At 42.3% G+C, this 144,179-nt stretch overlaps 5 protein-coding genes across 14 annotated transcripts in view; 4 read left to right on the forward strand and 1 right to left on the reverse strand.

Annotated features, from left to right (window-relative positions):
- Positions 1–3,108: 3,108 nt before the first annotated feature.
- esm1 (endothelial cell-specific molecule 1) lies at positions 3,109–4,875 on the forward strand. Its single transcript, XM_079289993.1, has 3 exons — positions 3,109–3,534; positions 4,013–4,156; positions 4,257–4,875. Exons 1-3 carry the CDS (start codon positions 3,228–3,230, stop codon positions 4,349–4,351), a joined length of 546 nt encoding a protein of 181 aa, XP_079146119.1. The 5' UTR covers positions 3,109–3,227; the 3' UTR covers positions 4,352–4,875.
- Positions 4,876–11,974: 7,099 nt separating this feature from the next.
- On the forward strand, positions 11,975–66,116 carry arhgap24 (Rho GTPase activating protein 24). 2 transcript variants are annotated; one of them, XM_079289889.1, is made up of 10 exons: positions 11,975–12,367; positions 20,663–20,887; positions 32,088–32,175; positions 55,010–55,132; positions 59,083–59,290; positions 61,403–61,535; positions 62,561–62,634; positions 62,725–62,846; positions 62,936–64,121; positions 64,289–66,116. In XM_079289889.1, exons 2-10 carry the CDS (start codon positions 20,678–20,680, stop codon positions 64,551–64,553), a joined length of 2,409 nt encoding a protein of 802 aa, XP_079146015.1. In that variant the 5' UTR covers positions 11,975–12,367; positions 20,663–20,677; the 3' UTR covers positions 64,554–66,116. The 2 variants fall into 2 exon arrangements, with proteins under 2 accessions (XP_079146015.1, XP_079146016.1); XM_079289890.1 differs by lacking the exons at positions 11,975–12,367; positions 20,663–20,887; positions 32,088–32,175 and adding an exon at positions 42,764–42,879.
- Positions 66,117–70,959: 4,843 nt separating this feature from the next.
- mapk10 (mitogen-activated protein kinase 10) lies at positions 70,960–96,625 on the reverse strand. 5 transcript variants are annotated; one of them, XM_079289840.1, is made up of 14 exons: positions 96,452–96,625; positions 86,826–86,897; positions 85,569–85,738; positions 81,513–81,642; positions 80,966–81,024; positions 80,367–80,505; positions 79,642–79,807; positions 78,769–78,840; positions 76,412–76,594; positions 74,394–74,518; positions 73,714–73,740; positions 72,818–72,881; positions 72,646–72,723; positions 70,960–71,212 (listed from the first exon to the last, which is right to left on the reverse strand). In XM_079289840.1, exons 1-14 carry the CDS (start codon positions 96,452–96,454, stop codon positions 71,070–71,072), a joined length of 1,431 nt encoding a protein of 476 aa, XP_079145966.1. In that variant the 5' UTR covers positions 96,455–96,625; the 3' UTR covers positions 70,960–71,069. The 5 variants fall into 5 exon arrangements, 3 of the variants coding, with proteins under 3 accessions (XP_079145966.1, XP_079145967.1, XP_079145968.1); XM_079289841.1 differs by having other exon boundaries at positions 86,798–86,897; XM_079289842.1 differs by having other exon boundaries at positions 71,100–71,217.
- A 5,362-nt stretch (positions 96,626–101,987) lies between these two features.
- Positions 101,988–137,661, forward strand: ptpn13 (protein tyrosine phosphatase non-receptor type 13). Of its 4 annotated transcripts, none has more exons than XM_079290136.1 (49): positions 101,988–102,251; positions 106,375–106,494; positions 108,876–109,042; positions 110,035–110,100; positions 111,539–111,724; positions 111,992–112,079; positions 113,772–114,398; positions 119,354–119,446; positions 119,739–119,838; positions 120,931–121,162; positions 121,596–121,670; positions 121,792–121,963; positions 122,093–122,243; positions 122,362–122,500; positions 123,440–123,592; positions 123,938–124,120; positions 124,214–124,376; positions 125,217–125,649; positions 126,299–126,405; positions 127,161–127,211; positions 127,799–127,888; positions 127,978–128,085; positions 128,210–128,341; positions 128,437–128,930; positions 129,346–129,477; positions 130,624–130,717; positions 130,799–130,884; positions 131,157–131,325; positions 131,592–131,806; positions 131,912–132,010; positions 132,110–132,492; positions 132,583–132,724; positions 132,810–132,965; positions 133,163–133,334; positions 133,458–133,668; positions 133,793–133,878; positions 133,968–134,029; positions 134,205–134,360; positions 134,558–134,723; positions 134,879–134,968; positions 135,114–135,220; positions 135,309–135,364; positions 135,448–135,545; positions 135,752–135,900; positions 135,978–136,068; positions 136,169–136,506; positions 136,583–136,798; positions 136,907–136,969; positions 137,073–137,661. In XM_079290136.1, the coding sequence occupies exons 2-49, from the start codon at positions 106,380–106,382 to the stop codon at positions 137,148–137,150; spliced, it is 7,740 nt and encodes a 2,579-aa protein (XP_079146262.1). In that variant the 5' UTR covers positions 101,988–102,251; positions 106,375–106,379; the 3' UTR covers positions 137,151–137,661. The 4 variants fall into 4 exon arrangements, with proteins under 4 accessions (XP_079146262.1, XP_079146264.1, XP_079146263.1 ...); XM_079290138.1 differs by having other exon boundaries at positions 135,752–135,879; XM_079290137.1 differs by having other exon boundaries at positions 121,795–121,963.
- Positions 137,662–141,567: 3,906 nt separating this feature from the next.
- The window catches only part of sdad1 (SDA1 domain containing 1), a 5,651-nt gene continuing 3,039 nt past the window's right edge, over positions 141,568–144,179 (forward strand). For both annotated transcript variants that reach the window (XM_079290059.1, XM_079290060.1), the window contains exons 1-11: positions 141,568–141,751; positions 141,839–141,943; positions 142,130–142,228; positions 142,333–142,443; positions 143,077–143,148; positions 143,257–143,357; positions 143,447–143,504; positions 143,597–143,671; positions 143,783–143,884; positions 143,975–144,044; positions 144,144–144,179. The exon at positions 144,144–144,179 is cut by the window's right edge and continues 68 nt beyond it. In XM_079290059.1, coding sequence (XP_079146185.1) covers positions 141,662–141,751; positions 141,839–141,943; positions 142,130–142,228; positions 142,333–142,443; positions 143,077–143,148; positions 143,257–143,357; positions 143,447–143,504; positions 143,597–143,671; positions 143,783–143,884; positions 143,975–144,044; positions 144,144–144,179 — 919 coding nt within the window. In that variant the 5' untranslated portion in view covers positions 141,568–141,661. The remainder of the gene's footprint in view (positions 141,752–141,838; positions 141,944–142,129; positions 142,229–142,332; positions 142,444–143,076; positions 143,149–143,256; positions 143,358–143,446; positions 143,505–143,596; positions 143,672–143,782; positions 143,885–143,974; positions 144,045–144,143) is intronic.

Genomic DNA, 144,179 nt, shown 5'->3' on the forward strand with positions numbered 1-144,179 from the left:
ATAACAGCGAGCATTGATATAGCAATGGACTCTCCGGGTCAGACAACCAGCAGCAGTGTAAGGCACAACCGTCAAACTATCTGTAATTTTAAGACACAGACGTTAAGGACACACACACACACACACACACACACAGATTACAAATTGAGCCAAATTGAGCCAATACCACTTAGCTTTAGAAATTAAATAAAAACATAAAGGGTTCATGTGTAGGCCTGGAAGCTGGAATGATAAAACCATTATCATTCATACATTAAAAATCCATATCAGTGAGTGTCTTTGAATGCATGCAGCATGATTGATCAGAGAGGAAGTGTTGTCTTTTCCTGGTTTTGAAGGCAGCATCACAGTAGAGATGTCATTTTACGAACTTATCATACTGTTCAAGCTTTGCCTTTAGCTACTTGGTCATTATATCCTCATTACTGATGAAATATCGAGGTATTTAGTCGATAATATTGAGATATTTGATTTATTCCATGTCGCCCAGCCCTACGGAAAGGTGACAATTTAGAGTACACAAAGCTCTGTCAACGTGTTCCTGAACGTCACATATTTTAAGTCTTGTTTTAAAAAAAATGTAAAATAAAAACACACATGCAGTTCATTAGACCAAAAATATGAAATTTAAACATTGGTTGTTTTCTTTGTTGATTTATTTTGCCGATTACTTTTTTCTTTTCATCGATTAATATTTTACGTAAAATGAAGAGAGAGCTTAAGAAAGAAATGTTAAAACACTGAGCCTGATTTCACATTACTTGTACTGTCCAAACATGGGACCCAAATACATTAAATTAACGCTGCAATGAGACTGATAAAAGTCCGAACACTCATCTGGCTTTGATAATTTAATAGTGAGAATATAATGTGGCCAATATTACATGTTTCTTCTGCAGGATAGCTGGCCTCAGTCTACAAGAGAGTGAGGACCAGCTGGAGGTGATGCAGGGGCATGAAACTCATCCACAATAAGCTGGAGGAAGTTGCTGAGACAACGGTCGATTGGGTTGCTCTGTTGCCACGTCAAGCATTTAGGCAACGTCTACGTGAATGGCTGTTGACAAACCTTGCTTAACGTTAGCTTTGGATGGAGTTACCACAACACGAGCTCCATAATGTCGGACAGCAATTATCTGAAGATGCTGGAGGAAGAGGCAGCGAGATAAAAACACACCGCCATGTGTCACAAGTTAGGGATTGAATCGGGCATTAATGCTAAACGACATTTAATTCATGTTACAACTATAGCGACATTAGACGGCGTTGCTCTCTGGCAACATTTTGTAGCGTTACAAACGCGTTGTCACGCGTTGTTTTCTCGAGCGATATTAGCTACTGTGTAACGTTTACCGTCACGTTGGCTGTTCGATTCACCGACATAAACGGCCAAATGTGTGCATTAGAAACGCAGTCACCTCCCCCCGGTGTCATTGACAAACACCGGGTAACATTAGTATAGCATCTGCGGGAACAGCTGAGCTAACGGTTGGCTGCAGCAGTGCAGTTGCTAGTCTGGTCCATGGCTGTCAAAAACCCGACCAAGCCCCTCATGACAGCTCTCAGCAAAACACTCCTGGTTATAACGTCGTATTCAGATATTAATATGGCTGATATAATGAATAGCAGACACGTGAGTTACCTTGACTGTAAAACGCCCCGAAGATAAAGTGGTTTGCGTTACCTGTCCCGTCCCGGTGAGGTCTCCCTTGGACGTGAATATCATATCAACCTTCTCCTCTTTCTCCTTCTTCTTCGTCTGATTGAGGTTTGGGGTTGACGGGGCCATCAAAGTCAGACGACGCCACCTAGTGTCTCGGAGTGGACCATCAATATCATGTTTTTATTCACCTATCAATTACTTTTCTTCTATTTTTCCATGTCTGTTAATAATCATTATAAGAAAACAAAACAACAACTTCAGCACAGCTTCTTTCTTATTGATATACATATTAAAGCAGTAGCATTAGGCTGCTAAACTGGACAATAAATATATATATAAATAAGCTATTTAAATGAGCAATCCAATTATTGCACATGTAGCTTACTTCTCATGAGGTTTATTAAAGAGCCTGTGAAAAAAAATGATGTCCTCTGTGGCTCAGCAGGGAACTTTGTCAAGGCAATAAGCTTGATGATGTTGCATTTTGGGAAATGTAGGATCCAGTGTTTTGAGTAAAAGTCAGGATGTGACCATTTCCCTTTTAATCTTGTGAGTCCTCCAACTTTATGAAATTGCAATACATAATTGCTGGAGTGCCACTTTGAAGTACTTTTGTAATATTGTTGCTTGTGTCATGAGAAGTCTCTTTTAGTTTCTCTTGTATGTCCTGATAACATTATATTTTCCTGTAATATCCTCTCAATAAATTAATTAAAGCCGGAAAATGGAATAAAATGGAATAAAATTCTAAAACTAAATAAACATAACTACAACACATGTTAGAAACACTCTATATCCAAATTTTAAACTGCTGTATTTTAAGGTATGCTTTATTTTTAGCCAGTTCCTTCTTCTTACTTTGGCCTATTTCTGATAATAATATGCAGATTAGTAAACAGTTATAAAATGGCAATTTTTAAGACAATCGAAGTGTCCATAACTTCATGCTTTATTGTTGTGTGTGGCCTGGATGTGTTACACTAAATAAACGTAGCTTTTTATCTTTCGTTTCATTTTCACGTTTAAACTTGAGACACAGAAAATCACCTCATTAGCTCTCGTGACAAGATGATTTCATTCATCTATTTATTCATTGTCAATATTATTTCCAATCACAGGATGTTGTGACTGAAAAAAAAACATCCTAACTTCAAATGGGATTCTTCAAAGCCAGTCACGAGTTTTTCTTTCGGGTTTTTTTTGTGGGGGGGGGGGGGGGGGGTCCGTCAGTCACCAACACAAAAACAAACCAAACATAATTTATGACATCAGGTCACACGCATTTCAATTCCTGGATGGCGGTCCAGAGTTAATCCCACTTCCACCCCGGATTTCCAAAAAAAGGGGGCTGACTGGCAAAAAGGACGACAACACCGGAATGAGGAAATTGTCGAGAGGCAAAGCCATGTGCAAAACAAAGTTGCTCATCGCTGATAACCATACCACCTGATGAGCCAGAGGGTCACTCCATTCAAGTCTCCCAGAGGTGGTCCGCGTCTCCGTCCCTTCTCTCCGAGACGTCCAGCAGACAGACAGCCACGAGCTCCGTGCCCTGCATCCAGTGATGTCTTTCCTCCTCATCACAGTGTTGTCCTCACTCATAGTGCGCGATGCTGCGGCGTGGGGCGCCAATGTCAAGTACGCGGTGAACTGCCCCGACCGGTGCAACGTGGAGCGGTGCGGCGGGACGCAGCGGTGCACACGGACGGTGCTGGATGACTGCGGCTGTTGCCAGGTCTGCGCAGCCGGTAGAGGAGAGCACTGTTACCGCACAGTGTCGGGGATGCACGGGGTGAAGTGCGGACCGGGATTGTTCTGCGAGTTCTACAAAGACGAGGACGATTATGGAGACGAATATGGCATTTGCAAAGGTATACATTCATATTCAACATTTGTGTATGTGCCCTACAGTGTGCTGTTTCTACCTGTGTGCTGCGTTTTGAATATGTGATGCCCCATTGCACCAAATGCAGATCCCAGCTTGTTATTTCAATCTATTTAAGGCTCATATTTATTGAATTATCACAATGGAAATTGCCATATAAGTAATGGTTTTACATGCACATTTGCAGACAAGTGCATCCTTGCTTGAAATACAAATTCGACATTTAACTTGATATTTAGCCCACAGAGGCTTGGGAGTTGAGACACTCAAACATGAATGCTTGTGCAACTATCCACTTGCAGTTTACCCATTTATCATAATCACTGATTTGGTTAATTATTTTGACTGTGAATATGAATCTTTGACACTATAGAATATGGCCCCGTATCAGATCCAGTCAGGAACACTAACCCTTCTGCATGACAAGGCAGATAAATCTATAGTCGTGTTTTCTTTCATTGCAGACTGTCTGTATGGAACCTATGGGATTGAGTGCCGCAAGACATGCAGCTGCAAAGGTGGCATATGTGACAGGGAGACTGGCGCTTGTCTCACGCTCAAATTCTTTGCCAAAATCGCCGGCAAACTCAAGACTGACCCTCAAGAAGGTAAAAAAAAGAAAAATGAAGATTGTTCATAATGTCATTTGTGAAATTGTCCACTTGCATGAATTGGAAGAGTAATGGATTCTCTCACTTGTATTTGCAGGGGGAGAGGTGGGCTCAGGAGGGGTCAGCACTGCCCAGAACACAGATCAACACACGGACAGATCCGCCGCTCCGAAGCGGCTCAACCCTCGCTGACAAGTGCTGACAAGACTGAATCTATTCAGTGTAAATGTAGCATTAACTTATAGATGAACTGAAAGATATATTTTATTTTGTTAAACAATGAGAAACTTTTTTACAGCATTTGGAAGTTTTGTTTTGTTCGTTTGGTCCTCGTCTGACTCAAGCATCTTTTCGAATGAAATACACAGGACTGTGTTATCCTCTTCAAATTCTCTATTTCTCTGTTCTTCTGTCTGCTTCTCAAGATTATCCCGGAGTCTGTTCCCATGAGCTGCAGTGTAGACCTCATTTAGTGTGCCTTCATACATTATTGTTGAGAAAAAGAAAAGTTAATGTCACAAGAAAAGGACTTTGCATTCATTTTCAAACTGGACACGGCAACATTCTTCATGGATTCATTGTAGTCCACTGAATATTTTGAAGTTTTCCATCATGATATCTTATTTGTACTGTATTTATGAAAAGCGGACATGGAAAATATCATGTATGTGACACCAGCCAATGTAAAGAATGCGCTCACAATTAAACCAAAGTTATCACGGACTCGTTTCATGTTGTTTCATTGACTAACAGTGGAAGCTGTTCAGTCAAAACGAGAAGCATATTTTGTTTATCTTGTTATATTAAGTTGCATGTTTCGTGTCTGTCTTTTAACATCTTGGGACCACGTTGGAATTAATGTTCTCACTTAAACATGTTGTAGATTGACCCATAAATAACTCAAATGTTTGCTGACTTTGAGTGAGAAGACTGAAGATGATCTTTGACATGTGCACTTTAGAACCAGCGTGCTTATAACACAGTATTTCTAGAAGAATTTGACATATCTACATGTTGCAGAGACACATTGCACTTTTGAAAAAATAATTTTCCCAGAAACTGAGGCAAACTAAATTCTGATTAGGAATTTCTGTGGGAAAAAAAGGAGGAGAAAACATTGATATTCTCGGGATGATATTAGAGGGATTTATTTATGAGGGGTTGAAAAGGCTTCTCTGAACAGCATATAAATGTCTGGATAGAAATATGTCTTCTGAGTAGAAGGAATTCTTATTTCCCATGACGATGTGAAGTGGTATCGTACGTCCAAACTCATGAGCAGAGATTGCTGAGAACGTATCAGGCATGCTTGACTCTTAATTCTTGGAACAATCTACTTACTCAACTTCCACAAATGGCCAAATATTCTTTGTTCCCATGCAAAAAAACATGTGTCAGTCATGGAAAAAATACTCTCACCACATATAGCATGAGAATAAATGAAGTGCAAAGACTGGATTTACTGGGTTTACTCGCTGTACAAAAGATCACAGACGCAAGATCACAGATCACAAACTTCTCAGCTCAGCTTTGCCTTTATAGCTGAACCGAAATATATCCACTGCAGACAAGACTTACATTTGTCAACATGGGAGGAAAAAGCATGTATACAAATGATTTAAATTTTGAGCCATTGTTTAATTAAGGTCTTTCTTGGGAAATGCACATTTTAACATTTCCTACCTGCAGGACAACATTCATGAAAGCCAATCAATCAATGCTACTTTACCAAATGAAATAATAACAAGTACTTGTGTGTGCATAAAGAATACATCCTTCACATAATATTTTAATATAATAAAGTCACAAATCCTTCAATAATCTATTGTCTTTGAAATACAGGACAAGTAGCTTTGTGTTAACTAGCAAATCATGTTGTGTACTTCAATGCACATGTTGATCACAGATTACTTTAATTATAAGAAATACATTATCTGAGTTTATAATGCATTTTATAAAGATACTCAACAAAGTTATATTGTGATCTACTGACCTTTAACATGAAATATGTACATAAATTGGTTTGTGATAAATGTTCATGTTAAGAATCATTGTCATTAAATATTCATCATCTTTGCAATTTTGACTTTCTAAAAGTTGAAACATAATTCCAGATAGATGCCTTTTCTCTCAAGTCCCCTTTAATATGCTGTATCGCCACAAAGAATTAAACTGCGACACATCAAAATCACGTCATTCAACGCTTTGTCAGAATTCGGTCCCAGCTAAAAATATCCTTATGAGCCTCACCTCTGACTCTTACAAGAAATGTTTTCCAGTATTCAGCTTGTTTATTTCCTGTGCTTCCTGACACCTGTGAAAATGTCCCTTCTTCCTGTTGTTGTTGTGTCTGCCCAGGACAGGAATTTAAAAGCAAGGTTTTTTTTCTTCTCCAAGAGACAGTCTTGAAAAAGCAACAAAAGGCTCCGTCCTCTTGTCCAGAAACCGAGGAGCACACTTCCACTCCACTTTGTTATTTTATCCGATTTATATTCAAATGAAAGCTCGACACTAAATCCCATCAACGAACAAGCTGCCCCTGAGTCAAATTCCAGATTTGAACGTACTTGATGAGTGTCAGTGACAAAGTGTTTTATAACTATGATCCTCAATGTGTTTTCAAATCATCTCTTCAGTAAACAAAGTGGGAAATGACAAGTTTTAAAGTTGGCCGGAAAACATACTTTTTTGCTTTTGAAAAAAAGCAAGTTGCAGCTTCTGCATCAAACTTTAAGTGAACAGGTCATTTCCTTCTCCTCATTTTGACTTGCAGTTTACCCAAAGCAGATCATTTTTGCGTATTAATATATATAGTAGTATTCAAAGGCGTATAAAGTTTTCTGAAACAGACATGAATTTACATGAATTTACTGTATCACCTCAATCCAAGGACAAGGTGACACACACACACACACACACACAGTGATGCAAACAGGTATGGGAGCAGTCTGTGTATGAGGAGGAGGAGTGTTCATAAGCGCTCAAATGTTGCTCTCGTTCCCCTGAGAACGGACAGGCCGAGGCCTCGCAACCAAACAAAGGAGCCTGGAAAACAACAGGAAAGCGTTGGTGAGAAATACCCTTTATCTGACTCCCTGAACACGTCACTGCCGCCTCTGCAGAAACAAAGGTGCGTGAATGGAGTAGTAAATAACACTGATTTACTGCAAATAGATGTTCTGGTATTTATAGTTTGGCCCCGCCTCAACAGGTTGTTTATTGTAGCTGTGTAGACTGACATGGCTCAACGGAGACAACGCGTAAACACTGTGAACAAGGAAATTAAGCGGTGAGATTGATTACATTGATGGCAGATATCTAAACTGAGGCTTATGAACAAGGAGCACTTTAACTCTCAGGCTGTCATGTCATTTAATTCAAAAATGTTTGGCGGTCAGATGAATCCTTTTTCCCCCACTCCTTTTTTAAAATAGTTCTCAGGAACAACAAGAGTCTGGAGCCTCGACCTCAGCGACCTGACAGTTCTGTCCCCTGGAGGGATTGTCTTGTTTCTTGTCAATGAGGAGGTTCATCCTCACACATCGGAATTAGCATATGTGGCCAGTCAAAAATGTAATCCGTAACTGTCAAATGTGATGTGTCTTTACCTGTTGAATGGCTGGAGCAAAATAGAAATCAGAGAAAACACGGAGCCAATAACTTTAAGACTGTGACACTGAGTGTACAATATCATGTCATGTGATCATATCCACACAAGGCAAATTACCATTTCTGACTATTGGGATGAAACTCTGTTGTGATGGGATGTTTTTAGAAAGTAGTTGCAAGCAGACATTAGTCAAAAGGTGTTATACGGGCTAATTACTGAATTATAAAACGTATAATTCTTTCACAAAACTGCGAAATTATACAGTGATTTAGAACAGATTAGGTTCTTGAAATGAGTGTACATATTTTTGAGTGCCTGTTTGGCTGTAACACATGGACCTCTGGTGGCTCCTTGATGGTATTGTATCATATAGTTATTTTGCATTTATTTTCCATCAGTTTGTCTTGATGCAGTGTTGTAATACGAGCTTTTACATTCGCTGTCTGTATTTGGGTTCAAGTCTCTGTCTATTTATAACGAGTCCAATAAAGATTTTACAGCACTGACCCAATGTTAATTGTAGGCTACTGCCATAGTGCCTTGCAACGTAATATAAATAACTTCCTCAAACAGAATACTAAAGATGTGAGTATTAATGTGTGTGTCGAGTTACAGTTTAAGATAAACAACTATAAATAGGCTTGTTTATATGTTCCCAATCCAAAAGTTTTAGAAGTAACCACTAGAGAGCAATGTTGCGTCAAGAAAAAGAAGGAGATGATCTTTGGGGCGCAGGAAAACGTACCGACTGAAGAAAAAAAATCGATTTGATCAACCTCGAATGGAAAATGAGACTATTGCAGTCGTACATAATGGACTTTATATCGGAACAAAATAAAATAACTGAGGACTGAGAATAAAGCATTGTTAGCATGCCGTAAGTAGAGGGTAAGTGATGTTTGCAGTTTACATAAGTCAATGTGAACTGGATTTTTAAATGAAATGCAGACAGAAGGAAGGAGGAAAGGCGGTGTTTGTGCAATGACCTTTCAAAACAACGTCTGTATTTTATGCTTTTAGAGAGTCGATAGTAGAAAGCTGACATCAGATAAGGATTGGGGTGACATGCAGCAAAGTTCCAGACTCAAAGAGGGTTAATGGTTGCCAGTGGCTCCTTAAACCCCTGCAGGCCACCAGGGTGACACTTCTATGTTTTTATTCACTATTTTGAGTTGTGCTGCTGATGGTCTTGCGACTAAAAGCTTTCCTGCAACAGCTGATTTGTCCACGTAGAGGAATCAGAAACTACAGTTTAAAACACAACACTGCTATCACCTAATTTAAGTTGACACTTTCTGTATTTACACATCCAGCAGATGTGGAGAAACATTTGTAAGTCATTGTAAGTCAAGTATGCACTCTCTTCTTTTAGCTCTTCTTTGCTCTCCACCATCTCCCGAGGGACACATCTGCCTCTTTAGTTGCTCAATGCTCCGTTATCTTCACCGGCTGGTCGATAACTTTGACTGTCTGCTGTTTTGATGTTGGGTTTTTAAAGCTTTTTCATTGGAAATAAATGTGCCTGCTGCATCCAAAAAGGATACCGATGAAAGCATGGAATTGCAGGCAGTAAAGCCAAAAACAATGAGCTGAAAGAAGCTTTAAAGCTCCGTCCGGGCGCTGCAGAGTCAGGTGATGACTGTCTAAGTACAGAGCGGTAATAGATACCACATGTTAATATCGCATTATTAGAAGTCCGAATCAAAGTGAATACGTTCCAGTAAAGGAGAAAGGAAATCTTCCCCAGAAGTCACCAGCTGTCCGAAACCTCTGACTGCAAGGCCATGAGAACAGCAGACCCATAGAGAGCATTTCAATTCCCAGAGGCTTCCTCTGTGAAGATTCATCCATTCTTATCTCATGAGTTATCTCCTATCGGATAAGGTCGCCCGGAGCATCTCATGGGAGTAAAAGCAGCTCCAGTTTGTTTACGGACGGCCACTTCTCACGTCACAAGGTCGCAGTGTTTCATGTTCAGCATTCCACGTCCTGCACATATAATAAAACACGCTGAAGGATGTCTGAGGACAGATGGCTCAGAGCCCACTGTTGTTTGTTCTTCACATTTAATTGAAGCTTTGTTTCAGCTAATGAGGCATTTCACAACTCCTGGAAAACGCATCTTCTGTGTGGAGATTAAAGTTTATTAGGAGGAACGAATATTACTTGTTTTCTCTCACTGTCGAATAAAAAATATCTTTGCATAGCTGCAAATAAAAACATAATTCAAAGATTTACTCTTTTTATGACATACCAATCAATGTTTTGTTTCCCTTTATGCGAATTCATGCTTGACTTTATAAAGTTCTGGATACTTCAGGCCACAAATCCCCATCAACTGTGACTAGGTGTGGCAAGTAAACGAGCCAAAAAGGTTGTGAACCACTGGTCTAGATGGCTAGAAAGATGGTGATATTGTTATTGCTGCGGCTGCAAATGTGCCACCAATGCCGGATGTACGACTCTGAGCACTGATTTCAGGTAGCTCCAGAGTAGCGGTGAAACATGCGAAACAAAAGTGGAGAAAGGTCATCGTGCACCTTGAGATAAGGCGCCAGATAACCTTCTGAAGGGAGAAAAGCATCAGTATTTAGCTTCGGGCAGATTCATGTACTGCTGCTGCCACTTTGATCAATCATTTGACAAACGCTGATAGAAGGTCCAAGTGTAATGTTGACCTCACTCCTGCCTGTAGATCAAACAGATCAATAGATAATGTGTTGAGCCTGACCCAACCACCCCGATAACCCAACCAGGGTGGAATCACACCACAATACACACACAACACCCATTTACAATCTCATGTGTTTGAGAGTCTGTAAATAAACTAAATCTCATCCTGGCGATTTGATTTTGAGGAAGTAATTATTGTTGGCACATCAGCCACCTCCTACAAAGAGTTGAATTCCCCTCTCTTATTCGTAATGCGTACATTTTCCAGGACCAGGTGCTTGTGGGCGACACATTGAGGTTGTGTGAGGCTTCTGCCATTCATGTTTCAGTATGTTAGAGATCGGAAAATATTCAAATTTTGAATACATTTTTTTGCTTTGTATTTGTTTTTATATATGTCTTCGCTAAAACCCCCTTCCTCTGTTCTGTATCATATGAATTGAAGTCCCATCCAAACTTTTCATTTTTTATACAGTTCTTTCTTTCCTGCACCTTTTCTGAGGTATATAATTACACATAAAAAAACTATTTTTCATTTTTACAGCTTTCATGACAACCACGCGCTGAAATCTAAACGAGGGTAACATTTTTTCATTTCATTTGCCTGCTCTCTCGTCATAAATCAACAGTCTCAGTCCGGTGATTACGCAGGTTGTGAGGAGTCGGTCAGGAGCCTAATGATTGCATGATTGAACTCTGGAATGTATTACACATGTCAGAATGTAAAAGTAACTGTGAATTCCTCACATCCATGACTACAGTGTAAAAGATTTGATATTGTCTCCATTTATTAAAGATGTTGTTTTTGTACATCGCACACAAAATGAAAAATGCTCTTCTTCAGAAGGAACCACTGCAGGACTATAGAATAGGAAGACATTTTAGACCACTCCCACGTAAACAAGATGCACTTTCCACTGGTGTGTGTACAGCTGGGCTTGCACCAAAGTGTCATTAAATAAATGTTTGTCGAGCTGCAAGCACGCAGTCATTTGTATACGACATCTTGAAGACGCCTTAAAACTGGGGCAGCTTTCTGTGTTTGTACGTGAGATTACTCACAGATGATGATGATTTATATTCCACAATATGAACTGGAGGAAACTTTTGGGAATTTCTTGGCTGTTGACATTTTGAGAAGAGTGGAACACAATGTGAGAGTTTTAAAAACTAGCCAGTCGCTTGTGTGCAATCTGAAATACAGGAGAAATTCAGCCGCACTGCTCAGTCAGAGAGCTCTCTACTTGAGACTTCCTAGAACATGCTCACACACACACACACACACGCACACACACACACACACACACACACACACACACACACACACACACACACACACACACACACACTTCCCCCTCCCACTCTCCTCCCTCCTCCTCTAACCAACATACACAGTGTTCTCAGACTGAGTGTGAGTGTCTCACCAGCCAGGATGACTGGAGGAGTTGGGTCTGCATAGGCTGCAGTGTTAGGAGAGAGTGTGTGCGTGTGTGTGTGTGTGTGTGTGTGTGTGTGCGTGCGTGTGTGTGTTTGTGTGTGAGTGAGTGCACGTGTTAGTGTGCATGTGTCTGGGAGGGACTCCTGCTGTAACGCTGCCCCGTGTGTGACTGTGCTGACCGCGAAAGCCATCCTGCTCTCAGCGGAGACTTTTCTCAGCATGCAGATGGTGTGAGCAGTCAGGGGAAAAGTTTCTAACGGCTCGTCTGAGCCTCAGCTTACTCAATCCACTCTGCATACACTGAGTTGGTTTAGTGTGCTGGTGGTGGTGGTGGGGGAGCAGCAGCAGAAGCAGCAGTTGAGCAACTTCTCGCTCGCGTCTTAGCAGGATCTATGTTGACTGATTACCTGACACTGGATTGGATACCACAGGTGTGCATCACCACACGTCAGAGCTGAGGGATTCAACAAGGCAGTGTGTTTGAAAGGTGAGTCTGCTCTTTGAGTTCCACAGTATGCTTTTTGCCTCTGAGCTGTGATGTGGCAATGTCCCCATCGCTCTTGACATCTCTACTCACTTTGGCACGGAAGAGGAGTGTGAAGATGCAGTCGGCAAGTCGTCTGACTCGCTGGTCCAAATCTTAGAGGGGTTGATTGACACTTTAAGTGATGTCATTCGTATTCCAAGCAGGTACAACTGGAGCATGAACTTCATGTCAAATTGCAGAAGTAACACCACATTCTCAAGCATATAGCAGTGTTTTGTAGTTGCGATGACGTTTGCTATGACACTATGGTACGAGATACGTCTGGGCTTTTGATGACATGCATACTTCCAAACATTTCGAATGGATTTGATCACTAATGGTTCGTTTGATGTGATTTATCTCCACTGTGTGGTCACACAACTCCTCCAGCTGTGTCGTAACTGTCCTGAGATTGGAGTAGAGCTGCACCAGAGGAAACACGTTATTTATAGATGTGTCACACCTGGGTGGGCCTGCTGGGGATCTGAGAGACATCGAGAGAAAAAAATACTCATTGCTGCCATCTTCATCTAAATTATATTAGTTTCACTGTTAGCCTGAAGCAGCATAACTGAAACACCGACTTACTATAAGTCACCACAGCAATAACTGTTGGACAGCTGGATAGCATCAATTTTTTTCTACTTTTCAGGGTAGCGTTTAGTCATGTAATTAAAATTCAGTACAATACATTGTGCTGCTGCTCTGTTACACGAGCATTTTGTAACTCTAATACAAGACAATAAAAAGGATGGAAACGAAAAGGTGGTTGATAAAATGTCAGGGAGGACAGAAAAGACATCTCTGCAACTTGTTCCCCCCACCTGCCGTGTTAATGGAATGGGACGATGTGAAAGCAAACAAGGCATGAGCTGAGGTAGAAGCGGGGAAGATATGATGACCCCAGAGTGCCAGGAATGTCTGCAGTGCTGCTGGAAAGACCAGGGATCAGGTTCCCCGTGTCAGCTGCTGCACTCCACCTTTTCCGCGGTCTAACTCTGTGATATCTGCTTATTGAGAAGGGGAGGAAGGGATGGAGATGAGGAGGACTGAAACTGCAGCAGAACTGGAGTTGAGATGAAATCAGTCTTTTCATTTCACTTTCCGCCGGAGTGAATTAGCGTGAAAATGTGTAACTACTCCTTTAACATCTGCTAGTTCACAAAGAGAATCCATAGTAAGGTCACATTTATGAAGGTTAAAATGCAGAGTCAGCTTTCCCCAAACTGTAATAACAGCAACAACCACCTCTGGGGAAAATGACGATGATCACTGAGTGATTTTCAGTTCGCCCTCTCACTTCGTGACCGGAGCATCTTGTATCTTGTTTTGTCCGGAAGATACGCCCCTGTATTCACCTTACTGCACGACAAAAGGGCAGCCACATCAGTGGTATGGTTCACTCAGTTGTAGCAGTGTGTCAAACACATGTAGAGTGAGTCAGCGGCCGACGCGAAGGCTTCTGTCCCGTTTCTCCACAGGGCCGCTGCTCAGTTTACCAGACATACGGTGACACATGGCGCGGAGGAAAATGGAGAGGGGGGGGCGGCGATGCTAGTGATGGGGTAGCGAGCGTATCATACCAAAAGGGTTTCATTGTAGACTATGAAGGGGAGGGGGGGGGCACATATGGCGTCTAAATCTGTGTGGAGACAAAATAGACACTGACTCATCACGTTGATTCACACAGGAAAGCCAGGGAGTTTACTTGGTGTTTCAGCAGCGGGAGGGAAAAGGAGAATTTATCTCTGGAAACCAATCCTTCTGTGTTTGTGATACATTACATCGCCCACCTTCCCCACCCATCTGCTCTTCCTGCTTTCATCCGTCCACCTTTATCTTTGTGACTCACAGAGGGTTGTGCGGGTTGGAGACCGATGGTGGACTACCGCATGATGAAGGATAGCTTCTCAGATCCTGACCCCACTTCAACCCCCTTCGGCATCGTAAATCATAACAGACCTGACTTGTGCGTGTGTTGGACGGATCAATGGATAATTTGTTTTTTTCATGTGTGTGTGACTACTTCCATCTGTGAGCACTCAGAAGCCCTTCCTCTTTCACATCCTATCCAACGACTAGCACACCAACAGCACGGAAAGAAGCATGCCCTCCTCTCACCTCACTGGCTATTCAGCAGGAGTCTAACAGAAGCAGACTGCTCTCGAGGTAGCAGCTTTGCTAGCGGAGGGTTATATTTGTCTTTAACACATGTGGGTCATTGAGGCCTTAATGTGCAGACTTTAAGGGGCAATGTTGCTTAGGGTTATTAAAAGGGTTGACATCAGTGGCTGGCAAATAGAAGTTCATGTTTCCTCTGTTGCATTTTTTTTAGATGCATGCACAAACAAATGAGAATCCCTCTCTCTATGAATTGAACACGAACTTTGTCAAATTTGATCTGAATTAGCCTCGGAGAGATGGTCGCTAATGAGACCATCATTATCAGACTTGATGGGAATAACCGCTAGCACTGTTTTGACCCTCCATCTTGACTTTTTTTGCTCAATGCATCATTGACCTTTGCATCATCCAAGAAAGGTTGGCACAGGCTTTAATGGCGAACACAAATTGTACATTACTTTGAGTTTTTCATCCATCAACACGTTTTGGAAAAATGTGATTTATTAAAAATCATCAGCAACAGTTTGCTAAACCGCTCTTCCCCGAAGAGCTGTTGTCCAATCAGGATTTAGCTTAACTGTAAATCACTGCCTGTCAAGTTTTGGATTCCTCCATGTTGAAGAGGTGTGCATGGGGCTGTATCGTAAGAAGGTTATACGTTAGCTAGCAAGTTATCATGTCAGCCGATGAATCAACTCTCTGAAAGGACGCATTGCTCCAAAGATTACTTCAAATGTGCACGATGTCTGTAAAATTCACTGAGCACATTCATGTTTACCATTTCGGCCTGTGATGGTTTTAGAGCAACCACAGGATGGGAATCTAAGTCGGCTGAGTGCAGTTTTCTCTGGACAGAGCGCTCCGTTGCGGCTCTTTGTGACCGGCCACTTCCTGTGGTCCCAGAAGATTTCCTGCCACTGTCCCTACCCGACACCAAATTTTGTTTTTGCAGTTTGGGCAACAGTCTGTAAAGTCCCAACTATGAGAATTGAACGCTCTTCTTTATGCAGGCGAAACTATACGATTTGGGTAACTCTGTTGTATTTTTACTCCCCCCAAAAATATCTTCCCTGGCACAACTTTAATTTCCCAAAGGATGAGCCAGACTCAATATCCTTTCCTCCAAAGCAGCTCAACTCAAACAAAGACGTGTCAAACAGCAGTTCAGGCATTCTGTGTGCGGAAAGCTTCAGTACTTTCCCACATGGGGAACAAACACAAACCTCCTGATGCTGTGAGACAAGTCATGTATGGACAAGGAGGTCTGCATTTTACAATGTCGTCAAACTTCTCTTCTTGTTCAGATCTCTATCCTTATTTCCTCTGTGTACGGGTATAATGTTACTCGTGATGCAGCCAACATATGGCGCTTCTGGCGTCAATTACACATGAGAAAAAAGACTTCACTGATGTGTAAAGGTTGCTATCGCTGCATGCTGAATTATCCCGAACAGTTTATCATGCCACACCACCCGACAAAACCCTTTTTTATCATGCATAGGTTCATCATCACAAGTATCAGTTTACCTCAAATGGCTGTGTCGCCGGAAACAATCTAAAAATAATTTATCGTGCAAGTGCCTTCTTGGCTGTTCTGAGAACAGCTTTCGTCACTAAAGACACGTCCAGTAGCTGTATTTTATGGGTGCACTGACAGATGCATATTTTCAAAGCAGCAAGATCCCGGGACGGCCTGGCTCAGCATCCATTTTATTGATGGACACAGACTGACAGAGAATACTAATACATGTGCCAAAATGGAAACAAAAACATCTGCACCCCTCATAGAAAAGTCACACCATCCATTTTTTTCCTTTACTATTTTACTCTTTTTTATTCCATCGCCACAAAGCCGCAATTACAGTGCATGCACGCCACAAACCCTTAGGGGGCTGATTCGTGACTATCTTCGTGTTGTCCTTTCGAGTGTGTGTGTGGTGTGTGTAAGTGCGTATGTGTGTGTGTGTGGCTGTCTGTGCTGTATACTGAGCCGTTGTTTTTTGTTGTTTTTTGTCGTGAAGGTCAGGGTGTCTCTTCTCACCGACGGCTCTTAGTATGGTCAAAGTTCTCAGACGTGCGGTGAGAAAATTCTGGGATATTCTTGAACTGAAGAGACATAATCAAGTATTACGAGACAAGAGCAGATGGTAACGTAGAGCGTTTATTGCCGCTTTGGAAATTAAACGGCCCATCGTGCTGCCACGGTCATTTTTGTAGAGATCAGACTTGATGTCCTCACCAAACTTAAAGAAGAAAATTGGGCTCCATGTCAATCTCGAACTGTGTTTACTTCATCCCAACATTAGTTCTCTAACAATTTTGAATACACTTCTTGCTTAGTTAGTAGTTTAACATACATGTATGGATATTTTTTAACAAGCATCTTGAGGCATCTGTTTTTAAACAGATTCCACTAGAAATCTTTCATGTGTCTTGTAAAGTTATATTTCTTTGTTTTAAGTGTTCCCTTTTCAACCTCGTTGTTATGATGAGGAAATGTTATTTTGGAGACTGAGGCGCAGGGGACAGCTCACACTACTAGCCGCGCACATAGAGTGCACACACCTGCACACACAGGTGCTTTACAGGGACACAGACTACACCTCTGGGAGGCTGTTTTCAATGTGCTGAATGGACAAAAACAGTCTAGTAGTGATGTGTTCTTGCAGAGACGTTGCAGTTGCATCATCAATGTGCTTACAACCATATCTGGCATCTTCAGGAGGTTCACTGGAGAATTGTCTGCAAAAAAGAATGGCATCACATAAAATCCAGGTTTGAAAAATAGACCAGCTACCACGACTTTAGCCCTGGTTGGGTTGTTCCTCACACTAATCAGGTACATTCATCTCTAGACAAAATCGATTTGCTTTACTAACTAGCTCACTGGGGGTGGGGGCAGTTAATAAAACACTTCTTTTTCTTTTCTTGTTTTTGGCAAAAAGTAAACATCCAGAGTGCCTCTTGCATCGCTCAACTCACCCTCCTCTATTTACATTAAATGTTTCAGTCCTGTTCCCAAACCAGCTGCGAACGGTGTTTTACCGTGAAGTTGGAGCATTTTCTCTCAGCTTTGGGGTTAAAAAAAGGAAAGAAAGACAGGAGAAAAGTAATTGCGACAGTCTGTCACCCACTTATTTTTAGATAGAAAAGTGGGTGTAGTTTGTGTGTGGGGGGAATTAACCTGTTGACTTCATCCACAATGTTTACATTTTGCTCTTCTTTTTGCCGACATTTAATTAATGCAGGCAAACTTTTAGCAAGATTTTCATACCAAATCAGTTGTCCTTGTCCCTGTCTGGTGCCAGGCCCAAGTACAGGTGCAGCTTTATGTAGCAGTCCTGTATCCCCATCCCCATCCCCCTACGAATGGACCAGACATACTCCCAACTGAAGAAGAGGTGAGCAGCATTGTGCTGAAAGTTGGTAGGAACATTTTTGTAATTGTGTTATTCCAAATGGGATTATATTATAATAGCACATTTCTTATAGAGGGTGTCAGTCTTCAAAAGCATCAAACATTGTACTTCACTGTTTGCAGAATGTTGCTTGCATGCCTGCACAGTGTTATATTTTCACAGCTCACCGTCACTAAATTGGCCCGCAAGAGAGTCACAAGCCTGCAAAGGTATAAAGTCATTTAAAGTTTGAATGAGTCGACGGTGGAGGTGTGGACCAAAATGGGGGAGACCGATCCACACCACTTGCTTGCCTAAAAGACCAGTAGTGAAATAAAAAAGTCTGATATGTCTTCTCCTGTTTGTCATCTTCCAGTGCCGCTTTGAAAGCAGTTGCTTATTCCACCACAGTTCATTTTCATATCGTTCATAAAACATATGATTCATTCCAGATTCATTGCTTCATGGCTGTTGTTAACACATCATTTCCCTATGATTCTGTTTCATGATATTTCTGTTGAACTCACAGTGGGAACATAATATTTATAATGAGTAACTTTCTAAAGGTCACAATTCATCATGCCGTTCCTGCGTGGGCTAAGAAACACTAACTTTTCTGCTAATCTTTTTCTACTTGTCTGTTGATTTATAGATTTATAGATGATTGTGCTTCCTGTCCCTGTGTGGCAATCTATCACCACTGGACTAGACCACAGTGTAATGTACATTTTAAATGGTGTTTCTACTCTTATAGCTCCAAGTTATTCACATTAAGAAACCCCTGCGGTTATTTACCGTTTCACTTTGTAGCAGCACAGGCCAGTCCTAGCAGTGCTGTTTACTAGGCCCTGTGCTGGAGGCAGGCATTGTAAAGGGGCCGCGGCACCAGATTGGCAGCACGGCAGGTGACTCCATCAACGGATGGTGTATCAATCCTAGACTGTGATTCATGCTGTGTGTGTGTGTGTGTGCGTGTTAAGGCTAAGAGAATCACATGTGTAAGAGGCAGAAGGGATACAGAGGTTATTCCCTCTAATATAAGTGTTAACTGCCCACGAAGTGAAGAATTTTCCGTAGCTCAGATGATAACTTTCACCGCTGTTGTAATGAAAGCACTGCACACTATTTCCCCTCGTAGATCCAGCATTAAAGTGCCGCAAAGATGATGTAGAGAAGGACAAAACACTATTAGGTTAATTCCTCCATAATGCAAAACAAGTGAAAAGCTGCTATTTTTCTTCAAGCAGAGTGGTGAGCGTGTCTGTGCATGCACATGCGTGCAGGACCTGCTTACTTGGACAGTGTGCATGGGACCAGAGACAGTTTTGAAATCGCAACAGCAGCCCTGCTGCACTTGCCCCACTGCAGCCTGGAACACTGCTGGGCTGCATCTGGTCCTCATCTGGACCTGTGGGCTGTTTGGACTTCCACCAAGGCAAGCTCAGCCAGAGCCACTGACAACATGGCAATGCTTAACGCTGACAGTGGCAGTCCAGTGGTAGCGTGTGTCACTTAATGACGCAGCGATTTAAACAATCTATTATGTGTGTGGAAACAATACGTGTGGTGATTTAGCACATGCACGGTGTTTAGTACATTCTGAGTGCACTCATGTTTGTACTGTATGCATATGTGTGAAGGTTTTATGTACAGCCAAGGATATTTGTTTATGAGTATGTAACCGTATAGTAACCCCTGTTGACGTGCCTTTGAGCAAGACAACGGATTAATACCAGGAGTACTGTTCTTTAGGTGACCACTCTGTTGTAGAAAGGGGAATGCAAAGGGGACGTCCATTTTCAAGTCTTTTTTTAACCTCTATTTACAGCCTACTGCACAGTAAACACTGTTCATACTGCAATCATGGATATATTATAGCCATCTTGCGCTGTGGGTTTGACTTTGACAACTCGTATTGTCTTATACCAACAGTCGACACAGCGACAGCAGTCTTTTGATAACTTGGTGCTTTCAGCTACACGCTAACGCCAGCGTGCTAATATGCTCATTTTGACAATGTTAGCAAGCTTATGCAAAGCAAGCTTAATATCTATCTGGTTCACCATCTTAGTTTAATGTTTTAGCGTGTTCATATTTGCTATTGATAGCACTAAACCCAAAGTATCTCAAAAAGAGATTCATACTGGCTTTCATACAAGGACAAATTCCTTGTATGTCACATACATTGGCAATGAACGGTTCTGATTCTGAAGAGCACATTAGGTCCCCTTTAACAAATTCATTTTAGTTGCTTAAACATAACTATACATACTTACCATATACAGTGTGACTCCAGATCAGATTTCATCACTTGAATATCAAATATCTGTCATATTAAAACGACAAAAACAGTGAAAAAGATCAAAGGGTTCAAAGAGACTGAGAGACAAAATGCTACACAGAGATGAGAAAGACTTGAGGCCAACATGTGTAGGTGGGTGACACAAGATAAAAGAGATTAGAAATTTACTCTATGGTCTTGTTATCTGGTTTATGAATTCCTCCTCCCACACCTCCCCTTCTGTTCTTGTCTGCTTGCACTCAACACTCAAGTTTCACAACGCCCCATGATCATGTCTGTAAAGAAAGCATTTACGAATTCTGCAGCATCTGTTTGTAACATGTTGTATTTGTTTATCTTATGTTCATATGTTGCCTATACTTGGAACTTAAAACTTCTGCAAACCTAAACTGATTTCTTTGGCTTTTTTTTATTGAATTATTTTTTTTACAGATTAGAGTCGCTGCAATGGACGACCAGTGCGTGTCCCCCGGCAGTCCCCAGCGCAGTGGAGGTCAGGCCAGCACAGAGACCCAGAGGCAGGGACGGCCGAGTGTCATCAGGTGTGGATGGCTCAGGAAGCAAGGGGGTTTTGTCAAGACATGGCACAGTCGCTGGTTTGTTCTGCGAGGGGACCAGCTCCACTATTACAAAGACGAGGAGGAGACCAAGGTCCTGGTAAGGCTGCAAACACTGAAAGACTGAACTCAACTGCTTTTGAAATTATGCCATCACATACATCAAAGTTCACTAATAATAATTTATTCATATTAATTGTGCATTTTCAAATACCAGAAGTAAGTAAATGGAATTACACAAAAACAACCATTGAGTTTGGGCTGCTATACAACTATGTACTGTCTAAACAAATGAAATTAATCTCGTCTGAGCTGATCAAGCTGGCAAATTGATGTGGTTCCAGCAGTCTTATCCAGTCAACTCACTTGTTAGCTTATAAAACAGGATGAACGTGCAGACATTCACCATGAGCAGCTGATCAGATCAGGACGGTGCATGCTGCAGGGGATAATACTTGGGAGTCTTTTGGCTCCCATGCACTGTGTCGGCTGCTGCACCTGTTCCTAGTCAGGCTATTTGATTTTGAACAAGATAAGCATGCTTGATTATTGCCACACGGAGACACAAGAGAGAAAGAGCAACATCTGGACACAAAGCCCTTTGCCCAGTCCAGGAGATGGACAGATGTTAATTAGCCTGGCATTCATTGAAGGTTAGGAAGTCCGATAATTGGGGCAAAATTCAAACTTTTATTTTATTAGAACTATTGATTCCTCTGGACATGTCCAGACATCAGTTTGAAACATAGAAAAAATGTTGCTATGGAATATGTTGAAGTTTGTAAACCAAAAATATATTTAAAAAATTCACAGAGGGGTTCACAGAGCAGATGCATCTCACAGCCAAATGAGAAGAAGACAAGATCCAACTCTGATCAAATGAGTCGGGTTCCTTCGACTGTGTGACTGTAAGTCAAAGTAACCTCTTGTGAGCTTGTTGTCACTGAAGTCAGCACACAAAGCTAGCCTGAAAGAAGAAGAGGAGACAATGAGTGATGCAGACAACAAGGCCGTCTCTAACGTTACTGTAGCCGGGCAGCCTCTCTCACTGAGCATGTGCAGACCGAACAAAGAGGCAGACAGACAGACTTTTCATTCTCTGTACAAAGAAAAATCACAGACATGTGGAAGAGAAGGGATAAATGAGTCTTTTTTATTTTTTTTAACAAACTGTCAAAGTTGAACTTACAACTGGGACTCAGTGAAATTAGAATGTGTTGTCATTGATTTATGTTACTTCTGTTTTAAGGCTGCTCGGGGATCCGTTGGCTGGGACTAAGTGTCGGGGAGCCAGGGACTAACTGAATACAGATTACAAGTGATATTAAAGGAGTAGTTCATCTTGGGGAAAAGGCTTATTTGATTTCTTGCAGAGAGAGAGAGATGATGCTCACAAGTTACAGTGTGATTTTTGCTTCAAATTTATGCAAAATCAACCTGACAGATTTGAATAAATTAGCAGTTAATTCCTGATCACTGGGGACTACCCAGTTATTTAGAGTGTCACCCTTTTGCAATAGGCCCTTTTCACAGCAGCCATTTTGACACGTGACAGGTGATCAAATTAATTATGGCCCCATTCTAATTAGCGTGTCACAGTTGTTCCAGTGAGCCAGCATGCACACTACCAGGAACCTGACCAACCTAAATGGATCAGGGCCATAATCAACGTGATTAATTACACCTGTGTTTACCCTGCAATGACTTGTCAAAATGGCTGCTGTGAAAATAGTGGAAGCCAGCTGTTTCACACCAGAAGCTCTGTTCTTTGTCTGCACAAAAAAAAAGAAAAAAAAAGAATAAACAGAGGACCAAAACCATTTCTTGTATATTATCCACCCAAACAATATCCTCTTTTTCCAGAGGAATCTTGAACATTTGAGCACAACCGAAATCTTCATTCTGCTCCTCTACCCACACATCTTCGTCTGGCTGATTTCCCAGCACGCTCAGCTCAGCCAAACCCAAAGCCACACCGGCAGCAGAAGTCTCGCAAGGTTAAAGATCCAGACCTGACGGCGGGCCACTGGCCAGATGGGTGGAGAGGAGATACTCTTCACTGCTATTTCTGGGCAGCTCCGGTGTTAAAACAGGAGCGCCAAGTTGTTTTGCCTTAGTTGTTGGTGCTGTGAATATCCTGAGGGAATGATGCAAATGATGTGGAGCAGTTCTTTATAATAATTTACAGACATTGACAGGAAGCAACTTGTTTCCCTTTTAAATAGTCTTGCCGTCTATATTTACCCACCCAGAAATATTGTTCATTAATGTCCCTAATGCGCCTAACTTCAGTTACTCTTTGATATTTTGTCTATTCTCTCCTACTTATAAAACAAAGCCAACATAGATGTCAGAATCCTAGAACTGCTTCTTTTTGGCAGAGAAAGGTGCATTTGAATAAAACTAGGTCAGGCACATAGCAGTGCGTTCAAAGTCCTTCAATCTTTGTGACCTCCAAAGCAGCGCAGCATGGATATAGCACAAAAACAACACCCTATCAAGACACGGTACCCAGCACGGGACAAGATTACTAGTCTGGAGTTTCCGACGACCCGACAGAAAGAAGACGTGCAGGACAAATAGGAGAGAGAGCTGAAGTTGTTCCCATAACCTTTAACACTGACGTTGAAGATCAGGGGACCCACCGAGGTACGTCTCTTACCTCGGCGTGTGTTCAGCGGAGTTAAATCTCCCTGTTCTGAACCACAAAACACAGAGGTGTGAAGCCATATTTGGATCAGCTATTAATTAGTTCTCTCACGTGCTGTGAAGTCTCCATTTGTTACCTGTCACATTAGCCTAATTGCTGCTTCCTCAGTGGGAGCAGGAACATCTGGCCGTCCCTGTTGCCCATGGAAACACAGATGCTGATTAGACATGAACAGTCACATACTTAAACACCAAGGCCATATTTTCTTTTCCTCATAAGTCACCCCCTGTGGTCTGACCCTCCCTACTTACTACTCATTTAAAGGGTAATACTAACACTTGAATTACTTGGTATGAAAAGTAATACTTACATTACTGTTTATATTATATTACTCTCACCTGTTTCTGATGAATGGAAGTCAAATGTCCACCCTTAGCTCTGTTTTTGGTCTCCACCAACTCATGAGGGAAATATATGGCTCAATGCTACACTATGTTCTGTTTTTGTTGAAAACAGCTACTACTACTGACAGTTATGAGTGAACCAACAGTAAAGGTACAAGAGATACAACCAACACAAATAGCTGAACGAAGCTGTTCGGTCAACCCTCAATGGGTTCGTAGCTACTAACGTCATTAGTAATTTGATTATTAGAGTTAGAAAATGAATTCTAGCCGCTTTAACCTAACAAGAAAATAACAATGACAATCAGTTGAACCAGTGATGGTATTTGTTGTAGGAATGCTGTATTGGCCAGATGTTCATTATGTTGTTGCGTCCATCATTTGTGTGTTCATGTGCAATACACATTAAATAGTCCTCATAAAATAAAGGAGGCACTGGCACTAATAATGTAATACAGACGAGATTTGGTTTTCAATGCTGCTGCTCAGAGGAATTCTGATGTTTGCAGATAACATTATTAGAAAGAGTGCATTATTATTGTCAGCATGGGACCATGTTGTGTCCGATACAGTCTGGCCAAGCCTCTCTGAGCAACGCCTGGAATCTGAAGAACGGGAGTCAAATGGAGGTGAAAGGTCACCGAAAAGCATGCGTAGGGCACGGCACGTGTGGGCTTAGCGTCAACATGCCATCTGACTGCCCTTACTCGCCCGTGGAGATGTACGCATGCACGCACAAGCATGCATGTACTCAGTCACATTCTGACACACACACACACACACACACACACACACACACACACACACACACACACACACACACACACACAGATGCATGCTCTCAGATTTCATCTGACTGAGCCATAAACAAAGACGGGATTCATTCAGTGGGTGAAATGGTTTTGATTATTGTAATTTGAACCACTTAGCATTAAATCTGTCATTATGAATGAATGAATGAGAGAATTGTGAATGAATACATTGAACCAATTTTTATATATTATCATGTAAGAAGAGATAAAGCACATATTAAAATGTAATTCGGACATTACGATTCTAGTCACAAGTCTTACAAGTTAGTTGATAAATATTCATAGCACGAGGTCTGAACAAAATGATCTGAAGGAAAGTACTTTTAATGAGAAATTGCAATAAATCAATAATGCAACAGCGCAATAATGCACTGAAAATCCTTTGTTTTCCCCGCTTGAGCTGGAAACCGTTTGACCCTGGCATTTAACGGGAGTAAATAAAATGCCATTGCGACTCTGTAATTATTCATACTGCAAGGCTGTGTCGTCTTGCTGCTGCCTTCTTGATGAAACATTAACACTGTACCATTTGTCTGACCTTCGCCGCTGCAGTTGCTCCGTAAGTCACTTCTGACTCTGACAAACACAGACGATGGTTTACACTCGTGACTTCTACATTATCGTCTGATCATAAAACAGAAAAATGTGTACTTGTACTTTTATGGTGTGAAGGTTTCAGTGAGTCACGTCACATCCAGGCGTGATCTGACTTGAATGTCAGAGGAATGTGGAGAATAATGTGGACATTATCCAAACACCCCCTCTTGTGTACGTCACCGGACGCACGCCTGACATCATCTTCTGGTTACAGATCCAAACACAAACTTTACGTCTCAGTGTTACATTAAGTCTATGTGCACATGCTTGGGCTGGGTCACAAAGGTCAGCATGAGTCTTCTAGAATATTTCGTTCTAGAATATTTAGGAAAAGGCATTTTCTTCAACAGGATTAACACATTAGAGCAAGAACGAAATTAATCTTAAAAGTTCAGTTTTCTGAGCACGTTCTCTGTCCCTTCTTATACCTTAGCTGGTGTTAGAGTACTACTATAAATTGTAGGTATGTGCAGGTGTAGATGTATTTGTTGGGGAGCACATTTCCTCACAATAAGTGAGTGTGCAGCTGGTGCAGGAGCTCTCTGGAATTACATCAAAATTCTTCACACACAACGTGGTTTTCAGTTGGTATCCCCGGGCAAAAGACCATGCCTGACTTACAATACTTCACTTTCAAATGGATACATGTATTAGCCTGTGTATTATCCCACAGAATATAATCAAGTGTTGTTTACTGTCTTTAGTTTTGCCAAATTAAACTGCAAGCTGTTATAATCAATTCATTTTTATATTAAGAAAGGAAAACATGGCAACTTGTATGTGAAAAGGGACTCGCAGTTTTCTCTCTCCTGAATCATTTTAAGATGTAGCTTTCAGAAAGGGATAGTGGATTCATAAATAAACAATTAGCTGAGGAGAGATTACAAGTCTTCTCATATCCTAATTCAGCTGATGATTTGCCAAATGTTTCAAAGCAAATGTGGACAAGCTAACAGAGACTTTAAAGGTACTAGCTGCTTATTATTTTGTGTGGCCGCCAGGTCACTGCTCAGTCGGCCAACAGAAGTGACCTGTCAGCAGAGTTTATGCCATATAATCCATTCCACTTGTGTCCTCTCAGACGCCCCCGGAGGAAGAGCTGAGAGCAGAAGCGGGCTTCAGAAATACACAAAAGATATCTGTTATAATTCTGTAGTCATCTTCATTTCTGTTGCTTAGGGTTTTACAGTCCAAGTATAGCGTGTCTCCGTGAGCTGCTCCAAAGCCTTAGAGAGAGCTTAATGGGTAGCAGGAAGGAAAGAGTTTCAATTATTACTAAGGGTACATCAAGGGAGAGTACATGTGCAAAGTGACATACACACTATATGCACACATGCAGACAACAAATGCACACAAACACATGGAAAACAGACAGTCACAATGCACAATACACAAATCCATCAACTAAATCCAAAGATGCTTTGAAGGTAACTCAACATGTGCCCTTGCTGTGTGGCAATACACCCATGCAAAAGTACTGGATCATAAAACATCTATTTCCATCTGAAACATTGATGTTGCAAAGGGATTACATGTGCTGTGAACAACAAGGGGAAGTAGGAACTCTACATTGATCCAAAGTACTGGACCAAATGACTATCGCTGCTTTCTGGGATTTTGTTGCATCCATGTTTTTTGTAAAATGTATTTTTCTCACACAACCACAAGGTGACTTTTCATTTAGATCTCAATACTTTGCAAAAAGGTGTTATAACTGATGATATTATTCTATTGACTGTAAACAGATATTCATCTTGACCAAGACTCAAAAATATGATGCATTGGTCCGACATACAGATCTTGTTTCAATCTGTTTCATTCCTGTTCTTGAGATTTCAGATGAGCTAAATGTCATATTATCACTTCAGAAGACACATCAAGACTTGATTCTCGGCTACTTTTTCTTCTTCTTGGTAGCCGGTTATCTTTAAGTGCCAGGGTTGTTTATCAGCTAAGGCTCCAGGCAGTCTGCTTTGAGACGTCACACAAACAGAATGGGGCACAACCACACACTACAGCGGAGGAAGAGTCAATGAACATGGAACAGAAGTATGGGTTCTCTCGGTTCTGTGCTTAGGTTTTAAAGGTGGGACTATACTTTAACCAAGGGCCCAGCTCAACCGGCTGCAAACTAATTTAACTGGGTAATAGCTGCTGCGCAGGAATATGCCTCCTGCCTGTTCTGTGGTGGGTTATTTGTATACTTTGCAAGGCAAAGCAGTGACACCTCCTGCAGCTGTGCTCCAGTTTTAAAGGTGTAGATACATACTGGAAGTTCAGCTGAATATGCCAGAGATTAATTTCATAGAAAACATGTGAACTCATATCTTGAATTAAGAGCATGTACAAAGAGTATGTGTCCATTACAGTACTTTACATAAAAGGCTACCCACATGCTTAAGCTTGCACATTTGCAAGTGAAATGTCATCAACTGTCACAGTATTTTTGATAAAAAAACTTTTTATGTCAGTCACAGATTATACCAACATGAAACGAATCATCATCAGTATGCAGTATGGTATATGTATGATATAGTATGATACACTATGCCCTTGAATTGACACAGCTGAACATGTTTATTATTAGCTTTAGAAGAAGATTAATCTATACAACACAAAGTCAAGGGAGCCCTCGGACTTTAATAAGATTACAGAAAGCGACACAGAAATGTATTTATTAAGGTTAAATAAAGACATACATGTTTTGTGATATAACTTTTTAATTCCCCTCTTGTGAATTGAAGTCGTCTCTGTGTCATCTTCTCATGGTTTATCGTGGATAACTTCTCACGTCATTAACACCCACAGTAAATCCACCAGGTCAATAAAAATGTACGGAGACGTCCTCTATTTTTTCCCACCCTATATTGTGTTTAACTGGCATATTCATTTTTGTGGCGACTGTTGTGCAGTCGTAGTTGTGGGTTTACCGAGATTCTTCACTGTGGCTTTTGAACGAGGCTCAGCCAGTCAGAGCTGTAGATCAGAGCTACCTGTTTTATAAGTGTGAAATAATGATGACATTTATGGGATTGATGGACTCAGTGGAGTGATCAGAGCAGAACAACCGCTTGTAACTCGTTGCCAGTTAAGTAGACAGGTCTAATAGTGGAGACTTGAATAGTGAAAATAATTTAAAAAAAGATGCACTTACCCACTTACTAGTCCACACAGGGGGAACAAATATAGGTAACGTCTCAATGGTCTCCCACTGAGTCTGACTTCCTGTGTCTGAGAGGTCGCTGACGCTGGAGAACAGTAATTATTGGATGAAAGGGCCGCTGATCAACCAGCCAAGGTTTAACGAGCACTGCAATGACCTGTTACACCAATAACATCTGCTTAATTGACTTCAGTGTGAGCATTTATCTGTTCGCAATCTAAAATCAATTTCTGCTACGCAATATATTTCTCTGTATTTCATTATTGTGTCACCTACAGTCATTCATCAAACCAGATCATCAACAAAACCAGGGTTGTCTCTCAATTTAAACTTCATACTTGCTTAATTTGATTTAGTAGCCACTGCTAGAGACACAGTCTCCAGGAGAAGTTCCAGTGGGGCAATGGTTTTTATTCTTAAAGCGGCTACAATCAATGTGTTTGTATTAACAATTGATTTACCGATATGGAGAGGGGGTAGCTGACAGTGATGCATGCCCAGAGAATTATCACACATTCATGCAGTTAACCTTGTAGCAGTTTTGAGCGAATGCATTTCTGATCTAAAATATTATTATTATATTATAATATAATTATATTATTTATAATAGTATTGGTTCACTCTTACCGCTCTCATCTCATTCTCTGTTGCAGCAGGCTGCTGTATTAAAAAAACACCGTACACTACCTGCTCATAACAAAAGGGCACACAACGTTAGCAGCTGTTGAACATCAGCGTTTAGCAACTAAAATGCCAGATATTTCCTTCAGGAGTTGGTTGAGAGTGAATATTGGACTTACGCTTATCAAGTTGCCAGAAACAGCATTTGAAATGAATGATTATGTTGCTCATGTACATGCTGGATGAGCAAAACTTCAAAACAAATGACCGTTGCAGATGAAGGTAAACTTGCTTGATAGATTGGATTCGGTACCTGACTCACCCATGAGCACATCTTCTTTATCATGCAGAGGACACACTGTTAAGGGTATTCTTAACTCATTGAAAGATGTAGACATTGACAGTGGATAGCCTGTATCATATGTCATGGTGTACAAGCTGGTTCCACTGTGTCTTCCTATCATTTTATTGAGAATCTGACCTATTATTAAAACATCCAAAGCTGCAGATAACAACGAGGCACACTCCGGCATTCACCCTATAACTGTCAATGTACTCCAAACAAACCTGAGAAACAAATGTCTGGTTTATGACCAAAACTGGCTTCACATTTGGATTTAATTGCCACAGTGTGTGCAGGTTTTCTGGTATTTACCTGCAGTCGGAGGAGCCGCTCCAAATTTGATTTCATTTGGAGCATACTGTTGGGCACGGCCTCAGAAACAGCCTTCCTGGCAGGCTGGGCTGCTGCTTACAAACCTGAGCCTCCCGCTGTCGCTTTCCTCAGGCAGAATCCTCCGAGCCTCCTCCGAGCCTCCTCCGAGCCTCCTCCGTCCCAATTGTGTGTGCACAGCTTTCTGGTTGAGAACAAAAGATAAGTGGGTTTGTGTCATTGCAGCTTTTCCAAAAGAATGACCTCATCCTTGTTAACAACAATATAAAAATGCAGAGAAAACCCCCAAATAGTTTTTTTTTTCTTTTCTTTTTTTGCCCCGTTGGGTTGGGCCAGGCTACCGGACTCTTTGCTCGGTAAATATTACTCTGTCTGGTTGGGTTTGTCTGCAGCAAACAACAGACCACCAGGGAGGATGTCAGTATGGAAAGTGTTGCTGTGGCTTAGAAACAGAGGGAAGGAATATCACACTGGTGTTGTGGCTTTACAATATAGAGGGACTACACAGTCCAAACCTTACATCGTCGATCTCACCCACACACATTTCATTCAAGTCATCTCCCGTTTCCCTGGAATCAGTACATGACGAAATAAATTTGCTTTTCACTGAAAAAAAAACTTCTTGAAGAAGCTTTTAATCCCAAAATACTGACGCTGAGCAGATTCTGTCGCTGACAACAACATCAAACAAGATTGCTCTCCCTCATTCCTCCAGTTGGGAGCATGTCTGTCCCGTCTTTACAGCCCCTTTGAAAGCACTTCATCATGGGGCTTCAGGTAGGGTTTCTACTTCCTGGATGTCACAGTTATGGCTCATTAAAGCAGGAAGGAAACCGGCTCCCTTCAGATCCTGTTAATGTGTGTGGGTCCTTAATACTCGTGCTGTCACCGATGGACATCTTGTCTGCGTTAACATTAACCCATGATAGAGGGCACTCTAATGGCTGTCAGATGCTGCATTGCGGCTCTGACGTCCAAGTTGATAATCAGGGGAAAAGTCACAGTTTGAATGCATAAATGGTCTTAGTGTAATTCTTTTCAACACATGCAAGCACTTGGTAAGGTTACCACAATGCTGAGTGTGAGTTGAGTTTATATGTATGTATTATAAATATATGTATGTCTAATATTCAAATCCTTTACTTTAGTAAGGTTGCAACTGATGATTAGTTTCATGATCAACCAATCATTCAAATTGTGTGACCAATAGTCTAAAACCTAAACACGTTCAGTTTGATCTCATAAAATACGAATAAAACAACCAAATACTCATATTTGAGCGGGTGAAATCAGAGCGTTTGGAGTTTAAATAAATGCATTTAACAATGAATTAATTTCGGTTGATCAGTTCAAAGACGAATTAATCGATCGTGCCTGTAAAAAGCAGCAACCCCACAATGAAAATAAGACTTTTATTCTATCACAAGTAAAAGTCCGACATTCATAATTTTACTGAAATAGAAATACAGAAGTATAAAATACTTAAAGGGACAAAAGTAAAAGTAATAATGAGGCAGCTGAATGGCCGCTATCATTTTTACACAATTAACATGTAAACAGCTGGTTGAGGTGGAGCTAATTATATCTTGTTGGGTAATTTAGTTAATAACAATGTATCATATTACCTGGCCATGTGTTTTGTGGGTAAATTGTTAATCAGCAAAGTAACAAGTAACACTGCTGTCACTCTGGTCCAGTCAGTGAGTGCTTCAGTGTCTTACGATGCTCTTTGATGAGTACAAAACACAGATGTGGCCCACAGCCTTTCTAACTCACCGGTAAGGTTATTGAGAGGTTGACTTTGGGAAAAAGCTGATGCTGATGCTCCTGCTATTTAAAGCAGAGAATCGTTGGCCTTCGGTGTCACACAGATGATGTATCATTGTGGACAGAGCTGAGCAGTGAGACGGCGGTCCTCGATGCTCAATGCTGCCACTGGTGATCTGATTGCACCAGCGTCTCTGCCAGCTCCTACACATGACAATGCAAAAATCCTTTAACAAACATGTCAGTGTTTTAAAGATACTTCTCCTGTGAGTTGGTGTGCTGCTGAGCCGGGAAGGTTGTGCAAAATACATGTAAAAAAAAAACAATATGAAATGCATATATGAATCAAATGTGGACTGTGTGGTCTTAAACCAGGGACCATTTTAAAATCAAACTGTGAAAATGTAACAATATGATGAGAACACATTGAATCTGTACCATGCAGTGAACATATAGTATGTTGATGTATCTAAACTATATATCTGAAAACTAAACAAAACAGATTTACTTTCCAAAAGACAGACAGTGTGACTCAGCATTCAGTCCTAAATATTTGAACTAAAACTCTGTTTGGGATATTGCATCTGATCAGTTTGCTCTTTGTTCTCCACAGGGAGCCATTTTATTACCTGGAAACAAAGTTACAGAGCATCCAACCAGCGGCGATGAAGGGGGGAAGTTTCTCTTCGAGGTCACTCCAGGTAGGAAAAGATGAGAGCAATTTCAACCCCTTGTTATCTTGACTGAGGACAAAACCATCACAATGTTGACTCGAGGGAAATAGAGCGACTTTGTGCAAAGGTTAAACAACAGACATAAGTCTATCAGTGCCGTTGTATGTTGAATGTAAAAACCAAGAGTTAAAAGTTTTTGTTTAACAGTGACATAACACCCCATATTACCTCTGTTTATAGCCTTTATGCTAAGCTAAGCTAACTGGCTGCTTTCCTGTAGCCTTGTATTTAACGGACAGATATGAGAGTGGTATCGATCATCTCATCTAACTTTCGCCAATAAAGCACTTCCCAAAACTATTCCTCTAGTTCAGGAGCTTGGCTCACAAGCTGACTTAAACCACTGACCACACACACACACACACACACACACACACACACACACACTCACAGACGAACACTTGCACATGAGACTGTATGGAAACGTGTTTGAATACAACACAGAGGAATAGTGGGGTATTTTCCCAGGCGGAGCGATGCCAGGAATGTGAGTCTATGGAATAGATATTTAAAACACACATACACTGGGGACATAGAGACAGCTGGTCAATACAGTAGCACCAGCAGATCCATCCGCAGTAAAACACCGGATGTGTGCAGCAACTACTGCCTTTTATTTATCTTTCATTTCTCTCCACTACACTTTATCTCAGAGGAAACCAGATTATATATATATATATATATATATATAAGACATTTTCTCACATGATTTGTGGCTCCCAGTGGACCACACAAACTCGAAAATAGTGTGACCCGGCAGATAATGGTGCAGATAACACTTGTCAGTGAAAGATAAATTAGAGGCTGAGACTGAGACAAAAGTAAGTACGTAATTTGGACAGTTGGCCAGAACTGACAGATGAAAAGTCCAGGTGTGTCGCAGGTTCGCTTGAGAGACTTTTGATGGTGTTTTTGGTTGTGAATGACCTTGCTGTTGTTGTTGTTTTTATAGAGGATTAACAGTTCCCTGCAGAGATAATTGCATGCACTTTCGGTTGCAGCCACTTCATGTTCACATTGAAATGAAGCAAAGTCAACTTGTCAACTTGTGATGAATAGTTCTCATGGTTGTGTCACAGAGAAACAACACAACAGTTAAGTTTCCGTATGCTTGTGTGCTTATGTCATGGTAGAATACATTTTGATGTATCAGCACACACATAGTGGAAGAGAGTTTTCTATCCGATATGATTGACACCATCCATGCAGATCTAAAAAAAAAAAAAGTGTCCAATTAATCAGTTGTGCTTTTATTTTTATGTTAAATAAAAGCTGTTTTGCACAAAACACACACTGTCAAGAAATGAATTTGTCATCTCAGGAACAAAAGGGAAGTTTCACAAACAAAACTTTGTATCTTCTCTTTTTGATACCCATGTACTCCAGCTGAAAACTTAAAATAAATAAGTGTTCAAATTGTATTTTTATGCTGTTGATGTAACCTAAGGTCTATAAAAGGAAAATGTGTGTACCACATAATTCCACACTCAACATTACTTCGAGATGCATGCAAGAGGCTTTGGTGACATCCAGAAAAAAATACTTTTCTCTGGAAACATAAAGATGACAATTCTTATTTTACTCCCATGCAATTTGAATTGAGAGGTAAGACTTCAAAACAGCACAATAAAGAATTAAACACATGCCTCGCTGACTCATTGTGCCCCCTCTGAGTCTCAGTTTCATCCCCCCCCCCCCCCCCCCCCATTCCAGGTGCTATATGTGCCGTAACATATGAAGCATGTGAGCAGAAATTGGTTTTGTGGTGACATCTACGTTTGTTTTCCCTCTGGAGAAAATATGTGCCTTTGTATTGTCAGCTTTTCAATTTCTCTTGACTTATGAGACTCAGTGTTGTGTTTACCGGGCCTCCGCCACTACAAACTGTTCTCATCTGTAAAAAAAAGACACATGAAAGAGGGGAAATGAAATTTGAAATCCAGTGAGTCAGTTTTCTCTATAGCACTCAACATTATTTCCGCTGTGTGCTGCTCCCAGCTGCCATGTTCCTCTGACCTTAAAGGTTCTCATCTGTTGGAGTGTGTTGGTCATCTATGTTGGATACAAAGGTTTTTGTAGCAGCTTATTGAATGGTTTGTGGCACATTGTGATGGTGAATGTGGTCAAATATCTGTCGGGGAGCAGTTGAAAACAGCAGCTCATGCCATTGTTTCAGTACTGCATGACTGCGAGGCAGCCAAGATGATCCTACTTTCTAGTACAATTACTGTAACTGAAATGTTAACGGATTGATATAGCGCCATATGATGTATTTTCAATTGTTGCTATCAATCGTGCCCATGTAAATAGCTTCACCTCGGTGTATTGTTCAATGCAGGGAAGGTGATTGAAGTACAAATAGTTGTTGAACAAAAGTCATACTAACAAATGAATACAGATCATGTGTTTGAAGGATATGCTAACACAGCACTTACAGTATGTGTTGTATATTTTTCAGTAAAATGCTGTTAGGTAATATACACACAGGTGATTTCCAATTTATTTCCATTATTTTATTCAGAAAAAAATAGGACTTAACAGTTAGAGGTGGATTATTTGACATAGTATACCTTCAAGTTAGTATTTACCTTTTACCCACAAGTGACGGGTGTAAATGCTAATGCAGAAGTAGAGAGGAGTTATACCAACACATCCTCACCCCCAACTAGTCATATACTGCAGCTTGGTTTGCAAACTGACAGCAATATCTCGCTTGCGTCTGCTAATATTATAGCTCAGATTAGCCACCAGAAGCTACTCCAGACCAAGTAAGGCTGCAGTCTTCTTTTCACCTGAACAACTGAGATTTAGTTATTTCCTCTTTCAAAGGTTACTTAGTTTCATTTCAAAGAAATATTTTGACATTTCGTGAATGTCAAAATATGAAGGATAAATATGAAGCTACAGTCCCCAAAATGTCAAATTATTCAAAGTACTGTTCTTAGTATTATTGTGTAGTTCCAGTACACAAGCTCTATTCACAGCTATGGTTTCTCTATTTGCTCACACTTCACTCCATTGGCCACAATGTCTGTCGTGAACTTTCTTCTTCGAACCATCAAAGGCCCGGGCTTGTTATGGCTGTGTCTTAAACGCTGTTAAATTACTCACTCAGGCTAAAATGTGACGAGCAGCAAGTTCACTACAGGGGCCTCACTGGTTGCTAAAACGCAGCGAGGACTCAACAGTCTTGAAGAGAGTTTACCACTAATAGAGTTTACCACTAATACTACTAAACGGCTTTTGCCATTCGGCAACATCCACTCCGCCCTCACACTGATGGAAAACAAGAACATGTCTTGTTGTGAGACGGCAAATAAAGAGGTCTCAGAGAAGCAGAGCGAGCAAATGAGAGGAAAACACAACACATATATTCCACTGGTCTAAATGGGGCTGTGCAGTTTGAACACAACACACGGACAGTCTCTGGCAGACAGACAGACGGGATGTGTTGAGGGGGGTTCGAGCAAGGGAAATGGGGTGGAAGTCGGAGTTCTACAGAGATGTCCGTTGTCTTTTAAGGGTGCCGGTGAGGTCTGAACACGAGCCGGCTATCGGGTGACTGCCAGAGGCTTGAAGAGCAGCATCAGGACTTCTGCATTGGGAGGGAGACTCTCAGATTAACACACAACTCTGTATTTTAAGCTACATGAAGTGAAAGTACATGAAGTGTGCACAACCAGATGGGTTTTTTTTCTGTTCTTCTCTCTCTTGTCTTTGTTTCTTTCACTGTGCACATCCACATCTGGAGGATGTGTGTTAAACCTGCAGAAAGAATCGCTGAGGAAGAGAGGAGGAGGGCTCATGAAGCAGATTCACCACATGGCTAACAATATTTAGACTGGAATCGTGGTTATGTCTTCATTCGCAAACCGTCTGACTGAGACACACAGGTACAGACACAATGGAGCTATTGTTTCGCTCGCCCACACTTTGAGGCTTAAAGCACCAGAGGAGTTCCTCCCGTCACACGGACACGTTACAACATGTGCAAGCACACGTGGGCCTGAGCTAAAGAGAAGAGGAATAACAACCAAAACGCATGAATACAGCTGTCAACATTTCTGTTTATGGCATTGCATGTTTAATTCACAGATTATCTGTGCAGGAGTTTATGCCGTGCTTGAGGATTACATTAGAGGACATTTTCTGTGTAGCCATATTTGGATGCACCTGCAAACAATTTCTGCTACTTCCAAAGGGATCACAGAAAAAAGTAACTTCTAAAGAGTATCTCATACACAGGCAGCACTGACAGAATAAAAACTGTATCTCAGTCCATATATCTGGAATACATACAACACCCTGCTGCTCAGGATCGGTGTGCAGTGTTATCTGATGTCAGTGAATCCTCCCAAGAATGTCAGGCATGATCTGAATACAGCTGTGTGACATAACAAAACTCTGGGTTTTGAGATTGCAATAGAACGAGCGGTCAGAGCCTGCCTTTAGCAAATGATGAATTTAGACAAAAAAGGCAGAGACTCATCTATTTATCTGTCAAAGCTGCATAAATACCTGTAGCTTAACTGTCACTCCCTCTGGTCCAACTGTTATTAATCATCTTAATCATCCTGAGCCTAAAACAAGAATCAACACAGGAAACACACCCAGCTGTGTTTGTGATGGAGAAACAGTGTGCCCCTGTATCCCCGAGCTCTAATAAACTTTGGCTGTCGAGTTCAGTATATCTCTCTCGCGTTGCCCCCAGGCTCAGGCTTTTTGCTCACCCTCTCTGTTTCTCTCAGTTTCTCTTGCTAGCCTTGTTTAGGTCAGGCCACACCGCAAAGTCACACTGCTGCTGAATTATGGGAATATTTTCCGAGCTCATCCCCAGAGGCCACCGTCCCTTTATTCATGAGAGGACCTTGGGATCATGCCACCATGGTGCAGGTGGACGGCCTCAAGCAGGAATGCTGTTTACAGGGACGAAGCCTGAGTCTGTGACACATATACCGGAGCGGGTTCCTCTTTTACCAGTATCAAAGATGATGGTTGGCTTCAGTCTATACAAAGTAAAGTAATGTCTTGGCATATTATCCTCATTTTGAGTGTGAGTTGAGGCAGTGCGGAAGTGAGGATTTCTAAATTAAGGTGCTAGTGCCCTCATGTGGATTTCTAAGGCGTTGCAGTGCTGGGGATAATCCTCTCATCCAGCTCTGTCAATGCTAATCTTCTTTTTGCATTGAATAGAAAGGTATCCATTTTCATACGTTGTCACGAAAGCAATGCACTGACATTTAATAATTCAGTCTATGTGAATACTGCAAAAATGTTGTCTTCGTGCTGATGTTAATGTCTATATACATGTCCAATTATGACGATCAATTATGACTTATGATAATCACACTGTAAATATGATGTCGGCAGGTGAGGCAGAGTGTGACTCAATCAGACTCTGACAAGCACAGAGGGGACGCGTGAAGAGATTTTTACAGCACCTTCTTATCATTATTAATCTGGTTAATGAGCGAAAACTGAAAACAATCTGCCCTTGTGTGATCGGTGTAGAGATGTGCTTTATCAGGAAAGCCTGAACCTATACAGTCAGACTTCTAATTGAAAAGCAACGGCTGAATGATTGCTATTATAGAGTGAAGACAGACGCGCAATTATAAGACCACAGAGCACTGTGCTGTTCATTGTGAGGAAGCCAGACGTTACTTATGAGGAGGCATGTGGACTTTAAGCACCTAAAGTTGATGATGGGGAAGATGGATGGGTGAATCAAATAAAAGATCAATTAAAAAAAGGGGGGGAGGGGGATATGGGCTGAGACTAAAACCCTTCAGGCATCGTGTTTACGTTTAGGGAAGCCCCCAGTGGAGTACTTGAGAAGGCATACTAATCTGTGGTCCTGACACTCAGGATGTATGGAGGAGGCTTTCAAATATGTCACATTAGTCATGGATAACTTCTGGTGCTGGCATTGGCTGTATGTGTGATGTGTGTGTGGGTGTGTGTGTGTGTGTGTGTGTGTGTGTGTGTGTGTGTGTGTGTGTGTGTGTGTGTGTGTGTGTGTGTGTGTGTGTGTGTGTGTGTGTGTGTGTGTGCCCTTCTGTATAAACAACGATTCAATGACCACTAATCCAGCTTTAACTGCAATCGTATTTTTTGTCATATCATATTATGCGTAGCTCTACTATGCACACATTAAACTGGTGTTGATAGAGTGCCTGAAAGACCTTGGACTATTTTGATCCGACAAGAGCCTCACGGCTTCATTTGCAGCTTCGATTTCAGTTTCTATTTTTGCTCACAAAATCTTAGACTTCCTATTCTTCATTATATTCAATCATGCATTTACAATACAGAGTTTGGGTTTTTGATGATACCTTTCTCAGTGTGCAGGCATGTCACACTCCATGGTCTTTTAAACACATGTGGGTATGATCAGGGAAATGGGGGTTTAATTCTATCGCACCTTTTATCAATGAGAACATTCAAAGTTCTTTACATAAGACATAAAAAAGCCTTCAGACAAGATGGAAAAGAGACACAAGACGACAGAAAAAGACAGGATTTTAAAAGAGTTAAGTGAAATATAAGATAAATATGAACAAAATGAATTAAACAGCAGAGTGAAGATTACAGCAGAGCGGCAGTACAGACAGATCAGGTGCATATAATTAAAACAAATCAAACACTGTCATAGAAATAGTTAACATAGAGCAGATTTCAAAGGAAAAGGTTTGGCAGTGCATATACAAGATAAGACAAGCACATATCAAAGGGAAAAGAAACATGATAAAAGTTATAATCCTACAAATAAAGATCAAAGAGAAAAAAATTAAAATGGCATAATTCAAGTAAAATGCAAGCTCAGCGATTGAATTTCAAGGAACGCCCCACGCAGCTAAAATAAATGAAAAAGCTCCAGGTAATAAAATGACTCCTCCAACTCCTGCACCCACTTCACTGCCATAGATAGAATATATATATTAATCTACACACGAGTTCGATCAAATGAGTCTGACACACAGGGTATGAACAAGAAGCAGCTCTCTGTTTCAGACTCCATGTTTTGATGTATTGATTTCATTAGCAATTGGATGCATAGAGCCCACACAGCTTCTAATGCACCATAAAGCCAGGAGGACGAAAGCAGCAGTATCGAGGCATGCAGGGAAAAGCAGTGATTTATGGATATTACTGGCAAAAATGACGAAACAGGAGAAGCAAGAGTGAAAAGTCTCTACTATCTTCATATGTACGTCCCCCCCTAGTCTGTCCCTTCAGAGCTTGAGTCCTTTCCCTCTCAAGAACGCCCTTTGTGATATGACATTTTGAAAAAGGTCAGAAACTGAACTTCTCTTCCTTCCCTCTCTTCCTCAGTGTGTGCGTGTTCATGTGTGTGTGGACATGTTTATGCACATCCATGTTTTCCCATATGAAGGCAATAACCTGCTGTCTGTGACACAGCAGCATATGGCCTCCTGGAGGAGTTGTGGCCTGGCAATCTGCTTCTGTTGACATTTGTCATATGGGGCCTCTGAGATTCACATTCCTTGTTGTTGTTTTCTTGCTATCTGGATTTATGATCCCAAGCACCCAGCGTTACAGAGGGCCGTGTCAGACAGACACGTACAGTGGATATCAGCAAGAAGTGAGAAAATAGTAACACAGCAACAGAGATGTTTTTTTCATATTGAACTCATGATGTCAGACAGTTTTATGTTTCTTAATATTCTAAACCCACAGTCCAATAACTGAAGAGCTTCTTCCACTGAAAGAATGTGTCCAGTTCTTTGGTTTGTAGTTATTTCCATGCAAGCGTGGCTGCTGTTGCCTAGTTGCCAAAGCAGAAGCTTGGGTTGGGTGCATAATAGACGCAATGGAGGTTAGTTTTTACATTTTTCTTATGGAGTTCTGGAAAACCATTCAGTGTCCCAAAAGGCAGAGTCGGGACGTTGCTCAGCGGGCCTTTGAAGAGGCCGGGAAATGCTGACATTCAAACATGGGGAAAAAGTTGGAAGTTGGAAAAAGCAGTTTGAAAAAAAAAACATGCGGACACATCCTTTATTCAGGAGAAAAAGGAGGACAATGTTGGAGTGTGAGAACATTTCCTTGGCAGAGGTTGCTGAGGTAGTGCATTACAATTTGGGGATTGTGTCCACAAACAGATCGCAGAAAAACTCCGTTCTTCTGAAAGCCTGCGACAAAGCGCCAGAGAAAAGAACTGGCTGCTGTCAAATGGATTTAAAAGTAATGCCGTCGCCTGCATGGTTCTCAAAGCAGAGGCAACATCGTTTTGACCCTCTCACAGATTGTTGCAAGGTTTGGAGTTTGCAAATCCTGACTACATGTGGCTTTGTGGATTAGGAGAAGGTCACTGACCAGGTTTTCCCAAAGTATCATTGCAGGAGGTGCTGTGGGAGTCTGGGCTGCCAGAGCTGCAGCATTAAACTGACTCAGAGAGGAGATCTTCATCATGGCCATTGTTGAAGGGGGCATGGAAATCCTTCTGATGAGTATGCCTCCCTTCTGTGTGGGATTTTCATAGACCGCTCGCTACGGCAGACGGTCTGGACAGTGTTATGTTCAGTGACAGTAGGCTGGAATCTGCAGTTTGTAGAAAATATTGTCCTTATAAGGTTATCTGATGCTGAGTGTGATGGCTAACATCTCTCAGTTTGAAGGACTGCCTGTTTAGAAAAGACATGAACTTTCACATCCAGCTGAGGAGAGAAGGCTCCAGTTTTGTTTGGGGGGGGGGGGGGGGGGCTAAAATCAGAGAGATTGTTGTGAGCTCAAACGATTTGAAAGAATTATGGAAGATAGGCTTATTTGCTTTCTTGCCAAAAGTTTGAAAATAAGATTGATACCACCCTCATATCTGTCCATTATATATGACGTTTTAGCCATCAGTTAGCTTAGCTTAGCATAAGATGGCAACCAGCAGAGATTTCAGGAAGATTTCATATGATTCGTCAATTAAAAAAAACATTGTTTTGCAAGAGGGAGGTGACAACTTTGTAACAGCACATAAACACTGATGTTGTCAGTATCTTCAACAGTCTCAGCAGCGTCTGCAGTCCTCGTGTGTGTCTCTGTAACAACACAGTTATGTATTCTAGCGAAGGGAACAAAGCTCGTGGGGGCTCCTATAATGACTCAAACTGCAGAGTGAATGATGACGCCCATTTTTCATGAAGCCATGATTGATCAACCACTTCATGGGAGAAGACAGCTGCAACAACAGCACAAGAGCATAACGTGTAGGATGAGTGGATACGCAATGTTGCCTTCTTCACTTCTTGAACTGCTGATTGAAAAAGATACGTGACAAAAAGCAGGTCGGGCAATTCAGCATGTCCAAACAATAAGCTGCATACCTTTGTATGTCGCCTCATACTCATCTAGGCTCCGGTAAGAGAATTCCAGGCCTGCTTCTTCCCGTGTGCGAGAGTCTGCATGAGTGAGAACCTTTGGAGGAAATGTACTGCGGCCTGCAAACAGGCCAAGTCTCAGGCCAAAGAGAGAGACGGGACAGGAAGCTCAGATGCTTACATAAAAGCCTTATTGAGGGGGTCGGTATTTGACATGTCACATAGCAATGTCCTCCATTAGCCTCCCACTCTAGCCCCCATCCACAACCCCTGCTCCCATGTATCAGGTTGGCGAGGGCACATTTTGGCCTCCGGTGAGGTTTCAGCTGGGCTACTACAGTTTGTCTGCTGGGGACACTTGACTTGAATGTTCAGACCAAAGGTATGTAAACGGATTTCTGTCCGGATAAATATTTAGAAGTCTCCCTACAAGCCGGTTTTTCCCCCTCTGAGTTAAATCCAACAGGTAGTGTATCGGTGTTACATTTTGATCTCCCTCCAAGTCCAAGTTCAAAGGGGGCGCTCTCTGCCATTTGATGTAAGCCAATGATGTGTGGTTCGCCTTCAAGTCTGGGTGAGATTGAAAAACCATAAGGGGGCTATTAAAGACCTTCCTCCGAGAGGGGAGGAACCCCAGTGTCTCGGGGCTTCTTGGCCACCAGTAGCAGCAGCCTCGTCGACCCCGCGCGGCTGTATTTATAGAGCGCTGTGGATGAGTCATTTGGCAGAGTGCCAACTCTTCGTTCACCAGATTTACAGGTCTCCACTTTGGGGAGGGCTGCTCGATTTACGACGCTCCCCTCCCCCTCCACCACCACCACCACCAGCTCCCACCCCACCCTCTCGCCCCTTCCTTCAGAGACCATCTTGCCTTCAGCTTGCTGTCTCACTCGGTTTCATTCGGCCGCTCACTTCTTTCGCGTGTGTGACTTAGAAACATGCTTCCTCTGCTCTTTCAGCTCCTTTGACAGAAGTGCATGTAGAGGAAAGGCTTCCTGAGAGGCAGACATGACTAGCCTCAGCCTGACCTCGCCTGAGTGCTGCTGATTGGTGTGTCGCATTGACCTGCCATTGACTTGACAGAGTGAGGTTTTAGGCGAAAGAGTTACAGTTATAAGAGGAAAGCGAGAGGCAAAGGACAGCAGGAAGTGGTAGCGCGGAGTGAGTTTGAGCAGAAACAGAAGTAGATGAATTTATCTGTGGCCCCGAACAAGAACAGATGAAGAAGTGGCACCGGGGGTCCGGCGGTGAGCAGCGACAGCGTGGCTTTTGCTCCCTCAACCTCCAGCTGAGAAGGGGGCACGTCTTCCTCTGCACCCCATGGATCTTAACTCCAACCCAGGTCTGTCTCTTTACATAACAGCAATGAATACTAACACGTTTGCATCTGGTCTGGAATGACGGCAGTGATATAATTCGACTTTGCGCTGTTTTAAGTTTCAGTTCCGACTGGAGGAAGGGGTGAAAGGATTTCTGAGACAGCTTTACCTGTCTTAAACCTAAGACCTAAGTTTATTTTTCTTTTGCTGGTCATTCATCATGTCAGCAGATGGGTGTTTTACAAGTTACAGTTCATAGCTTGTGTTTATTGCAGCTGTGATTTCAGATGACCAGTTTATGATGCTTGCATTCCTACTTTTGGTGTCGAAGTGACACCGCTGCAGGTTCCTTTTTATTTGTAGGCAGCACCAACATTTGCATACCTGCTCTGTGACGAACTGTGTAATTTGTTCTTGCAAAATGTTTCATATCCATTGATATCTTTTAAAAGTGGGTCTTTTCCCTGTGGTGCTGCTTGAAAGGATGGGAATGGCCATTAATTAATGATTTACGCTGCAGTTTAATTACATATATACTGTATAAAACTCTGATACTTCAGTAGTATCAGAAGTATCAGAATTGATGCATTGATTTATTCCACAAATTCTGCAGTAAATTACCCACAATGCAACTCAATCACCAAGAGTTCGGTCAGAGATCCGGGTGTGTTATGCTAGTAGCGGCTAATGTTGCCTCGGGCCGCTAGCGTCTATCAGAGATGAGATGAGCGGCTCACAAAGGGCTTTATAACTCGTTTCACATAATCAGCCCGACACCAACAAACCACATCGGGATCTCTCTTTAGCAGAGTAATGAGAGCAACTCTAACAATAAATACTCACAATTTTGTGTGTGTTTTAGTGGACTGCACCCTACTGATCATGACATATGAATTAAGAAAAAGTTACATATTTCAACTTAACAAAAAGAAGACTGGTACAAAGTTTAGCAATTCCTATGCACACTATTTTATATACTGAGACTGACTTCACTGAAATGATGTGAATGGGATTTAACCATCTGATCCATTGGAATAAGTTATATAATATCATAAGCTTTTTAGACCATATAAGTAGTTTAATACCTCCCAGGTATGGTTTTACTAGATATGTAGCTTTAAAGAGAAAATCTTGCCAGAGGAAGGAAAATCATGCTTAGCAAAAAAACATTCCCATAGCTGGATCACATTTCACTGCGCTTCACTGCTTGAGGCAGATAACCGAACACGCTCGTTAATTCATGGCTCCCAGGCTGCCTGTAAATCCATCATGGTAAAGACGTTCTCAGGCAAAAAATCTGAAGCAACATAATGTGAGAAATACTGTGAATGTTGCAGCAGAAATGAGATTTCAAGAATCCTTGATGCAGGTGAGGAGGAAAGAGAGAAGAGATGTTTTATATGTCTTGAGAGAAAGCACATCAGAAGAATCTGCTGGTTGAATTCAAAACATATTTCACCACTTGCCTGCTACAAGTAATAAATGACGAGACGATAAAAGTAATTGATTAGCCAGTAAGTGGGCCTACCCGAACAATAATAGCCAACTAGCACTGTTGTTATACTGTGACCAGCTCTGTTTGACATTCGGTTTTTAATCTTTGACTGCAATGTTGAAGTGATCCGGTGTCTTGGGTCGGATGGGGTGATAACAAGGAGCAGAGTTGATTAAATTGTTGGACAAAAAATGAATCGATTCGCTGTTAAGTAAATGTTAAGCAGAAACACCAAACATTTGCTGGTTCCAGCTTCTAAAATAAAGAAGTTGCTACTTTTTCATAATCTTACTTTATAATATACTGGATATACTTCAGACTGTTGGATTACAAAGCATCACTTTGGTGTTTGGTAAATTGTGATTTGTAGGACCAAAAGATTAATTAATTAATTGAAAATAGCAGCAGATGAATCACCAATCGTAAAAGTGTTAGTTACAGCCCTGAGACCACTTCCCTTTTGCTATAAAGGGCATCGACACGATATACAGTGTTTGACAAAAACTGTTAATCTATGCAGCACTGTACACTGTTCGAGAGAACTCACCGAACAACATCAGCAACAGTTCAGCAACACACAAAGGGCCGACCACATCGTCAGCATTTCTCTGTCTCACCACTTAGATCACCCGCACTGCAGCCCTCTCGGGCCGACAGTGCTTTGGCCAGCTTTGTCAGAGAAAACAAGGCGGATGTGGAGCGGCAAAGCAGACAGGACTGCTGCGATGGCCAAAATGAAAGCGAGCTTATCTGGCCGAATGTCCAATGGCTGTCAAAATAATTGGACGACGAGGCAACGGAGGTTGTTTGTTTTTTGTTGGTGCATGCTTCACACAGATACGTGTGCAGAATCATACATTGAAAACATCTGGCACAGACGGACACAAGCACGAGTTTATTACACAGTGACAGGGATGCTTCCGATCCGCGATCACCAAAAAAATGGTGTCATTTATATTCCACCTCATCAGTTACCAGGAAGAACTATCAAGTGGTGGAAAAGGCTCATGCAGGGTGATGACTGCTCTCCACCAACAATAATGTTCACCTCTGACAGGCCCTTTCAATCTCCCAAAGCAAATGAAAATGTTGATTAATGCTTCTATGACACATAACCAGCGTGAGTTCATCTTGAAATTACTTCAGGTGAATGAAAATCACAGGAAGCATTTGTCTTAAAACTCAGCTGTCAGGATCTTTTTTGTTGCATCTCTCTGGTTAAAGGTCTTCACCAACAGCATATCCAGCCAGACTCAAGTGATTTTCTGTTTCCTTTTTGATCTTCCCACCATGCCGGTTCTCTTTGGTTTCTCACGAGGAAAGACAGAAAACGTAAGCAGCCAAACAAGAAACCAGAAGTTTCAATAACCCTGTCTGAAAAGTTCAAACGGCTTTCCCAAAAGGCCAAGCTGACTCAACCTACCAATTTTGGCTGTGGGGAGTGCAGGTGTGCATCTGCCCCGAAGCCCTCATCAGCGCTGAAAGGTGACAATAGCAGGTATTAGTGAGCTGAGCAACAGGTACTTTGTCAAGTCCACTCCTTGTTCCATTCTCTGGTTAAAGGGAGGTCCAGTCCCTTCGCAGAGTGCCAGGAAGCTTGTCTACATCTATCCCTTCCAGCTAATTCAGATGAAAGCTGGAACATCTAAAACAAAGCAGCAGATTGAGGGGAAGGACATGTTCTCCTGCAGGAGTATGGAGAAACACAGAGAGTATGCCTGTTTGTTTAAATTGTGTCTGGCTGTACATGAATTCTCTGACGTAATATGGTGAAGATACCCGGGACAAAGGTGCAATCAGAACTTCTGCCAGGTTGACTTTCGAGAGCTCTCCTGTAGAGCCACTCTGGGTTTTTCCCTCTTGGATCTGTAGCCTATGTACTGCACCTTTCAGTATCAGTCTGCTTGTATCACTGATGTAGTGTTTCAGCATTCCCAGCATTTGTGACTCCTAAGGATTTTGGTATTTTAACAAACCTCAAAGTCTTGTCGTGCGTAGTTTAAAGATGTTTGGAATTAATCTCACGTCATACTGCAAGTCACCACAGAAATAAATAGGAGCGCTTGTGGTTTCATGGCAATGAGAGCTGCTATAAATGTCAGTTTTTTCATTACAATTTGTAGTTTTTGGCTGTTAACACTTTCAAACCAAGTCAAACATGAACGGATCATTCCAGGATTTGTTTTTTTCTGTATTATTCTTTACTGTTACTACAAATCACATACTTTACACTACATTCAGCCATTTTCCAAAGCAACCATTTTATATTTTAGGTTTTTTGATTCACATTCCCTGCCTGAGGGCTGCCTTTGGTTTCCATTTCAGTGAAGTATGCACACCAAACATGAGGAAACTCGACACTCTCTTAAGATACAGTATATTAACCATCCACAAACATGATGTACTGTATTCTTATCGTGTTAGAGTTCAATTGGAAAAAGAAGAAGATTGAAAATGAAGAGACAATGCTGGGTTTCCAGTCAAGGTAGTGAAACAGAATAAAAGGCTTTTTAACTTTTCCATCTGTATTAGTCGCTAGTCTTTTTAATTTTCACGCCGACTTATATTCCAACACAAGCTCTGGACTTGAAGTCGTGTGTGAGCCGTTTGCTTTTCCTAAAGTTGAAATTGATTCCCCTCGCATTATGGTACATTTACAGCTGCCTTGGCAGGACACACAGACACAGCTCTTTATTTAGTTGGCATGAAATCAGAAAGGAGACATTCTGCTTTTTGGACTGACTCACTGCTTCCCCCCCCCCCCCCCCCCCGACTTTCCTCATGACAACTCATAAAAACTTTATTCACTCAACAGCAAGGTATCAGATTTGCCTTTCAGCACCAAAGAATACAGAGAATTTAGAGTTGATGTGGCCATTATTCTCCATTTTTTCGGTGCCGTGATTACCTTCCTCCCTATGGGCGCCTGAAGAGGGACAGTAGAGCCAAACAACCCTTGTCCCCTTTGACCTCCCCACTCCTATTCACTTTGTTACCCATTCAGCATCAGATGGTAATGGTTAGCCATCGGACTCTGTGTTCTCCACCAGACAATGTCTTTGGGGAGGCTAATGATGTGGTGTCTGCCCTCAGATTATGCCGATTGACAGGCAAGGACCACCGTAACACCGGGAAGAGAATTAGCCATCGATACCTTACTGGGAGGCAGGTGGAACAGGACACCCATTAGAGATACAAGGGAAGATATAGCAGAGAGAGAGAGAGAGAGAGAGAGAGAGAGAGAGAGAGAGAGAGAGAGAGAGAGAGAGAGAGAGAGAGAGAGGAGCTCTACACTAGGAGTCTGTCAGCATGACTAATGTGTTTAAAGTTGTAATGAGAGTTTAAGGTATTTGGATATGAACGAGTAAGATTTGGTGTCGATTTGACTTTTTTATGTGTCAAAACCCAAAGATATTACATTTTCAATGATTCCAAGGCAAAAACAAGTTTAAGAAGAAAGAAAGAAGTCGGAACAAGAGACTGTTTGGGTTTTTGCTGAAATTATTTTTTTTGTTGTGAAAATATTTACCAAAGTAACATCCTGTCGATTTAACTAGCTAATGACTGCATCTCACGTTTTCATTTCATTCTCAACCATCAGCCACTTTATTGTCATGTAGATCTGCAAGTAACAATTATTGTTCATTATTGACTACGCTGTTGTTGTGTCCATTAAATGTCAGATTTTCTTTTTTTTAAATGGCGTGCCCAATTTCCAAATCTCAACGTCACAACAAATTATTTGTTTTATTCAAACAAGAGTCCACTATTCAGCGGTCAGTCATTGCTTTAACTGTGTCCATGTTAGTTTAACTTACTTAATTAAAGTCTGCATTAATTGTTTGATAGTTTGATCAAATAAATTAACTTGTTTATTCTGAATGTTTGAATAAAATACCAAAACAACGTGACACTAGTAATAATAGTAGTAATCATGTGGTATATTCACTCTTACATGCAAAAAATCAACATTATGACATTATTGTGCTCTAAACATGTTTGCGGTTGCAGATGTTAACAAAGCATTGCAGTGTGAATGGGGCATCCCATGTTTGCTTATGGGGTCATGCCCTGTGTCAAACCAGTGGCCTTTTTGTGTGTGTGTGTGTGTGTGTGGACTCCCCAACCCCCTCTTCAAACCTCACCTCCCTCACCTCCCTCCCCTCCTTCCCTTTCTCTTTCACACCCTCTCAGCTGTGCTCACTCACTCACTCATTCTGAGCCAAAGAAAACTGGCCGAGCTGCTCCTCCGTCAGGAACTCCCGTCCTCAAGTTAACCCAGGCGGCCGGGGCTTTGCAACTCACTCAGGGAGCCTCTTTTCTGGATTGCCAGAGATAGAAGTGTGGAGGAGACATGGAGCTGGTTCATCGGGCGATTCATAGTGTACCACAGTATGGATTATGTGACTTACTATCCTCACATCAAGGTAACAACAAGTGTGTTCTTTGACTGTTTTGAGCCTGCTGACAGCCTTCTATATCTCCACTGCAATACAATGGATGCATTTTTTTCGAAACACATCTTAACAACAGACTTCTTTGTTGCAACGGTTGCACTTTGGTGAGGGATTAGATCACCTGGAGGTGATGTCACTCATGAATGAACCTGACTCTGTGTATGAGAGGCGCCTTCATTTGTAAACCACAGATGAAAAAGGAAATAAGAGTCGTTTTTGTTTCCACTTCAAATCCTCGTCATCACTCCGCATGACTGAACACACATTTTTACATTGTCGCTCCGTGAGTGACTTCCAGTTCTGTTGGAGGTATTTATGATGTGTGGACTTCTGAGAAGACTATCATTAGACACAACATTGAATCTCAACTTGCCCCTGCTTGCATGCAAACAAGAAGACTCTCACAGACAAGAGAGAGCAGACAGTGATGAAGTCATGTAAACTCCCTCTGCACACACACACACACACACACACACACACACACACACACACACACACACACACACACACACACACACACACACACACACACACACACACACACACATTTAAAGCTAAACAAGGTAGTTACTGTGTCTGCATTGTTTTCTGGGCCAGCAGCAGCTGCTTCCTCCACTTGGCAAGCATCACAATCAAAGTCTGGAAGAACATTTTCACAACAAGTCTCCCATAAAATGTATTCTGCCTTTGAGGATACTGAATGTCTTTTAGGTAATTTATAATCCTATAACACCCACTCCCTTTGGGGCAATGCCTGCCAAAATTAAAACAAATTGACCATTTTTTATTGTTAGACTCTCTCGCCATGAGGTGAACATAAGGTTGATCACATTGCTGGACTGCTAGATTGCTTTGAAGGTGGAGAGACACCATCTTTTTTATGGGTTCGGTTGTATTCTCTGCCCTGTATTGTACTGCACCTCAGCTCTTTTTAACTACATGGTGGTCTTTTTGAAAATGACCACATTAAAGGAAATGTTTGACATTTTGCAAAATGGGCTTATTCACTTTCTGGGCGGAACTAAGACGAGAAGGGTTGATCATTTTCATATTTGTTCGTCAAATATGAAACTACGGAAAAGGAGACAGTTAGCTTAGCTTAGCATACAGAGTGGCGGCAGGGAGAAACAGCTAGCCTGCTCCGATATCTTGTGTTAAATATGCCAGACAATTGCCTTTGTGCTAAGCTAAGCTCTTGGGTGTAGTTTCATTATGTAAGTGGAACATTTGAGAGTGGTATCAATGTTTTGGTCTAACTCAAGGCGAGAAAGAGAATACTTATACTTATACCTATATATCATTATTTTCCAACTACTCCTTTCAGCGAAAAAGGACAGTAGTCTAATCAATACGCACAGTTTGCGTGTTCATATTTATGTAACATTTTATCGTGCATACTTATATTCTAGCAGTTGGTGAAAGATCTGGTGCTATAGCATCCTGTGGCAGTGGATGTAAAAAGATCAAAACTGTTACCTGCAACAAAATGAAAGCATTTATTCTGTGATTCCTACCATCCAATGCAACACTGCATGTTGTTTTACAGGACTTCCTTACAGAGGTATACCGGTCAGAGTGAAGTGTATCGGGGCTCCATGGTATTTGAAGGCAATTACAGCACAGTGGGATCCTTTGTTGTCTCACACCTGTTTCTGAGCCATCAGTTAAAGACTAGTCTGCTGCTGAGTTCGGCCACTTATTAAGGCCGGTGGTCAAAACTGGAATGAACAGTTGTTAGCTCTTTGTTATGACAGGGCAGCTGTAAATCATGGAAAAGTTAGAGATGATTTCATATGACGCGAGGTTGTCAGTCATTTTGTTAAGGTTTTGTGTGAGAACATACAATTCAGAGGTAATGCAATAAAAAAGACGCATGTGTTCCATTTTAGCCAAATATTTCCTTTGTTTGATGCTGTATACAGTTTTGCGGTTGATTGTATTAACAATCTGTCGGTGATTATGCTGTGGCATGATCCAGTTGGAGTAGTTTCCTTGATGTAAATCGCAGAAGTTAAGTAAACTAAGTCGTCACGTCGGTAGGAGAGGGTTGTGAATAGAGTTACAGTTGAAATGTGAAAGGGCGAGCCATTTTCTCTTTTCCTGAACTTTTTTCACGAGTGAGTCTCAAGGTGAATAAAGAATCCTGCCTTAACACAAGCTGTCCTCAGTCCTCTGTAACGCTGACAATTGTTCACCGCTGAGTTTGTAAAAGTTTGGAGCGCTGTGCTGGAGCGTGGCGAATCAGGGGAATTGCGACAGCTGTCACGGTTGTCTCTTCAGGTACATTTGTGCTTTAAGTGAAGATCCTTGACTGTCTCTGGCAGCAAAACCCCTGCTGGGATTGGTCTCATTTAAGAAGTAAGGATTTAGTGTGTGTGTGTGTGTGGGGGGGGGGGAGTAAAAACACAGTGCCAGTCTGAGAATTATGTGCTGGAGAATAATACCTAAAGGCAGCATCACCACAGCAGGGAATGAATCTGTCAAAGGGGAGCCTCCGGTTATTTTATTCGGTGGACAGACGTGGAGAATCTACCTAAAGGCGACAAGATGATATTTGGGCTATGCTATGTCTTTCTTTGTCTTTCTTTGTCTTTCTGCAGCTAATGCTTAAATGACCAAAATCCCAGCTGTCAAAAATGCAGACCAGAGATTGAAAAGGAATGTGGTTTCGCTTTTCTGTGATTATCTGTTTATCTGATTCTACCCTGCAGGTAAATCATTGATTGACCTATACACCAGGAGACAAGGCTGCAAGAGTTATCTGACTTCATACTTTAGTTTGCTTTTTCTGTAAACTCCTTTGGTGGATAAATTAAGGTCTTGGGCACAAAACACAAGGCAAACACACACCTCTCTTCCCGTAACTATCTGGAGATACACGGAAAGACAGACAGTATAATGTTGTTGTCACTTGTATTGTCATCTGCTTCAAACAGTCTAAGAATGGATATTTGTTTGCTTCTGTGATGTGCAAATGTGCTAAGATGAATATTCATACCAATTATATTGGGTACAGGGCTACTTTAGAAGGTCTCGTCGAGGAAGTTGTCCATGTGCTAAGTGAGTTTGACACATCTCCCCGTCTTTATAAACAATGTGGACAATTCAGCCACTGTGTAAGAATGTTGAGCATCAACAGGAAATGGCAGGGGGAACAGGAGTGTGTTGTAACAGCCATGGTATGCTGTATAATCCTGTTGCACGCTTGTCTAATAGCTTCACAGCCGTTGTGTCCAAAAGGAAATGCTGCTCCCTTTCAATGCAAGTAATGGAAACAGAAGGGGCTGATTGGTTTAAAAATGTGGACAAAAGCACTCACAGGGGGCACCGGGGGAATCACAATTGCTTTGCATGACAATCAATGCAAATGTGAAATTGTTGCGTTTCAAGCTGGCCAATGTGACCAATTGGTGTCACTGTGGGATCCATCTGGCAGATCCACTTCACTGATTTTCACTTCACACCATTTGACATTTTGACCAAAAGTCGCACACGCTCCTGTTACAAGATAGTGGTAGTAGTTTTTTAGTAGTAGCTTCATAATGAAAAACCGGTTGATTGTTTTTATGAGCAGGTTTTGACAAACAGTGGTCCTTGCACAAAGCACGCGTTTTTACACATTTTTCGCACGCACAGCCTCAATACATTACTGCTAAAATAGCATGTGCACCTGCTGTGACATGGTAACCTGAGATTGTAGCGAAATAGACAGAAGGCTTAATTTCTATGAACCCTGCATAACTGTCTCTCAAGAACCACAAAATGCCAGCATTATGTCACTGGCATTATTATTTTTCATATTTGAGTATTGCCTCTTAGCTATTGAAGTATGCATCCACTTTCTGAAAGTTGGCAGTAAATGTCAAAAATCTAAATATTTCCTATTGCACGACAGGAAAAGAAATGTTCTGAACAGTTAATTGGACATGTTTTGATTTGTTATATATATATATATATATATATATATATATATATATATATATATATATATATATATATATATATATATATATATATATACTAATGTCCTGGTGCTGTAAATTCTCACTATAGAGCTGCAAATGTACTAACATGTACTAAAAACAACAGTGCCCCACTTATTAAGTAAATTATTTGTCCTTTTTAAGCCATTCTTAAATATGCCAACATTTTCAGTAGGATCTCAGGCTTTTGGACTGATTTGCTTCGGACCCTTAAAAAAGCTTGGCACGGCCCTGGTAGTCTCTCTCTCGCTCTCTCTCTCTCTCTCTCTCGCTCGCTCTCTCTCTCTCTCACACACACACACAGTTTACACACCAACACATCGATATTCTCTTCCTCTCTCAGTCTCTGAATGAAATCCTTTATCAGCCGATGAGTTTGTTCCTCTCAGGACTTCAGGTTGTTCATCTAAACGTGAAGCGCCGCCTTTTGGAGCGACGGAGCTTTTCCACCGGCTGAAGAAAACTCACATGTGCGAATAGAAGTGAGCTGCACGTTTGCGGGTTGATTGTTGCCTCGATCGTTTCGCCTTGCCGAGAATTGGCTTCAACAGTGCCCCACTTGGTGGACATCTGTTGCGCGTCGCAGGTTGAGGAAGCGAGAGATGAAATGACGTTATAGATGTGATCCCCTGCGCGTGAGAGGTGAGATGAAGCTGCCTCTTTATGTTTTAGTCCCGAATGTTCAAACAGAAAACATTTAAACAGCTTAAACACCAATGTTGTGCTGCAACATTAAAGACTGGGATGTGATTGACGGAGTTAATCAATTGCGTCTCCTCCACGTGAGGTGTAATCAATGGGACTATGGAGTCAATAGCGCGGTAGTGGCTAATCACTGGATCAGGAGCAGATAGCCTGCTATCGGAAGGACTTGATGTCAGATCACGATAATTGGTCAAAACGTCAAAATGTTGTCTCTCGTGCGAGAGTTGGTCTGTACAAGCTTTAAAGGAGGTATCCTCACTGTTACTGCAGGCACAGTATGAATGGACTGAGTAATGGGTGGATGCTATGCAATGATATTTGGACACCTTACAAGGAACATTCATCTGCTTTATTACAACATTGTGTAATATGTGACTTTCAAACCTGATTTTGACATGAACAGAAAATGTCACAGCTGCTCTGTTATAAAAACAAAACAAAAATCACAGATTCATAATGGATCATTTTGTCTTGATTCGTTTTAAAAGTGCAGAAATTTGTGATGTTACTGGTTTATTTACGGCTGCAGCTGATGAATATTTTCTATCAATCTGCAGGAAATGTTCTCAATGTGTTGTCTCACACGATGTCAAAAACAAATGCTGTATTTCACTTTCAGTGGGACAAGGGAACATTTGACATATTTGTTGATCAGCTGGTAAATCCATTGTCTAATCATGTCAGCTGAGTTGGAACATTAAGTCATTGGAACGGTTTGGAAATGCAAATAATGTGCAGTAAAAGAAATGTTTAGGTTAATTACTACGTTGGCATTTGTCGTCATCCTCATAAGCCAAACACACGTTTAAAAACTTGCGTGGAACTAATGGATCGTTTGGTTTGCATCAGAAAACAGCTGAAGTATCAATTTTTGCTTGTCCGGTATCACATGACAGCAGACTGCTCGTGGCCATTATCCGCAAGTCGAGTCAGGATAGCTGAGCCTGCCTCTAATGGAACACACGCCTCTGCCCAGAGATATAAACAATTCTTTTGATTTACGACTGCAGGAGGGTTAAAAGGACGGCGTGCGTGTCCAAAATTGCCGTATTTTCCTAGTTCAAGTACATTATCGTGTCATCCAAGGACATTATGAAGTCAGCCTGTACCCTGTTCACCTCTAGTGCCTTGCAAAATGTATGGAATTTTACAATAAGTATCTTAAAGGACGTCTTCTCAAAATGAGTTTTTTTCTTTCTTCGACTCTGAGCCACAAATCTTCACTTCAGTTGCACTTACGTACAAACTGTCCAGTGTCATTCTAATTCTGGTGGTTTATACAGCCTGATTTATTCAACATTTTATTCCGAAACACAAATTGAAAATTGTTTTTCTATGGCTGTTGGCAGTATTTTCTGATGTTTAAAAAAGAGATTTCCAAAATTCCCTCCGTAAAAACATCTGTCTCTAACATGTCAACAGCAAGATTTTTCAACCTGGCTCCATCTAAGGGATATTATCCAACTACAGGATATTGTAATCATCTCTGTTTCTGTCTCTTTTACTTGAACAGGGGGAGACAGAGAGCGGATGACAGCCAACCATGAGACCTACCTTCTTATGGCCAGCACCCAGAATGACATGGAGGATTGGGTGAAGACGATCCGCAGGGTCATCTGGGCGCCTTTTGGTGGAGGTCAGTCTGCACACACGGCCCCTGTTTTTACGTGCTGACTAACTTGTAATGAGGTTTGCATCTGCCGTTTGTTTTTCATTTGGGTGACTCAAGTGTGTGTATTCCATCACCTCCGTGTCTGCTCGGTTCTTTTGAGCAAGGCCATCAAACTGCTGGCTGTGTGGTCTGATCCCGCTGACAAAATACATCCGTTACATTGCAGAGAATGTGTTTAACTGAAGGACTGAAAGTACAAAACTTCAGTGGCCTTGTGCATAGATAATGGTGCAACCTAAATCTATTTGTGGGTGCGTGATAGAGGCGGGACTTAGCAGTAAGTTCCAGGTGCAATACCTCATTTATTTGACATATTACAGGGTTTTATCTAAAACAAGCATGTTTCCAGAGTCCGTTGGCAGGTAAAGCAGCAGGTTGCCTCCTCTTTTCCTTTCAGTCCATATATTGGGTGTCCTGCCACATGCCGGTTGCATCACTACAATACTTGTCTTAACCATGACACAATAACACGAGGGGAATGTGTGTGAAGCTGGGATTTACACTCTCGTGTCATCGCCCTGCCTGTTTTGTTTTCTCTTCCCATCCATCCCGTTCATGCCAATGCACAGAGGACATTAATGTGTCCAAATCAATTACATGCGTCAAATATAACACAAAAACAATGTTGATGTAGCTACCATCAAGTGCGCTGTGACTCATAGCTGAAGTGCACGATGTCGTAATTGTTCCTGGGATCAGTGCGGTGATCACTGGGACCGAGTGCCCCGCTGCACCGCTAAGGCTTGTTGTTGATTTAACTGGCTGACATTGTCCCACATTGTGTTCGAGCGGGGGGGGGGGGCAAGTGCGGCATTTGAGACCGGACGGGCCGTGCAGGCAGCTCTCTGTGACACAGTGAATGGATGAGGCTGAGCTGGCCCCTCTGTTTTCAGTGCGGGGAGTTTGATGTCGTTTGCAGTCGACTGCTCTTCAAAAGGACGAGCCATTTGTCAACGATGCCTCTCCACTTGGTGGCTCCAAGTTGGAGCGGAGCCGGACTTTCACACACACACACACACACACACACACACACACACACACACACACACACACACACACACACACACACACACACACACACACACACACACACACATATACAGAGCGCACACATATTCCAGGCTTTCACAATTTTTGCAGTAGCAGCAGAGACTAACTGAGCCCTGATTGGCTGGTCAGCGCCCCTGAAGTGCGATTACAAATTTGTGTTCAGAGAGTGACAGACAGGGAAGGGAGCTCCCCAAAAAGAAGCCTGTGTTGGAGCTCGGAGCCCTCAAACGTTCGCTGTCATGTTGTGCTGAACACTTGCTATGACGTTGAATTAATGACTGGCCGGCTTGAACAAGCAGTTTGGACAAGGGAGAGTTTGAAGTCATGTGCAGTTGTGGCCTCTCCATCTGGATCTTTGGAGATTTATTTCATGGTAATTACCAGTTGTTTATTTGTAAAGAGTATAACTTCAGCTGTAGTTGCTGTTAGATTAATGCTAGAGCTATTTTGAAATTTTCTTAATGCTAAAACATATACTGTGTGTACGTAACTTTTTTATTTCCAGCCTTGTTCTCTAGAGCTTATATGGGAGATGTTTTATTTGTTGGTTTGGACTAAAATTGTCACCCCAACCAGCTCCAATCACCCTGTGTGTCATGTCTGTTTAGTCTAGTTTATTGACCTTCGACAGCCACCGTTTTCTACCCAATGCACAGTTCATATTTAGTTTACTGTAACACCACAGTGAAATCTACTTCACAGTAAAATGGGATGTTTTCCTGCCTTCTGGTTGTGGATCAGAGTTCTCATGCAGTATATGACTCAGATTTGTTTGGGTCAGTGTGTAATCTGCACACAGTTGCGGCTGTTTCGTTTCACTGTATATCTCCAAGAATATGTATCATTCAGCAAAGTAAGGAAGACGTCAATATCAGGATTATATCGCATATTTGAGGAGCATTCATTCACCACACCACAGAAGAAGAAGATTCAAAGACAGATAGGAAGCTCCAGAAAGGGTGAAAATCAGACTGTGTGCTGTGTTTGGACCTCCCTCCCCCTGTGTGTGTGTGTGTGTGTGTGTGTGTGTGTGTGTGTGTGTGTGTGTGTGTGTGTGTGTGTGTGTGTGTGTGTGTGTGTGTGTGTGTGTGCGTGTGTGTGCGTGCGTGCAGCAGTCGGCCTGTTTTGCTGCGGTAATCTGAGAGTGTTGAAGGAACCTGCTGGGTGTTTGCAGAGTGGAGATGTCGCTCTTATGTGCTGAAGTCTTTGCAGTTGTGGTACAAGCCAGCAAACATGCATATAAACACACATGCACACTGTTCATAATCGCTCCACACACACACACACAGTTAGATGTGATCCAGGGAAAACATTCCCAGACTCATGACCAGGAGGTCTGGAGAGATGACCTCATTTTCATCCAGTCACTTTTCCTCTCTTTGTTCTCTGATGCTCTTTTCGATACGTGAGGATATTCATCTTTCTTTCCTCTGGTGGAGCTTGACTTATTTGTATTTCACTCTGAACCAAGATTTGGGAAATGGATACACAGCTTCAAATATTTCTTTGGAATTTGACACCGTTTAAAGTTTTGTCTTATTTGTGTTGCTGTTAGGATTGAAGTGGAAAAAATCCCCAAAGCGACTGACCCTGAGGAAAAATACATGAGCACAAGACTCTTAAAAAGTTCATTTCTGAGCAGCTTCTTTCTTTTTGATGTGAAAGATGATTGAAGAAAAACGTTTTCTGTGAGATGGAAACCGTTTGACTGACCTGCTGTCAAACCGATGCATCTCCTTTATTTCTGCATGGTTTTTGTTTTCATTTCTGCCAAAACTGAGGCTGTTTTTTGGAAAATGCTAGAATGCTGACACTTTCAATTCTGCACCTCTGGTGTGTTGTCGTATCACAAATTTATTGATCGGCGTTTCTTCCGGAAGCTTACGAGCTGTGTCAGTTTCAAGAGGGGTGAGTCTGACAACATACCATAATATTAATTGGCGAAAAATCAACTTGCGTCTCATGATAATTGTATTGAAGCATTTGCATCAGTTAAAAGCTGCAATCTGAATTCATGCGATGTACCAATACACCTTCACAAACCCAGTGATTTCAACTACAATTTCACATCAACACCAGTTGGTTTGAAGCTGCTTCTTGCTGTGTCAAATGCTGTCAAAAGCACGTGCATCCTGGTAAGCTCAGTCCACGTCCGTCACTGTACGGTGCCTTTGTCGTACCACGTGTGTGCATGTGTGTGAGTATAGCCTCTGTCTGTCTCTGGAGACCGGAAAAGTATGCAGATCCAAATCTCTCAGGAAGGCTGCCTTAATCCCCTCTTGTGTTGCATCCACATGGGACGGCTGCAAATGGAAATCAGTCTTTCTTTCTTTATTATTTTTTGATGGCTACTCCCTCAGACAAAAGGCGAGAGGTACTCAGCGGGAAGTTAGAGAGTTGATCATCAGACTAAAGCTTTGTGGGTCTACATATTTTTTTTGCTTGGACTGTCTAGCCAGCCTTATCAGAATTATTTTTTTTTTCAATCAATTGAACTGCTCTCTTTGATGTGCCTTAAGCTGCAGATGCAAGGTTATTGGTTTTTTTCAAATTCTTTGAAAAATGTTCTTTTCTCCTTGTGTTATATTGTGCAAGATATAAAATTGTATTTATTTCAAAGGTTAAATTATAATTTTTGTCATTTTGAAATCATGCCCTCAATGATTTCGCTGTCAAGAGAGAAATGTATATCTGGGTTAAACACATCACTCACTGCACCCTGATTCCCATATTATAAATACAATATAACAGGTTGGTCATGATGAATAAATGTTCAAAGATGGGGTGAAAACAAAACAACACAACACCGATATTTTGAAGCATTGCCATTTATCAATGCTGCACCATTATGTCTTGTGTTTCAGGCATCTTCGGTCAGAAGTTGGAGGAAACTGTGCGATTTGAGCACCGGTTTGGGAACAAGTTGGCCCCTATGCTGGTAGAGCAGTGTGTGGATTTCATCCGGCAGTGGGGCCTCAGGGAGGAGGGCCTATTCAGGCTGCCCGGACAGGCCAACCTGGTCAAAGAGCTGCAGGATGCCTTTGACTGTGGAGAGAAACCTTCTTTTGATTGGTAAGGAAACCATAAGCGTAGCGACCGGCTGCTCCGATCTAAGTGCATTTTAATGTGAAGTTCATATGTTCAGACTGTAGTCTGGTGAAGTTCTGCACATCTGGAACCATATGGGTGTTCCTGTTGGCCTCAATTTCTCCAGATGTTTACAAAATATACAAAAGAGAGCATGAGGTTTAGCTGCATTCTTTTTTATAGACTTGAATGAACTGTTTTGCATCAGAAACTGTGTTACACCTGTCTCCCAATTTAAACAAGCATAACAAACACAGATAACCAAGTCATAAGAATTATTTTCTACATTTATATATTGCAAAACAAAAAATAAAATAAAGATATGTCATGGAAAGAAGGATGACTGTTTCATTTGAATGTCATGCATTTTCTGTCTGTCCTCTGTGCGACTGTTTGTGGTGACCACTTCGAAGTTATCAATATTTAACATGACAGTTTAATCCGTCTACACTCATATTTTACTTGTATCAGTGCTAGTATTCTATTTTTGAAACAATACCTGTGTTGTGGCTAACTGGAAGATAGTTATGGATGTATTGCCTTTACCGAGGGCGGCTGGTAAATTGGAGAAAAGGGACTTTTTCTTTTCTATGAATGTCACAAGTTATTGTGCCACTGTCCTCCTTCCCATCCCCATTGTACCTCTTCAGTGCAGCATTGTAAAACACAGCAGTACCAAACAGTGATCTAATGTCTGACACTTTGAAGTCGTAGCCGCTGGATTTAATGGTAGTTCTCGGGCTGCTGCTGTTGTGTTTGCTGACTCACAGAGACACCTGAACCAGATCAGTCGTTATGTTATTATTTCCACCTGCGCTTTTCCTGCCACGATAAAGTCAAAATGTTGCTGCTTGTCGCCAGTTTGGAAAGGTTGTTTTTTTTTGCCTTTTATAACATATTGTCAACATTAAAAGTCAATCAAATTTTAAATCCAGCTTTTTAGTCTTTTTAGTCGGTCCAACATTTATGTAGCCAAATGCATCAGCAGTGGAACAAATATTTAGCAAATGCAGGCACTGAAGACATTTTTGCTAGCACACCCTTTGTCCACGCCCACAGGTGTTTTCACTTGCTTGATTAGACCTTGATTAGCCGACGCTGTTTGATTGAGATGTCTCTCTCTTGTTTATGCCCTGTCACACCAGACAGTGGAAACGCTCAGTCATTCATGCGTCTTCACATAATAGGCAGTACTAGAAGCATGATAATTAAAGGGATAGTTGGTGAGCTAACAGCCAGCAACATGTAGCGCTGCCCGTGTTCTCTGCACTGTGCCAGCAGAACAAAGACAATGTGTCAGGATTGTTCTTTAAGAGGAGAAAAGCTCTGAGCTTGCTAACTGTCGGACATATCTCTGTACCATTGACTCATAACTGTCCAAAAATATGTTCCTGTGACAGTTTATTCTGGGGTTACATAAAAATGGGTGGTGACAAATAGCTAGCTAAGAAGTTGTGATAGCTTCCTCCATTTTTCCTCAAAAGTAAATGCTGTCAAGATAGTGTGCTATATTATTTAATCAACAGTTTGAATTCCTGTGTCAAAGCAAAATGTAACCTAGCTTTGACACAGGAACAACTACACCCTCTGTCTCTACACATGTCAGATTTTCTTGTTGCTAACTGCTCCTGACCTGGCTGTATTCCCTTGTGACCTCCTGCCTTTCCAGTTGGCTCATTAGTGTCTCTGAGCCTGAAGTGGAAATCCTCTTGCCTTTTGGCAGATCATCGAAACCGCCCCAGTGTTGTTGTTGTTGTTGTTGTTGTTGTTCCCTCTGTTGCTTTCCTTGTTACCTGTCTGCCTTGTTGCTTATGACCTGTTTGCTAAAATTGATGATTCTCCCAAATAAAGTTCTTCAGTGAGCCCAAATATCTCATCTGAAATCCTCTTTTGATGAGGCTCCCAGCCAGCCATATTTCACAACCAGATAAGAGTGGTGTGATTCTTCTTTCCGATGCCAAATCATGAATAAGCATATCTCCCGAAATGTCAAAATATCCCTTTTAAGTTCTACACTTGATTTGCGGTGTTCCGATCATGAAAGCCATAATAATGAATAACCTCAACCCCATTTCTGTCTTTTTGTTCCCTGTACAGTAACACAGATGTGCATACAGTAGCCTCTCTACTGAAGCTGTATCTCAGAGAGCTGCCGGAGCCTGTGGTGCCCTTCCACAAGTATGACGACTTTCTGGCCTGCACCAAGCTCCTCAGCAAAGATGATGAAGTGGTAAGAAAGGGCACTTGACGACTTTCTCTTTTCCTATACCTTCATACATACTTTATATACTTCAAAGCAACCAAAGTGAGCACTGAAATGCTCTCTCATAAATCATCCAAAGTCCTGCTCTGTGGCATTAAAGCTGGTCTCTCGCTGCGCGGTCATCCATCCTCTGCTCTGCTGTTTCCGTACAGAATGACTTTGCTGTGCCCGTCTTGATTTCTAGCATCGAAATAGGATTTCCTCCAAACCATAAAGACAATGCTTCACAGCAGGGGGACAAGTCTTTGGCTTCCTCGCAGTGTCAACGTCTTTCTTTCATTGTCACTCAGAGCTCTTGTTTGTGACTTTGTGTATCCATGTGATTCGGTGTGTTTTTGTATTTCACTTTAAACATCTCAAGCGTAGATAAGTGCCGCTCTGCCCTTTAAAGCTCATTAAAGGAGGAACACAGTAAGCTAAATTCCCAATATTCCTTAAAAAATTATGAGATCACTTCAGATTCACTTTAATTAAAACTATATAAATACTCTTTTAGTTTAATACTCTTTTTATTTGACTATTGTTTTGTACATTTATTTTGTAAAAAAAACCAATGAGTCATGAATCCCTGTAGTAATAAAATCTTGTCATAAAGACATAAACACATTTCCTCAGCTTAAAGAATAAACATCCCTTTGAACACCTACCTCGGAGAGTGATGGGAATAATTAGTACTTTTTAGATGACAGATGATGAATCTTTCGTTGTATTTGTTCCTTTAAAAAAAAACAAATCATTGCTTTCTTTAAAAAGATAAATGAGCATGATGAATCTTTGAGAGAAACATTGATGCTCTTTCAGTTTTAATAAAAGATCCGTGATCAGATTTTTTCCCCTCTCTTTTCCACTGACTGTTATTTGGGCTGTGGGTGTTATTGTTGTATTTGATGTGCTGTAAATTGCTCTTGATTCACCAGAACTTGTAGTATTTCAATACATTTTTGTTTTTGATCGAACTTACTTTGACTAAAAAGCATCTGCTTCGTCTGCAGGGTGTGAAGGAATTGAGACAGCTTGTGGAAAATCTACCTCCAGTGAACTACAACCTTCTCAAGTACATCTGCAGGTATTAAGAGATTGTTAATGTAGGTGATATTTCTAATTCTGATCATTACTAAACAGTGAAAAGTTGATTTTTTTCTCTTTTTTTTGCCAGATTTCTAGATGAAGTCCAGTCATATTCAGGAGTGAATAAAATGAGCGTCCAAAACTTGGCCACAGTCTTTGGGCCGAATATCCTGAGGCCGAAGGTTGAGGATCCAGTCGCTATTATGGAAGGTATTATGTTTTCTTGCTGGTCTTGACATTTTGTTTTGACCGTAATTGAATGAACATTTTTAAAGTAACATGTGGTCTCATGTTGTCAGGCACTGTTCTGGTCCAGCAGCTCATGGCCGTGTTGATCGGCCGCCACGACGTGCTTTTCCCTCTGGATGAAGACAGCCCCACGGCCCTCGAGCTCGCCAACAACAACATCGAGCTGCAACGGCGGCAAGCCACCACCTCTACCTCGGCCAACGCCACGGTGTCTCAAAATGCCGAGAACAACAACACGCAGGTGGTGCGACAGTGTGTTTGGGAAGCACCCGAGTCTCCCTCGCACCGCCAGCAGGTGGACAACGGTGGCTCCCCGCGATCAGCGAGCCCTCGTAACGGTGTCATAGGACGCTTCGACATCACCCGCAGTCCACCGCTGACCGTTAAAAAGAACCCGGCTTTCAGTAAAGGCAGCGGGATTGTCACAAACGGCTCCTTCAGCTCCTCGCCCTCTTCAGACCCTAGTCAAGAAAAGAGCCCGACTTTGACTGGTGGTGGGAGTTTGCCGGTGCGTCGTACTGGGACGCTCAAAGGCTCCGGCACGAGAATGGGCACCAGCGGCGTGACGAGTGGAAGCAGCTCCGGAGGGAACGGGACTGGAGTTGTGCGCATGGGCATCTCCAGCACTGACGTGGTCACAGGGGGTGTGAACGGCCGCAACGGTCTCTGGGTACCAAATGGCTGCGTGACGTTGCGCGAGACCAACAAAACGCGCGACTGCCCCCGTGGGGATCAAACGTCCAACCAGAACCGTCTGTCCACGTATGACAACGTCCAGTTAAACCATCAAAACCTGCATCAGCAGAACCACATCACCAACGTGTGTCTGAACAGCAGCCACGAGGACAAGCAGAGCGTAGACAGCGCCACCTGGTCCACCTCCTCCTGTGAAATCTCTCTTCCCGACAACTCCACTTCCTGTCGCTCCTCCACTACTACCTGCCCTGAGCAGGACTTCTATGGAGGCCACTATGAAGACCTGGATGGACCAGCACAGGAAAATGAGCGTCCCCAGTCCGGTGGAGGAGGCGAGGGGGAGGGCAGAAACAGCAACAGGGAAGGAAGTGGAGATGGAGCAGGGAGGAGCAGTCAGGGGACCAGCAGCAGTAGCAATAACAGTGATGGTTACACTGTTGGTAATGGACCCGGTGGTCACAGTGCTTTGCACAGTTTAGTGGCCAGTCTTAAACAGGAGATGCACAAGCAGAAGACGGAGTACGAGGTCAGGATAAAGAGGTGAGAAATAGTGTATTTTCGATGACATTAGAAGGAAATTGCTACAGATAAATCAACATGGCTGCCGGCTCTAGCTTCTTATTTAGTGCACAGACATGAATCAAATAGGCGTATATCCCAAATGTCTCTGTCTCTTTTCCCTAACCCTGTGCTGACCTCCTCTGCAGCTTGGAGCAGCGTAACCTGGAGCTGGAGACGGAGATGGTGGGCCTCCACGACGAGATGGACCAGGAGAGGAAGAAGTACACCATGGCGGAGATCAAGCTGCGCAACGCCGAGCGCGCCAAGGACGACGCTGAGCGGCGAAATCAGATGCTGCAGAAAGAGATGGAGCAGTTTTTCTCCACGTTCAGTGACCTTACTGCGACTGGCAACTCCCCAGCCACCGACCCCCGCCGGCCAGATCGTAACAACACCATCTGGATACAGTGAAGGGAGGGCGGGGAAACGCTAGCCAAGACAAACCAAGATAAACCATGGAAATGGTTTATTATCAGACGTGAACGCTACGAGTGCTCCAAACAGGATTTGGTTGTTGAGGGAAAAGTCGGAAAGTTGCATTGCAGAGGTTGATGGCATGTTTTAATTTAAGAAATAGGAGGTGTAGGTCTAAGGTCAAGACACCTGTATAAATGTAGATATCACCTGGAGTGATGCCAGACTGACATCTGTAAATACTGCATTGTTGAAACAGCTCACAGACGCTCTCCAACTCAGAAACCGTGGCGGTAATCACAGTACACCATGGTCTGTGATGATACTCAGTGCTATTGTTATTTTACTTTAGCTCCTGGAGCCATATAGAAGGGAAATGTTGAGAAAGGTTGTGTTCAGCAAAAAACAACCTGAAAACGCATATAAGACCATGCAAAAACGCCTCGCTGTCATAATTCACTTCTAAAAATCGAACCAAAAACATCTTATTGTTCTATGTAACTCTGTATCTGTCTCATGTACATAGAGGGAAACAATGCAGAAAAAAAACAGTCATATGTATGTAAAAAGAAATGAAAGTAATACTTCAATGTTTATCTGGTATTTAAGCAACGTTATCAATGTGCGATGTTTTATATTAAGATTTCTCCTTGCACTTACATGTTTGTTAAGTCTCAGCAAGGTGGTACTGAATGTTCTGTCGGTCAATGTGCGTACCATTTGAAATTGGATAATATTACTGTGTATGTGCTTCTGTGCTTCTGTGCTGTTTAATTTACCCCATGACCAAAAAAAAGAGCCTGTAATGTAAATATTTTATAGATAATCGTAGACAGTACTTGTTAGTCCGCACTGTGGTGTGACGCATATGCAGATGGGTATGGCACGTATTGAGTTGATACGGATTTAGGAATGTTTTGTAGCTCGTAACGATAAATTTGAAGACTTGCACGATGGGTGGGTCATTGGCACAAATCCCAGATAAAATAATTCAGAACTTCAGTCGAGAAATTGCCCCTCTACCTATTATTAACAGATGTGGAGCTGCAGTCTTTCTTTGAATGCTCTTGGGAATTACACTTCTCGTTCTACCTCTGAGCATACGAGATTTTTAAAATAGTCTCCCGTCGTCTTCTGACAATTTATCAATTGCATCAAGCTGCAGCAACAAAGTACCGACTCAGAGTTGTGTTTGTGGGTCATAACTGTGAAGAAAGTGAATTACAGCATCGAGTGTGTCAACATTGAGGACTTTAAAAAGCCCGGTGGCTAAATTCAGTAGCAAGCATTGTGTGCATGATGGTGCTTGAGTCCGTGCGGGCCGGTGTACAATAAGTGAATGTCTGTAACGTGACTGCATATTGTTGAAGTCTTTATGAGTGTATTTATGTAGCTTTAAGCCAAATGCACACACGCAGTGTGGATTTGCTGATGGGTACAAAACATCTGAGTACAGACCTGAGCTGGATTTCTCTCAAAAGAAGCTGCTGCTGGCTACTCTTCCTCTGAAGACCAGGTCCCATTTAAGCCTGCTGCTGGTCAATGCAGGACATCTGGAATGTGCACATGAAGGGGGGGGGGGGGGGGGGGGGGGGGGGGGAGGAAGTGCCTGAACAACTGACGGAGGGAGGGGGAGCGAGCCTGCGCTTCTCATTTTGCACCCTCCACTGGGAAATAATAGGCTTAAGCCGAGCTGACAGCGGCACCTAGTTCTGTGAGTTCAACACAAAAGAGCAGATTATGGACACAGGACAGGAGGGAGAGGAGGACTGGGGTAGTGGAATATTTTCATGACATGATACGCAAAATAACTAATTATGAATTAAAAAAAAGCATTTTTATTTGAGTCTCCCTTTGTCATTTCCTTCATAAGTGTCTTTCAACACCGACCATATTTGCCAACCCCAACCAGAGAAGGTATAGTTAGCGCAGTATGAAACATATGGAAATATGTAATAGTAAACAAATCTATCCATCTCTGTTATGTTGCACTCCTGCTTTCATGCTGCACCATCAGGCCACATGTTTATACACATTCTGCCTGAGAAGTTGCTCATTGATGCCAGCCTTTAAATCAGCCTGCACTTGAATTGGAGTCTGTGTAGGTGTGACAGTATGGACTTATGGTTCCTATGTAAATCAATAAACAAGTACACTGTAGTCCAAGATCAAAGATTTTGTTTTTATTTTCAATCACATACATATACTATTTTTACATACACAGTTCCTTTAAAATGTCATGTTTACAGTAACAGCTTTCAGTATTTTTTTTCTTTTTCTTTTGCATTTGTTTTGACTTCATTTGAAACGCTATAGCCTGAAGCTTTGAGATCAGCGTGAAACAGACATAATTCATTTTCTTCTTTTTTTTTCCAACCTGACAATGTCAAAAGAACGATTCATTAAAACAGCACGGAGTAAAAGAAAGAAGAGAGAAGGTAATTGTAAAAGAATTGAAGAACAACATCACCTGATTCAGATGAGCTATACAGGGTTTCATTACTGTAGAGTTCCACATTTAAAGACTCTAAACACTTCAGCATCGCCCGACCCTTGCAGTAGCTTGCCTCCCTGTCTGAGTGCAATCAAGTTTTTATTGCATTGTTGGATTGTTGTTGTATACAATATGACTTGAAAGAAAGAGGTGAAAATCAATAAACTGGGGGTCACAAGTACTGAGTCCAAAGATTTTATGTTGGCACAGCTGAGTACAAGATGCATCCTAGCTTGTGATATCGGCATGAATATTATGGCTGAATGAGACGTCAGCCATCTTCAGATTACAAATAAATGGCTGACGGACATGACAATTTGAATCCTGAATCTACAAGAGATCACTTTAAATCCCATGTGACAAAAAAAAAATAGGAGCAGGATTAGTAGTTGACACATTTCTAAATTCTAAGGTTGATGTGACTGAACGTGAATACACACATGAACTACTTCCAAACACACGACTGTACCGACTCTCCATCAACATTCTGATAAGCGATCCCACAAAATCTTGTGTTGAAAGAAAAATGTGAAAACATGAACCGTTAAATAATCCGTCGATAGATCACATCTTCCAATTCAACCTTACAGACAGTTTGTGTTGAATGCTGGTTCATTTGAAATCACACATACACACACACACTGCAGGGCAGCAGTGAAGTGAGTGAAACAATTCATTTCTACATTCAGTGCTGTTAGAATCATCTCCTCTTTATTACAACAGAATTGTCTGGAGGGACGTCTTATAAAAAGATCACATTCAGAGCAAAATAAGTTTCAGTGTTTGGACTCGAAAAGAAGAATGTAGTTGGGATGGATATGAATGCCCTGTAGTCATATCTGCAACAGTATCGTGGTACCGTATCTGTGGTCTAGGAGTCGACTCAAAACACTCAGACCCCTTTTTTTTGTGAGAGAGTCATCTGAACATTTTCAAAAACACAAAGAAATTTCAAAGTTGCACCCTGTATTTTGAAAGATTGCCCTGGCCCAGACCCTGAGCAGAGCGCCAAGCTAGCCGCCCTCAGCCACCCTCTTAGCTCTGCTAAGGTACTGCGAGTCGGTGTGTGTTTCACTGCACACAGGCCACAGGCAGGAAGAGTGTCAACAAAGTAGCTATTAGAAGTTATGAATGTCATTCTGACACATGGCATGTACAGCGACGCGGTGCTTTAGGTAGACTCCATGCAGAAAGTAAACCACTGTGCTGTAGCATCTGAACCAGAGATACAGTTAGACTGTCAAATAGCAGTAGACGTCCAACTAAACAGCGCTGTTATCACACCTCTAGGATGTTTTAACAATGTCATGACATTGAACCGTCATTCTTAAACAGCGGACATTTGAGTCATGCAGTTCCCATAAGCAGGAAAGAGAAAGTAATGTAAATAGTGTTTTTTGACGTGCTGGAAACAAGCAGATGTTTGTTTCAGGAAGGGATCGTGTAAAATCTTATCTTTGTATGTTGTCAGTTGCCTGATTGTCAAGTGGAGACGGAAACTCTGATCTAACTATGCATAAAGCGGAGAGATATCTCCAAAAACGAATACAGCTCACAGTTTGTAGAAAGTCTTTCCATCCGACGGAAGAATTATTACAACAGAAATGATTCCGTTGCTTGTAAAATGTGGTTGTTTTTTTTAACCCAACATCTGTTAATGGTTCTTTGCCCATGAACCCACACAACCCTGCGTGAGAACATGGAATATGGCTGTGGAAACCAAGATAATGTGAACTATTTAACTCAGAATAAATAAGACATGCACGTAGTAGACAAGTTATACTGGATCGCCTACTTCTAGTTTGAGTGTTTTGTATCTAAAGCATGAAAAGAAAAGAAAAGCTTTAGTAGCTGTCGGAACACCTTCAATTAAATCAACTGTTGCATACTCACAACTGCAGCTAAAACTGTTGTTGTTGTTGTTGTGAGCAGTGGATCTCGTGTTTTGAATGGGATGGACTTTAGATGGTCTTTTTGGCTCTGGGTGAAATATCAAAGGTTGGATGTGACCTACAGTGGTGGGCTGTAACTGTAAGTGTTCGTGTGCTCGGGTCCCAGTTTGAGAAAATCTGATCACATTATTTTATGGAGATTCAGTTTGAGGAGAAATTTGATGAAATCAACATGCAAAATGGCAGAAAACCTTTCTCGTTGTGTAAAAACTAGCACAGGTATCTTTATAGCCTTACAATCTGAAGAAAGCTGTTTGATTTCACACCACAAAAAGTCGCCGTCACTGGCGAGACCTTAAAGTTCAAGCGCCAACATCTGGCTAAACAGTGTTTGTTTTTTTAATGTTTCCACCATCATTGGTGGATTGGGGATTCGGATAGTTTTAAGGCAGAAAAAGAAGAAGCATAGGAAAAAAATACCCAAAATAATACAATTTCTGCACTTGCAATGCTTCATTCCAAAAGGCACTTGCCATGTTCAGGTTCCATCCATCAAAATAAATAATTCAATAAATAAGATCTTCCAGCTAAGAAATAATGTAGTCACCATAACTGTTGGGTTGCCGCTATCCAGTTTTATTGACAAAAACATGTTTGTTTTTGTGCGTTGTGTGTAGTGAAAGGATGTACATGGCTTTTCTTGAGAACAAAGTGATACGTTGCTACGAGGTTAACACTCATCGCCCGCCTTTAAACTTCCCACTGTATCATTTGTATCCCTCTTCGAAAAGCCTTCCATGTTTCAGACAATCAAATAAATAAGCATGGCCTCCTTGTGGGCAACACCACAGCGAAGCAGACCAACCACCTGTGCCTATGAGGGGTTAATGGTACACAATGACATGCGGGGCTGTGGGCCGGCGTGGGGCTGCGGAGGGACCGATCATACACTGCCAGGAGAAATAAAAGGGACATTACACACAAATCAGACTTCCTAAACCCCTTAAGGGTAACTTCATGAAGTCTGAGCACAATCAAAATCATTTATTTCAGAATGTACTGACCCTTTAAGTCCCGAACTCAGCCCTGACATTTACTAATGTCTCAATGGCTTGCCTGTGGTTAACACACTCACACACACACACACACACACTCACTCGTCCTATCCTGTGACCAGACCCCCCCCCCCCCCCCCCCCCCCAATGTCTGGAGTTGAGTTAGTTTACATCGTACAAACAAAAATCTGTATACAGACTCATTTTAGCATACAGTGAGATTAGCGTTGAGTTAAATCTAATCATGCAGGACGACAGCAATAGGCAGGGGGCAACTGAGGTGGAAAGCGGTGATGTGGCAAGGTGTGCTAGTCAGAAGAAAAAAAAACCTCCCAGTGTACTGGCCGCCAGTCCCACCCTGTGTGCCCTTCAGCTGTACAGAATTACATTGTTTACAAGTAGCGCAGGAAGCGCTGCTCTGGGTGAGAGACGACTACATATCCCTGCAGAAAAACCACACGCAAACACACGAATCAGGCAACCTTACATTGGGGGTTGTGTTGGGTGGGTATGAGGGGCGTCTGAGACACAGCCTAGGGGTTAAAATACAGCAGTGTCATTACATAAGGGGTTTGATAGGGAGAGGGCAGAGGGAGAACGTGTTGTACAGTAGTGATGAGCAACATTGGCAGCCCACCATGCCACGATGATTGGAGTATAAATGCTTTTGTAAGGAATTGGGAGACCAGCAGCCAGCCGGTATGCACTGGATGCATATGCAGGAGAAGCAAGTCGAAGCATTTGGTCGTTTCGTTTGGATGCCATATACAAGATATGTGGGGTAATATAAGCAAAGCAACTAGAGGAGCATTAACATATATCTCATTTACTTCAGTTTAAATACCACTGATGTTTTTGAATGACAATGCACAGGCTTTAGATTTCACCATTTCTGTGTTTCCATGACTCGTGTTTTTGCTCTTAATATATTCATTTTGATCTTTACTCTTTTTTTGTGTGTGTGTGTGTGTGTGTGTGTGTCTGTCTGTCTGTGTGTGTATTTGCAGTCGGGTCATTCCGGTTGAATTCTTCACCTTCGGAAGAACATGGGGTTTCGCAGGCAGGCGGCTAGTCACCTGCAACACCCCAGGGGTCCTGCGGAGGTCTCCAGGCTGCTGTCGGTGTCTGAGGCCAGGGTCTGGTCGGTGGACATGGAGGAGATGTCGTTTATGGAGGAGGAGGGAGGGAGGCTCTCGCTGCTGTTCACGGCTGCACCTGTGCTAAGGGAATCAACGGCAGCAAGGGGTTACAACGTAAAAGAGTCCTGGCAAAGACAGCGTGCAGAAATGCAACGGGAAGAGAAGCGTGAGAAGTGCACACAGAGAACAACATGAACGACACACAGTGTGTCTATAATGACACAGGGGTCAGTAAGGTTTGGGTCCAATGGTTGTCACAGGAAACATCGTCAAAGGTTGATCACAAGGGTGGGCTTGTTTTACATGCCAGTAGCTGCTGGATAGTTTCATTGTTCATAAGATTTTATCTGATACTGGCATGTAATGTTATTTCATTTTGATGCCATAAAGATGTGTTGGTGTGACAGCCTTTATGATTCATGTATCACTAAAGGTGTCTGCTATGGCTGCTGGCTTTTTAAAATTACAATCCCCTTTCCTCATATTGATCTGGTTTGAAATGAAAGGTGGAAGCAGGCGGCTGTACACTTTTTGAGACGTCATTAAAGAACTCTTAAAATATACAAAATGGCCAGTCTGCTTTTGCCAAAGAAATAAAAGCCTGATTAAAAAGGATGAGAACATACGTGTGAAGCCAAGCTGAGGAAATTGTTAATACAGACAGTCCTCTACAGAGGACACGTGCAGTGCTTGGAAACGGTAAATCTGCTGTTTGTGTCTGTTCCCTGTGGGAGGTAATTGCTTAATGGAGGCCGGTGGGTACTTCAGCTGACCCAAAATAAAACGGAGAACAAAGCAGGATTAATGGCCGGCATTAATTACAGCTGTCACTTCACTTGTAAGCTTACTTACACTAAATACATCAGAAATATCTGTTAAAAGTCACTAATGCGGGTGCAGCACAAATTAAAATCTTTTATAAGAGATTATAACTTTTGTTGTGTCACCACTAATCAGGCCTGAGGGCTTTTGTCGATCTTACTGGACAGTCTTTAATGGAGAATGTCTGCTGTTTTTACCCAACAATAAGCTGTTTTCACAGTGACGTTTGAGTGGCCTGGTCAATGTTCTAACATGACTCCACACTGCCCCCCTGTGGCAAACTATGAGAACAGCACTTACTGTGCTTGGAGGTCCTGAGCAGACAACAGAACAGTATAAAATGTCAGCTGCAGCTGAGGACTGAAATGTCCTGTGATGGACCCCAAATGACCCAAATCTTAAGTCATGACGTGTTATACATTTACACAAACACACCAATTAAAGTGCACACACACACAGCAGCGTCTGCAATCAAATATGTTAATAAGAGGCATTCTTTGCAATTAGCTGTCAAACAATAATACCATTTAACAAATACACTCGGCACAAACACTGAACAACATTTAACTTCAAAACAGGAGATGCAAAAGACACAACAACACGATGGGTTTCTCTATTTACAAGTAACTCCAGTAAGGTTGTAGTAAATTCACTTACAGAGCGATTAGGGTTATGCACTGAGAGTACCTGAAGGTGAAGGCTGTCCCTTCACTACGCCATTCTTCGTTCTCTCGTCAAAGTTCATCACCTCTTTGTAAATGAGTTCTGCCGAGGAACAAAATAAAGGAGAGGAAGTTATTAAAACATATAAAGTGTTTGATAAATCTGTTTATGGATTCATTAAATAAGTAATGATCACCTTTCCATTCATCAATGGAGTGTTCTCTTTCATCCAGCGCCTTGTCGTAGATCTGGGGTGGAGGCTGAACGGGAGAGAGGATAAAGATCTTAGTAACGGTTTAGTTAACAGGACATTCGTATGGCTGGTATTTCCAGGTGGAATATCCATACAAATACAAATACAAGTTCACATAATGATGCATCGGATTTAGCAAAGTGGAATTGTTGACAAATAAATACAAAGATGGGAATGAAAAACAAATCCTGAACAAGAGAAACACATCCTGCTATTAATTTGTCACTTTAACGTGTCCTGTGTGCACACAAAGACATGCGGGGGTCTAAAGCAGGCACACGAAGGAAATAAATCATGTAAATGATGAAAAATAAAACAGCGTGTGCTTTATACAGCCATCATCACACAAAATGGTGATTTACATAAATACCATTGTTTGTCACATTTATAACTATATCACAGAAAAGAATCAGCATTGAACTCCTCTTATCTCCCTGACAGACAAGGAGATAAGAGGAACGCTGCTGGGTTGTCCAGCTTAAGTGCATATGTCCTTCCCCCAGAGAGTTGCCATTTTATCTCACAGGACACACATATGCTGCCAGTCAACCCTTGTGATCCTGCCCCAGACTCTGGCACCGGGATCTGACTGCAGGCGACAGGACCACCCATAAACCTCTCTGACAGTTACATGTCTCCATTCAGCAGCTAAAGCAAGACAGAAGTAAAGAGGTTCTCCTCATAAAGATCTGTCAAAAATATGCAGTTTGTATTTCTCTTAACATGTTTATTGTCATTCTTTCTTTTTTTTAATCATGATTAATGATTGGCAGCGCTGAACCAAATAGTCTTTAGTCCCATTGGATTATTTTCTCTGATGTCGGGCGGTTGTTATTTACCATGGATATTTGGATGAGATCTCTGGCCTTCATCAGCATGAGATGACATCAGAGAAAGGGAAAACAGCAGAAAACGTGTTGAAATGTCATTCACAGCTGTATCATACATACCACATCAGCTCTAACAACAATGTCATCATTGAAAACCATCAACAACTAAACAACATAGACAAGTGCACAGTCATGAAATCCTCGAAAGATGAACTACAACGAAGGCGTGTCACGTGTCACGTGGCAAGGCGTGTCTGTGCAACTGTATCGTGCTGCAGATGGCTTTTTTTATTTTCCAAATCTCATTGTCACCTCATACTAATGAGGCGCTGATGAAGAAATTGGACTTAAACCAGAAACACCACCGCTCTTACATTACAAAGCTGAACACTGCATCGCTCTTTTACAAATAGCAGCACAATGAGCTGTCTTTAAGAAAATGAGATGTGAACCGAAATGTTTAAACACAATCATAAACGCACTGATGCAGCAATTAACACTGATCCAGAACAGACTGTAGTTCAAACTTCAATATTAATGTTGTAAATTGTTATAATTGCTTTTGATTAAAAAAAGGACAATAATAAAATGTCCGCCAATGCAAATACAAATGAAACAGTGCTGATCAGTCAAAGAGGATTGAGCGTAGGATGGTGATCAATATACTGCTCTGCCAAAGGCCTGCTCACCGCCTCCACCTCGGCTGGATCGTACCACACGTTGATGTAGGGGTGCTGCAAGGCATCGTCCACCGATATCCGTTTAGCGGGATCGATGATCAGCATCTTGGACAGCAGGTCTCTGGCCTGGCTAGCTGTGGTTTGAAGAAACAAAAACAAAAACATGTGGTTTTGATAACGAGGCAAGAAAATATTCCTCTATGCTAATAATGTGCCAAAAGCAAATTGGAACACAATAAGGCAGAAAGGGAGGAAGAGAGAGAGAGAGAGAGAGGGAGAGGGAGAGGGAGAGAAATTTCAGGGATTAAAGAGAATAATAAACAACTGCAGCTTGTTCAAAGGGAATCGGAGTCTCACAAAGCCTCAATCACATGGGGGTTAGCAAATAAACCCACCGTTTTCACAGAGTGAGAGCTTCTGAAAAGAGTATTTACTGCAGAGTGTATGTTCTGGGACTCACTGAAATTCAAGATTCTGGCTTGTCCCATATACATATGTTGATTCATGCAAAATGTATTTTGTGCTACTCGTCACAGGCTGATAATCATGTAAAAGTCATGTATGGAGTCTAAGAAATCACTCGCTCCCACTGGTGTATGTCTAAATATAGTTTTATGAGGGCATCAGTATGCCGAATGCACAGTGTTTTCTTATCAACATTTGGCTTCTCAACATACAAGAATGCCACCAGCACGAGCAGTCGCTCAAGCCTTCTTGGACCGATCTGAAATTGAGAACCCTTGAACCACACGCCATCTCTCTCCTCCACACACTGACCCCATTATCAATCGCTCTACGTCAGCAAAGGACTGGAGAACCCGAACAGAAAGACAGATGAGCAGTTCTCCTCAGCACGTCAACAACAAACGGATGGTAAATCTGTAAAACGACTCCTCTACGGCTCTCCTTCCACCCTTCCTTATTCCATACATCTTCCCTCTCCCTATCCCCGAGTACTGTCAGTCTGTCTCTTCCTCATGCAGTTCAAAACAACCAAAGCCCCAAAGGATGTCTGTCTCAGCTCCTACCTGCAAAACATACAAAACAGCAGCAGTTCCACCCGGCCTCACAACCCTCCCCAGACAGGAGCTTTGATGTAAGAGCGGGGCAACAGAAAAGGCATATTTCTTGGCTCTATCTCAATGGAAGGAATTTCCACTTTTTAAAATGCCGGTGGCTCTTCTCAACTGAGACAGAACAAATAAATGATGTCTTGGTTAACGCTCTGCATGAGAATAGATTGAATTCACAGAGGGCCACAGAATGGGGTTCATTTAACATGGAGGCCAAATACAATATATATATGTATATTCATTTTGCAGGTTTTGGATCATAAAAGAAAGTATTGGAATTTTGACCTGGTGAACATGGGCTAAAATTGAAGATATCCCCCGTAGTTATTATAATGAATCCTGAGGAGGACTTGGAGGTATCTTACAAATTTCATGGCAATCCATCCAATAGTTGCTGAAACATTTAACCCCAAACCGCTCTGATAAATGAATCTGTTGGTGCCGTCTATCATGTAAGAATGTCTGGTTTCTGGTGTGACAATGCAACAGTACTTTCCTGTCAACGTGTTTACAGGTGCCATGAAGTGCTATGAAGTAGAGGTAGACCGCTGCAAAACCAGATCATTTATTCAAACATTTAATGGGCAGACATCATATTTATGTTATGATTCAAAGCAGGCGTTGTGCAGGCCTCCTGAGTACCCCTGCATGGTGTAAATTGTAAAAACATATTTTTAGATTTTACCTGCCACAACACAACTTCATCTCTCACATAATTATTGTGTGTGTAAATGTTATTATGTCCTATGTGGGAGATACAATTTATTTTTACAAAGACAACAAAGCTGTTTATCATAAAAAAATCCTATGAGTCATATTACGACGTAGGTTATTACCTTTTTGAGATCCTCCCTGAAATTCTGCAGAGCTCTACATTACAGAATCCCACCGCAGCACATGCAAATATAAATAAATGGTTAAGATACAGTCCATTCAGGCAGTTCAAGTTCTCACCTTTGAGTTTGTTGTGCTCAGAGTCGGCAGGGAAAAGGCAGTCGGGGAAGAGCTTGGGAAAGGTGAGACCTGCGTACTTTGGCCGGTTCTCGACGTAGCTCCTCACTGTGGGCTGAAGCTTCTTCATGAACTCTGGTAGGGGTGTGCCCAGCTGCTCAATCACCTTGTTCCACTGGTCGATATCTGGTGTGGTAGGTCCGGGGTTAAGGGAAACACACATGGGATACACAGCATCCTGTATGCCTCAGCGTCCACTCGGGTATTACTCGACCACAATACTGTTGTTTATATATTCAGGACAAACACGGTTGTCGTTTTGGTTCACCCCAAAACATGCATCCATAATAAATGACAAAAGATTGAAGTTTGTCTTAATAAGTGAAGAGACTTATACACCTCCGTGTACATCCAATTCCGTTCCCTTTTATTACCTTCACTGTCCTCCAAAAACACAGTTTTGTTTGGATAATTATTTTCTTGAGAATGGAATAGCTCTCCGGTGATCTCTCGTTCCATGCAACACATTCGTTGAGTATCTGCTTAAAATAGATGAAATACCGACTGTATCCTCATTGGGTGATAAAAGAACAGCCCTGCCAATGACCCTCCTGGCGAGAATATAAGCACGTTTATAATTAACAAGAGACATGAAGCACGTGGTTGTGTTTTTGTGTATGCATGGTTATGTGGTGTGTCAGCTTGTGATTCCCCTCCTTGTTGGCAACTAATGCTTCCTCTCTTATCCCTCCGCACACTGCACATGACCCCCTTCCCCCTTCCCCCTCCCCGTGTTCTCACAGTGGTTGCCAGAGGCAGTTAGCTGCCAGGGCCACCAGAGATCCCCGTTACTTCATCCTGCTGGAACGCTGCACACTTCCACCTCCTTTTTGTCTCCGTTGCACATTGCCCATGATCCACCCACGGTTCAGAGAGGCAATTCTTTTTTTCAGAACGTAACTTAACTTGCCCTCTGGAAGATGCTGTGGAGTTTCTTCGAGATTCAGGTTTACATGTGAGACAGAGTGAGAGAAGGGCGGAAGGTCGGAAGGATACGGTCAGTCCCAGGGAACAGCACTGTCCCTCTTATCACCTCTCCAAAGATACAGCCGACTGACCACATGTCCACTGGGGTCAAACACACAGGCACATGCACACATACACACTCGCGTTATAAATCACTCTCCTCTCTCCTCAATGACTTACGTATAAGTACATCAAAACACAAGTGTTCCTCTTGTATCCCTCATTTATTACTTGCTAAAAATGTGTCCAAAAATAATTTGATACTGCGGACCTCAGATGAGTCAAGGGGGAAAGAGTAGGGTCCCAATATGTCCCATGAGTCACTTCCTTTATGGTCTCTTTACATTTCTGCTCACATTACAGCTCTGATTTATACATTTCACCCTCATCCTCCCACCCCCCCACACGCTGTTGTACTAAATGGCCATCGAACACCCGGCCACCCTGAGGCTCACTGTGCTGCGGCCCGTGCAGACAGACTGCTCTTCTATATCTTCATTTGACAGACACTCAGGAAGGAGCAGATCACTTCAGCTGGCTCAATACTTCAGGTCGGAAAGTCTATGAAGTAAATTAATAACTGACTCATATATTTGGGCACCCTCAGATGGCAAGATGCACGTCCCCTTTAAACTCATGTGCACAAACTCAGCATCGGGGACGATTTATCCAAATCTGAACAACGTCATCTTGGAGATTACAGCCCACTCACTGCAGGGGAACACACCAGGTAGCCCTCACAAAAACTCTCGCACGAGAGAGAAGACTCCCTCTTGTCAAAATATGAGACTGAGTGAAGCGGAAGACTCAAATATATTGACTTGAGAACAAGAGCGTGCAAGGCTTATATTATGATGTTATTGCAGGTTGATTTAAAAGCGTTAAAAGGGGACATGTGTTATAAAGACAGCCAGATGTGAGTGTGGTTTAGTTCACCTCAGTTACACACAGAGAACATCAGGCCAGGTACAGAATATTCTTCAAAGTAAATGTGACTAAGAAATGGAAAATGATGGAACTAAAGCAAAAATTGACCAAGATACGAAAGTGTGTTCTGGTTATTACTGTATGAATTAAACATTTACATTATTTCCAGGAATGAAGGACGACACGGCCGTAGCTACTATATTTAATTATTCCAAACGCTCCAAGCACTTGACTCTAAGAGTGTTTCAGAAGGCAGTAATCCATCTTGAGTCAGACCCTTGAAACCCACCATGGCTGGTCGTATTTAAAACAAAGAATGATTGATTTTTTAAATTCATTCCGCATGATATAACAGCAGACACAAACCCATGAACAAAAATAGTGTTACCATCAGATAACAAGGATACAGTCCCGCCCAGGGAAGAGGATTTTGTGGCGCACCATTTCTCCCATAATGCACCCCACCGACCATAAATCCACTGCACGCACAGAGGTGACAGAAAGACGAAGGAGGGAGCAAAAGAAAAGAGAGGAAGGCAACGGTTAGTGTTAGACACATCGAGCTTTCTGGGAACGGTGATTAGCTGTCATTCAGTGAGGGGGAATGAATTAGTGAGACGCGTGTGACACAGAGATAAACTTGAATGAAATAGATACAGAGAGAGAGCAGAAGATGAGCAGGAGCAGAGGACTAACTAGCGGCAGGCAATTCAAAAGCCTTGGAGACTACAGGCTCCTACGTGGGAGGAATATGGCTAATGAGTCATCGCTTAGGCTGGCGTTCAATCACAGGTCTGATGTTCTGGGGGGATTCCAATCAGTGACTCATACCGCCAACACTTCAATTAACTTCAGCTCGTTTGCAAAGACTCCACCAGATGTGTTTGTAAGTTTCACAGATAATTGGGATCATTTAATCGGTCACACTTTTACTGATCATTAATGCTCATGGAAAGTCAAACAATTATATATTCTACAAGAAGCTCCAGCTCTTTGTTCTACTGCAGGTTTAAAAACAAGTTACATATACAGCTCACATGGCCATACTGCTGCTATAATGTCATTCGCCACTTAAAATGACGTAACACAACTGCTTCAAAGGTGTTGACTACAGGTAGATGTTGGCTCCCAAAGTTGTTTTGACTGACTGTGGCAAAGTGAATGTCAGACTTGTTGTGTGCATTAACAAAGAGAGCAAACAATAGAATCACTCCAGTGTTATTCTGCTTTAAATATGTCTAAATTTGATGCAACCGGACTTAATTATGATGCATTCTCACCGTTCTCTTTGTACCCCATGCCTAGGATAACCTCTGGGGCTCTGTAGTATCTAGTCACCACATAAGGGGTCATCATGAAGCTGGTGCCCGCGGTCCTGGCCAGACCAAAGTCCAGGATCTTCAGGGTGCAGTCTGACTTCACCACTATATTGCTTGGTTTGAGGTCCTGGAGATGGGAAAAGACTGGTGTGAGAAACTGTATGTTTTGGTCACAAACACTCTTTTCTGTTGACAAGTTCCAATGATCTCTGGTGTGTTACTTATTTAGCATGTAAATTAACATTGTCAAATACAATGTCTGAAATGGTACATAGTGAAACTGGAGGCAATGATTTGGTAGTTCTCAGCTTTATTGATTTTTTGACAGTAATGATTACTTTTTCTCCCAATCTGGAATTGCCTTTACCCTGTGCACTTTGGCAATGTGTCTGCTTAACAACCGTTGACATCGTTCCCCTTGTGCAGATGCTTTGGTAAACCAGTTAAATCTCCTGCCCTCACAGGCTTCCCACCCTGAACCCTGCCAGATGTGTTTGCTGGGACACCCAGTGAAGACCGAAGCACCAGGGATTAAAACCCATGTTTCCTCTGTGCCTTTGATTGCCAATAAACAAGGTGACACATTGTATGGCTACTGATGTTTGACTACAAATTACCGAAAAAACACACAACCCAAACCATATTCAGTAGTTACACAAGACAACTGTGGGGTTTTGCTTTCGTACCCTGTGAATAATGCCGGCTGAGTGCAGATGTTTGATACCACACAACATCTGGTAGAGCAGGTAGGACATTCGCTCGTGGTCAAGCTCCATCTGAATCACCTGGCACAAGTTGGCATCCATCAGCTCCATCACTAGGTACCTGAGAACATATTTATGAATGGGTGACAGACTTATCAGTTGAGTGTTTGATGAGTCATTGGATGAAATGTTCAATCAAATATTTTACAATAATAGCGCTCCGTGAAAGTCATAAACTGTGCATTCCTACCATTTTGGGCAGAAGAAAGTGCCACCAAGACACATGAATCCCTCTGCGGTACTGTTTACCTGCATGAGATTGCTCTCAACGTGAACAGGATACCTCCACTCGGATTACACCTACAGTACTTTCACTGAATACAGTCCAGTGGTTGTGTTCTCACAACTGCAGGTGTGAAGGAGTACCACGCACATAATACATAGTTAAATCAGTCCCCTTTTGTTGATTTGGGATATCATTTAAATGAAAACAAGTCGCTTTTTTTTTGCCTGTTACATGAGCTAAATTTATATTTTTCATGGAAATGTAATTATGCGTTGAAAGGTTTTACTATACTCACACATCCTGGAAGTCCTCTAATGATTTCTGTGGTGTGAAGACATTTAATAAACTGATGATCTGAAAGAGAGAAGAGCACGGAGAGGATCAACACATAGCAGTGACAGTAAATATACACACAAGTCTGAGTGGCAGTAGTGGACGGGGATACGAGTTGGCATGATGACCACAGTGAAGGACGCCGCTGAGGAAGAGACAGAAGTGAGTTGTAACAAAAGAGCTTGGGATGAACGTGAAGGAGAGGAAAATGAGATGGAGAAGAAGGAAAGAGGTCAAACATGTGGCACTGGAGATTACATTCATGCCTTGAAGTGCTCTCCGTTTCGCTCTCCTGCCAGTTCGGTACATTTCTGGAGGCATCGAATTTAGCACAGTCACAACGTCGCAGTCGCTCGTCTCAGTTTTGCAGTGAAGGGATTTATTGAGAACCAAAAACAGACACCGACTGGGGTATGGCTTGAAACTGTGCTTCATTCTGACAATGGATACATTTTCATTATCCCTGCGTTCTTCCCTGTTCCCTGTTACCCCTCAGCTGAATCACTTACATTTTTGTGATTGACACATTTCATGAGCACCAACTCCCGGTATGCCCTCTTGGCGTGGGTCTGGTTCTGGAAGGGTCTGCTCAGCTTCTTGATGGCTACATTTCTGTCCAGGACAGCATCATAGCCAGCACTGTAGAATAAAAAAAGAACAAAACAATTTTTCCAGTATTATTTAGGGCTGGATGAATCACTTCGCAAGATGCTGTGACGATCCACCCTGAATGTCATTGGTCACAAAAACAAAATGATTATTTTTCTCATCTCCAAGAAAACAAAGACACATGAAAATAGATGACAGATGTTTTGAATTGTATCTGGAAATTTTTTTTTTCTTTAGACATATGATGTTGTCAGGAAAATTCAAATCATTCAAATCAAATTGAATTAATGGAGCTGTTAAGAGGAATATAGCAAAAGCATTTATTCAGCAATTAAAGAAATGAATTAAGATTCATCGAAATTTTAGCACAAGTCACTAATTTAGGGTGCTTACATTATACGACTACAAGGCTATCACTGGGAGGAGCCACATGGCAGCCGTGAATGCAACTCCAGGAAGTCACCGTGACTGGCCAAGAAATAGTCACGCAAATGTTCCGGCTCCTGGCAGGAGCTTCATATTCATGTGCAGACATGAAAGCGGAATCGAGCTTCTCATCTAACTTTCAGCAAGAGAGCACACTTCCCAGAATGTTGAAATGTTCCTTTAATTCCACATTCAGACGCGACAGCCTACCATACATGTTGACTTCTCCCATTTCCAATCATTAGTATGAAATGTCTGTGAATATGATTATGCTTGATTATAATGTGATGCACATTATTGATGTTGCTGTATTATACATGCAACAATAAATCGTGCGATGCAGTGAAATAGAGGGGATATTGTTAGTTATAGATTCATTATTTATTTGATCCACATAGTGGCTCAACCCATTTTGCAGGTCATTACAGCAAAGTGAGTTATCTGCTGACGGAACACAAACCCACCTCTGAAGAACCTTTGGAATTGTGCCTCTTTGTGTAGATTTATGTTTGTTTCCATTAAAAAGCACAGCAGTGCCTAGACGAGAAAAGGCCGCCATCAAGATGCCATGCACATCGCATTCTCAGCTATGTTTCTCAGCTATATCTTAGACTGCGCCCTTTCTCATAAATTCTCCCTAAAAGATGCTACAAATTGGGTTTCAATGCTGTGGGCAGGCTCCCTGCAGCCTTAATCATAAGACACTGTGTGTGGGTTTGCGGATGGCTGGGTGGGTGGGATACAACTGTGGTTCGTCATGTCTCTGGAGACTGCAGGCCAGGGATAGTGTGTGACCATGGAAACAGTGGAGCCTTCACAAAAGCATTGATCCAATGGGGATTTGAGCCTGTCATCACTTCTCAGGCTGAGTGAAAGATGATGTCATGACCAAATAAACTACTTAAAGCCTTCATCCCTCCTAAGACGCTTCTGAAAGCCTCCTGACCGAGCACGCAAGTCAGAAGGGCAGAGATTTGCACAGATTGGGATGTTTGTGGGCGACAAACAACAATAAACAGTGCAATGCAGTGGAATAGAGGGGGTAGTGTTGGTTATAAGTGCATGGTTTCTTTTCTCCACATAGTGGCTCAACCCATTTTGCAGGTCATTACAGCAAAGTGAGTTCTCTGCTGACTGAACACAAGCCCACCCTCTGAAGAACATTTGGAATTTTGCCTCTTTGTGTAGATTTATGTTGGTTTCCAGTGAAAAAGCACAGCAGTGCCTGGACGAGAAAAGGCCGCCATCAAGATGCCATACGCATCGTTTGAAAATATTTTTGATTGTTTGTAGTCATTTTAGCCTCTGAGTCCTGTCGGTGAAAGTCCGGTTTGTACTTGTATTATATTTGTAGCAAACTTTTTACTTGCTGCCCATCTTTACCAGGACTCCTTGGCAGAAGAGATATTGCATCTCAATGGGACTTCTGGTAAAATAAACGATAAATTAAATAACTGCAGGTAGAAAAAAAATCAACTGTCTGTGCAAAATCAGACAGATGTTAGATGAAACGATGTCATCCAATTGGGGATTATGCTGATAATAATGCACAGTAAGCACATCACTCTACTAATTTGATCATCACATTACGTCACAATAATTCTTCCAACATGAATATATGTCACGGCCTCATGGTACGTTGCTGATGTGCTGGTTTACATTTAAATGAGACTATTTCCATAGTGTGTCCCGTTTGATCGCTATAATCAGTAGAATATTACATCTGTCTTTGGGGTTTCATGTGGTTTGGTCGTGGTAATACCGTCACCAGATGACACCAGATGACAGCTGTATAGGCAGAGCCAAGCAGCACACAGCAGAGCAGGTTCAATTAGATTTGCACTGTCTCCCTGCCATCCATATCCCTCAAATGGGCACAATCCCAGCATTAGCAGCTCCAGCCTGCCCAAGCTCCTTTGCAAATGCACAAAATTGCTTTGGAGCGGAAGGAGAGAAGGGTTGAGGGCATGGGAAGCGAAGGAAGGACAGTGAAAGAGGGCGAATGGAGGGCCAGTGGGTTTGGAGTGTTGAGAGCCAGTGATTCTTTAAACACTCTATAAGAAACGTAGATACAAAACATGTCAACTTGGCTGATCCCAGGAAGGTTCTGAGGCAGCTACATCACCACAGTGACACTGCATTAACATAAATATAACTTATAGATCTGTTTGGTCATTTGACAAGGACTGTAAGATGCATTCCTTTAAGTGCATTCTGACAGGGCAGGCGTGAGATGAATTACAATGAATATGAGCTCTCTCTGCAGTCCGGATTAAGGATTCACGTACGTGCCCATCTTGTTAGGTATTTACAGTCCACACATCCATATTCTGTAACAACAGATACAGTAAGTCATCAGCTCACAGCACTGGAGCGGATATGAGCCTATCGTGAATCCAAATATCATCAACAACCTGCACCACACATTTATGATTCAATCATGCCAGAATCCTCATCCTGATTATATGTAGTGATCGTGATGCTTATTTTTCTTTACACAATATTTGCAACTTTTTTCTGACTTCTTTTCTTTTTGATACTTTCGTTGCTGAAATCATTTTTTAATTCTCTTGTCGCCTTATTTATTATTTACCCCTCTGACCTTCTGAATTCGACCGTACAATAAATATCGCAAGCCTATTTATAAGTTCATGAGAAGAAACAGCTGCGCTTCTCAGTCGGGGGCTCGGCTTCAAAAAGGTCCATCGGATCAGTCAATCAGTTGCAATTAAAATGCATCAAAACGATCAAGACATGAAAAGATTCTATTGTTTTTTTTACCACCGGATTGACGTCATTTTCCTGAATTCCTTTTTTGGAAACAAACATTACTACTTCATTACTTTGTGGCTGAGCTGAAGCCTAAACAGTCCTTTCTAACCACGTTAATCACAAGTATATGTACAGTTGATGATAGTTCAGAGTACAATTGTTTTGTGCCTGATCACAATCTAAAATATTCCTGTTCATCTTCATCAGAAAAACTGAAATTATTCTCATTTATTTGACCTCTTAAAGGAACCTCTATCTGTTTGCAAATACAGAATTAAAACCCAAAGTATGAAAAAAAAGAAGATCCTTCAAAGAAATGAAACATTTCTAAATTCACAAGCTTTACGTTGAGCTGATTCATCCTCTTTCACTTTGCACATCACAACATTTCTTCAAAGATGAGTCACGTGGCTGCATGCAGTGCTTTCAGATGTTATGATTGTAAGGCATAATGGAGGCACGTCAGGGTTTCAGGAGAACTGAAATCATGTCTTTCCAATTGCCAAATGAATCATCAAACTTTATACAATTTTCTAAAATTACGTTTGCAGCCCCTCACAAACAAAACGGTGAAAAACGATAAGCAGGCGTTCTCCTCCCCTTAATAATCTCCCACAGCAATAAACTACAAGATAATTAGGAAAAGAACTCACAGCTAGATGAAATAATCACACATTAAATATTACATAAAAAACAAATCAAATAGCGTGATATGATGTAAAACAGGACATAAAAGAGACGCGCTGTTGAGCACTTACCAGACAATTCCCTGAGCTCCAGAGCCAATGGGCTTTAGATTCTGGTAACGTTTTAAAACTGTGAAAGTGGAGTCTCCCACTTCCACGCTGTAGAACTGGTTGTCCACTTTGCTTTTACTCATGTTGTAATGTTTGGCGATATATGACACATCCACTTGTTTTCCAAAACCCTGCATGAAGCAAAAGCAGCAAGAGAGATTATGTTGGTGATGCTGAAGGAAATGTGTGCGTTTACTTACCTGGCAAGTGATAAAACATCTGGAAGGGAATCATGAATTTACACAATAACAGTAAAAGATCAAATTCATGTTGTACAGTTTATGTTATCGAGATATTATTGTTAATCAATCAACCATGAATAAAAGAGTTACAACAACAAAGTGTGTGTCAGGGGATAACAGGTCAAACTGGAGAGGTAGTAACAACAGGACGGGACATACGGTACAGTTGAGTTTACACTGTTTCCATGCAGACATCTAAACTCTGTCACGAATGTCTTTACTGTGTTCACTGCACAAATGACATTATTCTTTTATGAATGTGCACACAAGAATAATCAGGCTATAATTACTTGGGCAGTGCAGTCGAACAAACGGTGCCACAACAAAAAATACCAGCTAATTACAGACGGGGTAATTACAGACGGGGTAATTACAGACGGGGTAATTACAACGCGGCTCGCACACCAAACAAAGCCGCGCCACCGTGCATCACTGAGGGGCACAAGTTTGAATAACTTCCCACAAACGGCATGAAAAATGAATATACGTGATGTAATACATTTGAATTCACCATGGCTGGCAAGTGATTTCGAAGCTATGATCCGATTATCACAACACATTGGACTGCAGGCCTTTACTGTACAGCCAGCTATAGTGGCTATCGCACATCAAGCTAACACGTGCATGTGTAACGCAGACATCCCATGCAAAGCGCCTTAATGATTTGAGCTACAGCGGAATAGCCTGTAGAAGACCACGCGGTCCTCTCACACGCAGACTTGTGCTACAGACTGAAGTTAAAGAAATCACATCCCTACGGGAGTTTTGTTGATACACAATCACAACTCAATAGGAGACGGGCGATTAAGCTTCAGCACCGTTTTGTCTTCAGTTAGGATCTCAGTGTTAGTGCATTAAACTAATTAGCAATGCTCACTTTTGACACAGAGAAACACAACAAATACCACAACATATAGGTCAATGAAGGGGAAATGGAAGTCAGTGTACCTTTTTTTTACCTGTAAGGAACACACACCTGACAAAAAGCTATCTTCACATCCAGGATTGGTTGGCTGCAGTTATATAAGAAATGTCTGCTCATAAATACCTGCAAGACACAAACAGAAGAGAGCCAGAGTCAAGTTTCATGTAGACATCATTAAGGCAAGGCAAGGCAAGTTTATTTGTACAGCACATTTCAACAACAAGGTAATTCAAAGTGCTTCACATGAAACCATTAAAAACATAAAGGCAAAAGTAAAGGAGATTTACATTACGCTGTACTCAATCAACCATACACTGCCGCAGTTCTGCAGCTACTCGCACACAAACCACGTCTGGAAAAGATCTCTGCCGATCTGCGTTTTATAGTGTACGCTTTGCACGAACTCGGTCCCGAAGGAAATGGCGATATATTGTGCAGTCCTTTTACTTGTCTTCACATAAAACCATTAAAAGCATCAAAACATACTGAGACCTGTAAACACACCGTTACACCGTTGCTGCCTGTATTAACAGGAACTCACCGCATGTGAGCTGCAATGTATCACGTATATAAATATGTGTAAACATAATAACTGTACTCTACAGAGTAGTGGTACATTCAGTAACATCTGGATTTAACCTGAATCACTTGCTATGCTGCATAAAACATACAGTGGAGAAGTTTTATTAACATGTGCACAATGATGGAATAGCTGTTTGGGTTCATGTGCTTCCATCTTTCCTGGTGAGGGATTCAATTTGCTGGTGTGTTCTCTCTACTCTCTCCCCATCATTCTCAATAAAAGTGAGAAAACCAACATGTCGCCACTACCCACTCCACTGGAATAGACCCAATATAATCGATTCTTCATCAGAGCACAAAATAGCACGGCTACCAGGACCCAATGTCTTTGTGTTTCAAGAAGCTGGTGTGACGTGGTGTTGAAAAATGACCTGAATATGGCTGGTGCTATCGAGGAGTGAAAAACAAGATGATGTCCTGTATCCCTTTGAAAGAATGCATACATGTGCTGCGTGTCCATTGATTATTCAAAGTAATGAAGTCTGTGACTTATGAGCAGTGCAACCCCATACATTAGTGAGAGATTTCAATCTTAGCACCGCAAATACATGTAGAAATACCAACAATCGAAACTCATTAACCTCTTCAACCTTATAAAGCGGGTTCACAGGGTTACATTTAATACCGCTCTCACAGTGTACAAGTGTACAAGAAGCAGTGTACAAGAAGCTAACTTTTAAAAAGGATGAACCATCAGGCATTGCATTTGTATACAGTCGTGTAGTAAGTTTTGGCAAAGCTGGGAGGCTGTCACTGTGAAGGAGCAGCTAATGGGTCAATTTGGTTTAAATGTAAATTTTCACATTGATGCTCAGCTTTTTTTTGGGGTTATCAGTTCAAACGAGTGTGAGGGAGGAATAAAGAGGAAAGGAAGCTCTGAACGACTGTGGCACCAACGTTAGGCAGGAGCAAGATATCCTGCAGCGATCACCCGCAATGACTCTGCTTCAAGGGTTTTCCAGGTAATGAAGCCCTCAATGTGCTGATGATCATGTCTGAATAAATTGATATGTGATGTTCATAAAAATAATAGTAAAGCCATTTTTGCTGGCCTATAGCGAGAGTGGTCGTGTGGTCATAAAACAGCGACAAATGTTCCCAGAATCTAGAATAGCAGTTGAAAGGATGTGGCTTTGCAATTTTGCTCTCAGGAGGTGAATTTAGGACTTTCTGTATCACTTATCTCCACCGGTCCTCGAATGAAGCCACGGCTTTAGTGTCTCTGCTTAAATCCAAAGGAAGGAGGGCGGCATTAAAAAAAAGAGATGTGGGACACAAAGGCGTGAGGTTTCTGGTTTGGCCTATTCAGCCAGACCATTTACTCTTTACCTTTGCAGTGTCAAAGTACAGCGATGGCTGGCATTGCTGCATTTTGCCACCGGGTGTGCGTTTGTGTGAGCCATATGTCGAGCAATTTAAAGAGTGTATTACCAGAAGAACTATAATAATCACACACCGACTGCAATGAGAGTAAAGTGGGAAAAAGAACAGAATAAAAACGTGAGCAGGAGACACGAGAGAGAAATGATACAGAAGGGTACAGTTATGAGGAAACAGGATTTAAAGATGTGATTTTTGCACGTCCACACATCAGTTACAATCCCTCTATCCACTGTTGTAATTTCACATCACAGCTGACAAACATCTCTGCCGCCACCAGCACAATATTTGCTCTTAATCTAACTGGTCAACACTGAACACCCCCCCACCACCACCTTGCTAGCTACGTCTATGCCATCTGTGTACATAACACACTAAACCTCTCACAAGGCTAAAATGTTTGTCGTCCAGCAGTAAACATTGTGATACTTTAAACAGCTCCCAGATCATCACCAGGATATTAGGCTGAACGTACGTAGCTTGCTACTTAGCGTTACAGTCATAAAAATCTAAATAAATTAGCAGAACCATGAAAACACGCAGCATCTTAACTGGATGAAGACCATAAACAATTTGCTTTCGAGCTGTTTACAAAGCTTAACAACAGTGAGTGAGGAAGCGACTGATTGCCATGTCATGAAAAAGCAAACTTGTAATTATCGAGAACGCTTAGTGGCGAAGATGCGACGGAAATCATAAATCAAAGCATGCTACGGCTATTTACTCCCTTTGTGAAGCCGACAACAGATTCTGTGTTAGCTTGTTCAACCCTCTGACCAGATTCTGCTGACAGTGGTCATCATCGTTGAAATGCTGCTCTGCTTGCAGCTAACACTAGACTCAGCGCCATTCCTTAAAATGCCCACATATCATGCTGACTACAATACGTCTCCTCAGTACAAGCCAATGCCAAGTAACAGAGAGGCTGAGTTCCCCTTTTCTACAAGAGAGTTGAAGACATATTAAAACATTTTCTAAAAGATTAGAATTAATCACAATTCACATTCATTTCTAATATACTTAACAAAAAGTCAACAATTAGGAACCATAGCTGTTGTGTTTTTTTTTGATAAAAGGTTTTCCTTTAATTTACCAAAAAACAGCCAAGTCTTCAACTCTGTGCTAGAACTAGAATTACCGCCTTGCAGTTGTGTGCCTCCGCCAACCATTCTAGTCGTCAGTTTCCATCCATGTCTGTCCAAAATGTCATCACTTCATCATTTTTGTGAAATTGTCAAGATTGCCGTATTAATTCTTGTGTTATGGCCAAAAGCAGGTTTTGTGATGTTACTGTGACCTTTGACCACCAAAATCGATTCAGAACATCCTTAAGTCTAAGTTGAGGTTTGTGCCAAAGTTGACGAAATTGCCTCCAGGTGTTCCTGAGATATCCTGTAAAAGGTATTAAATAGCTTTTGCATGATCTGAGCATCAATTAATCTTCCTTAAAGGTTTTCCCTCCTGTATACTTGCTCAGGAGTGTTGCTTAGTGTTGCATCAGAGTTTATAAAGCAACATTGATCTGTGGGATGTACTGACATTTTGAAATCTTTGCAGAATATATTTTTCAGAATGTGCTGGTATTCCCTTCCTGTGGAATTGACTGTCTGGTGGTGCATTTTAAATTTACCAGCCTGTGACCACAAACTGAAAACCCATCCCACAGAAACGCACTCATCGTAGTCTCTGTCGCTCACAAACACATTCAGACACAAATGTATTGCACAATTACAAAAGGTCTGTTAAACTGATGAGACAACCCAACTGAAAATTGAAAAAGAAAAAGACAAGAGAGGAGGTTTTTAATTATCTTGAATGGTGTAATGCTCATTACTGATACAGCACACCATTAATCTCCAGTGCTGCATGGCCTTGCTGATGCTGAATTGTGCTAGTGTATGTGTGCATGTGTGTGTGTGTGTGTGTGTGTGTGTGTGTGTGTGTGTGTGCTCTGCAGTTGTGGCTGGTCCTTGGTTTTTGGATCCTGAGCATTCTGTTACACCCGCCCTCATGGGAACAAGAGTGCCTCAGGCAAACCAATGATCAATCTATGCAGCAGTGGCTCTTAATCCCAGCACGATCTACCCGTGGCACACATTCAGCTCTCTGTTTCACCTGAGTTTACTGCACACTGATATGCACCTGGCAACCAAGGTGCATATCAGCCTCTGATTGGACGGCTGTAGGACCAGGATTGAGAGCCACTACTGTTAGAAAATGTGATGATGGTGTCCAATGTCATCAAACTGTTATGAGCTAATGCAATAGCTTCCCAAATGTTTTTTTCCCCACCAGATGAATAGTTTAAATCGGCTACTTTTGTTGTCTTACTTACTCGTTTAAATCACCAATTAGCGTAGCTGAATTGATTCTATTATTGTTAATATTGGATTTTAATTCATTTAATTAGTAACCACCAGCACTGGTGGCCTTGCAGCCATGTTACCAGGGGTATAATGACAATTTTGTATTTCCTTACGCCAAGTGGGAGGTATCGTTGGTGTCAGAAATTCCCCAATATCGCCGCGTCTGAGGCCGACATGAACGGTTTCACCCACTGAGCTCTTAATCACGGGCGGCATGAACGCAGCATTATCAAAAGAGGCCAAAGGAAATCATCGGGCAAAGGTGAACGTGCTTGTAATTAGACACAGGACATTTCTATCTTGTCAAACACAAGTGTAACTAATAACATTACAATGGCTGCATTCCATTCAGTTGTGCCAGAGACAAGGGGGCCTGCTACGACCCCTTTCCACGGCAGACATTTTGACGAATAGCAGGTTAAGCACAGGTGTTATTAATGACATTTTAGTGCTCCAGAAAGACATTTCACTGAGTCTACTATGGGTATACTTTGCCTGCATATAATGGAGCTAACATAAATATTAATAGTTACACCCATGACATTTCTGCTTTGATTCAAATGTTTGCAGTAAAAACATGTTTGTTGGTGATGAAACTGAACCTCATCCTCATCAGAAGCAACTTTTATTTCAATAAAATGCAACCCACCCATATAGAGATTTTACTATTCCTTATGCCAACAAAGTCACCAGCGGACACACTGTGACATCAGACACAAATAAGACGAACATGTTGAATGGATTCTTGCAAACTGTAATGTTTATCATCCAATCTATTCATAATATCTGACATGAAAGGTGAGGGTTTTTTTCAGCTTTTGGCACAGCAGGTGTATGGGCCCACTCATCTGATTTGTAGATTTTCTTGGTGGAATTAAAAACCTAGACACTACTATTAAAGGACAGGATATGAGGTATCTCCCGTGTGACATGAGTCCATTTCATTACTTGTTGGAGGAGGGCAGCCAGGGGACATGTCATGCCAATAACTACTGAAGATGTCTCTTGACTGAAAGGAGCGTTTCACTGGAAATACATTTCAAGGACACATTTTACATGGAGTGATGAAAAAAAAGGAATATTATGTGTGGCAACAATGTTATATACAAATATATAAACACGAAATATAAAATGTAAATGAGCAATGTGGTGCATCCACTGTCATCCAATCATTTCACAGACTGTTGCTGGCTCAGTATCGTATCTACAGGGAGACGTGTCATGGTTTAAGTCACATAGGATTTATATTGAGTTGTAGACAATGTTTTATGTCTGCATTAAATAGGCTGATTGACCGCTGTAGCACCAGAGGGCTACTGATAAACACACCATGTGGCTGTAACACCAGTGTTATTGTTTCCTGCCGTATCCATCTTTGTTTCCTCTCCTCTCACCACTCTTCTTCTTCCCTCCGTCATGCGCTCGGGCCTTATTCACATTTTGTGACAACGTCCTCCATCCATGTCTTCATTCTTCCCTCCATCCTCAACTCTGATGAGAGCCTGCGTTCTCCCTTTTCCCTGCCTCTCTTTTGTCCCTCCCTCGCTCCCACCATTCCGGCTCCCATGCTCCCAGCCTCGCTGCAACCGTCTCCCCTCCCCCTCCCTCGGAGCTTCATTGTGAGTGCTTGGTTCAGCAGCCTCTCCTGCAGTATGCAGCCTTGCCTTGCCTTCACTGTGCAGCCCGAGCCAAACGCAGTACGGCCTCACATTTGGGCTCAGGGGAGGGGAAGGGAGGCACTTCAAACTGCAGATACAGCCAGGAAAACAAGACAGCACCGACTCTCCCGGCTCAGCTACAGGCTTTCAGAATCCGAATGTTCACCGACATCTTATTGATTTCGTTTCTTTACAGATGAAATACACTTATCCTCTCTGTCTGTGCTCTCGTCTGTCGTCTCACTCACATCCTGCAATTCACTTGAAGTAAACAACAGACATGTTAGCTGAAAATCTGCTTCTGCTGCAGTTTTCTGACAAGCCGCATGCTTTGGCAGGTGCCGATACATTCATCTTAACTGTTCGTACAGAACCTATGAAGAAGACTGGAGCAGATTATTGAAACCACTGTGCTTTCTGTAAAACAACCTCCTGGATATTCATCTGTAGCACACAACATGGGAGAAATATTTTTGTTTGACATGATCACAGAGCTATCCTGATGCCATGGTTACGGACGGATCACTGCTGCAAAGGTCTATTCGCTCAACAGAGTTTACCACACCTTGCGCTTGATTACAGTACAAATCACTCATTTGTGCATCCAAAAAACAAACTGGAGTTCTACATTTAGCCTGTAGCTTCAGCTGCCAACACCAATCTTTAATGGGAGGGCATTGAGAGAAGGTTTGGGAATATAAGGCAGGTTTTTAAGCATTGCATTTCGTCTGGAGTGAATGCCCTCTCTAAAATCCTCTGAATTGTTACAATGTCCGACCCTTAGTGACTCTTAAGTCTCTTTACAGATGTGCTGCAAGGGGATTGGGATTGAATCTAACACGGGCTTAAAGTCTTCCACTCAGCTTTCTGCAAAAGCAAATAAAAAGTGCATATTCTGTTCGATCAAAATCCAATTATGTAACTGTGCATCTCACTCTGCAGGCACATTTTGTTGGTGAGCAATACTGCAGCTTGAAGGAATCAACTTCCATGCAGCAAGAATTGAATTGTATTGATAAAAATAAGTAATATCACTAAAAGAGTTTCCCACACCGAGGCTTTCGGTTCAAATCTTAATATAATCCAAACATTATTCATCCATTAAAGTGATTCAATGCCAACAGTTATGATCATAAAAGCATTAAGAAGCACCAGGCGAGGTAAATAAAACTAAATTGCATTAAAGCCTATAATTCTGTGTCGCTGTTTCTTTTGTTAAACATATTAATGTTCGCTTACTTACATGAACCACGCACTACATCAGTGATGAAGAGAAACACACTCCTCAGTCATCCATCCTCTTTAAATGAAGGCTTTGACCTTCCATATTATCATGAAAACCGTGTCCGAATGGCTCCCTTAAGACTGATGAGGACATTTAAGTGATTGATGGTCAGCAAGAATTGTTCTGAGAAAGTCCTGAACTTCTCACATTCAGCCTGTAAACCTTCATATTAGCTATCCTGAACTGGACAAGTACTTAATTATATGTCTTTTTTTATTTGTGTGGGTATGCTCCTCTCTTCTGGATACAGTCATCCCGTTATGAATGTGTCACAAGACCAGAATTTATTAAAATCCTATCGACCATTTATTTCACTCTATTTGCCTCTATACATTTTCAATACATTTATTTCCTATGATTTTCTCATAAAATCAAATTCCGTTTAGAGCTGAAATCGTCCAAAGATTAATTGGCAACTATTATAATAATCAATTCATTGTTCAGTAAAAACATTCCTGATATCAGCTTCTTAATTGTGAGGATTTGCTGTTTTTATCTGTTTACCATTGTAAACTGTATATATTTGGGTTTTGGATTGTTTGTTGGACAAATCAAGACATTTTTCACTAATTCATGACATGAACAGACCAAACAAATGATCAATTAATCAGGGAAATAATGGGAAGATTAATTGATAATTAATATAATAATTAATTGTTGCCTAATTCCTTCCTTTGCTGGTTAATCGTGCCTACAATCCCACCATTATCTCATATTAATACATTGCCTTATTTCGTTACGTAACTAAGGATTAGTATACTGATGCTCCAAGTCTGCGAAACAAAATGGAATTAAAATGCATCGTCTATGCAAGATAACATTAGTCTGCTGTTGGCTATTTCCATTGACGATTCTCCATTGGATAAACAAGCAGCCTACCTACAAATCAATATCAGTGAACATCATTTTGTGTAGACCTGCAGTCGCTACTGCCGCAAATAATACAGATTGATTTACAAACTGAAGTTACTCCAGCAATTCCGCATAAATACCGAAGAACTATTCCAGCCACATGATCCGCCACGGGCTGATGATGAGGATGAAGTAAGTTGGACCTTTTTATCTATTATATCACTCCCTTCAGCCACTGCAGAAACACTCGTAAAAAAAGAAAAGAAGAAGCTTTGTTTAATTGTTAAGCGTGTTCCCTGCAGCACTCTCACCAGCATGGGAGCCTGCTCCTGAATAATTCAGCAGCCAAGGTCACGGCGCTAAAACCTTTCTCTTTTCCCTCCTGTACGTGGGGAGTTTGTTGTGACTCCTTTATAAACCTTCACTGACTCACTGACGGCGCGGCAAAACACCAGTTATTAGTCCATGACTGTGGGCATGCACCAAAACAAGTACGTGGAAGAATGGGAAATTTAAAAAAAATACAAGCCAAATAGCAGATGCAGCATTTTGTTTGTGCTCACAAATAACCGGTGAGTTCCTGACACCTCTCTGTACTTCAATCAGCATAATAAGCAAGGCTGCAGAAGAATATCCAAAACTAATTTTGAAAAATTGCCTTCCTCTGTGGATGCATCTCTTTTAATCCAATGTGTCCCGGACAGAATTTAAGCCACATCAGGGTCAATAACATCCCATTCCCTCTGCGGTATGAGTTCAGTTTTAATGACAAAGCATCCCAGAAATCTCTATCAATAAATCAATAAATCGCCATACATTGAGACTGTCTGTCTGAGAATCTGCTTTTCTAGCACTTCTGATGGGTCTGAGGCTGGTCCCACATCCCTGGTGAAGTAGCGGTGGTCTGCATAATGCACAAGGTGCGCAGCTGACATGTGAGGGGGAGGAGGGACAAACTCTGCATGTAGGCCTACAGTATGAGGCTCATGTAAGCCTTGTGTTTTGAAGAGCATCATCCATTTGCACCACCCATGCATTTCTAATCAAAAATGCATAACGAGCCTCACACAAGTTGTTATTCGCCCCATAAGATTAGTCAGAATATGTAGAGATGGCTCACAGAAATGGTGCATGTAGTATATATATATATATATATATACTAAAGTCAGAATGTTAAATAAGAAAGAGAAGCCTATTTATCAGCCGATTAAGTGATGTGTTAAGCTCTGTGTAAGCCTATTGAAGGATGCCTGTAAGGATGGAGATGGAGAGCGGATGGACAACATGTTGTCAGGTCAAGACTAAGGCCACAATGAAATACCCGCACAGTGCTACTACTTGTTACAAAACAACATCCGCTGTGTTGAATACGTCAAGATGGGCTTGATTTTATTATTATTTTTTTTTCTTGTTTGTTTTTTTTTCCCCCACCGAGGCATCGCGAGTGGACTTCATTAACCTTCCCTTCAGATCAATATTCATCATCACTCCACCCTCCAGGCAGCCGGGCTGCGAGCATCGCATCGCACGTTAAACGAACCCACCCGGCCTTACCATTCCGTGCCAGCTGATGACGATCCCAGTCCGGTGACGGTCCTTTTTTCAAAACATCCCGACGAGAAACATTGCGGTGATCATTGCTGAAGGCTGACTTTGCACGTGACAAAAGGACGATGAGGAAAAGGAGAAAAAAAAGCAGAAGTTCGCTGATGCTGAATCACTCACCCTCGGCTCACCACCTTGCAACCATTGTGCTGCAAGATGCTGGCTGTACCATTGTGGACCAACGAGAGAGGGAGGGAAGAGGAAAGGGGGGGGGAGTGGTATAGGGAAATTTGTTGCCATAGCAACCGAGCAGGAGCACGTCTGACGTCAAAGCCCGAGAGGGCGAGAGAGGAAGAGATCACATGGAGGCTGATGTCTCCGGGTGGGAGGGAGGGGGCGTGCAGGAGCATCTCTCTGTGATGATCCCGTCCTGTACCAGGCTCAGTCAACAGTGTCAATGCTCCTCAGTAGAAAAAAGAATACAGTAATAAATACGGAAAACAAGAAATATATATTGATGATTGTACTTTTTGTGGATTTAATGGTGAAAGAAATGCAAGGCACATTATTATAGCACATTTAATTTCAGGGAAAGTCTATGCATACAACAACAAGCACCACAAAATAAACATAAACACTTCTGAAACTATACTTCTGCACATATTTGCTTTTGAATGTCATGTTTTTGATTTCTGATTTTGTTGTATTTAGTTTCTAATATCTATAGAACTCTTATTGCTATTTAGAGATGTGCTATTTGTTTGTATTGTGTCTGCAATTCAAAACAAAAGTATTATTAATGTTGGTCGTCTTTCTGATCCTTATGCCTTATGATATGTATTCATTTCTTATTATATTTCCCATTACCTCCTGGCACAATGCTATGATTCCTCTTCATCATTTTATATTTTTGTAAACAAATGGCTGAAGTGCTCAGACGAGAAGTAATCAAATCATTCCTCTGTAATTGTGTCCAGATTAGCAGCAGCATGCTAATGCCAATGAGCCTCGGGTCACATCTGCATGGGTCAACAGAGCCTTGGTGTCCACCTGGCAGCTCATACTGAATGTGAAAAATCATTTCGAAATCGATTTTTAAAGCTGCAATCTCAGTTTTAAGGCTGTTAACAGAGTTTTGGCCACTTCAAGAAGAGGAACCTGACAAATGTTTTAGCTGTGTTTTCATCCCCCAGCACTTCCTGGAATATCTTACCTCGCTAAATGATGCTGACTTTGTTGGTCTGTACAGGTGGATACTATAACAATACACTGATTAAACATGGAAGATATTAGCCTGAAGAGGGTTTCAAATTGAGGTGGAATTAAAATGCTAAAGTAAGGCTATAAGGTTGTCTGGCCGCCGACTATGAGATATGTTCTGACCTCAGTTTAATAAGAAGATGAATAAAACTCATAACATTATTGACCTCTACAGCCTTGAGAGGTAATTGAAATATGTCTTCTATGAAATTCAAGCTTACTTCTGCTCCTCGGGCTGCAGTCTGTCTGTGTTTGAGTCTAGCACCAGTGCTGTAACAAATTTGCTGAAATAACTTGTTTTTCTAACATTTTTTTTACCCAGTGAATGAGTGTCATGAATGCCAACTCGTCAGCGAGGTTGGTTGCAATGCATAATCTTGATTAAAAGTCTGAAGATTTTCCAGGTTCATGCCCAAACACAAATAAGATGAATGTGACTTCGAGCATGATGCATCTCAAATCCATCATGAGACTGTGTGCACCTGTCTCTTCTTCAAGCTGATGGTTAAAAGCAAGGATCCACACCTCGCCCAATATCAAGAGGGAAATCACTTGAAGAAACCAGTTTGTTGTTGCACAACGAGACTATGTTTGCCAGAACCACAGAGCTATCACAGCCAGACTAAATTGATCAACGTTAACGGGATAGTACTTATTCACAGTCAGTGTATTTCCTACAGCAGACGACGGTCACACACCCCCACTTAGAAGAAACAGGCAGGAGTATCAACACAGGAGCAAAGCAATGTACTGCTGTGGATGGGCGCGGCAGCTCACGACACTTAAAAAAGGCCCTCCCAAACAAATCGCTTTAAGTGTACAATTGTATCTCAATTTAATGCTGATGCCGCTATATGACCTACGTAAGTAAACAAGACCATCATCAAGAAGATTGGCTTTTTCTATGTAGTAAATCAGACAAAAGCATTGTTCACTGGCAACTCCTTCAGCTCAAACTCCAGTGGGGCCTCCGGCAGCAACCAGCCCACCGCAGACAGACCCAGAATCGTCTTCACTGCCACCTTCAACCTGCAGTCGAGGAGGAGTGTCGAGAGCTCTTCGCCTGGCATATCTCCTCCTCCGGCCAGGAGCAGAGCTTCGCCTCACTGCTCTTCTGGTATCCGATAGGAGCCAACACCGACACCACGCTGCTGAAGGCCCTGTGTTGCTGGTTTCGCTGGAGGGAAGGGCGGCACGGAAGAACCAGGACCAGGACTGCTCTGTGCAGACTGTCAGACCCTGCTGCGGTGAAAAGAGAAGTTTTCAAAAGGGACTTTGGTGCTCACAAACACTACCACTTTTGTCCACAAGGACTGCCAAAATCAAGACAAAATTGAAGTTCCAAGTAGCAGCTTTAAAGGTGTCTCTGGTGGCTTTGAAGATTCAGTTCGGTTCCTGCCTTGTTCCAATACCCTGTGGACTCATTCTCCAGTAAGATAAGCCACTTGAACAACCGATTAAACAGTGACCAGTAAAGTCGGCTCACCTAACATGCCTCTGAGTTAAATTCAGCAACACTGACTCATCCGTGTGGGAGGATGTCTCAAGTGCAGAAGCCTGATTGAATCAGATACGATGCATCAAAAATGAGCTTTTAGTTCTAGACTGATTTGGGATACAAGTGGGGAAAAAACCTTTCCATGCATGACAACCAGAGCTACACACATTATTACAAATCATCTCTGATGGCTCTCTGACACTTAGTCACCAGATGTGGCAAGTTTTTATTTTAACTCCACCAAGACGAAGGAACTAATATCAAAAGCTCCAGGAAAGTTTTTAATGCTCTCCAGCTGGACCCAAAGGCAAAACTCTCCAGTCAGCAAACATGCCTTCAATCTACCAGGTGCCCCACATTTCAAAGACTGTCAGAATAAGCAAAGCCCCTCTTTCAAGGCAGTGCAAATCGCCCTCGAGGTTCAGACCAGCACTGATGAGGAGGTATTAAGGACAGAACTGACAGAAATAGAAGGACGAAGAAATCCCACATTCAGAACCCCTCGGTTGCCCTTTTCCAGACCGTGGCCTCTTTGCTTCCGGTAATGAACAGAGATTAGAAGCTGTTGAGTAAAATGATACAGATCTCTTTGATAGCAGTTTATTGGACACTAATAAGTTGCAAAGCTGGCCAGGAGTGAAATAAATCAGCCAGTACCTCAAACATTAGACACTTTCATAGTAAATCTCCACATGCACTATGGCACAGGTGCCCCAGGTGTTCCCTGGTGAAAATCAGTTCAGCTCACATACCAGGGTTAAGACCTAAAATTACTCAATTACTCAATTCATTCTCCTCCTCCTTTCCTTGGAAATGCCATGACCTGGAGATGAGGAGGAGGATTAAAAAAAACAAAAGCCTTGTCATTGCATTCCAGTCCCGTTATCGAGGAGAGAACATTCACTACATGTTTACCATGCACTCTGAAATAATAGTGCAGCGGAATGCCAGTCACACACCACCACTATCCGTACTGCACATCTCTAAAAAGTCTTACCTAAAGCCAAAGTTATTTAAGGTCTCTATAGGAATGTTCATTCCACACCAGACAGGATAACTAAATGCCTGGGTTTTGGTATAGTTGAGACTTTTCGCCTGTCTTGATAGTTATGATGTTACGAAGCAAAAATTATTTTAGCCAATCCCATTTGCCATTAGATGAAAGTCAAAAACAACATGGTGATGGTTAACAGTCGCAACTTGTTCATTCGATGAGATGGGCTGACATGTTAAGTTCAATTGCAAATGTCAATTTACAATGAAGAATGGGCTCCCGTAGCACACTGTACATCAGGGTCCACGGCGGGATAATCCATTCTGCTTCATTATAGTTCGAAAATAAATCTTGTTTGCTGAGGTTACATTAAGTGAGTCAAAAAGAATCTGCCTCATATGAGGACAAAAGGGCGAAACACTCGAAATGAAATGCTAAACATGTAGTTTAAAGGTGTGGATAGAGGGATACATACTGTCAACTTCGGATGTGTTTGAGGGTGTTATGGCTTGGTTGGGGACATACCGATATATTTTTGAACCGCCCAAACTTTCTACAGTATTCTACAAAATGATCAAAGAGAGATTAAGTTGATTTTCAGTATCAATCTGACTCTGAAGGATTAGTATTTTTTGGTGTACTCTCTGAGATCAGACCAAATGATGAGCACAGTCTCTGATTAAAGCCGCAGCACAGCACACCTCCTATATGTATGCGAGCTGCTTTGTTGCATCATCTTGAACTGATGCAATAAGATAAAGTAAGTTACTAACATGTCCTCAATGCAATCAAGAAATAGATTTAGATTGAACACACTGGTATAGGTATAAAAGGGCCCATGTGTGTCTTATTGCATATTTCCTGTTACTACATTTAGGATCTTAGAGGGGCTCGAATATCAAAATGTTGTATGCTTATGTAAAATGTACACATGCATGCACAGACAGACACAAAGGTAATATCAGGACTATAAGACTTCAGAGTCGAGAATAAATGTCAGACATTATGTGCAACGGCATCATATTTTGAAATGTTCAAGAAAATAAATATGAACATCATCTAGGGAGTAATCAAGTAATCCGGTTTTATGGATCCGGCCCATGGTCGGGGATCATAATAATGCCTTTTAGCAATGACAGGTGCAGGCAGGTAGAGAGAACCATAGTAACACTTTCAACACAGTCACCATTTATATAAGGCAGCATGTGATGATGACTAACAGCCACTAGATGGCACAAGGCAGAGCGTAAATGAGTCAGCTTTGAAGTGCACCATAGGAAGGAAGTACTCAACAGTGAATTGCTTCCTGACTGACCGGAATATAGGGAGTGATTTTCATCTTTTGTATTCAAATTAGTCTCATTGGTGTATTATTTCAAAGTAAAATAGACCCAGAGAAACACATATACACCCACACCTGCACCGCAGTTCCCTCTTTGACCTTTTGTTCTGTATTTGCGATAATGCATTTAACAGATTATAGTTTATATGCGCAAATGTGTTGGGGTTTGTTGTCAAAACAAAAGTTGGACAACTATGTATAAATCATTTGGCAAACCTGGATCCCAACCCCACTGCACATTTTGCTCCCAGTTGTGTGTGTTGTTTCTATAGAAACAGTTAAATGACAGTCCCCTTAGCAGAGAGCCAATGAGCAGCCGCAGTAAGGTGTCTCGTTACTCCGAGTCAGCCCACGCTAGTTGCGCTAAAGGAGGAGTTATTGCGCTCCTCAGCAGTTATGGAGACTTGAAGGGAGGTCAATGCTGCGCTGCGTCCATCCAACACGACTTCTGAGCAATTTTTAAAGAAGATACTTGTATATATTTTTTGTACAGCAGCGGCTCGGGTAACAAAAAAAGTGCCATTGTAGTGGATTTGTGTCGCTGAATGCGCGGTGGAGACCTGTTGTTCGCCTGCCTCGCCGCTGAGTAAACTACTATCCAAGATGTTGCTTTGTGGATGGGATGGCCTCTGCTCCCGTTTGTGTGCGCACTCATAGCCTCGTCGGAGTACGAACACTTCCACTTTCAAGTGATTTTTGTAGCTCTACTCGACCGGTAAGTTTAAGCCCTTAAAACGTGGTGTACAAAAAAAGTTCGCTAACTTTGACGTAACGTTAATATGTGCACGCGACAAACGACGAGCCGAGTCTGTTGTTGCGAGGCTCGAACGCCGATGCCTCTTGTATCTAATAAACCTCGGTAATGCGGTGAGCTGGCTTCTGTAATGCTAGTTTACAGTCTGTTTGTTGGTCTTTAGTATGACTCGAGCTGCATTGCTACATTTCGTGTTAATGTCACAACAATGTTGCCCCTCCTGATGGCTGACATTGGGGCATCTCTGACCACACCAGTGAGTGTATTTTAGGTTTGGGAGGGACATAAATACCAGGGTGTCTGGCTAGCTAACCGCCACCAGCACTTATTTGAGTCATTTTAACAAAAAGGGGTCAACGTTTTTGTCAACGTGTCTAAGTTTAACAAAGAGGCATGATTATAGTGCAGACTGAAGGTTTTATGGGGGCTGTAGGAAGGCAGTTTGTACCCCCTCCCCCTTCATTGCCATAGAAAAGTAGTAAAGTTAGCTGAAAGCCAAAGGTCATGAAGAATGTGCCATTAAAGCCTAAAGAGGAAGGTGGGGAGCAAGAGCCCATCTTAAGTGGTTGGATGGTGTGAGCATCATCATAGGAAAAAAATGGGGGAAAATAGTCAGTGGGTTGGGTTTGTGTGTGTGTGTGTTGGATGAGGGGGGGGTGTGGAGTGAGGTTTTGCAAAACCATGCGCTGCATGTCACGGTACTCATAGCAACCCTGTGATTAACGGAAATGGAGCGGATGAGGTCGGGACCAAAATGAGATGTGAGGGCCGTATAGGCCCAGAGCTGGGCTGATAATCATGGAATAGTCATGGCTTTCTCTCTGACTGCTCCTGACCCTGGCTGAGCTGAGCTGAAAAACAAAATGCCACAAAATGCCAACATCCAAGGTGGCTTATTGGTTAGTTAGGGAAACCAGTCCATAACTGGAAGGCACCGGGTTCAGGGCTGTAATGGCCACGGTGTCCATCAGCGCCCTGTTTGTAAAATAATCTGGGGAAGCATGTCGGCTTATTGACTAAATTGTAAGAGGGTTATAATTGATTAAAAGAAACCATCCGGTTCTCCCTTTTCATTTAGGTGAGGCACTGCTTCTCCTCTCGCCTCCTTTTACAGTCTTGCAGTAAGGAAGAATACATAAAGTGAACATTAACTTCATATGCCTTCAGTTTATCACTTTGATAGCAGATAGCATCTGGCTTTGGTTTGCCGTACGCATTTTGAAAACATCAGTCCTTACATCATCGGTCCTATTGGTTCAGAAGATATTGCGTTCCAGGTCTTCCCAGACCCGGTGTATGTTTTGAATTTGAATGGTGTGCTCGCAGCAGGCTGCATAATGCAGTGTGATTCTGGGAATAAGAGGTTCACTCAGAGTTTGTTGTTGAATTTTCCTGGCATAAATGACTTCAGGACGATTTTCACCTCAATGCTGGCGAAGAGGACCTCTTCGAGTTGGCTTCTGTTCCAAATGTGTTTGCCAGCTGAGACCACGGTTCTGATGTTTGGAGGATATGAACAAATTCCTTCTCGTATCTTATGTTACGAGTTATGCTTGTGGAATTTTATGGGCCGTAACCTCGAGAGTGACGCACCTGAAGATTTAGGATGAAAGAAGAGTGTTAAAGAGAAAGACGTACATATTGTTTATGATCTTTTTGTTCCTGGCAAATATAGAGGGATGAAATTATTTGTACTTTTCTTCTTTTTTTTTTTTTGGTACAGGTTACTCCTCCGCTCAAGTGCAATTTTTCAGGGGATTGTTTTCAACTCCATTTCATGGGTTGTAGCCGTGTCACAGACAGGAAGGTGGGAGGAAAGGAAAAGCTTCACCTAAGTGTGGAGCAAAGAGCACTATCACGTTTCCAGGATTATTTTCTTGAAAAAAAATCCTTGTGGCCAAGCCTTTCAAACACTTAACAGTAGCAGACTAAGCCTTGTTTAGAGGTTTCCTCTCTAGCTTTAGTGTGGGAATACCTGGGAACAAACATCCCCACTCTCTGAAAAAAGAGAATGAGGCTCGCTGAAGTGGTGAGGGCTGTCTGCTCTCGCTGTTTTGGGGCCGCTGCCTCCTAAGCCCCCCCCCCCCCCCTTCAATAAACGAGCAGGACCGTAGTCCAATGCGAGAGGAGCTGGCCTGCGCAGCAGCCTCAGCAGCGCGGATAAAACACATTCCACTGGAGGTCTCTGTTGAAATAACAAGGGCTGCGAAACAATCGGTTCTTCACAGCGCCCGCTCTCCCCATTCTCATGGGTAATGAGCAAGATGGGTAGTAACCCATCCCGCCTCAGACTTCACGCCCCCCATTGACTAGAAGGGTTAACCTGCATTCCTGCATTTCTAAACATTCAGGCCTGCGACATGCTTACTCATTAACTCTCCTCTCCCAACTCGGATACACAGAAAGGACGTTGTTCCGGCATCTTGCTGTCAGATGTGAAGCCCAACACTAATGAGGCTGCTGACCCAGTTTTATGCTCTGAGTTTATGGATGAGTGGTATGCTCAAATTTAGCTCCTAATCAACTCGGCCCTTTTGAGCCAAGCTAGCAATGTTCATCTCTGTCGGTCAGTCCACCACTTCAGTGCGGATTGAAATATCTCAGCAGCTATTAGATTGATCGGATATCAAGTTTTTAACTTGTGTAAAATATAAAAAACATGGTCTGTGGAGGCGACAGGTGTAGTCCCAGCCCACTGGTGAAGTGCAGTGATCTGCCACGCTCTGTGTTTTGGCGATACTTTAGAAAAATGTGTTGTTGTTTGGGACTATAGAAAATGAACGTTGATGAAATATGGTGTTGTACTTTGGTTATGTATGGTTGATCTTTCGTAGGAATTATGCCTAATGTCTTTTGTTTTCATCTGCTGTGTTTTTGTGTTGTGATCTATAAAATCTTTTTTTGAAAGCTGTTGTCTAGCTAGTCCTAATATAACCTGTGCTGTGTTCAGTGTGGGTTTGCTCTAATTTGTGGGAAACAAGTGAAAAATAGACATTCAACAAGTTGAAAACATCAGAAAGTCTGTCCAAGTTGAATATTATGGATTTGTCTTCTGTTGTATTGGACCGTGACTGTCTGTCAGTGTCACATTTTGTGGTTGAGTATTAAAGACATTTTGGACGTATGCTGCGTCGGCAGAATCTGGTTAGGCCGTGAAACCACAACAAAGTGTGAATAAAACCTTTTTTTGCGCCCGACAGATTGTAGATTATAGACGACACTACAGATGATCGTTGATCTCTATAGTGGCTCAATCAGTCTCAGCTTGAGTCGTCTTATTCAGAAAACACAGCTCTCTCGTTGTGAAGAGGTTCAAGCATGTTAACCTTCTCAAGGGAAGTGGCACAGTTACTTATTATGCTAGTTACTTATAAGCTTATACAATTCTGTTTATCCTCATTCTTGTTTAGTTGTCCTCTGTGAAAACTTTGCATTGCCCAGAATTCTATTTTTAATTCATAGTTTCCACATTATTCTTCACTGCACACACGGTCTCTGTCTCACTTTCAAACGAGTCATGGAAGACAGACCGTCTGTGGGTCGCATGAGTTCAAAGTGTCGCCCGTAGGTATGACTTGTTGTGGCTTGCGTGCAATCTGAATCCATGGGAAGTCCTGCAGCTATTGTTGTGTGACGATATATTTGCGTATTCTCAACAAAAAGCTGCGTGCGTGTCATTGCATGCGTGCATCATGTGCTAGCGTTACGTCCTCGGTTGCAGAGGACGATAAGACGGCGTACGTTTAGAAGACGTGGGAGTTTGCCCAAGGACATGAGAGGGAGAAGAATGTTGATGTGTGCTTCAATGCTTCGAGTTGTTGTAGCGATATGAATAATGTGCTGCGCTTTAATCTTACACTGTCGGGCCAGTCTGGGCAAGTAGGGAGCGGATCCTCTCAGGATCAGACTCGTAAGCATTAAAAGTCTCAACTGAATTAAAAACCTGAGTTATATTTGAGATGTGCTGTGCAGAGGCTCCTATCATATAGAGAAAGCGTGATAGCCCTTATGGTTTAAAGCTTATTGTCCGTCTGTGATCATCGTTCTGGTATAAGTCAGCTCTCCTCTTTCTCCTCTCGCACAGGGAAGATGCATGTGTCTCTGGCAGAAGCCCTGGAGGTTCGTGGAGGTCCGCTCCAGGAGGAGGAGGTCTGGGCAGTGCTCAGCCAGAGCGCTGAGAGCCTCCAAGAGCTCTTCCACAAAGGTATGAATACGTGGACTCAAGTGTGCACAGATGTTTCTCTAGGATCTATTGTACACAAAACAGAGTTCACAATCATTCGTCTTGCGTGTTTTCTCACGTCCTTCCTGTTCTTTTATTGAACAGCCTACTCTCTAAATCTGTCGACACTACCTTTTTAAATTTTTTTAAATAAAGGGGCTGAGTAAAAATCTTCTGTCCAGATCCCATGAATTGCAGGTGCTATTTTGTATTAACAAATTGATGGGAGTGATTGCCATCCATCACATCACTGCATGAATCAAAAGTAAAATATAGATTTCAGTCACACTCGGGCTCTAAAATAAAAAAATTGCTGTCAATCAAATCACAACATTCAATCAGTGCATTTCGTTGTCAGCATGACTGTGTCGATACTGGTTTACTGTGCAGTTTAGTTTCTTGTGTCGCAATCGTTTCCGTGAGTCACTTCTTGTGCCTAAAAGTGTTGTGATTGTCCTTGAAGCCAAAGAGAGATAAGGCTGCCAGATCCAGGAGTGTCTTTGTAGCTAAAGTAAACTCCAGCAGCGGGTGGCTGGAGGAGGTTTAGCTCTGGGCACACTGTGGAGGGCGTCAGTCAGCAACACTGCGGTGTCCTCTTTTGTTGCTAAGAAAAAGTTTGGCTGGTGCCTCATCACATACGAAATTCCAATGCATCTGACTGTGTTGGCAATAAATCATCTGAAGTGTTTAGCGTTGGTCTGTGAATTTCCACGAAGCAGTAATCAAGATGTAGAAGTGTGCGTAAAGCAGCTTGACCTCCACACTTTTCCTTGCAGACAATCCCGGCACATTGTAGGAGTTCCATCTCATCAGCGTAAAATATGCCTCTTATGCCGAGGTCACATTTACAGCAAGAGATTGTTTTCGCAAATCCTCTGCCGTTATCAAAGCGTCTGAGATAAGGTTAAGGACAGAATGCGAGGCTGGATGCTTGCGGATTATCGTAACGATGCTACCGTATTTAGATGGCATTGTGCTGCAGAGATTGCGATTGTTAAGGCATCCTTCTTTTACTTGACCAACAGAGTGCAGTTGTGTAGCTGCACTGGGTAAATCGTGGCCTCTCTCGCGTGCACAGTTTTAGATTGCTGAGTGAAGCAAAAAAAATTTGAAGAGCAGATGTTGGAACCAGCTATTATGGAGTCACTGCGCTATGTAAAGAAGTATGTTAACCACAGGAGGGGGATTAATAACGGCAACCGCTTCAACTTAAATGTGTTCGATTTGTTTCTCAGATATTCTGGTGTTTGCGGTGAATGTCGTACTTTTAGATGTAGTTTGTTTCTGCAGTTAAAGTGAACATCAGGCGGTTTCCTAATGCAGGAAGTGGGCCAGCGTATAATTGACTTAGCAAACCTTGACATGACTTTTCAGACACTCTTCAGACATTGTGAATACACTCACATTATCAATCACTAAAACATTTTTTTTCCCCCTGTATGTAAACAGTAGGAGTTAGTTCCTTGTGTTTGTATAAAAATGATTTGTTTGAACAGGAAATGTGTGAATGTTTCTTGATTTGTTACAGGAGTAGCTCCTCCTCGTGCTTTTGCAATGGTGCAATACCAAGTCATGTTTTTGAATCTTTTAGTTTCTATTAGAACAGTCAGCTTCCATCCTTTCTGCTTCTATCTGCAGTTTATTGAATCTTTTTTGATTTGTGTCTTCTTCCATCAAGAAACCCAGAACAGAGCCCAGAACTGAGCCATGCCCTTAATGCTTCAGCTCTGTTATTGCTTCTCTGGAGCAAAAAAAAAAAAGCGCCTTGTGTTTGATCCACCTAGTAACCCAGTCTACTTTTTGAGTAAGCTCTTCAAATGGTTACACGAGTTTTAAACAGGAAACCTCTATTTACTTAGTGAATTCCAGCGTTTGAAAGCAGATATTTGGGTGCCTCAAATAAATCCAGTTCCTCTGTTCGTCTCTCTCGCTCGCTTCTCGCAGAGTCGAAAGAAAAGAATTTTGCAGCGCTGCTCAAACATTCCTTTGTGTATTTTTAAAACCTTCTCTAACCATGGCGCATGCTGCGGCTTCTGTAGGAAAAGAGAATTGCGCTGTGTAGCCATTCCTTTTCTGCTTCTATGCCTCAACAGTTATTTTCTCGCAGACTTAAGAAATCAACATGTGTTTTTGTTTACTTCAATCATCTTGAGTTTCCATGAACGCGAAAACGTAGCGAGAAACATCCACTGTGGTTGGATTCGTCTACAGTTGCTGCATTCGGGCTTTAAATACTTGAGCTGTGTGTGTGTGTGAGAGACAATGGCTGGGTATTTAAATATTTGAATTCCTAAAAATGTTGCTTGTTTGTTTTTGTTCCTGAATGCATCTTAAGTGGCTGAATTGTCTGTTCCCCTCTCCAGACCCTTCAGCCATGGGCTTCATCATCTCGCCCTGGTCCCTCCTGCTCATGCCCTCCGGCAACATCTCATTCACGGACGAGTATGTCACCCAGCAGGATTTGAGAGCCTTCACGGCCCCAGAGGTCCTTGGAGGGGCCTCGTTGACTTCCGTCTCTGACATAGAGAAGGTACAAACATTTACCATATGACTTGTTTAGTCTACAACCTCTAATGCGTCGCTGACGTGAGTTTGATCAGGCAAGGATGTGCTCTTACTAAAAACCGAACTGCCCTGTCACAACAACACTTGAGTAACGCAACAACTCGTAACATTCAGAACTGAAGTGGTATTCAACCATATGTCCCACAATGCACGACTTATTTTACACACGCACAGAACCCCCCCCCCCCCCTCTTATCAGACTCTTCCTCTCTGGTAGAGCTGAGATCTTGCATGACCGGATTCCCGTCTCTGGCACGGCCCCGCAGACCTCAACACACTATTTGTGCTGAGTTAGTTTTCCATCCTGGTCCCGTCTCCCCAGCGGAGTTATTTCAGTGTTGAAAATCGAATCTGCTTCTCTCATTATCAGAGACTGTGGAGGTGAATAGAAGTCGGCTGCAAGCGCCATGAGTTTCCTTTTCACTTTATCAACATTTGTGGTGTTGCTTTTTAATGGGTGGCTTTTTAATTTCCACATTTTTTTTGAGAGTGCGAGTGTGTCTTTAAGTTTGCTCTCGAGCTCTGTTCCTGAAAGACCTTCATGGCTGTGTTGCATTCTTTGGCAATCCCTGAATTATTCTTTCCTCTACCAAGCCCAACAGTCAGGGGAAGTCAGTTCTCTCCCGAGCTGAGTGACGAGTAATAAGGAGAGGAAAATGGAAAAATGTTTTTGATTTCGGCTGAAGGCCCCCGTCTTTTCCCTCTCCAAAATAAGAATGAATTCAGCTTTTCTTACACTCCAGCTTGAGTCTGTCTTCCACACAGGCAGACTTACATTAATAATGTTCAGTGCTTAGTATAATCTGACTGAATCAAAACCTCTATATTCCTAATCTTTCTTTGTTCGCACTATTGCTTTACGCTCTTGTTTTCGTTGAACGTTTGTTTTCTTAAGAGACCAAGATTAAAGGAAGTAGAAAATCTGTTTATGAAACTTCTATGATATTTTCTTCACAGATGCACATGTACTCTCTGGGGATGACCCTGTTCTGGGGAGCAGACTACGAGATCCCCCAAAGTCAGGTGAGTCATTAACAAGGATACGTGCTTCCAAATGGAAATAGTATCGGACCATGTTTACACTTGTTAATCAAGGCTCATTTAATTCAACTTCAATCATTTGTCAAACAGTGCTGAACCAACCGGACCGACACTAGGGAACAAGATGCTAGCACATTAGCATTAAGTAATGAAACAATAAAGTGATGACATTCATGCTCATGTGACATCAGTCGTTTAACGAGCACACTTGGCAAAAACATTAAGAGTTGAGATTGTTGATTTGTGGAACAGCCACAACCAAAGTAAGGTAACAATATATCTTAAACAAATCTTAAAAGTATCTTCTGCTACGGCGATTTTTCCACCGAGTTACTCAAAAATCATCGACGGTGCCCATGCAGGAATCTCGTGTGTCACAAAATACAAATTCTAATAATTCTTGGTACTGTTAATTCAATGTCAGATCAACAGTTCAGTCATTTCTCATAACCCCACTGAAAGCCGACATTATCTTTGTTAGTTGAACCTTTCAGAATGAGATCCGTATCTGAATACGCAGAAAAGGTGCGAGCCGTAAATACACTCTGGAATGTGTTCGCGTCTGCCAAGACTTCTGGATATGATCTGGCTCACAACGTGTTCACATCTCAGCCAGGCGTAAGACACAGCGCTCACATTTTGTGAGAAAGCTCCGCCCACAGGTTAGAGACGGCGGGACTCGCGCTCGAGCTTACCATCAGATCCGCCTCACCGGGAGGCTCAGGCCGCATCCGTGAAGGAGGTGCTATAGTAGTGCTAATGGCAGCTGTGATGTTTGTAAACAAACATTGGGCCAAATGAAGCATATGATTGTTTCTGATGCATGCAAATAAAGTGTCATAAAAGACACAAAGTGGACTCGCTGGCTGAATAGATACTTAATGGCCCGACACCCACTTCCAGTACAATCTCTGTAGCTGTTGCTTTCTTTACATAATGTACACAAAAATGGCATCATTGTGAGGAGAATACAGATAATCTTATTGAATTGTTTTTGCATTGATGTGTATTGATTCAAAACACTCTACCAGTAAAACTAATGTAGTATTTAGTATTTCAGAGTAAAAATCTGAGAGTTAAAAAAAGTATTATATCTTGGGTGATACTGATTTAAAATCGGCACAAACTCTGCAAAGTATGCACTGACACTAAAATAGCAACTTCTACCACGTTTTTGTATTTAACGTCACTTTGAGTGAGCACAGCTTCGGCGTTTTAATCTAAAACAGCCGGTTTTTAAAGTAGGTGATGGGCTTGTGCCATGTTGGCACGGTTTGCTTCCTTATCTGAACATAATGTAAGTCAACACGATAACACAGATATCAGATTCAGGGTTGCAAGTACAGCTGGTCACTTTATCGTGCATACTTCCCCCCCCACCGTCTGTGTGTTAATGGCCTTCCTTCTGTTTGCTGTGCAGCCTATGAAGTTGGGGGAACACCTAAACAGCCTGCTCCTCAACATGTGTGATGATGTTACAATGAGTCGAATGTCGCTGCGCACGGTGCTGGACATCAGTAGCAAACACATAAGAAACTCCAGCTGTGACCCTCCCTTCTCCTATATCAGAAAACTGGTCCGGTTGGTACTGGGCAGCCTGTCCCAGGTAAGCAGTCTTTTATTTGATGTGGGTCAAGTACAACAATCCCGGCTGTTTTTAATGGCTCACACTTTAAGCTGTATCCTAGTAAAGTGCAAGTTAAGAGATAATGGGGCTTGTGCTGATAGAACATGATTTGAGGATTGAGGGAATGACCCTCTCTCCAACTTCTGTTCCCCCCCCACCACCCCCCTCCTTGCTCTGATTTTCTTTTTCTCACACTCTTTGTTTTTCTTTCTCTCTTACTTCCACTCGTCGCCATCTTTCTCCCAGCTGGACGGTCTGCTGACTGACAGAGAGTCTCTTCCGGAGCGGAGTAAGGAGATTCGGGAGAGGCTGAGGGGCAAGGGCTTGCCCTCAGGTATGATGAGCTGCACTTACACACACACACGCTCTCTCACACACACACACACACACACACACACACACACACACTGAACACAGAGTTGTATTTGCTCGGTGTGTTGTCCATGGAACATTTCTGTGGTGTAGGAAGAGTTCTTTATTTATGCAGTGCTTCAGATTTCTTGGATGCCAGCGTTTCATGATAAAAGGGTCTGGTTTCTATTAGTCTTCAAAAACACGTCTTGTTTTTGTTTATCTAAGTTCTGCGTATTCTGCAGTTGGGAAATGTCTGCATCAAGGACACCAGATGCTGCATTAGATCGTTGAGATGATGAGAATAGTGTGTTTAATTGGGTCAAGAGAGCATTTATGTTCCTTCCTTCTTGTGATAGACTGAGGTTCTGACTGAGTGTAGTCGAGGATACTGTTCATGTGTTGGACGTCGTCTGTAAATGTACTTTTATGTGGAGAGAATTGGATGTAAAATGCCGTCTCCGGTTGCCATGCTGTTCATCACTCGCACCCTCGCTTTGTGGAAAAGAATCGAAAGTGGACGGGGAACAACAACGCTGCAACCTCGACTCGGATTTAATTCAGGAAAATATGAGCAAGTCTCTCCAGTGGTTTCTGGGAGAAGTCCGGCATTTGTCCAGGCCATGGAAAGGGGAGCGCAGCACAAACATGGCAGCCGTCCCGATTTATGTAAGCACGGCATGGCATCGATTACAGAAGCATATTTTGGAGTCACCAGTGAAGCTGCTGGTCTGCTGTTTGTATCAGCACTTTGTTTCCCTGGTAGAGCACCAGCCAGCCCTAGGGAAAGTACATGCAAAGAGTATTACTCTGTTCTTAAGAGCTTTCTTCTCAAGGAGCAGCTCTCCGCCCGTATGCCAGCAGTTCCAAGTTCAACTGGCTGCCAGGGGAATTCAGTCATTGTCTCTTTTATAGTTTGGATAGTCAATGTCGTCACATCATTGTTGGAATGCTGTTAAGCATTCCAACAATGATGTGTGGGGGAACATGTTGTATGCCTACCCAATTATTCATTTCCTGTAGCGTATTGCCTAATCTTAAAATACACACACACTCACACACGTCGTCACAACTCTGGAAATGGAGTGTGTGAATGCACCATTGTCTCTGCTCCTCAAGTGGCGAGTGCCATTCTAGGTTTCATTGCATTCAATTGTTTCTAAATTGTTCCAGCGTTTGTTTCCAGCACAGACCTGCAGGTTTCTGAATCCGTGCCTGCTGTCTTTCCAACATGTAGTTAATCTGCTGCTGGCAAACTTCCACTTCTGCTGATGTTGAGTGCTGTGGGTTTTTTGGCAGCCAGTCGTTTTATGCAAAAGTCCCCCAACTAAAATGCAACATCATGACGTTTCATGATGCTCAGTTTCATTCCAACAACACGCCGAGCAGGTCAATCAAGCCATGTGGCTTCTGTAACTCTGCAGGCTTACGCAATGAGAGTGTGTACACATATTTGATCCCTCAACATTCACAGCGCTTATAAACTGTTCCACTGCTGACGATGAATTCAGTTGTGATTTTCTTCTCTGTCAACATTCACAAAGTATTCTGTGGCACTCAAACCATTTAACCCTCATCCTTCCAAGTCTAGCCGACACTGCCTCGACACTTGAGTTTTATCAGTGTGAGCTTCTGCTCGTAGTTCAATAAAATGTTGGTTCTCTCCGGTTCTCAGGGAGGAGTGCCGCCCCCAGGGTTCTGGAGCGCTACAAAGCCAGGAGTCAGGAGCCGACGTCACTTAATCGAGGCCTCAGCCGTTCCATGGGCTCTCTACCAATCCAGGAGCTGTTGAAGGGGGATGAGGGGGCAGTTCTACAGTATTCCCCGACTGACTATCAACCCGACTCTGAATCCCCCACAGAATTCTACCCCAGACCCCCGTCACTCCAACACCAGCACTCCTATCCCTATCTGCACTCCCATCACCCCCAGCAAAAGGGCCGGCCCGTGGAACTGGACCGGAGATCTTTACCCTTCCACGGTGTGGACTTGGGCCCTAGTCGGGCAAGGAAGTACTGGGCTTCCTCCGTGGACTTGGCTTGTATTGACCCAGAGGCTCTTCGTTTTGGGGCCTTGGAGGACGCACGGAGGGGCAGCAGTGCCATAAGTACCCACTCCATAGGCAGGCGCAAATCGCCCTTGTGGACGTCCAGGGATTCTCACTTCTCTGAGTTTGGTGGGCTGAAGAGCAAGAAGCCTCATCACCACTCGGCCGTGACGGTGGGCTCGGGCCTCACCGACGCCTACGACAGGATAAAGGAGAGACAGCGGAAGCTTCAGGTGCTACGGCTTGCAGTGGATGGTGAGCATACTTTCTGAACATGAAAGTGCAGTAAAGAGGAGCTTTCAGTCCCAGCACTGAGATAAATGTGCTCTTAGGTTTCTGTTTTAGTCACCCGTGTTGAATGTATAGTTTTATATGTTTATGTTTGAAAGATCCTGTGTTGTCGGATGGTTTGCAAACCTTCGGAAACCGACGTCTGAATTTTGGGTGGGGGGAGCTTTTTTTGGTCCAACAACTTCTGTATCTTTCCGAAATCGACCATCTGAGATTCCCGCCCACCTCACGCTGTGACTGGCCAGGTGTCGAGGTTTGAACATGTCTATCAACAGAACTAACTCTTTTTTTTCACGGGTAAGACTGAGTGCAGACCACGGAGGCCTTCCAGGAGAAGCTGTCTAAAATGTGTTCTGATTCCCGCCGATTGAAACAACATCAAGTCTCCCTGATCCCCCTCTCTCTATGACGGCCATCTTTACATCCCTCCCTCGACCGTGGCCAGTCAGAACCGCAATCGACACATTTTGCCAGCCAACACGTAGTCTTTGCCTTTTTTGTTTTTCCTCATTGCGACACAGATTACAGTCAACAATCAGCATAAGTCATACGTATTGCAGGATAATGGGATTTTAGTGACGTGTTTGAGCTTGTGCCGGCACGTTGTCAGAACACGACTTCAACATTTAATGAAGCTACGTGGACGTTATGAGTGATGCGGCGCGCAATTAGAAAAGGGAAACCCGCAACCGAAGTTCTCCGCTTCAGTCTGCTTTTGAGACAAAAGAATAAAATCTCCGAATGAATTAATTAGGCAATGAAACGGGGGTTACAGCAGCTTGGGCGAAAGGCTGCAGGGAGACAGCCATCAGCTGGAGGGAATGTGACAGCGCTGGGGATGACGTGAGCAGACAGACACCCGGACTTAGTTACGGGTTGTGTATCCATCTGTAGCTACCATGTGGGAGGAGAGCAGGGTGCTGGCTCCGGCAGCAGTGTTTGGACAGAACGTATGAGTCAGTGGTACAGAGGTTTCCAAATGACTGATTGTAATTACAGGTCAGCTTAATTCTAGCCCGCTGCTAGCTGTCACACATGCTATATGGCCAAGTCTCGCTCTCGCTCTCGCTCTCGCTCTCTTCCACAAACATATGACTTCAAAAAAGCAGACATAAGCTGCAAGGTATTTACACACTCAAATAAAACAATCTTTGTTGAAATCACATGATTGGACCGAGCACGCACAACTCAATTGTTTAACACCTCAGCAGTCAGCCCCAAGAGCTTTACGTTTCCCTCGGGAGCTTATTGAATTCTTAGTAAAGTCTCTGTCGGCAGGCGAGTTTAATGCACAGTCACAAGTGGCTGTATGGGTCTGCTGGCCATCTGGGGTAGTGGAGGAGCGCGAGGGATGAATGGTTTCATATAATAAACTACTGTCTTCTACCTCTTCTTCTTCTCTCTCCTCCTCCTCCTCCTCCGGCTGGTTTCCCGTACTCCCCACTCTCGCTCCCCCAAACCTCCGGCCTCCCTGCTTTTCTGGCAGCTATTTTTAATGCTGACCGAGCCACCGACCAACAGCATTCTTTGCCTCAGCAAGTCCTGCCTTCCTTTCCTTCCCTCCCCTTTGCTTTTTGCTGATTGTAATCAGAGGCGCTTGGCATTTTCTATTTCACATGACGGTATGAAGAGAGGAGCAGAGTAGCCCCAGTCTATTGTCCCGCTTCACACGGTGTGTGTGTGTGTGTGTGTGTGAGGATTATCTGTGTATCAATAGCTTCTAATTGCTGTTAAATCATGGTTTCATGTGAGACACCATGCCGATGCAGAGGAATGTTAACTCCCATCAAAATTGACTGAGGTCGACTGTGAAGACTGAGCCAAAATGTTTTCGTATTCCATCCCAGGGCTATTTCTCTGTCGTATGAATGGGGCCTAATTGAGCGCAGACCGTTTGCAGGGCCTTGTGGATCCGTTATTTGGCAGAGAGCTCCTTTTCCTTGCTCTTGCGCTTACTCTTTTCTGTTCTTTTCTGCAGGAAAGTGATGGCGCAGCAGTGGTCAGTGCTCTCAGGTTTCCTCCAGTTACACACTGGTTCTCTGCCCGTCCGTGTGTGTGTGTGCAAATGACGTTCAACTGAATATGTATTACATAACTAAACATTGTGTGTGTGTGTGCATGCCTGTGTGTGTGCATGGGCATGTTTATACCTGGTCCCCTCTGTCTCACCGCCTCCTTTTGGTGCCAAGGTGTTTATATCGGTAGAAAACGTCCCTTACCGACCTAGAGGGCGTAATTGAAGTCATGCGTAGCGGATGAGGGAATTCCAAACATTGTTGGACTTTTCCGGCACTTGGCGGTCGGTTATGTGGCTTTGGACCGGAGTGGGTCCAGCTTGGACAACAATACAGAACAAGTCTGCCTCGGGGGAAGGGGAGGCGGTTCAGCGAAAGCAAACCAAACTACAACAAAGTGTTGCGGCAGGAAAAAGTATTTAAGTTTTGAAGGCGTTAAAATAAAAACAAAACGTTTGACCATTAGCTTTATTTATGATCTATTTGAATCAACTGCCTGACTCATTTCCTCTTCACATTATGCATAATGTCTAAAACAAGGTTCACGAGCAGAAATGTTATGAATAGACATACTTTCCATTGGGTTGGCTTTTTTTTCCTTCTACACTATATGCACTTGAAATTTCAGTTTTTCTGTGTTTTTCTTCTGAGTCATGATAACTTGGCTGGGGGAAACTTGAGGCGTTCTGTCAGCTGTTATCCATTTTACTCTATGCTTTTAAAGGAAGTGCTGTCTTTCTCTGCGGGACCTCCAGACTTTGAATAAACCGCCCCGTCTGAGTTTGTGTCTCTTCTCAGCTTGAAGGCCCCAAAAGGCCACAGCCTATAGAAGCTGTTTGTGTACTCGTACCACGCTGAAGTGTCTGTTCTGCAAGGAATCACAGAGGGGGGGGAAAGAGGAACGGGGATGTGGGAGAGGAAATGAGAGGATAAGGTGAAGGAAGTACAGAGAAGTAAGGAGATAAATGCAGGTTGCATTAGCTGTTCCCAGGAAATGATGCTCTTCCCGTTAAAAATGTGTGGGACTCCTTACATGGAGAGAAAGACACGATGGAGCTGAGAGAGCATCCTCCTCTTCTTTACTGTCTGTCATTGTCCTGTTGTGAATTTATGTATGCATGCTTGCAATCATTGAGGAGTAGCTCCTAACCCTTATCTAACCGCTCTGCCTCCTCGCTCAACGTTCACATCATCGTCAAGCTATCTCTCTAATTAGCTCTTCGACGCTCTTCGTCTCTCTTTCCTCTCGTTGTGTTCAGGTGCAGTGGGGGTTTTTTTTGGGGCACATGATGAAGTGTTGATCCCATGTTTATTTGGGATTTCTCTACATATGCTCCTTCACCCTCAGGTTAATTATGAATTACTGACACTCGTGGCTTGACCAGAAGTTACTCACAGGAGTTACATTGATGGCTCTTTTGTCAATATGCAACATAATAGGATAGCAATATAATTACCCCTGCACTATATGTTATAAGCTAGGCTGGGTGCTGGTATTGCAGCTGTGGTTATAACGAGGTATTTACTTAAAAGTAAAAATTGCACCCTCGAAAATGTACCAGACAGACACTCAGACAGACTATCTCAAATTGAGCTTCAACAAATGCCTCATTGTTTACGATCTATTGTTTTATGTTTGCCACATCCAGAACACTCTCCTTCCTTTAACTGTAGATGCTTTTTAATAGTAAGGTTAATGTTTTTGTTTAGTTTTGTAATGGATAGTGAATTAATCATAGAGTATTTTCTCTGTTTTGTTGTCTTTTATTCGTCTTTAATATTTTTTGCAAAAGTAAGTAGCACATAATATATATATATATATATATATATATATATATATATATTTTTATTTCCCTTTCCTGACCAGCTGTAATCAATTTATTCAGATACACTCATGACTGCGTGTCTAGCAACATAGCGGACAGTGTAGAACAGGTGACTGTGCATGTATATGTGGCAATGTGGGTGCAAATTGTTAAGTTTCTGGACTTCAATTGTTGAATCGAAGAAGGTGAGTCGCTGTAGAAGACACAGTTTTCCTCTTTCATGTAGATGTTCTCTCATGACTCACTAACCAGCGGAAGATGGAACTCTATTTTGACCACTCCTTTTCTTTTCTGGGTCACAACGCTTTGTACTTCTGGAGTTTATTTAAGGCACGCATCGTCACGAAGAGATGTTTTACTGTGAAACTCTTCTGAACTAAAATGCCTGAGCAGTGACGAGGGAATGCCATTCATTCATGCGAAGTCGCTGACTCTGTAGAGCAGGACTTTCAAGTTCTCTGCTCTACACAGGCAGAGAAACGCATGACACCGTCGATTAGGATCCTGTTTTTAACATTTTTTGTGGTGGTTTCCTGCTTTACCACTGGTCAAGCATTGCTCAGAGAAAAGTAAATCATTGTGGTGAGCTGGTCTGTACTTGCTTTGGTTCAGCCAGTCAAGCAAGACAAAAGATTATGCCCTCAACAAAAAAAAAGAAGCTCTGTGAGCTGACAGGAGGTATGCATGGATGCACTTGTGCAGAAGATGCTTTTCAGTGTCGTTGCATATGCCTTTCATAAGGAGTGTTTACCAACAGCATGACTAATGCCTGCTTTGTGTGTCTGTCTACTGGCTCAGGGTTGCCATCAGTCTCAGTAGGATTTGGAGGGAGTTCTGTTAAAAGAAAACCGTCACTTGTTAGTACACCTGCTGTCTACGTCTTATAAAAAATGATGCTAATTCTTAACATCCATCACAAACGGAAAACAAGTCCATGTAACCATTTTTAAGTTGTCTACCATGTGCATGAAGTTTGTTTGATCCATATCATCATCTGGCAGATAATGTTGGTGCCTGATTCATGTTGTATTCTTTTTTTTTTTTTAAAGATGAGCTGATGGTCTTTCTCTTCCCTCAGACCCCGTTCACAACCAACAGAGGTACCACAGTGATTACAGTTCATCCAGTGAAAGCCCCTCAGTGACCTCCTCTGATCTAGACTACAGACAAGGTAAAATATATATAATTAAAGAAAATATAAACATGTATATATTAAAAATAGTAGTTACTGTACACAGGCAGTTTTCCTCATGTTACCATGTGGTTTCAGATGTGCTTTTGGTTTTATAATATTTCAGAGACGGAGCAGTACTTGACTCAGTATATTTTAGTACCATCATGCAATGGTGGTATTTTCTACACAATTTAAACCCAGAACAACAGACAGCCTGTACTCCTTTTGTGTGTGTATATATATTTGTACATGTATGCGTACACAGCTAATACTGCAATTTCTCTTCCAGCTAAGAAACCAGGCGACGTGAGGAGGTTTGGCTCCCAGCTGGCACTTTCCTCTGAACACGATGCCCTGTCGCTGACGAGCCACAACACACACAGGCACAGGTAACGCACGCATTTCCATACGGGAGGCAGTTTCACAAACACGCTATTAGTGTTGCATTTACTCCCTTAAGCAGCCAACTTACAACTACCAGTTAAATGGACAGTTCACCCCAAAATCAAAAAGGTTTTGCCTTCTACCTGTTGTCAGCGTGGGAATGCCCGGTGGCAATCTGGGGGGGGGGGTTCCATCTCGGCTACTCAAGACATTTCACTTTGTTGTGAGCGGTTTCATGCAGGAACTATAGTAACTGCTTTGAACACCACAAGTCGAGTCGGCACACAACTCTATGGCCAAAACTAGGCAACTCACCAAAACGATCTAAATTGATAAATAGCACTACAGGTAAGAGGCTAAAAATGTATTTTTGATTTGGGGGGTGAACTGTCCCTTTAATTGATCCATATGGAAATCTACCCCTTAGTGGATGTTACAGACGCGATCAGCATCTCTTATCCTATTCGTCCTCATTCTGCCTCTCCAATATGAACTCATTTGCAAGCCAGTTTCATTTAGCAAATTTAAGTGTTGAATTGCTGTGTTTGAACTTTACATGAAAAAGAGCAAGAATGAATGTGAATTTTTCCATCTGCCCCACTGCATAGGAGTGTGTATGTCTCGAATCAAATGTGTTTGTGTACGTTTACGTTTGTTCACTCCACAGAACAGGGGACGCCAGCGATGATGAAGCTGTCGCGTTCGGTCCTCTAACTAGCCTCTATCCCCATGCTTCTGTAGTGAGGTCATCTAATGTGACATCCACAGTCAGCCATCTCCAGCTCTCTAATCTCTGGCATTACAGGGAAACCGCTGCCTGCTGTTGCTATGCCCGCTAACAGAAAGACCACTGTGTCCCACTGAACAGAGCACTTGTTTTCCCCAAACACTAAAAGAAGACATAGCAGCTAGTATTTGGTGTCCTTCTGTGTGTGTCAACACATTGAATGACATCATGTTGCTATTTTCATGTATTTATTTTAGGGAGAAAGCAAAAGAAGAAGTAAATAAAAATCGTACATTAGGCGACAGTCTTGTTTCAGCGTTCTGGTAATATCTGCTCTGACACCAACCCTCGTCTTCTCTTCTCCCCGCAGGCTGTATGAGGGGGCAGCGGATGAAGGCCTGCTTGGAGCAGAGCTGCTCCTCCAGAGACAGGAGGAGGAGGTGCAGCGGCTCCAGGCCCACCGGCTCCAGGCCCACCTGGCCAACAGGCTGTCCAGGGTCAACCTGTACCCCACAGACGACCCCCTGGCCCCACCTCGCACCTCCATGCTCGATCTTCGAGACCCCCTCTTCGCCTCTTCTGTACCACTTCGCAAACCCAAGGTTTGTGCTCTTTGTGGCGTAACTCCAGGATATGCTTTCAATGATAATCTGTGTTTATTATTTATTATGTCAACCTTGAGGATCACTTCAGTTATTTTCCTTTCCGAACATTAATTTAGTTTACGTGCAAATACTGTAGAGCTGTAGACCATATATAAACAAGCACACACGACACAGCCAGCTCCTGAAATGAGTTAAAAGACATTTGAACAATTCAAGTTCTGACTATCCATCGCTTGAAGCTTGTTTGTCTGATGTTCGCAGTTAACCTCAAATACTGTTTATCATCGACACATGATTCATAATTAGTGGAGCTATTAAAAGCAAAGGGATGTATATGAAAAGAAGGTCCAGGGTGAAAATGGTCTTTTAACATTCTGTAAATAAATGTTCCCTCAATAACAATTACTTTGTATCTTGACACCAATGACAGAACTTCCATGGGCCTGAGTTTGTGAAGATGGCCAGTGAGCCCTGTGTTGCCTTATCCGTTCCCTCTTCAATAATGGTGAGGATGTACATTTAATGCCACCTTTTTAAGCCATCGTATCCATCATGTTGCCACAGAAACTGCTTTGTATCTCATTTGCAGTCCTCTAATCCCGCCTTCTTTTTTTCCTGCCTACAAGAAGCGTGGCAAGGTGGAGGAAGTGCAGCGGAAGGTGGGTGTGGTGCTGCTGAATGGCCAAAAGCTGGAGCTGAGCTGTGACATCAAGGCAGTTTGTAAAGACGTTCTTGATATGGTGGTTGCCCACATCGGGCTGGTGGAGCACCATCTCTTCGGCCTAGCCTACCTCAGAGGTAATGCATGTCTGTTTCACAATATTTCCATGTAAATACATTTTCTACCCCTGATGTCTCCGTGAAGATGCAAAATGTTGACGTTGCTGATTCATTTCCTCTCACCGCTCTCAATAATCACACACACAGATGATGAGTTCTTCTTCGTTGAGCCAGATGCCAAACTGTCCAAAGTGGCCCCAGAGGGATGGAAGGAGGATCCTAAGAAGAAGAAATCCGATGTGCCTTTTAATCTTTTCTTACGCATCAAGTTCTTCATCGATGACGTCAACCTCATACAGTGAGTATATCTTTTTGTAAAGTGACACGAGTTTCTTTGTTGCGGAACAATGGACCCATGTGGTAGCATATCATGTTTAACATATCCAAACATGTCTGTATTTTCCTGTATATAACAGGCACGCTATGACCAAACATCAGTACTACTTGCAGCTGAGGAAGGATATCTTGGAGGAGAGGATGCGCTGTGACACGGAAAATGCCGTGATGTTGGCTTCACTGGCACTGCAGGCTGAATTTAGTGACTACCAACCTGAGGTACTGAATCAGTCAGCTAACACCACCTGAACTACTGGTTTAAACTGAATCTTTAAAATTGTGTAATCGTCATATCACATTTTCTTTTTTTTGATATTAGGCATCAATGAGGCATTTACACATGTCTTTCAGACAATGTACATTGCATGTGAAGATTTTCAGATGATGCTCATTTTTGTTATACACATATAGAAGTTTTTGTTTTAAATATTAGTATTGCTGAATATAGAGGTAAAGATCTCTTTTGTGAAATGTTAAACAAACGGAAAATTATGAAGTTGACCATTGGTCTCATTAACTGCATCACTCGGGGCTTTTTCATTTGGACATTTCCAATCATTTTGGTTGTGTTAATGCAGGCTTAGGTTTTGGCAAGGGTTCAAGTTGTCTCTCCAAATTGTTCTCGACTGTGCAGCCAAAATACAGACACTCCGGCCCTTAAGGACAAACATGACCCCATTGAGACCCACAATGTGTGATCCCACGGCCGTTACAGCATAACATCATGCTTTCTATCATATCAGGCAATCAATCTAGAGCCCTGGCTTCAAAGTTGTAGTTTCTTTTTAACAATTGTCCAACAAATTCAGCCATTTCACATGTTTGCCTTTTGGGGTAAATGCATTCTAGGGTTGTTTCTTCTGTATTATGGAGCAGTGCAGTGTTTGATGCAATAAAAAAAAATGTTCCAGATCATTGACATATCCAAGACTGTGAAATAAAGTCCCCAAGCATTCAGAAACGTAATATTTGGTAATTATGATCAGGAATGAAGTTGGTTAAAGATTCTATTCTGTGAAAGTGGAAATAATATTCATAATTTTACTGCATTTGTTTTAGAAGCAGGCGTTTTTGTCCGGGAGGGACATCAGTACAACCTTTTTTAAACTTCATGAAATGACAAATTGAAAAATAATGCTGTTAATCTCTGTTCCTCAGCTCCACGGGAAGACCTACTTCAGACTGGAGCACTACGTCCCGGTGTCGGTCCTGGATAAAGTGGACCAGACGACCATCAAGGAGGAGCTGCCCAGACTTCACAGCAACTACTATGGAGCATCCGACTCTGATGCAGAGTTTGAGTTTCTCAAGGTCAGCAAGACCAGAGTGTATCGGAATCACGGTTTCCGAAAGATGAACCAAGATATCTTCAGTTATTGCGACACAAAGTGTTTGTGACAAACGCAGTGAACATTTTGTATGCACAAAATACCAGGTGTTCCAGGAGAAGGTTTATAGAGAGTTTATGTTTGACAGCAAACAAAAGTGAACCAAAATGAATAATATCATCACATTGTATGTAGTCAGATGAACATCTGTGCACTCGTATTGGATCACTGACCCAATGAAAGACCCTTTTGTCTGCATGAGAAGCTCCAGTACTCTATCTGCCACAAACCACGTTCGCCCTCTGACTCTCTATTGATTGTCTTAAAGGTGAGCCAGAGGCTGACGGAGTACGGTGTCCACTTCCATCGGGTGCTTCCTGAGAAGCGCTCCCAGACGGGCATCATGCTGGGAGTCTATTCCAAGGGAGTGCTCATCTTTGAGGTGCTTAACGGAAATCGTACCCCGGTGCTGAGGTTCCCCTGGAGGGAGACGAAAAAGATTTCCTTTACAGTATGTATTTGTCTTTATTATCAAAAATAAAACGATGTATTCTCTCTAGTTGGTCCTGAATTTCACTGAAATGTTTACCTTGTCACCCTGAAGAAAAAGAAGATTTGCCTTCAGAACACATCAGATGAGATTAAGCACCTGTTTCAGACGGACAGCAATAAGACCTGTCAGTATCTGCTCCAGCTCTGCTCTGATCAGCACAAGTTCCACCTACAGATGAAGGCCCGCCAGAGCAACCAGGAGCTTCAAGACCTAGGTAGGAGACAAGTGAGCATCAACACAAGTGCGCAGTGGTCACATAACACAGTCTCAGGCTTAGACGGAGGGGAATTTTTGGCCAGTAAGAAGTTACATATTATGACAGAGATGCTTTCACACATTAGGCCCGAAAGTGTCGTATCATGTGTCCAGAAAAGGGCAAACCTCCTGATGACGTCAACGCTAAACTACACTGTTTCTAGCCGCAGTTGCATGTGTCAGCCATCCCACGTAAGCTCTCCGGATAATAGCTGGTGCCCGCTCATTTCCTTCTGTTAAGATTTCATTTTGTTTCAATGACTTCACATACAAGTAGTTATTCTACCTGAATAAGCTCCGCTGCTTTCAACGGACATCAATATGCTTTCTGTCGTTGCTCATGTGCATCATCTAACCCGTCTATTGTTTATCTATTGTTTATCTATTCTAAGTGGGCAATAAGTGAATCAAACGTGTGGGCAATTTTTACAGTTGATTTATCTTTTTCATGGTACCTTGGTTTGTTAGATTAGTTTCACTTGGCTGAACATCAGAACAGCTTTGCCTTCATCACGCTCCAATACTCCCACCCGATTATAGACATAAAGTCAAAACTAAGTTAATAAGTTGACCGCCAAGAAGACTGACCATTCCATTAGTTCTGATGATTGAGATGGATGACTCCAGAGAAAAAAAAAACATAATGGTGCCGAGGACAGTACCCACTTTTTCAGTCTTGACAATAATTACTTCAGACTGCTGAGTAGATGTCACAGATCAACACTTTTGCTTGTTGGGGATTTCCCTGCTTTATCTTTTTTGATTCTTTTCTGTTTTGTATGTCTTTTCTGGTAACCAGAGAACAGCCCCTTGAGCAGTTTGCAGTATTCCCTTGACCCTCGGAGTGGAGACACAGTGGGGAGGACGGTGAGCTCGGGCAGCCTGGCCCTCAGCTTATCGACGCGCTCCAACCCAGACCACCTCAAGAGGATCTCCTACTCAGAGGTGGCCCTCCACAAGGCACCGTCTGGCCCGATATTGGTCCAAGATGAGCTTCAGTTTCCGGGTTTCAATCCATTGGCCTCAACCACTTCCAATCCGCGGATAATGAGCCGCTCCCACCACAACCTCGACCAGATGCCAGAGTCTCCGGAGCTCCGGCCAGCAGAGTCATATCGTGGACAGCCGCACATGAGGATGAGTCGGGCACCGCCCGGCCAAGTGGCCCCTCACTTCCAGCAACACCAGCGAGCCAGCTCAGACACAGACTCCCTCTTGCACCAACAGGACAAGTGAGTTGAAATACGTGAAATGTGACGCAAAAGCCTCAACACACTAGTATGTGAGAGAAAGTAGTTCAGAGTAAAATCTTAGTGGATGTTGTAAATGCTGACTTTCTTTGGTATTTCATTACTTTACCATTCATCAAACTTTGCGGGAACTAGAATATGTTTTGCTTTTATACGCCTTTTCATTTTCCCTTTAAATCATATTTCATGCCCTGTTAAGGAAATGGGATCTTGTGTTTATTAGTTGGCCCTCTGTAAAGTCTACAGTGCCAGAGCCTCCAAGCTCACTTCAGCACAGGCTAAGGTTTCTAAGTGAGGACTTGTGACTGGGATTAAAGCTCTGCCTAACACCACAGAGACACAGACAGCTCGACCTCAAGCCTCTAATTAAACCTCTGGGGGGGGGTGTGTGTGTGTGTGTGTGTGTGTGTGTGCGCGCACACTTGTGTCTGTGAGATTGTTCTTACCAGTGTGTGTTCCTATTATAAATCAGGAACAACCCTGCTTTTCTGTCAGTTGCTCCCTCTCGTGTCGGTTTTACAGATGACATATGTGACGCTACACAGTTGTTGTTGTTGTTTTTTTAACTCTTTCGTTCTCCTGATGCCTCCTCAGGCTAAATTATTTACCACTTACCCTCTCTCCTCCTCAGGTCTTTTGGCTCGGTGACCCACAGCAGCCCAACCTGGAGTCTCGGCACGTCCAAAAAAGAATCGGACTCTTCTTCCACGGAGGAGACTGGCCAAGCATATGTAGTCGGTAAGGATCTGAAATGTACATCTGTGCTTTTATAAATCAATGTCATCTTAATTGTGGTGGAGACTCTCCACACTCGCTGTGATTAATCTGATAATTCATCACAATGATTAATATATTTCTCCAGCAGTTTGGGAAAGCAAGTAATTATGGCGAACGTGTATTCTGAAGGCGAGCCGTTAGATCTAAAACAAAACTGCAGTGTGTAATTTGAGGTCAGGCTACACTGTAAAACAGGCGGCACAGTTCACATTCAATACTTTGCATGTTTGGTATCGTGTTACCTGCTGTGCAGTAGCTGAGTTCCAACATAGGGAACATTGAATTATTATGGTGTTAAAATCCCTTTTTAGTTTACTGGCATCAATGCTCATCTATATTAGAAACCAGTTAATCTAGTTTCCCTGGTAAGACTGTTGCAGTGTGCCAGTTGAAGCACAAAGGCAAAATATTAAAATGATTCCTCATTGAATTACAGGAGCAGACTGACGACAAAATAACTGCAACAAATGCTCTATTTTAGACTTAGTTTTTTAGTTTACTTCACGTCGTATAATATTCTCGTGAAATGGTCTGATCATGCAGGGGGCTTGTGCATGTGTTGATTAGTAATTGATGACGATACATGTTTTTGTGAATATTTCCTGTATTACTGTCTGTAAATGGGCAGAGAGGCAGACAAGACAAGTTTACGTTGTTCTGTATAATGTACAAAAGCAAAGCCCAGCCTCGCTGATCTCTTGTGTTTCTGTTCCCAGGTGTCAGTATGCACAGCTCCTCTGGGCCTTCATCCCCGTCCTCTATTAACGGTGCGTCTCAACATATCTTTCCCTTCCCCAGATACATAGACACTGGATGTCCACGCTTTGTATACTTTATAATCTCAAAATGCAGAAAAACATCCCACCGCTCTCTACCGTCACTCATTTTGTAACGTTCTGAATCCCGCCCTTTTTTCAATCTGTTGAACCATGGTACAGCCAAGTATGGATATATGAAAAAAAAAAAAAACTTGTGTTCTAAATCACAATTATAGAATGCAGAATTGAGTCTCGGTCCTCTCAGTGCCTCCTGCCTGTGGAACTGGCCCCGGTCCCACCACTTAATAGCTTCATGCTCGGCACTGAACTCGTGACCTTCCCTTTCATCCGAGCTTAACCCGCCTTTTCAGGCCCATTAGCCAGCAGTGCTAAAGCAGTAGTCCTTCAGCAACACTGTATGCCTGCCTGAGCTGATTTAATATTTGCAGTGTAGATATACTAATCCTCTCAGAATGGCCTGCTGTTAAATTAATTTACCAGAATTACGATGATACCAATCAGAAATAACGGCGCTAATGTATTAACTGTATATTCTGGTAAATATAACAAATGTAATTTGTCCTTGTTCCGCACAGATTCACTTAAGAAAAAGCTCATTGCCTTACCGTCTCTAGAGAGAGAGATCACAACTGTAAACCTGAAGAAAGATGTGAAATATGGCCTGGGTAAGGGTCCACATGCAACAAGTATTCCTGAGATGTTTTGTGTTTGATTGTGTGTTTACATCTTGTGTGTGCTTGTGTGGGTTCTCTAGGGTTCCAGGTTGTTGGAGGGGAGAACTCTGGTCGGATGGACCTTGGCACCATCATTAGCTCCATTACACCTCGGGGTCCTGCTGACGTCAACGGCTGCCTCAAACCTGGTAGGCCGGTGATTTGCTGCCGCTCTTCCTCTCGTATGGCAAGATTATGACGTTTGTTTTGGTGTCCGCTGTGATGATAGTCAGCAGTGCTAGCACATGTGTCACAGTTGTAATGTTGATGCAGGTGACCGGCTGATCTCAGTGAATGATGTGAACCTTGAAGGGCTCTCTCACGACACCACGATTGACATCCTCCAAAATGCTCCTGATGATGTCACTCTGGTGGTGTTGCAGCCCAAAGAAAGCCTCTACAAAGGTAAAATTACCATTTTTTTTGTTTTGTTTTGGTCACATCTCGTGTTTTCTCTTTCGTCCACGCTTGCAGACTGTTTATCTTCCTTTTTTTGACAGAATCTTCTCCAGGCTATGTTCCCTATCAAGCCAAGTCTGCATTAAAGGCACTAAACTCTGGCCAGAGACGAGAACTAGACTTTGATACCTCGACAGAGGAGCAGGTGGGAGCAGGAAGCCCCAGCCCTCCTCTCCACGGCGCCGGCACACCGCCATCCTCCTCCTCCCTCGTCCACCAGCACCCCAGCCTCAGTTCTCAGGACTCCAGGACGAGCAGCGTTGCTGAAATCAGCCCACCCCCTGCTAATGGAGTCCACCAGTGCCTACAACGAGCTAAAGCCGCTGCCACAGCTGTAACCGTCGCAACCGCTGCCCAACATCATAGACCAGAGCCTAACATGGGTTTGGATCCTGCGCCACCGGCTCTGCCACCCAAAACTAGAAAAGCGAAAGTGTCCGACGCTCCCAAAGTTTCCGAGCACTCTGACTGGGGCGATTCGGACATGGATGAGGAGACTTATTCCAGTAGTCAAGAGAAACTCAAAGTGAAAGAGGTGCGGCCTTTGTGTTTATGAATTCATTGGTTTTATACATCGTCCCACAGAGTAGTTGTCTACTCAAGAGATCTACGAATCAAAACGCACAAAAGGTTGTTGTTTTTTATCTTCGTGGAGCAAATTGAAATCAAACTTTTCTTAAAGGAACAGGATAAGATCTTCCACAAACAAGCATCACGCTTTACCTTTCAGATGCTTGGAACAACAAACCTGTTGTGTGTGTGTATGACCTTTGCCTAGCATTACATGTGCAATATGAATGCAAGGCCCTTTGTTACCTGTTCACTGCATGTCACCCCCTGGAAGTAATATCTGCTCAGTTCAGCTTCCTCACTCCGCCTTGATCCCTTTTTTCTCTCTGCATGTTCCAGCTTGTGATAATTCAACTTAATACCCTGTTCTCTGTTTGCAGGAATACATCATGGAAAATGTAAATGCTAATGCCCCAGGGGTCAATAGTCTCTGTCCAGGAGAACTATTTGACGTTGAGCTGTCTAAAAAAGACAGCAGCCTGGGCATAAGTGTCACGGTACTGTTCGGCAAGGTTTTCACCCTCTCTTATTGTTTTGCCCCTTTCCCTCTCATCCCGTTGTCTCTCTGTGTTTACATGTTTTGCTTGGTTGCGGTCTGCTTTCTTAACGCTGTATGTTGTCTGCTCTGGAAGCTCCTGTGGAAATATTGTCCACCTAATTATTTTTGCACGCTGCCTTCTTTTTTTGATCAATAAGGACTTTTCTTTTGATTTTTTTTAAAATAAAGTCACCCAGTGATACCTTCACAGTAAGGACCATGAACATTTTAAACAGGACTGGTTAGTGAGCTCTCTTTTGGCTTCCTACACGTTTGTTGCTGCTCCTTTTACTGATTGACGATAACAAATCACGTGATTGTGTCGGTCATGTGACCAGGGTTGCTGTAATAACTGAATGTGTATGAAATTAACCATGCGCTTCACCTCAACAATAAACCCATCATCAAGACTATCATTCATAACCAAATGGACACGGAATAGAACTTTACATTGTCTTTGATTATTAGGATTTAACATCTCAATGATTTTGTCAATAACATCACAGTGGAGGATTTTTTTTCATTTTTAAACCAATTCAGAATTGTGATATGATAAAGGCTTTGTCTAACTTTGTTTATTTAGTGGACATTCCATTATTATTTTGTAGGCTGTGCTTTGTTGTGGCACTTTTGGAAAGTAATGTCATTCCAAAGTTATTCCAAGAATGAACTATTGAAGAATCCACCGACACAGACGGGATACTCAGCTGATGGCATTTCTAAACAAATGGCCACACCTGCTCTACTTAAATCTAAGCCAGTTATTTTGTGTGATGTTCACACGGGCATCAACAAACACTGATGTCTGGTCAGGTCACCAAATGACAAAATCTATATACGTTAAGCAAACTACAGAATGAAATGCAGGGAAACTTTGGTCCTGAGTATTTTTGCCAAATGTACTTCTCTTGTGAAGTTTGGTTGATATTTTCACAAAGTAATTGTCTTCGTATAACGTGCAAAACGTATTTATGAACCCACAGTAAAGACAAAGCATTTATCATTTTAGCAATAACACCCAAAATGAAAAAGAACCTCCACCTTCCCGTCACCCCCAAAAATACATAATTACCCATTTTCTCTTTGGCTGATTAGACTAAGAGGTGTGTTCATTTGTTAGGGAGGAGTCAACACGACTGTTCGACATGGAGGCATCTACGTCAAAGCCGTCATCCCCAAAGGAGCTGCTGAGCTCGACGGGAGGATACAGAAAGGTGACGGCCTAAACGGCGATGTTTCAAATGATGACGTCAAATAGAATTATGAACTGAAGATTTGTATATTTGGACTCTCAGGTGATCGTGTGGTGGCTGTCAATGGAAATAGTCTGGAGGGAGCCACTCATCAGCAAGCAGTAGAAGCGCTCCGAGATACTGGGCAGGTGAGGGCTGACGTTTGACAAGCGGTTTAATTGCTGCCCAGCTGGCCGCTAAGTACATTACAGTCATTTAGCAGATGCTTTTATCCAAAGTCACTCACAATTCACATACATACACAGTAGGCACAGCTATGGGAGCAATGTTTCGGTCTTGCTCAAGGACACATCGACATGCGACTTTGTTGGGGTTTGAACCACCGACCCTCCGATTGAAGGACGGCCCTGCGCTCCACTTAGCCACAGTCGCTCCCCAAGTAAATAGCGTTCTCCCTCAGATGGTGCACTTGTTGCTGGAGAAGGGTCACCTGCCTGCAGACAGTGTCCATGCTCCCGTCACGCCTCAGTCCACGCGACAAACTGCAGCCGACGGCCAAGACCAGACCAAGAACAAAGAGCAGCCACTCGAGGTCAAAGAAAAGCCAGAGTACAGCTTTGTTACACGAGGTGAGGCGGCCACAGATGGTGTTTCCTTGTTGATTAGTAACACAAGTGTAAATTAGGTACCATTAATACTGTCATTTTGAAAGATACCCACTTGATTTGTGTAACTCAGACTAAGTGTGTATTTCATTTCAAATTACTTTGTCCCTCCACCGTCTATACATTCCTATCCTGTGCAGGGTCAGAGGGGCTTTGTTGGCCAAGAGATCGAGTACACCCTGGCCTGGACACAACAAATCAATAGAATCTGCATGTCTTGGTTCCCACAGATAATGTGTTTGACGTGCGCCTGCTGAAGAACACATCAGGTCTGGGCTTCAGTTTCAGTCGCGAGGACAACATCCCCGACGAACCCCCCGGCTCCAGCATGGTGCGGGTTAAAAAGCTGTTTCCTGGCCAACCAGCTGCAGAGAGCGGTCGCATCAAGGTGGGCGACGTCATCATGCGGGTCAATCAGACCCCCCTCAAAGGACTCTCGCAACATGTAAGTAGGATATCTCTGCAGTCGCTGTGGCCACAGGCTCTTATAAATGGTATAACCTCATTTATTTGGATCTGGTCTGGTCTGTCCTCTCATTCCTTCACATAGGAGGTGATATCAGCCTTGCGAGGAACAGGACAGGAGGTGACTCTGCTCCTCTGTAGACCTGAATATCATGTCCTACCTGAAATGGACACTTCAGCTTTGGTGAGTCAGTAAATAATGTTCCTTTTTGTCTTGCAACTGCGGTGTGGACATTTCAAGGACCAGTAACTGGTAACTCAATTGAAACTGATTTCTTCCCAGACGCCCATGTCATCCCCCCGAAAGGAGCTGGTGACCCAGGCAGAGTCCAGCCTGAGCTTCGGCAGGGCAATATCTCCTCCGGGTTCACAAGGCAAGAGGAGTCAGGCCCTCGTGGAGGACGCCCTGGAGAGGCTGCTGGTCAAAACCCCCGGCCGACACAACAGCTACAGCGACAGCACTGACGGGGATGAGGAGGTGGAGGAAGCCTTCAGCACCGGCCCCGTGGACCACAGCAGGCAAAGCTGGGAGCGGAGTGTCTACCACACCCCCAGCAGCAACCTGGGGCTGGAACGCTACGACAGCACTGGTCAACTGGACGACACCATCAACTCAGGCTTCTACTCCCCAAACCTGTCGATGGCGAGTTCGGACCTCAGCAAGAGGTACTTGAAGAATGTTTAAATAACGGTCATATCATCCACATTCATTGTATTCTCTGATATTTCATAATTGTGTCTTTGTTGTCTGTGCAGGTATCCTCCGTCCCCCGTGACGGCTAATCTGGAGCCGTCCTCCCTCACTGCCCCAAGCCCAGATCCCCTGCCTCCTCCACTGCCTCTGCCGTTAAACCTCACCATGTCCGGCAATGGACAGGACATGGAGGACTTTGGCCCGGTAAGGAGTGAGGAAAGAAAACTGTGGATCTAAATGTTTTAAATGTCGGGGAATTTCTCTAATTGAGATGCATCTCTGTTGTTAGGAGGTAGAGCTAAAGGTCTCCTTGGTGAAGTCAGACAAGGGCAGCCTGGGCTTCACCCTCACTAAAGGTAATGATCATGGCTGTTACATCCATGACATCGTCCAGGATCCAGCCAAAGGAGATGGAACTCTGAGGCCCGGGGACCGGATGATTACGGTACAAATTCACCCTTATTCCCTTAAACTGGTCACAGTTTACGATCTGTTTCAGCCTCTGTTGTTGGTGCATCAAAGTAAACAAAACGACTGTGGTTTTAAACAACAAAAGTGTCTCAAGCAAACGGGCGTGTCTCCCAAATTGTCGATCGATTCCTTTAAATCTATAAAGTACGAGTCGTTTATTTCTTTCTCCAGGTGAACAACACAGATGTGAGCAATATGGGCCACACCGAGGTGGTCAATCTTGTGCGCACGGCCCCTCGTGTGGTTGACTTGGTGGTAGGGAGGGTTCTGGAGGCTCCCAAGCCCCCCATAGAAGCCCACCTGCTGCCTGACATTGGCTTCAAGGGCAGTCAAGAGCCACTGGGTAAGAAACGGCCCTCATGAAAAAAAACATCTCCGGCACTTTTCATAGGTTCCCAGAAGCTGCATCCGAAAATAAGTACTTCAAGTCAAGTCTTGATTGTTTCACATCTTGTTCTGTCGCCAGGGTTGGTGCTGGATGGTGGCTGTGACAGTGTATATGATGTCTTGTTTGTGAAAGACATCGTTCCCGGTTCAATGGCCTTTGAGGAGGGCAGCCTGAGACCACTTGATCTAATCCACTACATCAACGGGGCTCCCACGCAGTACTTGACTCTCAGTGAGAGCACCAGACTGATGGACCTGTCTCTCGACGACCTCGCACTCAAAGCCACGAGGTAGTCTAGAAAACAATGACGTGTGTAGCCTGTGTGGAATCTTTCATGCTGAGCCTGTAAGTTGTTGCTCTGAATGGCATTACAACAAGTTATTTCATACATTTTTCTTTTTTTTTCCTCAAAGGGATGGACAGCCTGTTTCTACCGGGCAGAAAAGTGTCTCTTTTCTGAACAACAATGTTAGCCTCAAGGTTTCCTCCAGCATGAATGGTACGTTTCAGATCTGTAAAAAAAACGAAAACAAATGCTGAGTGTGTCTATTATTTTACGTATCATTGCAACTTTGCTTTCTGTTTAAGGGTTTCTTAAAGGAGAAGATCTAAGAGATACAGAGAGTCTCGCAGCACTTTGTCCTTTAGAGGTAAGTTTAGAAATACATTTTACTCTTAATTCCATGTTGTGCTTTGCATCTGAATTAAGAGACAATTCCTATCACAATAATATCGTGAATAGTGTGACTTTTGCCATCAAGCTTTGCCTCAATAGCGACTTCACTACCAAACAGTTGTCTACACATGTATTTGTTGAATATGCAGGAGGAGATCATACATCTGGATCTGGAGAAGCTGCAGTCAGGAGGTCTGGGTTTCTCTGTGATTGGAGGGGAAAGGGGGATCTTTGTCAAGTCCATCACACCGGGAGGAATAGCAGAGTCCTCGGGCAAACTGCAAGTAGGAGACAGGCTGCTGAAAGTGAGTTATATTTGACATCTGCTTGATTGAATGCATATTGTTCATTTACTGTTTAACTTTCCGCCGAATGCATTTAACGGCTGACCTCTGCCCACGCTATGAACTTTACGCAAACGAAATAACAAATACTGCAAAACGTTTAATCTGCTAAACATAGTTTTTCTTCGCGTATCAAAGATTGTGATTTTTCTTTGCAGGTGAATGAGGAACTAATGACAGGTGTGTCCCACACCAAAGCTGTCACCACCATCCGTAAAGCTAAAGGCCTGGTGCATCTTATAGTGTCCAGACCGCCAGACCAGAACCCCAACACATACCTGGCCTATCTGCCCATCAGCTCTGACAAGTGCAATGGAAACACAGGTACAAGCGGAGACGCAAAGCATGGAATCGCTACGTGTTTTAGAAAGGTTTTGTGTGATTTCGTCTCTTAAAATCATTGACGAAGATGTAATTCTATTGTATTTTTAATAATCTGACCTTTTCTCTCTGCAAACTCTCCTTTATGTTGCTTTCAGATCTGAGTGAGGACAACGGAGCAAAGACGAAGCCGTTTTCTCTCCATGATGAGCTGAAACCTGGCGGCGGTCCTCCCATTCCACCAACAGGTAACATACAGGCTACAAAGTGGACTGAAAACCTCCGTAGAACCACGTTTAATGTTGTTTGATTTGAACAAAAATAAATGAACTTGTATATGAAATGATAAAATTGTTAACTTCACAAACTCGACTTCATTGTCTTGTTTCAAAGACTATGAAGATGATCCTCGAGGACACAGAAGAGAGACGGAGCACAGCGCAGAGCTTTCAGAGGACACAGACTGTGATGGCTCTTCTTTACCTGAAGACTCCCCCGTGGTACAAATCCAATCCATCCAACTTGATGAAGCAATATGCAGCTTCAGTTTATTATATATATATATATTCTTTAATTCTTTCAAAATAGAGTTCCAGGAAAGTGGAATGGCAAGAGGAGAACGTTGACGATCCGAGGAATGAAAAGTAAGATTTTGCTTTTAGGGTTTGCACTTGGGACTGTGAATACATTAATAAACATCTCACTGGTTATGTGTTCGAATCAACAGCTATCTGCAAATGGGTGCTGGGCAGCCAGAGGAAGATGAAATCACATGGGGAAGTGATGACCTGCCAATTGAGAACATGAACTCTAAATCAAGAGATGGTAAGAGCGACTTTGTATTTTACATTGGAGTGTAAGATGTGAGTTAAAGTTACAGGTGATGCGGCAATTTGTAATTGGGGTTAAAGAGGAAGTGATTTCAGATTTGTCTTCGCTGACAAAAACATTTTTGTGCCATTAGTTTTGTAATTTTGAATTATGTTCCTAATTCTGCTTCAACTGTTTCTGCCCCCCCCCCCCCCCTCCAGACGAGCCAATCATCACAGAGGATGAGCTGACCTCTTTGCCCCTCGTCAAAGTGGTCCCTGATGGCCAGTACACAGGACAGAAGCTCAACACTGTGGTCCGCATGATGAGGGGGCTCCTGGAGCAGAAGGTCCCGCTGCAGGAGTTTGATGTAAGAATCTACTTTAAATTGCAATTACTGTGAATTGTAATTCATTTGATTTTCTTTTTTTTTTTCCTTCCTGGCAGAATCTTCAGAATCTCCAGCCGCTGGACGACTGTTTGATAGGTCAGACGAAGGAAAACAAGAAGAAGAACCGCTACAAGAATATTGTTCCTTGTAAGAAAAGTCGCAAATGTTTTTTGATGAATTTAGACACTGAAAATGTTGGACATAATTCTATTGTTTTTTTTCTTCTTTTTGTACAAATCTCTTCTAGTTGACACAACTCGAGTTGTGCTGGGCAAAGACGGGGGCTACATCAATGCCAACTTCATCAATATGTCCGTGAAGGATGAGAACTATATGTACATCGCATGTCAGGGTCCCTTACCCACAACTCTGGGGGACTTTTGGCAAATGGTCTGGGAGCAGAAGTCTAATGTGATCGCCATGATGACCCAGGAAGTAGAGGGAGGGAAAGTGAAATGTCAGCGGTACTGGCCGGACACACCGCGGACCGCAGAGATGGTGGACGAAAGGTTACAGATCACGCTGATCAAGGACCAGTTTCTCGACAACTTTGTCATCCGACTCATCGAGGTCAAAGATGTCCAGGTTGGTTTGTTTACAAATTTAAAACGTTCCTACACTGTGAACAGACACGTTAACCTGAGAGTTTCTCCTCCCTCAGACCAATGAAATACAGCGTGTAACTCACCTGAACTACACGGGATGGCCGGACCACGGGACGCCCTCACAACCCGAGCAGCTGCTCACGTTTATCTCCTACATGAGGCACGTCCATCGATCGGGGCCAATAGTCTCACACTGCAGTGCGGGCATCGGTCGATCGGGAACCCTCATCTGTATAGACGTGGTTCTGGGTCTCATCGGTAAAGATGCAGACGTAAGCGGACGATCTTTATCTTGTTGATGAGGAAGCTTCTGTTTTTTTTTTTTTTAATTGTCTCTTCTGTGTTCAGCATGATCCCAATCTAATGAACGCTTTCTGTAGTTTGATCTTTCAGATGTGGTACGGAACATGAGACTTCAGAGACAGGGAATGATCCAGACAGAGGTGAGTTTTAATGTTTGATGTAAGAATTAAGCGACTTGATTCTTAAATGTTCTGAATCGACATCTCTTTGGTTCATTTTTCTTTCTTTTTTCTTTTTTTACAGGAGCAATATGTTTTCTGCTATCAAGTGATCCTCTATGTCCTCCGATGCCTCCAAGCAGAGGAAAACATCTCTGGATAGTAGCCATCATGTCGAGGCTGGCTGACTGTTTCAAACTAAAATGGAGGAGAGTTGACACAGGCAGAAATTGCCAAATTACACATGTTTTTAAAAAATGCCTTCAAATATCCAGTTCCTTGAGAGTACATCCTTTAAAGAAGTCTATATTTTTATGTTTGCTTTTTGAGTTCTCTCTCTCTCTCTTTGGCTGCTACTCCCTTTCAATGCATTTATGAGAACTGCTGATTGTATTTCTTATTGTCACCTACAAGAGAACACTAATATTTTCCCCCAGATTCTTGGATTTTTTTTAACAATTATGAAATTGATCAATGATTTCATATTTTATGTGGAACAAAATTGTACTTGTGTATTTTGAATCTTATGTTGATGCTGGAACATGCCTTGACAGAATACTATGTCAGTATTTGCTTTGTAAATCTATTATACAGTAATTGCTTACTGCCTGAGGAATTAAAAGTGTACATATTCATCTCCTGAAAATTAAACTGCCTACATCTTAAGTGTAATGTGGAGGAAAGTTTTATTAAAAAACAAAAACAAAAAAGATTCTAATATTTTGTCTTTTGTAAAGAGCGTACTTAGGTTGGCATCACTTTCCTCACTTTATTTATAGACACATGAACCTAATTCAGCTTTTCCAGCCTTGCTGACTAGCAAAACCACTGAAGATGATGAGGAAGAAAAGCTACAACTTGTGCACCTGTATAAGGGATGATGACTTGACAATTACACAACATAAACACATACATATACACAATACACTGCGCAGAAATGCATCAATGAGGCCTATAATGTTTAACTCTTGCTGAGGCTGACAGAGAAGTCAGAGAAGTGTTAACTTCTCATATTTGGAGCTGCAGTTTGTGATGATGAGCCGACAGTCTATACAAAGATTGAACATCTGAACCTTCATATTGTATTCTTCTGCCGAGCTGTTGGATTGGAATTCATATTTTACACATTTACACACAATTTACACAAATTGTGAGCCTGAGACATTTAAACATCTTCAGTTTTAGTGGACAGTTTCCCCCTCTTGATAAACTCTGTTTTACACTACTTTGTATTCATGTCACTGTAAAATGTTATGCTTCCATTAGCTTCTATGATAACATTGACATTGTTAGGTTTGTGTGGGTCGCTGCCCACGTTGGAATTGATGGGATGGAAAAAGCAGATGAAGCAGCAACATGGGCTTGAAGATGTCAGGTGTGTCCCCATTTAAATAATAGGTCAGAAGCTAAAGTGGTGATTAAGGGACAAATCTGAAAATATGTGGCAGAAGTAAAAGAACAAAGGAAGTAAAGGAAGATGTATGGTTTTAAAATAAGTACAGGGTCTGGAGGACGAAATGGGAAAGTGAATACTTGAGAGAAAAAGAAACAGTGGAACATGTTTTATTATATTGCAGAAACTTGCCCTTTAACCGATGTAAATAATGTAAGTACGAGAGATCCTGATCAACACACCAGCTGGTGGCGGTAATGCACCAATTCGTCGCCGATAAACCTCAAAGAAGAAGATCACAAAAGGCGGCTGCTGGGTTTGTTGACTTTTTCTGAGGAATGGCGGACCCCATGGCAGTTCGCTTTTCGGTGAATGGTAAGTTAGTTTATTGTAACTTGACTCCTTTATTTATTTTTTTAATGTGTCTGATGTAAATGTTGATATTCGCGGTGCCTTCGCGTTCCCTGGCGGACTGTTCTCTAGTGTGTTCGCCTCGGTGTCTTCTTCTTGTTCGGCCTCTCTCGTCATGGCTGACGGGGCGTAACTTCCCAAAGCGTGGGCTCACTTTACTGACAATATGTGTGCTCACTTTATGTAAATGCATCTAAATGTAATGTATGTTTTAAAATATGAAAAAAAACGAGTCTGTAGTTATGTGTGCTGCTTTAATTTTGTGTTGCTTATGGTTAATATTTTCAAATGTAGAGAGATGATCACAGCCTTTAAACTCAATTACATCACCAACACATATTTGTAGCAATTGCAAAAAAAAAACAAGATTATTGAGTCTTGAGTCGAAATTATGGAGAGTACTACAAAAAGAAGTGTTGATAAGTATCAGTATCGACATTTGTATCAATAAAATCCTGGCCCATCCATACATATTGCATATTATATTGTATACTGTAATTTGAAAATGGTACATTATGCGGCCTTAGACAGAATGTAATCATGGATCTAGGTAAGTCTAACAATCAATGCAAGTCTCAAATACAAGGGGCACAATAACTGTTTAGTCAGCCTCCATCTCTACACATGGACGTTATTCAGACGTACAGTATCCGTCTACAGTGTTTACGCTCCGAACTGTAATCATACTTTTGTGTCTTTGTCAGACTTCACTTCGACTGTCTCGAGCCACGCCGGCAACTCAAGTTCTGCAAATGCCGGTGACCCACAGCGCCATTCGGTTCATGCACGTTCGGTGGAACCCACGCAACGTGATCATGATTATTGCAAGACGGGCAGTCGGCAAGATGTGCATTATAAGACGACTCAATATAGGATGACTCAATATAAGATGACTCGAAATGATGACGTTGGAAATTCGTTTATTGATAATGACCATAATGCTTTGCACTACATCGGTATCGCCCTGGATGTATTCAACATCCTTGTGTCATCACTGGAAGGAAACACTCGCAATACATTTCCAATGTCTCTGCGGGATCAAGTTCTCCTGACGCTTATGATGTTAAAGACCAACTGTGACATTGATAAGCTGGCCGAACAGTTTCGCGTATCGGAGAGCATGGCTAGCAAGATCGTCTCGTTTTGGATTGACGAACTGGAGAAAGTTCTGCAACCTGTAATTCCGTGGCTTCCCAAAGAAACCATTGAAGCAACCATGCCCCAAGAATTTAGGAAGTACTATCCTAACACAACGTGTGTTTTACAGTTCTGTCGGAGCTATGTGCAAAAACCCCACTATTATGACACGTTGAAATACGTGGTTGGTGTCGCCCCATGTGGACTCATCATGTTCATCTCTGGAACTTATGAGGTGCACAGCAGTGAAAAAAGCATAACCATGGACTCTGGACTTTTAGACAAGTTAAATCCCGGTGATGTGTTCATGACACAAGGATATCCCACCAGAAATCAGCATCATGTGTCATCCACGACCCACATTGCTAGAGCAATCCAACATTTGAAGGTTTACAAAATATTATCACACGTTTCGAATAGCATGGCTCCTCAAATCAACAAGATTCTGAGAATATGTTCCGCTCTTGTCAATTTAAGGTACGATGTCGTCCATGACTCGCAGTAATTGAGCATGTGATCAACATGAGTGGACTTATTTTACATGGTTGTCAAGAACCGTCCAAAGAAATGGTGCAGTGTTAATCTCTGATGGTTGAAAAATGTTTTGGGAAAAGAACATTTAGGGAGTTGGGGAATTTGTGTGAATAGTTTTTGCATGTTTTATATTTATGTTACATTGTTTTTATTATATTTATTTACATTTTTTTAAACTCTAACAACTTGGAAGATGGAGAACAATACGTAACCACTCACATCGTGTAATGTCATCAGCTTTTTTTTGAATATGACGTGACTGTTTTTTACTTTTCTTGCTCATTTGCAGTAAAATGTACTGTGTCAAACATTGTTGCCCATCTCTTCATTCTTAAAACAGAAATGAAACGACTGTGAAGGCATGTTTTAACGTGACATTAAAAGAGTTGATTTACACATCCCAAAGGTATTAACATGTCATTCAGATTATTTTAGAATTGCAGATGTGCACTAAACCTTGCCCATTATTGTAATGTGTCTTTCATTCAGCTTGGACTGTTCTATTCATCTCCAAGCCGAGGGGACATACACCAGAAGTAAACTTCTCATGCTCCCTGTATACACACACAGACACATTGTAAACACTTCACTAAACATAGGAAGGATGAAAAATTTTGAAAACAAAACATTGCTATTTTTGGATACCACTCTGCAAACATAAAGTGAATTTTGTCCTGAAGGTGGCAACAGAGGTACCGCCATGCTTTTACAAGAAAGGTTTATCCGCAATCTCATGTTCATCTTTAGACAGAATGCTCTCTCAGCGCTCATCAGTCCAGTCTCAGTTATTAGGATGTTCTTAGATGAAGCTTTGACTGAATTAGTTTTTTTTCATCGGTGTGCGATGATTATTTTGCACACATTCACATCGAGAGTTGGTAATCTAAACAACGAACAGTAACACTTAGTGTTGTGACAAAGCGTGGACCACGTTCATACACAAGTAAACATATATGTACATAAAGTTGGACATGGCTAACATTATGAATCATTAAATCATTTAAACGCCCAAGAACAGCAGGGCATAAATAAATATGAACATTATCACTCTTCAATAAAAGCGGAAGTGACGATTATGACCGGAAGTTACGTTCGCCGCTGCAATTAAATGGCAGCCTACACATTTGCCACGCTTGCCCTGTAAACCGCTGCTTTTCTTAGTTTTCTCTCTACTTACTGGCAAAGACCCCTCTTCAAACATGTCCGGGCGAAACAACAACAAGCTGCCGAACAATTTGCCACAGCTGCAGAATCTTATAAAAAGAGATCCACAGTCATACGTAGATGAGGTAAGTGTTGTTAGCCAAACGCGCTAAAGTTGTTAGCTAGCAGACTTTCTGCAGTAATTAATCGCTATGTTGTTGTGCCTTCCACAGTTTCAGCAGCAGTACCGACACTACCAGTCCAACATTCAGATCTTCAAACTGCAACCTGACAAGCCGAACAAGGAGCTGGCAGAGCTTGTCATGTTTCTCGCCCAGGTACCGTGTTTAAGCTTGTATCCAATAGCGAGCTGCCACATACATATGGTGGAGTTTTGTGGTTGGATGTTTGCCTCTGAGAGTGGAAGTATTAAATGAGTAAATGTACTTTGTTGTATTCCAGCACTGCTATATTGTGTATTATCTTCTTTAGGTTGTGTAATTAAAGTTCTTCTTGTCATTCAGGTTGGCCAATGCTACCCGCAGCAGCTGTCCACCTATCCAGAAGAGCTGTCTGGGTTATTAATGAGTCACCACACAATGATACAGTCAGACCTAAGAATGGTGAGACTATAAGTTACTGTCCATGTTATGAGTTTGTTGATATTCATGCAAATTACATGTCTGTTAGTGTTGACATGTTTTTGTTTGTTTCCTGTCTTTGTCAGACTTTCTGCAAAGCGCTGATTCTTTTGAGGAACAAAAATCTGATCGACCCCACCGGCCTCCTGGGGCTCTTCTTTGAGTTGCTGCGATGTCACGACAAACTTCTCAGAAAGGTTGGAGCTCTGCACTGCACTCAGCCAACATGTATTCTCTGTCCGTGTAATCGACTAATCGTTTATTCGATCGACAGAAAAAGAAACGCCAACTTTTTAGATATTTGATGAATCGGCATGTCATTTTTAATGCAAAGATGGCAGAAAATGCAGTTTTCAGCCTCGCAAATATGGAGATATTAAACTGAATATCTTTGGGTTTTTGGATGACGAAACAAAAACTTTTAAAGACATCTCCGTGGACTTTGAGAAACGGAGATAGACATTTTAGACTCAACAATTAATTGCTAAATCTAGAATATAATCAGCGGATTAATTGATATTGAAAATAACTTAGTTGCAGCCCTATTATTAAATTGTTTCCATGAAATTGTAGCTGCACAATAATGAAGTCTGCTCTTATAATTTCTAATTAGAAGGTGAATTTGTTGACAACTTCCTGTACCAAGCTAATTTCACAGATTGTATTTATGCTTACCATGTCTGATTTCCTCGTATAGCAATGAATCTATAACTCTGACAGACGGACTGGCTTTTCTTCAATATTCATATGTTTAATTGTTGACTTGTGCTCTTCTGATGTTTCCCTCTTCCCCTTTTCAGAAGTAAACATTTGCTTCTCTCTCCCCGCAGACACTGTACACACACATTGTGGCAGACATCAAAAACCTCAATGCCAAGCACCAAAACAACAAAGTTAACACCGTAAGTACACACACTCTCACATGTTACGTTTTCATGTTTGACAACAGCAGCTTAGAATCGTCACCGCTCCCTGTCTGTGTGATGATGTGATATTGTTGTGTGTTTCAGACGTTGCAGAACTTCATGTACACCATGCTGAGAGACAATAACCCCATGGCTGCAAAGATCTCTTTAGATGTAATGGTGGAGCTTTACAAGAGAAACATATGGTGGGGTTTTGTTTGTACACTGAACTCACTTTACACATTCTTATTTTTTGCTTCTTTAGGCTGATTGTCTTTCTTTGATTGTGTCGCAGGAATGATACCAAAACGGTTAATGTCATAACTACAGCGTGCTTCTCCAAGGTTACAAAGGTATGTTTGCTCCCAATCAAAGCAATGCTTTGCTCATTATATTGCACAAGTGGCAGCCCTGCGCATTCTCACCTGCCTCTCTTCCTGTTTAGATCGTTGTTGCCGGTCTTAAATTCTTTCTGGGCAAAGATGAGGATGAGAAAAATTCAGATGATTCAGACTCAGAGGCAAGTACCAGAAATGTTTACAAATTATACCGTTTCTCATTCCAGAAGGTCATTTTTGTTTAATGCATATTTAAGATATGTGTTTTGTTAAGAATCAGTCTTGTCTTGCAGGCGGAGGGACCATCAGTCCGAGACGTGAAGGTGAGATACTCCACTGGCAAGAAAACCTCCAAAAACAAGAAGAAGATGGAAAAGGCGATGAAAGTCCTCAAGGTACCGCTCTTGTAACTAATACGTCGTGACTCGTATTGTGTCTTTTGTGTTCAAATTTATAAAGTTTATTGTTTTGACTCTGTTGTGCAGAAACACAAGAAAAAGAAGAAGGTGGAAGTGTTCAATTTCTCTGCTATTCACCTCATTCATGATCCGCAAGGTAGACTCACCGGTCTTCTCCACAACATCTGCAGCACAAAGAATTTGTTCAGGGTTTTTTTTGTGCAACAATTTACATGAAACATCTGTTTTTACAAAGATTTCTCTGAGAAACTCTTGAAGCAGTTGGAAGCCT

The sequence above is a fragment of the Melanostigma gelatinosum genome (genome assembly GCF_949748355.1).
Source record: "Melanostigma gelatinosum genome assembly, chromosome: 18".
NCBI classification, from domain to species: Eukaryota; Metazoa; Chordata; class Actinopteri; order Perciformes; family Zoarcidae; genus Melanostigma; species Melanostigma gelatinosum.

Excerpts from the sequence above, each read along its gene's own strand:
- ptpn13 (XM_079290136.1), top strand. The coding sequence starts at position 106,380 with ATGCATGTGTCTCTGGCAGAAGCCCTGGAGGTTCGTGGAGGTCCGCTC. Across the intron at positions 132,966-133,162 it reads CCGGGGACCGGATGATTACG|GTGAACAACACAGATGTGAG; the intron begins GTACAAATTCAC and ends TTCTTTCTCCAG. Across the intron at positions 136,970-137,072 it reads AGGGAATGATCCAGACAGAG|GAGCAATATGTTTTCTGCTA; the intron begins GTGAGTTTTAAT and ends CTTTTTTTACAG.
- mapk10 (XM_079289840.1), bottom strand. Across the intron at positions 74,519-76,411 it reads TGAGCACAACAAACTCAAAG|CTAGCCAGGCCAGAGACCTG; the intron begins GTGAGAACTTGA and ends TTCAAACCACAG. Across the intron at positions 72,882-73,713 it reads ATCTCATCCAAATATCCATG|CCTCCACCCCAGATCTACGA; the intron begins GTAAATAACAAC and ends TCTCCCGTTCAG.
- arhgap24 (XM_079289889.1), top strand. The coding sequence starts at position 20,678 with ATGGACGACCAGTGCGTGTCCCCCGGCAGTCCCCAGCGCAGTGGAGGT. Across the intron at positions 32,176-55,009 it reads TCTCTTCGAGGTCACTCCAG|GGGGAGACAGAGAGCGGATG; the intron begins GTAGGAAAAGAT and ends TTACTTGAACAG. Across the intron at positions 62,847-62,935 it reads TCCAGTCGCTATTATGGAAG|GCACTGTTCTGGTCCAGCAG; the intron begins GTATTATGTTTT and ends TCATGTTGTCAG.
- esm1 (XM_079289993.1), top strand. The coding sequence starts at position 3,228 with ATGTCTTTCCTCCTCATCACAGTGTTGTCCTCACTCATAGTGCGCGAT. Across the intron at positions 3,535-4,012 it reads CGAATATGGCATTTGCAAAG|ACTGTCTGTATGGAACCTAT; the intron begins GTATACATTCAT and ends CTTTCATTGCAG. Across the intron at positions 4,157-4,256 it reads CAAGACTGACCCTCAAGAAG|GGGGAGAGGTGGGCTCAGGA; the intron begins GTAAAAAAAAGA and ends TTGTATTTGCAG.